The 118,085-nt window shown below is 40.8% G+C and overlaps 1 protein-coding gene across 2 annotated transcripts; it reads left to right on the top strand.

The window, feature by feature from the left end:
* The first annotated feature begins 20,765 nt into the window (after window positions 1–20,765).
* LOC145341008 (solute carrier family 12 member 9) lies at window positions 20,766–110,904 on the top strand. 2 transcript variants are annotated; one of them, XM_080185687.1, is made up of 13 exons: window positions 20,766–21,064; window positions 25,627–25,761; window positions 32,751–32,891; window positions 34,796–35,083; window positions 37,262–37,369; window positions 38,327–38,438; window positions 59,398–59,555; window positions 64,696–64,778; window positions 78,222–78,346; window positions 90,964–91,156; window positions 93,741–93,915; window positions 105,726–105,872; window positions 106,013–110,904. In XM_080185687.1, exons 1-13 carry the CDS (start codon window positions 20,866–20,868, stop codon window positions 106,852–106,854), a joined length of 2,706 nt encoding a protein of 901 aa, XP_080041813.1. In that variant the 5' UTR covers window positions 20,766–20,865; the 3' UTR covers window positions 106,855–110,904. The 2 variants fall into 2 exon arrangements, with proteins under 2 accessions (XP_080041813.1, XP_080041814.1); XM_080185688.1 differs by lacking the exons at window positions 25,627–25,761; window positions 32,751–32,891.
* Window positions 110,905–118,085: the final 7,181 nt, after the last annotated feature.

Raw genomic sequence — 118,085 nt, 5'->3', positions numbered from 1 at the left:
CTTTTACAACCTTCGTATGAATACCTTTTTGTATTAGAGTACAGTAATTAACATGCATAGGAGTATTTGACACCTGACAACCTAGGAATTGTTGTTCTTTTGAAAACTGGTAGGTAAAAGAAACATTTATGCTTTAATGCAATTAACATGTTGTAAAAATGGTAACACCACAGTAACTACAGCTACTTTAACATATTGTCCAGTTGCCTTAAGATTAGGGACTGTCTCAACTGGCAACATAGCCTCAAAATTCTTAACTTTATGCTAGACCAGGAATGGAAGATTGCTGGCCCAAATTTGCTGATTCTGCCCTTGAAAGAGGCACAATGTGGATAAAAGGGGAAACATTGTTCCCATTGGGCCAATGACTTCAACCCTGCTTTGTCTTGAAATGTTGGCGATAATGATGCATTTATTCTTCTTCTTGGTCTGGAAGAAATTAAGTGCTCCATCGGACAATCCACTCTTCGGAAAGATCCTATTACAGTAACATTTGTGGCAACACCACAGCTTATACCTGCCCTCAAAAATGGCATTAAAGAGTAACACTTACATTAGGCTGTACAACTTCCAGTTGTACAGCACAGTCTGACCCTGGATGAGAACCAGTTAGCAATTGCTACATGAGGAATGTATTGGATCCAAACAAAAGAAACATTAGATGGGGTAAGACCAAAGGTTGTGTGATACAAAGGATACCACGGTGGTGGAGCAGGACTGGAGGATGGAATTCTTTGACTCAAAGAGGCCAGGTGGGTGAAAGCTTACTTCAACACTCCTACCAAGTAAGTGCAAAATTTATTCAGTGTAAGTCTCAATCTTGCTGCAAACCAAGGCATAGATGCCAATCCTTGTGTAAGCTTGGGAACTGCAAGGGCACTTCATCATGGGGTCGATGTGGGAGGCTGCAGATGTATAAAAATTATGAGGACTGAAGACATTAGATAACTCAGATCTGAGGGGCTCCTGATAAAACCTTTGAGCCACAGGTAATGTCATTCCTGTTCACAGCCTCGTCAATTAATGCATGGAGCCTCTGCTCTGCTGGCTCCAGTCCATTGAACTGGCAGCCTCCACATATGGTAAGGAGGGCCTCCCAGCCTGCTCTCATAGAGCCAGAAAAATTCTGCCCTTTAGTCAACCTGAGAAAGTTGAGAATTACCACTTGTCCTCACAAGAAAATCCATGATTATCCTCAACACCATGTCCTGCAAGGCTGTGTCCTCAGTCCCTTACTATACACCTATGACTGTGGCCAAATTCCACCCCAACTCCATTTTCAAGTTTGCTGATGACACCACCGTGGTAGGTTGGATTTTAAAAAATGATAAGACAGAGTACAGGAAAGAGATAGAAGGTGGGATTTTATGGCCTTGCTTGACCCAAAACCGGAAAATCCCATCCAAGGTCAACGGACCTTCACATTTCCACTCCAATTTCCGTGGCGGGCGGGGTGGTAAAATTCCAGAAAGAGAATCTAGTGAATTGGTGCCATGACAATAATCTCTCCCTCAGTATCAGGTAAACAAATTAGATAGTCATCAACTTCAGGAAATGTAGTGGAGGACATGCCCCTGTCTACATCAATGGCGATTAAGAAGAAATGGTCGAGAGCTTCAAGTTTCTACGTGTCCTGATCATCAACAACCTGTCCTGGTCCCTCCGTGCCAATGCTATAGTTAAGAAAGCTAACCAACGCCTGCCTCTACTTTCTTAGGAGGCTAAGGAAATTCAGCATGTCCGCCACGTCTCCCACCAATTTCTACAGATGCACCAGAGAAAGTATCCTTTCTGGTTGTATCACAGCTTGGTATGGCTCCTGTTCTGTCCAAGACCACACAAAATTACAAAGGGTCGGGAACAGAGCCCGGTCCATCAAACTGACCTGCCTCCCATCCGTTGACTCTGTCTACACTTCCCTCTGCCTTGGAAAAGCAGCCAGAATAATCAAGGACCCCACGCACCCCAGACATACTCTCTTCCACCTTCCATGATTCTATGATTCTGTCATCAGGAAAAAGATACAAAAGTCTGAGATCACATACCAACTGACTCAAGAATAGCTTCTTCACAGCTGCGGTCAGACTTCTGAATGGACCTACAATGTATTAAGCTGATCTTTCTCCACACCCTTGCTGTGACTGTAACATTACATTCTGCACCCTCCTTTCCTTCTCTATATGAACAATATGCTTTGTCTATATAGCATGCAAGAAACAATACTTTTCATTGTATAATAATACACGTGACAATAAATCAAATCAAATCAACTGTCAGTGATACTATTTGACAGACTGCCTTTGATACATTTGTGATTTTTTTTGCTGGGATAAATTACAATAGGGCTGTTCATTGTAATACACAATCCCTATAGCTGGAAATATCAGATGGCGATAAAGAGTTTTAACTCTCCATGACTATGAGCCAACAAAATAAAATAAAGCTGCCACATTACTCAATGTTAAACTAAAAACGAAGACAAGATTGACAATGTTAATAAAAAATCCCAATGTAGCCAAAGACACAGACGCAAGTAATGACATTGTAATTAAAAAAAAGTTTGCTATTTTTCAAATGGGACAATCAAATCAAAATTTGAATTGACAATCCTTGCATTGCATCTGGATGTTCCGGAGTGAGTTCTGTGTCAATGCTTATTCTTTTTGCATCCAAACTTGTTAAGTAAAATTCCAGCCATTGTAAATGAGAGTGACTTCTGTGGCTATTATAATGTATTTGACTGAAAAAAAATAAAATTCAGTTTGTTTAAGCATCTAGGACAATTTTACATTAAATGCACTAAATAAGAAATAAATACTTGCATGTATATAGTGCTGATCACATCACTATTAAACAACTTTATTGTGAAATGATTATTATTAACAATGATTCTTAATGTGAGCAGTGCCTTAGAAGATCTATTAATACGTAAAAGGAATAAATTTAAGAGAAAAACTATATGAACTTTAAGGAACTTGGAATATTTTAAATCAATAGATCCCATGATCATAAAAGAACTGCAGAGAATGGGAAGAATTGTGGTTATTTAAGTACAAAATGTAAGAAATTATACACTGTATAGATTCACATCTTATAGCAAATGATAAATGGATGTACATACAGAAAATTTATAAAAGTAAAATATTTTGAAGTTTGTAATACGTAAATATAATTGGAATAAAGTAAATCATTGCCTTATGTAATTGTGTTTAGTCTACCACTACTTTCATTGAAAGTACAGGTTGCTTACAGGTTGAGTCAAGAGAAATTATAACAGGGAATAAGGAAATGATAGAGGCACGAGAAAAGTACTTTGTGGCTTGCATCACAGTAGTAGACACAAAAAACATACTAGAAATATTGGTGAATCAAGGTTATGGTCAGAGTGAGAAACTTAAAGTAAGTAATATTAATTTATTAAAAAGCACGAAAAAATTATAAGTTGACAAAACTCCTGCACCGAAGGACATATTTTCTAGGGCTCTAAAAATGTTGGCTGCAGAGATAGTGCGTGTGACCTTCTGAAATTCCCTAGATTTGTCTCATGAACTTTTGGTCTTCAGAGGTACTTGAATGGTTTTGTCAAGACACACAGAAAGTTAACTTTTTGGGACAGCAAACAATTAGGAAGGGAAATATGTTGGCCATTATTGCAAAAAGTTTAGAGTACAACAGTGTGGAAGCCTTTCTGCAATTGCAGAGAGCTTTGAAAGTAAAAGTGGGTCGCTTACAGTTGAGGCAGGAGAAATTATAGTGGGGAATAAGGAAATGGTAGAGGCGTGAAAGAAATATTTTGTGGCCAGCATCACAATAATAGACACAAAATACATACTAGAAATATTGGGGAATCAAGGGTATAGTCAGAGTGAGGAACTTTAAGTAATTAATATTAATTCATTAAAAGATACTCAAAATACCACATCAGGAGTTTTAGTTTCCATTTCTAAGGTAGAATATACATGCCTTTGATGGGGTGCAATGAAGGTTCACTTGATTAATTCCTGGAATTATACAGCTGTCGTATGAGGAGAATGGACCTGTACTTGCTGGAGTTTAGAAAAATGCGAGGAGATCTCATTGAAACATTTAACATTCTGAGAGGACTTGATAGGGTAGGTGTTGAGAAACTTGTTCCTGGCATGGACAGTCTGGGAATTCTCTACCCCAGAGGGCTGAAGTTGCTCAGTTGTTGGGTATTTTCAAGGGTGAAATCAGTGAATCTTGGGATTCTGAGGGAATCAAGGAATATATGGTTCAGGATGAAGGTAGATTTGAGATCGAATATCCGTGATCTTGTTGAATGGCAGAGCTGTCTCAAGTGACTTTATAGCTACTCATTTTCCTATTTCTTATAGTCTTGATTTTTTTTGTTGTCTTCTTGTTTGTTTTTGTTTAGAGATGCTTCGAAAAGTTCAGGTATGCTCAAGACACTATCGGAATTTAAGTTATTTCCTCTCATTCTCCACTGCCTCAGGTATATTGAGTATCAAATGTTTGAATGCATTTTACTTTCCCTAAGTCAGCTTACTAAGAATAAACAGTTTCTCTTAATTGAAGCACTTTCTCTGATTGCAATTAACACACAAGTTTTGTTTTGGCTAAGTTTGATTGATCAGTGTCTTTGTTTTACTGTAAAATTAAATGGATGAATCATCAGTCTTTTTCAATAATGAACACCCAGAATTGCTGATGTTTGTTTTCTGACTGCATTTACTGCAGTTGCAGTTCAGTCTCTCCATTGAGGTGCCACCATAACATTAAAATGCTATTAACTCTCCCAATGTTAAAATAAAGAAAACTATTATTGCTTAGTGAGATTGAGTGTTTCAACACTTTTGCCCATTTCTCCCTGACCAATACCCTGATATGCATGTCTAAATATCTTTTGACTTGTTATTCAAGTTACTCTAAAACTGATTCTAGGTGTTGCACCATGCTCACAGTATGTGGAATCAGGAAGTTAGGCCTTAGTATGGCTGCTATTAAAAACATAGCGACATTGAAGCAGCAGTAGGCCATTCAGCCCTTGAGCCTGTTCCTCCATTTGATCAGATCATGGCTGATCTCCCATCCCATTGCCATTTTCCCTTCTTGCACTATCCCCGTATCATTTGATAGCTTTAATATCCAGAAATCTATCAACCTCAATCTTGAACATAAAGTGACTGACCCTCCTCAGTCCTCTGGGGTAGAGATTCACTTCCCACTGAATGAAGAAATTCATAGTCATAGAGGTTTACAGCATGGAAACAGGCCCTTCAGACCAACTTGTCCATGCCACCCTTTTTTTTAACCACTACTAGCCCCAATTGCCCATGTTTGGCCCATATCCCTCTATAGCCATTTTGCCTATGTAGCTGTCTAAATGTTGTTTAAAAGACAAAATTGTACCTGCCTCTACTACTGCCTCTGGCAGCTTGTTCCAGACACTCACCACCCTCTGCGTGAAAAAATTGTCCCTCTGGACTCTTTTGTATCTCTCCCCTCTCACCTTAAACCTATGCCTCTAGCTTTAGACTCCCCTACGTTTGGGAAAAGATATTGACTATCTAGCTGATTGATGCCCTTCATTATTTACAGACCTCTGTAAGATCACTCCTAAGCCTCCTACGCTCCAGAAGCTTAGGGGTGATCTTATATCTAGCCTCTCCTTGTAGTTCAAACCATCATGTCCCAGTAGCATCCTCATTTCAGATCTAAAAGACTTACCTCTTATTCTGAGAAAGTGTCCACTGGTTCTAGAATCTCCCTAAGCCAGGGGAAACATCCCTTCTGAATCTGCAAAGAATATTGTGCAACTCCTAGTTCTACAGAAGAAAGTTTTGAGGTCAGATTGTGCTCTGGCTTCATTAGTTTTTGCATAATTTAGAAATGGCTGCAAAATGATTAGATGAAGTAAAGGCTGCTTGTGAATCTTGCCATGAGGAGACATCTCCATCCAATCCCTTGACCTTTTGCATACCAGAAATGAGGGCCTCCTGAGAACACAGGGTGGCATGGTGGCACAGTGGTTAGCACTGCTGCTTCACAGCGCCAGCGTCCCAGGTTCAAATCCAGCCTTGGATCACTATCTGTGTGGAGTTTGTACATTCTCCCCATGTCTGTGTGGGTTTCTTCCGGGTGCTCTGGTTTCCTCCCACAGTCCAAAGATGTGCGGGCTAGGTTGACCGACCATGCTAAATTGACCCTCAGTGTCAGGGGGATTAGCAGGGTAAATGTTTGGGGTTGCGAGAGTAGGGCCTGGGTGAGATTGTAGTTGGTACTGACTTGATGGCCTCCTTCTGTACAGTAGGGATTCTATGAATACAAGGTCTCACAGTGTTTCCAATCAAAACTGCATCCATGAACTCTTGTTCACATACGTGAATATTGGAACAGCAGCCCAGCACGTTCTTTTCCATTCCATGCAAGGATGGAAGAATTTGCATTTAGATAGTGTCTTTAACATCCTTAGGATGTGCCAAATAACTTTATAACTGGTGAATTACTTCTGGAGTATGGTCACTGCTCTTTTGAAGGCAATCGGAGCAGCCAAATTGCATACAATATCCTTCCCAAACTGCACACAGTCCTCTAACTGGAATCTTATTAAAGTTTTATGTAGACTTATTATTACCCTCGGTTTTTATATTCTATTTCTCAGGTAATAAAACCTAGAATTCCATTAACTTTTTTTACAGCTTTATCAACCGGGTTGCTGCCTTATATGTTCTGCGAACATGTATCCCAAAGCTCTCTTTTCTTTCACACCACAGAGTCTGCTTCCATGCAGAATACAGTCAATTACTATTATTTATTTTTCTTCCAAAATGCTCGTCTGTAGGAAAATTTCCAAATCATTGATATGCACGATGAGCAGAAATTGTCCCCAGTACTGAACCCTGTAGGATGGCATGAACAGCTAACAACCATTCTGAAGAATTATCCTTAATTCTTATACTCAGTTCCTTCCTCCTTATAATCAATATTTAATCTAGTTTGCTAGCCTTCTCCTAATCCCCTCTCCCTTGCCGGGGATGCAATCCTATCCACGCATTTTAGGAATTTCATTCTCCTTTCCCATTAATTTCCTCCTTGTTTGAATCATTAAATGCATAATTAAAATCTTTCAGAAGAATAATTTTGTGCTCATCTCTCTAATTTGACTGAAGGTTTTCTCTCTCATTTCCTTCCTACCATCTAGATGCCTTTAATATATGTCAATTAAAGTAACAAGCCATTTTTAAGTCTTTGATGCTGCCTTTGAAAATTCTTTTTTTCTGGGCTGACATTCACTTCCTGTCAACAAATTGGGCTGGCTTTTCAAATGCTGATGAGAGCAAGGATGATTATGGGTGCAATCTGAGAATTATGTTTCCAGACAGCTGCACTGGATCCCATTGTCACTAGGACAGTTTGTAATTTTCAATGGACCTGCAGCAGGAAGGGAAAGGAAAACCTGCTTGGCACAATGATCATAGAATCCCCATAGTGCAGAACAGGCCATTCAGCCCATTGAATCTGCACTGACAGATTATCTTACCCAGGCCTTCTCCCCCTCCCTATCCCTGTAACCTCACACATTTCATATGGCTAACTCATCTAACTTACATGTCGTGAGACACTAAGGGGTAATTTATTATGGCCAATCCACATAACCTGTGCGAGTGTGAGAGAAAAGCAGAGCACCAAGAGGAAATCCATGCAGACATGGGGAGAATGTGCAAACTGTGCCAGTCACCGAAGGCTGGAATCAACCCCAGGTCCATGGAGCTGTGAGGCAGCAGTGCTAACCATTGTGCCATCCCATGAGAGCTGATAATGCATGTGAACATGAATATTAGATATTATACAGTACTTAGATAACATACAAAGGTATTCTCTGTACCAAATAACTAAATATGATGTCACCTGACCAGGGTGGGAAGGAAGGTGTGGTTGGAATTGCCAGGCATTAAAGGGAGGTAGCCAGTATGTTAGGGAGTTAGCCAACATGGCAGACTAAATGATATTTTTCTTCTAGTTAAATCTGTGATTTTGAATGTTGTTCAATATTGGCAATAAGGGCAAGCACAGAGCTACTTAGGTTTGTGTTATAGCATTTGCTGGAGCCAATATGTCTGCAGTCTGGGGAATTGAACCGTTTGATCCAACAGCTGCCACCGGTACCATCAGTATGAAATTGAAAGTGGGGGAGTCTGAAACATGCCGATAGTTATGGTCTGGTTTTTGGACTGGGCAATGGTGATGCACAAACCACAGTGATGGGTTTATTGTTGTTCAGTCCAAGTGCTTCTATGAGGGAGACTTTCAAGACATTGCTTAACAATTCCAGAGGAAGTGGCGCAGAGGTATTGTCACTGGATGAATAATTCAGAAACTCAGGGGAATGCTCTGGAGATTGGTTTCATAATCCCACTATGGCAGAAGGTGAAATAAGAATTCAATAAAAAAATCTAGATAATAAAAAGTCATGAAATCATTGTTGATTATTGTAAAAATCAAACTGGTTAACTAATATCCTTTAGGGAAGGAAATCTGTTATCCTTACTTGGTCTGGCTTACATGTGACTCCAGACCCACAGAAATGTGGTTGACTCTTAACTGCCCTCAGGGATGGGCAATGAATGCCAGCTCAGCCAGCAATACTTACATCTCATGAATGAATATAAAAAAAGGTAATTAACAGTAAAGACAAAAAAAAGCTGTTCATAAGATAATGGGAAGATGGATAGGAACAGACGTGGGAGCACCAGCTAAATTCTTTTGGCGTGGCACAGTGGTTTGCACTGTTGCCTCAGAGTGCCAGGGACCCACGTTTGATTCCAGCCCCAGGTCACTATCTGTGTGTGGAATTTGCACATTTTCTCTGTATCTGTGTGGGTTTCCTCCCACAGTCCAAAGGTGTGCAGGTTCAGTGGATTTTCTATGCTAATTTGACCCTAGTGTCGGGGGATTGGCAGGGTGAATGTGTGATATTACAGGATTAGGGCCTGGGTGGGATTGTGTTCAGTGCAGGTTCAATGGGCAGAATGGCCTCCTTTTGCACTGTAGGGATTCTACGATTCTATTCTAACATGGAAGAAAAGGCAGATTATGAACATGCAGTGAAAACTCCGACAGACTATTATGTGGTGATGCCAATTACCACACACGAAAGGCATGTTTTCCCTCAGAAGTCAAACAAAGGGAAACAGTAGCCCAGTCTGTGACCCACTTAAGGCAAACATCAGATGGATGCAATTATGTTGCGACAAATGCAAATAATCAGACAATGGACCTGGTGGCTCATGTAATTCTGTGTGGTCTGTTACATCAATGACTGACAAGGGATTTTCAACAAATTGGAGATTTATTAACTAAACATACAAACTCTCACACTTAACTAAACATACAAACTCACATTAACACACTCTGCCCAAGGTCCCCAGTAATACTGTCGAGCTCTACTATGATGCTCCACATGACTGCATCATCACATAGTCATGTGACAATCTGTTCTCCATCCTCCTCATTTATCTTGGGCTCCTGGGGTTGTGAGACGCATATGACTACATACAACAGTGTGGATACTGAACAACAGATTTACAGAAAGGTACAGCAGCCTGGAAAACAATGAAACACCAATTTGGCTTTTGCAGTTGGTGCATAGTCTGTTGTGTGCTCATTCTGTCCACTTGAACAACAGAAGTCCAACTTGGCTCTTGCAACTACTGCATAGCCCATGTGTCCATTGTGTCCACTCTTTCCCCTTTTTTCAGGACAAGTTGGGGCAAAGGCAAAAGTAGAACGGTCAGAATGACTTTGGTCAGTCCAGACAGTTTAAGGTATGATGAAGTCCCAATATCATGTGTTGGATCTGCTCAAGCATCTGAAATGTGTAAAGATACCAGCAGGTGCTGGTGGCTGTCCTATCGGCAGTGTGCATCATGGTGGGCATGCAAGGAACACCATTCAGGTGGTGTGAAGGTCTTGGATTTGCCACACTGGACTCCAATGGCATCCGGTTTAAGAGAAGTGTGTGGGCCTAAGGACCAAGGAAGGTGGTCAATCTGAATAATCAGCTGCCATTGGAGACTCAGCTACTGGCAAAAAGTGACATTGACTGCGTGTATACTGACGGCCATTGAAGGCCTCCACATAGCTGTTGGGCTGCAGGGCCTTATCGTTAACCACTGCTAGGTCATGTGGTCTACATATGGACTTTTTGGCCCAATGCTTAGGGCACATAGATTGTGGGAGTGTTTGTCATAGTGCCCCTTGTTGCTCAATCTGTGTTGTTGCATTGCTTCATGTTCATTAGGAGATGTCTACAAGATGGCCTTGGCGGTTGGGATTATATTCCTTGTGTATTTAGTGAAAAACTGTTGAGCTGATGAGGGCAGGCCCTGTCAGGAAAGATTACGCAGGCTTAGAAGTGCAGTGCAGAAATCAGTGTTATTCTGCGTGCACTTTTCCAGATGATGTTTGATGGAGCGTACAGTTCTCTCTACGAGCCCAGTAGACTGTGGATATAAAGGGCTACATGTTGCATGACAAACATCCCAAGTGGAAGCAAAGATACAGAATCCAGCAGAGACAAGCTGGCAAGCATTGTCAGTCATGAGCTTTTGCAAAATGCCACGTGTGGCCAAATGTCTCTGAAATTTCACAATTATTGAACTGCTGGTTATACTTGGCAAATAGTCCAGTTGGAACCATTCAGAGTATTGATGGATCCAAAGTATGAATCCACCAGATGCTTGCCATTCCACTCAAAAGCGCCTGCTGCCATGAATGCACACAATAGATTTGGGACCCCCTGTATGTAGCACGACTTAAGCGTGTTATAGAGGGAGCAACTGGAGACCTCTCTTTCTCTCAATATCAGCTTGTATAGAGGACCAATACAGTGTCTCTTTGGCCTGGCCTTAATTGTATCCAATCTAGGATGCCTTTGATGGATTTGTTGGGTGTAGTACTACTGGAGAGTGGGCAGAATGACAAATCGCTGACCTTGCAGGATTAGACAATCTTGACTGGTTAGCTCCTCTATAAAAGCAAAGAGGTCACGAGGAAGCTGTCTAGAAGATTCTGGCCAGCCTTGTCTTAGTAACATTATGCAGTCAAGTGTAAGTGACATCTTGTTGTAGTGCCTGCTTCAACTCCTGAATGCAATGGGAGGAAATTACCTCTACCTCCATGATGTCAATGTCTGCCTGATGATCAGCCTGGTCTGCGGTGGGTACAGCACACTGATGTTATAGCATTGTAGCTTTAACATTGTGCATTGTAGCCTTGCATATGCAGCATGAATAGTTTCTTCAGGATGATTATTACTGGTTGATGGTCAATTTCCAGCCAACCATAGATGAAGTTGTGGAAATTTGACATGTAAAAACCAGGACAAAGAGCTTTCTTTTGATCTGTACATACCATCCCACCATGAGCCACGAGGTTGGACTGCTGGTTGGGATCCAGTGTTGCCTCTGGGTCTATTTCTCACAGTTTCTTTCTGAATAGAACATTGTACTTAGCCCATGTTGATTTTGACTTTTAACTTAGCATTGGTTGAGATCAAACAAAAACAGAAAATATTGGAAAATCTCAGCAGGTCTGAGGAGCATCCGTGGAGAAAAAGTAGTGCCAACATTTCGATTCTGGATGACCCTTGGTCAGAGCTGAGAAGAGCAGTGCTACTTCAGGGAAGGCACTCCTGGCACAGAAGTGGAAGTGAGTTAAACGCTGAGTCTTAGCTCTGACAAAGGACTGCAAGAGTTCTTTATGTATCAAAAAATATCATGATGATCAGGACATAGCAGCAGGTGAACTGCAGGAGTTGAGGTGAAGTTGACACCCAGTAACCTAGAAGCCCAAGCCAGCGGTGCTGATGGCAGGCAGACAGTTTGCTATCCACAGGGAAAGAAAAACATCAGTTCCAGAGGGGACATGACATTTTCTAATCTTGATGAGATGATCAGCGTTCCTGAGACAGCTGCCAGACCACATTGTGAAAGGAGACCGCCAAAGCAATATAAAAAACAAGAATGATTAAGTGACAGAACATGATATTAGAAATCAGTTTAGAGCAAAGATTTATGATTTAAAACAATTTGCTTTTAAATTAAAGACAGCAAATCTTGACACAAAGCATGTACCATGTATTGTGATTATGTTTAAAAAAAGGTGTCTAGTGAAAGCTGCTCTTATGATTTTGAAATTACTGTTTGTAATGTTTGCAAGTATACAAGAAAGCAATTGGACTGGATCATTGAGAAGCATCGAATTACATACAGATGATAATTACAAGGGATGTCACAGCTGAACAGTGAAAGCACAAATATGTAGACATTGTCTGAAGATAGACTCAAAGTTAGCTGCGGAGTGAGAATTGGGCCAACATTTCGAGTCTGATGACCCTTTGTCAGAGCTGATGAAGGGTCTGCTCTGATGAAGGGTCATCTAGACACGAAATGTTGGCTCTATTCTCTCTCCACAGATGCTGTCAGACTGCTGAAATTTTCTAGCATTTTCAGTTTTTGTTTCAGATTGCAGCATCTACAGTATTTTGTATTTTGTTTGCTGTAATGTCCTCTTTGAATGATTGGCAAATTGACATTCATTACTTCAGTTGGTGGCACAGTGGTTAGCATTGCTGCCTCACATGCCAGGGACCCAGGTTCAATTCTGGCCTTGGGTGACTGTCTGTGTGGAGTTTGCACATTCTCCCCATCTGCATGGGTTTCCTCTAGGTTCTCTGGTTTCCTCTCACAGTCCAAGGATGTGTGGGTCAGGTTGGTTGACCATGATACATTGCCTCTTAGTGTCAGGGAGATTTAAGACTCTAAATATGTGGGATTATGGGGATGGGACGTGGGTGGGATTATGTTGGTGCAGGCTTGAGGGAGCGTCTGCTCTGTAGATTCCATGAATCTATGATTCTCAATGGAGAATGGGTCACATGGGCAAGTTCCAAAGAGGATTCCACTGTCCATTAAAGCCTACTCCAACATAAATCAGTTTCTCAGCAAAAGAGAAAATTGGAGGGAAAAAAATTGGAAATTATTATCCAGAAGATGTTGTCATTCTGTTCTCACCTTAGAGTATTTGCATGAACTGAAATATGTAGAGTCTGATTTTAAGCACTCAGCCAACAATTTGTAACACACGTATAAGGTTCCTATATTTTTGAGATGTGTAGAAATACCACAAGTGGACTATTTTCAAACCAGTTGGAACAATGTTGCGACATTAATAATTCTGCATATTCTTTCACATTATATACTTATTACATGAAAGGGATATGACTGGAGGGACTGATTGTGGACAAGTCCCCAGGACAGGATGGAATGCATCCGAGGGTTCTGAAAGAAATGGCGGAGGTGATAGTGGATGCCTTGGTGGTTATTTTCCAAACGTCGCTGGATTCCAGGGAAGTGCCGGAAGATTGGAAAACGGCTAATGTTACGCCGTTGTTTAAGAAGGGTGGCAGGCAAAAGGCAGGGAATTATAGGCCGGTTAGTTTAACGTCTGTTGTAGGTAAAATGTTAGAATCCGTCATCAAGGAGGAAAGAGCGAGGCATCTTGAGGGGAATTGCTTGATAGAGCAGACGCAGCACGGTTTCGTTAAGGGGAAGTCGTGTCTGACAAATTTATTGGAGTTCTATGAGGATGTGTCTAGGGCGGTGGATAGAGGAGAGCAGGTGGATGTGGTCTTTCTTGATTTTCAGAAGGCGTTTGACAAGGTACCTCACAAGAGGTGATTGCAGAAGGTAAGGGGGCATGGAGTTGGGGGTAGGGTGTTAGCGTGGATAGAGGATTGGTTGTCAAATAGGAGGCAGAGAGTGGGGGTCAATGGGTGCTGTTCGGATTGGCGGTTGGTGACTAGTGGAGTGCCCCAGGGGTCGGTGCTGGGGCCTCAGCTATTTACCATTTATATAGATGATCTGGAGGAGGGAACCGAGTGTATGGTGTCGAAATTTGCTGATGACACCAAGATTGGTGGAACGGCAAATTGCGCGGAGGGTGTGGAGAGTCTGCAGAAGGATCTAGATAGGCTGGGTGAATGGGCCAGGAAATGGCAAATGGAATTTAATGTTGGCAAGTGCGAGGTGGTCCACTTTGGTAGGAATAATAGTAGGAAGGACTATTACTTACGTGGCGAAAAACTGCAGCAGGCGACGGTGCAGAGGGACCTCGGGGTCCTTGTGCATGAGTCGCAAAAACCCAGCCTGCAGGTGCAGCAGGTGGTCAGGAAGGCTAATGGAATGCTGGCCTTCATAGCGAGGGGGATTGAATATAAAAGTAGGGAGGTCTTGCTGCAGCTGTAAAGGGCATTGGTGAGGCTGCAGCTGGAGTACTGTGTGCAGTTTTGGTCGCCGCACTTACACAAGGATATTTTGGCCTTGGAGGGAGTGCAGAGGAGGTTTACTAGGCTGATACCGGAGTTGAGGGGGTTGAACTATGAGGAGAGGCTGAATAAACTAGGCTTGTACTCGTTAGAGTTTAGAAGAATGAGAGGAGATCTCATTGAGACGTATAAGATGATGAATGGGATGGATAGGATAGAGGTGGAGAGACTCTTCCCGCTCAGAAAGGACAGTAGGACTAGGGGGCACAACCTCAAGATAAAGGGGGGGCGGTTTAGAACGGAGTTGAGGAGGAACTTCTTCACTCAAAGGTTGGTGAATCTCTGGAATTCTCTGCCCGTTGAAGCGGTGGAGGCTGCCTTGCTAAATATTTTTAAGACGCGGGTTGATGGGTTTTTGATAAGAGAGGGGATTAAGGGTTATGGGGAGAGGGCGGGAATGTGGAACTGAGCCACGACAGATCAGCCATGATCTTATTGAATGGCGGGGCAGGCTCAAAGGGCTAGATGGCCTACTCCTGCTCCTATTTCTTATGTTCTTATGTTCTTATATTTGTGATACAGCTAGAGTCTGTTTCAAATGATAGACAAACTATGGAAGCAGGATTTTGTTGAACTGGGAATAGAAAGTTTCTCAAAGATATTTTTCAGTCAATATATATGATACCCTGAAGCCAGGAGAGTTTGCAATGCCCAATATTAGAAAAGCACATTCCAAGAAAAATTAAAGTGTGCAGCAGTCCTTCATAAGAGGATGAAGGCACTTTAAGAGATTTAGACTGAATTGAAAGGCCTTGGGATATAAAGCAGAGGGAACCAGCTCTAAAATATTCACCAACCACTTCAGCTTTACAGTCTTGGGATTTCAAAATTGCACTAAAACAGTTTTACAAAATCAATTTTCCATTTCCCAAATTGCTTGCCAAGTCACAAGCTTTCTAAAATGTGGTCAAATAGTCCCTAATTGCATCACAAATAATACTGCATGTATCCTCAAAGGTAATTCATCCATTCATATCCAGCCATCTAACTATGTTTATAATATGGATAATGCATAAATCCTATCACACAAGCCATCTGAAAAACAGTTTGGTGTATTTGGTAGTTTATACTTCCACCAGCCACTGATGAAATAATTGTTTTAAAATACAATGAGGATCAGAATGGTTTATTCTTTTAAGCTGTACTCTCGTCAATGTCCTCCTTTTTGTAACATGTTATGCTATGGCTTTGTAATTGTGGCTACATAAAAACAACGTGACGCAACATGACTATCAATATTTGGAATTTGCTAAAATAGGGGTTGTGCCAAGGGACAAGTGAAGTAACGGTGAAGTAAAGCCCTTAGCTAGCCCTTACTCAAAAAGGAAGCTGGGAAATTCTGAGTTACTTTAGATCCAATAAAATTCTGGAATCAGTTATGAAGGCTGAGGTCAACAACTCAGATAGCTGGAGAGATATAAACTACTTTGTAAGAGAAAGGGCAGCAAGGTAGCACAGTGCTTAGCGCTGCTGCTTCATAGCTCCAGGGTCCTGGCTCAGGTCACTGTCTGTGTGGAGTTTGCACATTCTCCTCATGTCTGCGTGGGTTTCCTCCCACAGTCCAAAGATGTGTGGGTTAGGTTGATTGGCCACACTAAGAAAGTGCCCCTCAATGTCCAGGGATGTGTAGGTTAGAGGGATTAGTGGGTATAATATGTAGGGATATGGGGATAGGGCCTGGGTGGGATCATGTTTGGTGCAGACTCGATGGGCCAAAGGCCCTCTTCCTGCACTGTAGGATTCTATGAGAAAACATTCTTTTGGAAAGGAAATGTAATTTTAAAGCACGATAATAGAAAATTTGAAAATAGGATAAATTCAATTAAGTAAAGGCGAGTTCAGTGAGGCATTTGATAATATACTAATAATGAACACAGTAATCCAGGATGTTTACAATAGAACTAACAGGATATCATGTTTCATCATGACCTGAGAAAGAGAAAAAAAGCTTAAGCAATGAATGCGTAATCTTTAGTGCTATCTCATAGAAGATAGAAGATAGTACTATAATAGAAGATTATTGTAATGCAAGATAATACTATCTTCTATTACCGTCCAAATTCTGGATTTCAAACACAATGAATTATGGCTAATTGTTATTCTGTGTCGTTTAGGATGTTAAAACTGCCATTTGTAGGCGTTGGCTTATTTTCTTCATTCTTATTTTTTTTCTACAGTTACATTTTTCTGTTCAGATAGAAAAAGTTAACTGGAGTAATGGCACGCCAACTTTTTATCCACAGGAACTGCTATAAAAACACCAAATAAAATGTAAAATTTGTGGTGGGTTAAGAAAGAAACATTTCTCTTTGTGCTATGATACCAATTTTTTTTCATATTCTAGTACAGGAGTTTTGAATTGAATAGATCTGTTCCTAAATTCTGTGATTTAAAAAAATGTCTCAATATATATGATCCAGTGTGTAGGTTCATAGTTTCACATGTCTGAATATGTAAAATGGCCTGATTTTGGTGCTGTCCATATCAGAATATATATGCATCCAGAAATCACGGGAAAACTCTATATGGGCTGGTAGATACAATTAAATATTATTGAACTATTACAGTGCAATAAAGAACTCTGGGTGATCTTTGAGACAACCAGACCCTAAATAGTGGTGGGAATAAACCCATAAATCCTGAATTAGAATTTATTGAGTGAAATATTACAATTTGTTTTTCCACTTGTTCAACTCTCATTTGAATAGTTAAATAAAAATCTGGCTTGTCATTACTTCATCAACAGTAATCACTTTTAAAAGTAACTGATAGGCTTGAGGTTTGTGGTAAGTTAAGTAATTAATACTTCCCTATACATTGCAGGAACTTGAAATTTACCAAATAAATGATATCTAGATCAGTAAAAGCTTTACAGTTAGTAAAGCATGTACAGAATCGCTGAAGAATAGATGAGCAAAAGTGTGATAATCCCACAAGGGGAATCACTGTCTGATCTCCTTGTGGAATTCATTGAGTTCCCCGAGTAACAGGCAGTGGCCTACCCAGCTAGAAATCATTTTCTGAGCCTTTTATAAAGCAAGCTCAGGACTGGGCCTGCTGAACTGTAATTCCCAAGGTAGTTGTTTTACTTTGCATTCTGTAAATAAACCTTGTTCCTTTCCGACAGACTTCCTGAGTCATTACAGAAAACTTCAGCAAAACCCTGAAAACAAGATCTTTCTCTGAAGATTGGTCTACCATGGAAGAAGCTGCTAATCTGGAAGTAGGAAGAGGAACAACTAGGCCTTGACTGTTTTGCATTAGCCACTCATCAAAACATGGACTGCTTTTTCCCAAGTTGGGAGTCACCTTTAATTTCGAAAAAATCTTTCATGGGATGTGAGTGTTGCTGGCAAAGCCAGCATTTGTTACCTATCCTTAATCACCCTTAAACTGAATAGCATGTGAAGCCATTCCAAAGGACAATTAAGAGTTAACCACATTGCTGTGGGTCTGGAGTCACATATGAGGTCAGACCAGGTAAGGACAGTAGATTTCCTTTCCCGAAGGATATCAGTGAAACAGATGAGTTTTTTAATGACTGTTGTTTCATGATCACTTTTATGAAGACTAGCTTTACATTTCACATTTATTAATTGAATCTAAATTACACAGTTGCTATTGTGGGATTTGAAGCTACATTCCTAGTACAACAGCCTGGGCCTCTGGATTACTAGTAGCCCATTGCCAATACCACTATGCCACTGTCTCCCCACAAAGGCTGTGTGACCTTCCAGTGCACCATTAAGACATTAGGTGGTTTCCACCCATTCTGCTGTGGGAGATGAGACGGCAGCCACCAGACGCTAGGTCCACAAGTGCTGGCGATGGATTTGATCATCACCAGTGGAAAGGATGAGCTCCAAATTCAAACGTTACCCTGTATCATATTGAAGCCAGGCTCCTTCATGCCTCTTGGTGGGCCAGACAATACGCCAAGCACCTCAATGTGCACGTGCATCAATCTTATCCTGTTATCTACAAACATCCCCATTATGTCTTCAAATGAATCCCCTCTTGTAAAATGTGTATGCAACCTCACCCTTTGTGGCCTGGCTGTAACCATTTGTGCCCCATGGCTCTGCAGCTGCTGATCTCGACTCTCTACTATCCACAAAGTTAGTGCTGTGTCAGTGTCCAAGTTGGTGGTGTGAGTGTCAGACCAAGTCATGATGCTTTTCCCTTAGAAGAGCTGTAGCAGATCTTTCACTTCCTCATGAGGCTGCAATGGCTGATCAGGGAGTACCTCGTGGGAATCTGAAAGAAAATCACAAGGGGACAGTTGAGGTCAGGTGAGGTGAAAAGCAGGGAAACCCTGGTCACATGATCAGCAATTTGAGCGTCAGTGAGGTGGGATGTGAGAAGGATCATAAAATCATAATCTTGCAGATGCAATGGCCTCACTGACATCCAGCTTCAAGGTTTTAAGTACATGTTCCTTCAGAACTTAATTAAGTTATTCACGTGTGCCTGTCCCCTTGCAGTTCTACTCCATTCCCTGTAGTGATTGACCACCTTGTCCTGCGAGAGAGAGGGAAGAATGTCTGTGATTTTGTTGCACTGAGTTTGCATGATCTGTCCACCACAGCTGAATAGCTGGAATCTGTGGAAGCAGTGAGAAGCAGATGGGAGGCTGACATTGTTGCTGCCTATGTGAGGGTGAGGTGGAGCATCTGAATGATTGATCTGAACCCTGAGTGCAAGGGACTGCTGCTGGGTGAATGATGGGAGTGTGGTATATTGAGCAATATGAGAAGTTGGTGGTACAATGGACATGAGATATCATTTGAAGATACATTCAGTGACCTTGACCTACCCACATGAGATTAGGGAGCTCCCTGTGCCACTGTTGCCAGAGCCTGGGGGCACGACTCTGGGGATTGATTTTTCCAGCCATCTGCTTTTCTTCCCATCCGAAAGTGTTCCTTGATGGCTTCTTGGCCCTCCTGAGGAAACATGGCTTCTCTCTTCCTGTCAACTTCCATCACATAAGACCTGCAGCTTTTGACAAGGTCCCACACAAGAGATTAGTAAGCAAAATTACAGCTCATGGTATTGGGGATAAGGTATTGATGTGGATAGAGAACTGGTTGGCAGACAGGAAGCAGAGAGTGGGAATAAACAGGGCCTTTTCAGAGTGGCAGGCAGTGACTAGTGGGGTACTGCTGTGTTCAATGCTGGGACCCCAACTATTTCACAATACACATTAATGATTTGGATGAAGAAATTGAATGTAATATCTCCAAATTTGCAGCCAACTCTGAACTGGTTTGCAGTGTGTGCTGTGAGAAGGATGCTAAGAGGTTGCAGGGTGACGTGAACAGGCTGGCTGAGTGGACAAATACTTGGCAAATTAAATATAATGTGGATGAATGTGAGGTTAGCCACTTTGGTGGCAAAACATGAAGGGAAATTATTATCTAAATGGTGCAGTTTAGGAAAAGGGGAAGTCATCTGGGTGTCAAGGTGGAACAGTCACTGAAAGTTGGCATGCAGGTACAGCAGGTAGTGAGGAAAGCTAATGGGATGTTGGCCTTCATTGCAAGAGGGTTTGAGTAAAGGAGTAAATGTGTTTTGCTGCAGTAATACAGGGCTTTGGTGAGGCCACACCTTGAGTATTTTGTGCAGTTTGGTCTCCTAGCCTGAGGAAGGACATTCTTTCTATTGAGTGAGTCCAGCAAAGGTTCACCAGATTCCTGGAATGGCAGGGCTGACATATGAAGAGGGACTGGATCGATTGGACTTGTACTCACCAGAATTTAGAAGAATGAGAGGAGATCTCATAGAAAAATACAAAATCCTGATGGTCTGGACAGGCAAGATTTGGGGAGAATCTTCCTGATGTTGGGGAAATGAAAAACTAGGGGTCACAATCTAAGAATAAGGGGTAAGCCAATCAGGGCTGAGATGAGGAAGAACTTCTTGAATCAGAGAATTGTGAATGTGTGGAATTCTCTACCACAGAAAACTGTTGGGGCCAGTTCATTAGATATGTTCAAGAGGGAGCTGGACGTGGCCCTGGTGGCTAAAGGAATCAGAGGGTATGGGGAGAATGTGGGGAGTGGGATACTGAAAGTGCATGATCGTATTTAATGCTGATGCAGACTCAAAGGGCCGAACGGCCTGCTCTTAAACCTATTTTCTATGTTTCTATTCAGGAGCAAGATGATGTGCTACAAGTGTGCTGTCACTTATTTCTGTTAATCTGTGAAATGATTTAAGACAAAACAGCAGTAGATTGCGGCTGAAGTATAAAAAAAAGTGAATGCAGCAAGTGCTGGTGGTTTCCAGTACTTTACCACTTCTGCACGAATGAATCAGTCAGCAGTCAGAACAAACTCTGCACATTCTGCAGCCCGACGAGGGGGAGGGAGGCGGTCATGTGAACAATCACATGATCCACACTTGGCTAAACTCTTTTCCTTGTAGCAGTTTTGGAGTTGCAGCCACTGCGAGAGCCGGCAGCTGTGCTCAGACTTAAACACGGTGTTAGAGCCATGGCTGAGCGGACACCTCTGCTCAATTACCGCCTCTACACAGCGCCCGAGCCCCGCTGCAGTAGCAGCGCGGAAGGCGGCGGCAGCCGGGCCAGGAGAGAGGGTCAGCAGCCCCCGCCCAAGAAGCTGTCAACTTTCTTCGGGGTGGTTATCCCCACTCTGCTGTCCATGTTCAGCGTGGTGATCTTCCTGCGGATAGGTGAGTGCTGATGATTCTCTGGCCCCTGAGCCTTCTCTCTGGAGTTTTGTTGCAGTTTAATCCACGCTCACGCCCTGAAGTTGGGAATTCCCTCCTGCTGTTTGCTCTAGTAGGGTTTGAACATTGCTGTTTCAAATAATCAGGGCTCACTTCAACCTGTTACAAGTTTAGAATGGATTTAGTTCTTTTAAAAAAAAGATGCTCTCGGATGTAAATAGTTTGCCTCGAATATCTGGGATTTTTGTATTGTCTAGTAAACAAAATGGTTACTCACTGAATAACCCAGGAGGCCATTCTGCCCTTTGTGCCTGTGTTAGCTTTTTGAAAGACCTTTCCAATTAGACCCACTCCCCTGCTACTTGCCCATCACCATGCAGAATTTCCCCTTTCAAGTGGTAATCCAGTCCCCTTTTTGAAATTTATGATTGAATCAGTTTCCATTGCTCTTTGAAGCAGTGCACTATAGCTCATCATATTCCAGTTCATCACCATGCATAGCATAGCAAACTTCCTGTCAGTAGAAACTCCCTCTATGCCCTATCAAACCCCCTCAATCTTAAACACCCGTTAAACCATTGCTTAACTTTGTCTGCTCTAAAAAAATAATCCCAACTCATCACGATTTAAATTGCCCATCTGGCTCCGTTCTAGTCAATCCCCCCTTGTCCCTCTACAGGACCTTGACGTCCTCCTGGATTTGCAGACAATACTCCTGATGAAGCCAACCCAGTGTTTTATAAAGGTATGGCTGATTTCTATGCTTTTGTGCCCTTTAGTTCAAATTATAGACCTAAGTGCATCTTTTAAACAAATTGTCCTTTCACCTTAAAAGATCTTTGTAAGTAAACACCAAGGTTTTTTTTTTGTTCCTGTTTCCATTTTAAGATTGCACCATTTAGTTTCTATTGCCACTCCTTGGTCTTAATCACTTCATGCTTCTGTGTTAAATTTGATTTGCCATGTGTCTGCCCATTTCACAAGTCTTTATCCTTCTGAGGTCTACAACTATCCTCCTCACTGTGTTACACTTTTTTGAGTTTTGTGTCATCACATTTAATGCTGAGGGATCTAGCAAATTATAATTTTTATCTTTTACAGTTCTATCTATCTCTACCATGGCAGAGAAATTGGGATGATATTTCCCCTGACTACAGTTGATACTGATATGTCATCATAAGGATGTGCTATTCCTCCATAGTTTCCTCTTTCATCTTGAACTATAAAATATTTATCATCCCTCCTGGCATTCTCACTGAGATCAGTGGTCTACGTTTAACTGCTGCAATTAAAAAAAAAATTCAACCGTATCCAATTATGTACAATTCATAATTTCCTTTATCTTTTTCATACAGTGGCATAATGTTGCTTTAACTTCTTGATTGCTGAATGTAAAATGCATTTTAAATGAGTTGAATAAAAGTTCACAGTTTAAGTTACTCCATCCCAGTCGACCCACCACCAGCTTTGTGTTAGAACCTGCCCATTGGCAGGCAGCACGGTGGTTAGCGCTTCTGCCTCACAGCACCAGACCCTGATTCAATTCTGGCCTTGGGTGATTGTCTCTTTGGAGTTTGCATGTTCTCTCCATGTCTGCATGGGTTTCTTCTGGGCACTGCAGTTTCCTTCCACATTCCTGGTTAGGTGGATTGACCGTGCTTGATTGCCCCTTAGTGCCCCAGATGTGAAGTTTAGGGGGATTAGCAGGGTAAGTACATGCGGTTGCGGGGATAGGACCTGGGTAAGATGCTCTGTCAGAGTGTTGGTGCAGATTTGATGGGCTGAATGGCCGCCTCCTGCGCTATAGGGATTCTGAGTTACCAATAACGTACAGTCAAATATCTTTTGTTAGTACTGCAAATTTAGTTGCACAAATACAGCCAAAGTACCATTAACGTTTAAAGTCACCCAAGCAGAATGTTATCTGAACTTATTTTAAAAATACACATTCTCAACAAGTGAAAATAACAAAGATTTTGTAGTTCAATTTGAATGCGAAAACTGCTATACAAGAATCACAGGCCCTTGTGGTGACCGAAGTGTGAACAGTGGTTGTAGGAAACACCACCCCAACCTCATTGCTCTATTGGTGTTTGAGGTGCAAAATGATAAACATCACTGTTCAGCTCCCCCTGTTAAATGTGATGACCCCATACTCATTAATGCGATAACCAAGATAAGGGGGGGGGTGCAGTTTAGAACGGAGTTGAGGAGGAACTTCTTCACTCAAAGGGTGGTGAATCTCTGGAATTCTCTGCCAGTTGAAGTGGTGGAAGCTACCTCGCTAAATATATTTAAGACACGGGTAGATAGGTTTTTGGTAGGCAAGGGAATTAAGGGTTATGGGGAGAAAGCGGGAAAATGGAACGGAGCCACTTCAGAACAGCCATGATCTTATTGAATGGCGGGGCAGGCTCGAAGGGCTAGATGGCCTACTCCTGCTCCTACTACTTATGTTCTTAAGTTAACCAGTGAGAAGGATAGTAGCGGACTTCAGTAGAACGTAGACAACCTGGTTAAGTGAGCTGATATGTGGTAGATGACATTGAATGCAAAGAAGTGGTAAGTGATGCATTTAAAAATGAGATGGACAATAGAAACTAAATGGTGCAATCTTTAGTGGGGATGCAAAGATAAAGAAACCTTGGGAGTTTGTAAACACACATTCAACTCCAACGTCATTCGATTGCAGATTACAAAGCTACAAGTCATTCATTTGCCCCAGCAATGGCTGATCATATCTTTGGCTGTTGAGGCCCTAAACTCTGTCTGGTGTTAATGATGCTATATAAATGTAAGTTCTCCTTCAGTGTTTGAGGCATATTTTTAAAAAAGTTCTCTTGCTGGTATGAAAAAGGCAGTTCTTCTTTGAACTTCTTCATTAATGTTGTAAAGCATGGTGAAAATAGATAACTGGTGAAAAACAAAAAAGGTTATTCATTCATTCAGGAACATTTCCAAAGCTGCAAGGGAATTCGTTGTATACAAATAATTAAATGATCAGTCCACTTTGTTCCTTTTTACTTCAGTGGCTTCACCCTTTAGAATTAGAGATCCTATTTAGTATTCACTATAGCATTTGAACCTTTGGCTCTGTTGCCTGGGAAACATGCAGATAGTGGGTCTTTGAGTAATTTTGGCCAGAACAGACTCAAAATTGTTTTAGATGGTGCATCCAACCTAGTGGGCTTGGTAAACTGACTACAGTCACTGTATTATACAGTGGCATAATGTTGCTTTAACTTCTTGATTCTGATACTTCCCTATTTTCACCTGGGCAATTGTGTAGCAATATCAGTCATAGTAAAAAAAATTTACGAAATTATACCTTTCCAGAGATGTTGTTAGTCCTCTGTAACCTCTGTTTTTTATTCTGCATAGGGCCATCAATCCAATTTTGTGTATGAATAAGATAGAGGGAATTGTGCAGACTTAAATCTTTTTGAATTTTTTTAGCCTTGGATTTCCGCAGTGAACAATTTTTAAATGCTAGCTTTATTCAGTGGCAGCACTCTTTGTTCTGAATTGGAAGGTTGTGAATTTTTGCCCCACACAATGTAAAGTAAGACTTCAGTTCAGTAGTGAGGAAGTGTCGGAGATGTCTGCTGGAATTCTACCATCTTGCCCGCCACAGAACCGGAGCAGGTGAGGGGCGGACAACGGAAATGTCTGTTGACCTCAAGCGGATATTTCCCGTCTCTCTTGGGCGAAGCTGTAAAATCCCGCCCGTCGTCTTTAAGATAAGTTAAACCAAAAGTCCTGTCTGCCCTTTACAAGTGAACATAAAATGTCCCAAAATCCCCTCAAAAACCAGAATAGACTTAAAGGGCTAAATGATCTACTGTTTTTACATGTCTGAGAGATGTCATTCGAGGTTCCATATACCTCTTTGGATGAAGATTCCCTGCTATTCTTTTCAAAGAGTAGGGAGTTCTCTCGGTAACCCAGCCAAGATTTCTCCCTGAACCAACGTTCCCAAAATAGGGCATTTATCTATCGTGTTACTTGTGGCCACTTTGTGTTGGCTGCTTTGTTTCAAAATGACTCCTGTTAGTTCAAAAAAAAAACTTGCTCATCGTAAGTGTTAACTCTTTGCTTGTCACACACTTTGCCTTTTCTATCTTGATTTGTGTCTTGCACAAACCTGGACAAAAAACGTCAGTGAGCTAACTGACGGCAATGAGCCACATAAACAAGATCACTGTTACCCACATAAGCACATGGTGGAATTGCTGGGTAATCATTATGAGTGGATTCAGTGATTATTTTCATCTCCCCTGGGATACTTGGGCCAATTCAAACACACTTGCTCCCATCCAGGCTGTTATCAGTGACTTGCATTGAACTGCTGTGTCCCGCAGTAAACAATAATCATTGAATTTGATTTTAATAAATATTTTTTCAATGTATTTGCTGTGCCTTTAGGACAGCTTCCTCTTTCAGTTTGAGTTACAATATTAATAAATTCATATTTAAATTATTTTCTATTGACTCAGGGCAGTATTTTAATGTAGTGCAAATGTGTCCTTTGGTTTAACAATAACGACTGTTTTTTTTTATTGAAGGTTTTGTTGTTGGCCAAGCAGGACTTTACCAAAGTATTCTCATGTACATTGTGGCATATTTCATCATAAGCATGACTGTGCTGTCCGTGTGTGCTATCTCCACTAATGGAGCTTTGGATGCTGGTGGAGCCTACTGTATCTTTTGATGTTATGATGATGATTCTGAGTTTATTAACATGGTGTTAATGTACAGGGAAGGCAATGGAGCAGTGGTATTGTCACTGGACTAGTAATCCAGAAACCAGGATAATGATCTGGGAACCCAGGTTCAAATCTCACCATGGCAGATGGTGAAATTTGAAATCAGTAAAAATCTTGAATTAAAAAAGTCTGACTATGAAACCATTGTTAATTATCATAAAAACCCATCTGGTTCGCTAATGTCCTTTTAGGGAAGGAAATCTGTTGTCTTTACCTGGTCTGGTCTACATGTGACTCCAGACCCACAGCAATGTGATTGATTCTTAACTGCCCTCAGCGATGGACAATATTGCTTGTCTAGCCAGTGATGTCCACATCTCATGAACAAATATTTTAAAAAATTAACTAGATGACAAGTCACACTGCCTAAATCAAAAGCTTCACTTGTATTGGCATTTAAACGGAAAAATAAATAAACGGTGATGTTTTCCAGCGTCTGGTGATATTCTGGTAAATTTGAGCCAGCAATTTTCTTGTTTCAGGTCAAGGAAGCTCTTAGCTCATAACTTTTTGATCAATTTTAACTTTATATATCTATCATCACCCACTCTGCTCATATCTCTTGGAGCATTTCCATTCACTTAAAAAGGGAGGATTGCAGCTATAGAATTTGGTGGCAGATATGGTACATAAAATGAAGACTAATATATTGATAAGGAACATGAGTAGACTTTTCATCCCATCGAATCCATTCCATCATTACATTAGGCCAGGGCTGACAATTACTTTGACTCCATTTAAGTGCAATTGATCTGTATACTTTGATGCCCTTGCTATAAAAATGTCTACCATTTAGGTCTTAAATTGGGATTGACTCAGCATCCACAAGCACTTGAATAAAGAGTTCTTTGTTTCCATAGATCCTTATGTGAAAAATTGCTTCTTGATTTCACTCCTGAATGGCCCAGCTGCAGTTTAAAGAATGCGCCTCTGGCAAATTTTCTATGACTGTTCAATGAAATCTTTTTGTCATCTTAAACACTTCAATAGAATTGCCCCTCGGTCTTCTAAACTGAAGTTCTTGTCTTCCTTTTAAGCTTTAAGCTGTCATTATTTTGCTGAACTTATGCTGTACCTCATTTGAGGTCAATATTAACCTGAGGAGCATTGTTTAAAGCTCGGCACAGCACTGCAGATGGGGCTTGACCAAGCGTGAATAATTGATCCACAAACCAGCAGAAATAGCACAAGTACTCAGAGTCTACATGTTTACAAATCATTTTTAAAAGATCATCCTCGGAGATACAAGTGTCGCCAACATTAGTTGTCCATTTCTAACTGCCCTTGATGATGGTTAACTGCCTTATTGAACTGGTACAGTCCATTTTGTACATTTTGAATCTACAGAGCTGCTGAATTTGATTATTTGCTTCCACATTAGAACATAGAACATAGAACACTACAGCACAAACAGGCCCTTCGGCCCACAAGTTGCGCCGATCACATCACCTACCAACCTACAGACCTATCTATAACCCTCAATCTCATTAAACCCCATATACTCATCCAGAAGTCTTTTAAAAGACCCCAGCGAGTTCGCCTCCACCACCACTGACGGCAGCCGATTCCATTCACTCACCACCCTCTGAGTGAAAAACTTACCCCTAACATCACTTCTGAACCTCCCTCCCCGCACCTTAAATCTGTGTCCTCTTGTAGCGACCATTTCAAACCGGGGAAATAGCCTCTGAGAGTCCACCCTATCTATTCCTCTCAACATTTTGTAAACTTCTATCAGGTCGCCTCTCAACCTTCGTCTCTCCAGGGAAAAGAGTCCCAGCTCCCTCAACCTAACTTCATAAGGCATGCCTCCCAGTCCAGGCAACATCCTTGTAAATCTCCTCTGCACCCTCTCAATAGCTTCTACATCTTTCCTATAGTGAGGCGACCAGAACTGCGCACAATACTCCAAATGAGGCCTGACAAGGGTCTTATAAAGTTCCAGCATTACCTCCCGACTCCTAAACTCAATCCCTCGATTAATGAAGGCCAGTACACCATACGCCTTCTTGACCACCTCCTCCACCTGCGAGGCCGATTTAAGAGTCCTGTGGACCCGGACCCCAAGATCCTTCTGCTCCTCAACACTACTCAGACTTCTGCCCTTGATAGTGTACTCGTTCATCCCGTTGGTTCTGCCAAAATGGACGACTACACATTTATCCACGTTGAAGTCCATCTGCCACTTCTCTGCCCAGTCCTGCATCCTATCTATGTCCTGCTGCAACTTTTGCCATCCTTCCAGATCATCCACAACACCACCGACCTTCGTGTCATTACATAAACAACTTCATGCTATCATTCTCACATATTAGCTTGTCACATTTTTCCGTCATATTCAGCCTTGTGTGAAGACAGAGATCAAAAGAAAGAGAAAAGCGCACAATTACGTTGTGCCTTTCTAAATAGAAAGGTATGCTATCAACTTCCATAAGGCATTATGGTTGGTGCAGTGGTTAGCACTGCTACCTCACAGTGCCATGGATCCAGGTTTGGTACTGTGCCTCAGGTGACTGTGTGGAGTTTGCATGTTCTCTGCATGTCTGCGTGGGTTTCTTCCAGGTGTTCTGATTTCCTCCCGTACCCCAAAGATGTACAAGTTAACTTGATTCACTATGCTAAATTGCTCATTAGTGTAAGGGGATTAGCAGGGTAAATGCATGGGTTGTGGGAATAGGGCCTGGTTTGGATTGTTATCAGTGGGCCAAATGACCTCATGTTGTACAGTAGGATAGGGATTCTGATTCTTTGATTTGATCAAGTTGGTCTTGTTTACTCATCCCTCTTAGATTACTACATATCATACCATTTCCATTTTGGCCCCAAGCACATTAAATCATTGGTAATTGTAAGCATGATGTCATTGTAGGTCAGGACCAAAGATTAAAGTTTGTGTTATTAAAGCTCCACCCATGATCTCATCATTTTAAGGTTCAACTTGTGTAATATTTCTTTGCCAATTCTTGAGTTGCGCCTTGTGCAAACTAACATCTACACATCCAATTTCTCTGCTTGCCAAACTCCGCTAACTCCTTCCCTAGCACATTGTGTCAAGTTCCACAAACTTGTTTGCAAATATTTTCTTGATATTGAGATCATGTGATACAACATCAATTAACCCTGCATTTCAGTTCATATCTTCACCCTTCTAACTCTGGTTTGTGTGAATTTTCCTGTCTTCTCTATTCCACTACAAGTGATAGATCTTTTAGCTATTATATCCCCCACTCAAAATGCTTTCCCTTACTACATCTTTCCTCGTCTCCAAAGTTTACTTCCTGGAACATGCTTTTGACTGTTTTCCCCAAATCTTTTCACAATATCTGCTTAATCAGACTTTATTCATTTATTTGCCCTCCCGCTGGGGAAGTTTCACACTTTATATATGTGCATATTGGTAATAGTGATATTGTTTTAGGTAAAATGAAACATTTACTGCACCTATTACTTGTAGATGGCAGTGTGTACCATCTGCAAGTTCTCTGCAAGAACTCACCAGGCCTCCTTAGGCAGTACCTTCCAAACCCATGACTGCCACCAATGAGAAGGACAAGGGCAGCAGATACATGGGAACGCCACCACCCACAGGTTCCCCTCCCAAGTCACTCACCATCTGGACTTGGAAATATATTGCCATTTCTTCACTGTCGCTTGGTCAAAATCCTGAAACTATCTCCCTAACTCCACTGTGGACGTACCTGTACCACATGGACTGCAATGGTTTAAGAAGGCAGCCCACCACACCTTCTCGGGCAATTAGGGGTGGGTAATGCTGGCCCAGCTAATGCCACTCACATCTTGTAAACGTTTTTTAAAAAACATCCAAAATAATCTTTATCATTTTTTACCCTCTCCAATATTCATAAGGATCTTGATCCTGATAATATTGTGAAATCAATAAAATTGCAGAGGACAAATTTGCAGCATTAACTTCCAGTGAACACTAAATACATATCATCAAAATGATTCTTCCATGTTTTTTTTGATTAGGACTGCTATTTTTCATTATCTTTTCAAACAACACAGTGCAAGTGGTCTTTCCAGATATTTCTATCTTAAAATAAAACTGATCATCTCGACATTTCAAGATGAAACAAAATAATTTGCCAAATGGATAACGGTTAAACATTAGTACATTATTCTCAGCACTTATCCTGCTTTGATCAATTAGCTTGTATAACTAGGAATTGGTGAAGTGTGAAGGAACAGATAGTAAATTAAATGAGGTGTGAAATTGGCCTGGGATTGAAGGATAAAGAACATGGGACCTGAATTGGCTGAAAGCTTGTGTCAAAGAAATGGTGCAACTGTGGCTTTATTCTGGTTCAGAAATCACAAGAGGTTATGGTGCGAGTGACTTATAACATTGAGTACGTCATGCCATTGTTTGCTGGGAATTTTGCGCTGCTGCACAGACCCTCAGCAAAAGAGCTGGAGGAATAATTATCATAGCTTCACCCCCAACTAAATGCAATGGTCCAATCAAGTTTGCTGAAATAATGCCATTGTGTTTGCCACTTACAAACTACCACCGGAAGACTTGGAGTCCAGCGAAGTATCCAATTAATCAGCACGTTTTCAGTTTGAGAGGTTAGCATTAAATAACATTCTCTGGCCTTAAAATGTTGGAAGAGAATTATATTGAAATGTGCCATTTTGGAAAGACCTGGCAACCTTGCACATCAATGAATTTTACTGATTTATTTGAAAACATGCCTAGTAATAAGAGGTACATGGACTTGATTTGGTGGTGTTTGGAAGAATCTCCTTTAATACTAGTTTATCTTAATGTCTGTTGGAAGGAATTTTGGCAAATGCTTTCGGTGTGTCAGATTTGCCGTTTGTCAATAACTTCATAATTTGGCAAATAAAACATCTTGAACTCTCAAGTTAACACCATTAATCCTTTTTTTGGTAGAATGGGGGTGAAAAGAATGGATATTATATGGGGCTGTGCATGCGTGTTTAAGGATAAAACTGTTAGGCTTTGTCAATCCAACCTTAATTTACTGTCATAATTTTGTCTAAAATAAAACAAGCGGTTACTTGCTGCAAAACAGAGTCAGAAATGAAATTAATCAAAAACCAGGATTTGTAATATTGACTGTAATATAGAGCGGACATGGGGAAGATGTTTCCATTAGTAAGAAAGTCTGGGATCCGAGGGGTCCAGTGTCAGAATAAAGGGATGGATCCTTTAGAACCAAGATGAGCAAGAATTTCTTCAGCTAGAGGGTGGTGAATCTGTGGAATTCATTGCCACAAAAGTCTGTGGCGGCCAAGCCATTGAGTGTATTTAAGACAAAGGCTCTTGATTGGTAAGGGGATCAAAGGTTATGGGTAAAGGTGGGAGAATGGGGTTGAGAAACACATCAGCCATGATTGAATAGCAGAGCAGAATCGCTGGGCTGGATGACCTAATTCTGCTCTTATACTTTATTGTCTTATGGAGTAGCATTCCTTGTTTTTGTGCCATCCAGATCATAAGTAAGAGAATGGGTTGAATTTTACAACAGTTGCTCTGTTCCTCCACGGACTGAACTAGAACAGTTTCTCAGTGAGGGATACTTCATAGAAATTTCATAAAATCCTTACAGTGCAGAAGGAGGCCATTCGGCCCATCAAGTCTGCACTGACAGCAATCTCACCCATCTGCGTAACTCCACATGTTTCTAACCTACGCATTCTGTGACACTAAGGGGGAATTTAGCATGGCCAATCAACCTAATCCACACATCTTTGGACTGTGGGAGGAAACCCACAAAGACACGGAGAATGTGCAAGATATAACATTGAAAAATATGGAAGGGCATCAAGTTGCTGTACTTTTGTGATAAATAACCACTGAGCTTGCCAGAAAATGTTAGGGCTTGTTAATTCCAGTGAAGTAAAGTTTTAGTTGTGATATCAGCATGGTAGCACAGTGATTAGCACTGCTGCCTCACAGCGCTAGGGACCTGGGTTCGATTCCGGCCTTGGGTAATTGTGTGAAGTTTGCACATTCTCCCTGTGGTTGTGTGGGCTTCCTCTGGGTGATTTGGTTTCCTCCCACATGCTGGTTAGGTTGATTGGCCATGATAAGTTGACCTTAGTGTCAGTGGATGAGCAGGGTGAATATATTGGGTTAGGGGGATAGAGCCTGGGTGGGATTGTGGTCGGTGTAGGCCCAATGAGCTGAATGGCCTCCTTCTGCATTGTAGGGATCTATGATCCTATATCTGTCTTTCTGTGTCAGACTCCTGTACTTTGGATAAGTATCAGATATTGACCATGCCATTCCCAATTAGCAGCCATTTTTGCTGCTGGGTATTCAGATTTTTCTCTGAAAACTGACGTGAGTTCACTAATGAAGAATTAGGGAACTCAACAGTCTAAATTATGGCATGCATTTTGATAAAATTTACAGCCTTAAATTGTATACTATAAAACTGATAAATTTCCTATTGGTATCCTAAAAGTGAATCATTTCAACGGCCAAGAATGTGTAGTGAAAGGAAAACATTTGGAAAATAAGCTTTCTGTCTCAATATGTGATAAGGCAGACTTAGTTGGGTTTCCTACTGCAATGTTATGACCATCAAGCTGTGCACTATTGCCATATTATGACATTCAGGCTATGCACTATGGTGAAACATGAGCTCACGTTTGTCCATTTTGCTTGCCTGCATCCAGAGTTCTCTCCCTGACATCTAAATAGTTACATTTTACTGTTCGTAGATGTCCACTAACTTTGCATAGATTCAACGTTAATCTGTACAAGTTCCTGTGCATGCATTTCACACCAGTTGGTGGCTTTTATAATTTTATTTCTTTGCAACAATTTCTTGTGTGCAATGAAGTAAGTTGTGTAGAGTAAGAATGATGATTCAGCTTTTGTGAAAATAAAAGTTGCTCAGTTTTTTCCTTCACAGATATGTGGTCAGATATGATCAGTCGAGCATTGGGTCCAGAATTTGGAGGCAGTATTGGAATCATGTTCTTCTTTGCAAACATATGTGGGAGTGCCCTTTACGTGTTGGGACTTGTTGAGTCTATAGTTGACATTTTTGGAGTGCCGCCAGCTGGTAAGCACATGATTTTAAACCCATTGTTCCAGTTCTGTTTTGGATTTGCATTTCTGATAAATGTTATGCACTTTTAATTACGGGACTGGTTATTCCCACTACTGCATTGTCACTTGGCACAGTAACAAGTCTCACAGCACCAGGTTAAAATCCAACAGGTTTATTTGGAATCACAAGCTTTCGGAGCGCTGCTCCTTCATTAGGTAAGTGATGAACTGATGAAGGAGCAATGCTCCAAAAGCTCCAAATAAACCTGTCAGACTTTAACCCGGTGTTGAGACACTTCTTACTGGGCCTACCGCAGTAAACGCAGGCATCTCGACATCATTGTTATTTGGCAAAAGGAAAGAAAAATGATCTCAAAGATGAGCATGAGTTGGTAAGCTGGTGTAACAGTAAGGATTTAATGCCCTCTGTTCTTTGCTTATACAAAAACCACAACTTGATGAATCATGCTGCAAGTGGAGCAGGCAAACTTGTCACTCATTCTTTATTCCTAAAGATATTCTGAAATGGGACCATTTTGTATGGTGCTGAAAAGGTATTTCAAAACTGCTTGGTTACAGACTAGGTAATGGGCAGGATTCTCTGATCTCGTCCATACCCACCCAGCTGCCAACGAGAACGGAGAATTTGGCGCTCAGCCAAAACTCCACTCACTGCAACAGCATCGGCGAACTCCAGCTGTGGGCGAGGTCAGAGGTCTCTGGCGAATATGTTTGAAAACCTAAGTGAGTTGAAGGATCCACCTTGATCTGGGAGGTATACACTTGTGATGCAGAAATTGATGATATCTTCATGGCTATTCTGAGAGATTGAAGGAACTGGCTGAAGAGAACAAAGCTTTTCTGCACCCATAGTGATCCTAAAATTGCAGTTGGTTTTGGCAGAGTGCTTTTTGGCAAGGAGTGTTAAGCGTTGTTATATTTTGGCCAGATCTGGCATTAACTTCAAAGCACCAAGCAGACTCAAGTTTGTGTTCCTTGAGGCAGCAAAGATGGGGATTGAACCATGCAGAATGGCTAGGTGAGAGAGATTTGGCTGAGGTTGAAGGATTAATGGTAGAGTTAAGGGCATTGTTGAACAAATTACCTGTTGTGGGGAATGCAGGACTAAAGGCCAGGCAGTTATAAGCTTGAAGTCCAACTCTAAGTGACTTGGGCCGATAATCCTCAGGTATGGCAGTTAAGTTGCAGCAAAGCTTGTATTTACACAGCCAGATGCTTCAGACTGTTAGTCAGAGGGCACTTAAAACAATCTAATCGTTCAGGATAGATTTCACAAACCCAGCTCTCTAAATATTGAGGAATACCCTATGGTTACTGGTTTGTATTCCTTCCTGCAGTGGGAAAGAACCAGTAATTTATTTTTGAGTCATTCCTGCATTAGAATTGGCAGGATGAGCTTGCTGGTGGATAAGAAAGCAATCCCACATCTCCATTGTTTACTGCTGGCAAGACTAGTAATGTCTTTCCAGACAGAAGCCCTTTAGTGTCCCAAGATGAGTGCGTTAGGGGAATTAGCAGGGCTAGATACATTTGGCTATGGGGATAGGGCTGGGGTTGGATGCTCTGTTAGAGTGTTGGTGCAGACTTGATGGGCCAAATGGTCTCCTTCTGCAGTGTAGGGACTCTGTATGTCCTTAAACATGTGCACCCCTCCCCCGCTCCACCCTGTCCTTTCCCCAAAGCAATGACAGCAATACCTTGAGCTGTGTTTCTACTGTTACGAAATTTCAGATTTACAGAGAAACAGCAGTCATATTGTTTGAGACAATTAAATCTTGAATGTCACATTGTGGATAATTACAGTTGTCTGTGCCATAGAGATTAAAATATAGCTCTGATTTTACAAGAGGTCAGCTTTGAGTCATATATTACTAATTGAAACATTTTCTTTTGCAGGGCAAACTGCAAGCACCGTGCAGATTCTTCCAAGTTCCTACTGGTATGAACTTCTCTATGGCACAATCATTCTTATCCTCTGCCTTCTTGTATGCTTGGTTGGAGCCGACATCTATGCAAAAGCCTCCTTCGTAATCTTCCTTATTGTTATTGTGGTACTTGGCACCATATTCATCAGCTTTTTTGTAGTGTCACCAAAATCTATTAACATCACAATGAGCGAGGGGAACATCTCGGAGGCTTCATTCACCGGATTTAAACTGTCGACTCTGAAAAGTAATCTTCCATGTAAGTTAATCTGAAAAATACTACAGTAGTATTGTAAGTTCATTCAAAATGTATGTAGATTGAAACAGTATTAGGGCAACAGTGTTTTGTGATCACTTATTTGCATAATTTCCAGCTTGTTTATTATTAAAATGATTAGTCAAAACTTGTACACAACACTTCATGTATTTGGTCTAATTGCGGAAAATAATCAATGCTCATTGACCTTCTGCTGTGAAGGCAGAAGACAATATGAAACTTTTCTTCTGTATATTGCTGAAAATAATGACATGCTACCAAAGCTTTTTGTTTTGCATTCATCAGGACGGATGCAAGAATACCAAATTTCAGATAAGCACAACAACTTATACCACAGGCAAACATGGTGCTGATTGGTTGGCAACTTAACTAATTGGCCAAGGCATAACATGGAGCTCCCCAAGCTCCTGGTTACTTTTGAAAAAGATGCAAAGCTTTTTTTTCGCAGAGAATAGGGTCCCTATTGTCACTTCAAGCAAGTGTAAGTGAGCCATGTCATCAATGCGACTGATTATCTTAAATTAGTTGTTAGTGTAGCTGATAAGTGCAGAACAAAGCATTGGCAACATCAATTTCTTTTCAGTCATATTCAAGTTCTGCACTACCAAGTAACTGCTTTCTTCGTTCTTTCAGTTCTTGGAAACAAATTAGTTTTCTAACATGAAAGTTACTGGTGATCAAAGTTTCTTTTTACAAAACAAACGTTTCCCAAAGGGCAATAAATTGGTGCTTTATTTTTGCAAGTATAGGTCACATGGTGCAATGAGAGCAGCATAGAAGCTTAAGCAAATTTATTAGATTTACTTGGGTGTGTCCATTTCCTTAGTCAAGTAGTGAATTTTACTCGATGAATGCTGCTCTGTTAGGGGCCCTGAGCTTATTCAAGAGCAATCTGTCCATGTTGGTCACTTTGCAAAATATTTAGGTGCAAACTTGTTCCAACTTGCTGTCAGCTCAATCTTGGATGAGTCTGAAGTCTTTAGAATCATAGAACACCTACAGTGCAGAAGAAGACTGTTTGGCCTATCAAGTCTGCACTGACTCTGTAACAGAACATCCCATACAGGCCTTATCCCCTTAGCCCCATGTATTTAGCTTGCTCATTCCCCTAACCCACGCATCTTGGGACACTAAGGGCAATTTAGCATCGCCAGTACATCTAACCCGCTAGTCTTTGTACTGTGGGAGGAAACCAAGATCATAAAAACACTTGACATGTAACTGGGCAATAGGTTAAGCAGGAAGCATAGGGAAAAATGGCATTATTGCTTCTATTTTTACTTCCATCTTTTATGGGATGTGGATGTTACTGATGAGGCCAGTATTTGTTGCCCATCTGTGATTGTTCTTGAACTGAATGACTGAAGTGAGGGCAGTTAAGAGTTAACCACGTTGCTGTGGGTCTAGAATCACATGTAGATCAGACAGGTAAGGATGGCAGATTTCATTCTCTAAAGGACATTAGTGATCCAGATGATTTTCACACTTGCCATTACTGGGATTTGATCCTGTGCCCCCAGAGAATTGGCCTGGGTCTCTGAATTACTTGTGCAGTGTCATTGCCTCGACACCATTGTCTCCCCATGGATAATGCATGCTAAAATGGCCTCCCTATGGCCTTAAACTAAATAGAGGGGATAGTTCTCGAGAGATGATACATAGGCTGACAAAACAGAAGAATGTGGTAGCATTGCAAGGCAGTTATTTAGATAATGATATCCAGGGTGTGACAAAAAAGGAGTGTACAAGCATTAAAAAAGCAGCAAATGGGGTCAAAGGGGGAAAATGATTTAAAAAGCAAAATAAATGGCTCCTGACGGAAAGGCTGTGAAACAGATTTTTAATCAGTAAGGGCATTGAGGGTTATGGGAATAGGGTGGGTAAGTGGAGTTGAAGAATACGTCAGTCGTGATCTCATTGAATGGCAGAGCAGACCCGAGGGGCTGAATGGCATACTTCTCCTGCATCCAGTGGCCTTATTGGGCATGGCATTAGCCATAGCACTATGTGTGAAGGAAGGCTGTGAATGAAGAAAAGTAAAAGCGAGATTTTTATTTTCCCTGCCATAAATTCCAATTAATTTGGATTTTTTAAAACTTGGATTAGATCCTTTTTAAAAAAAACAAAAATCAGTTTGTGTTGTCTCTATTTCTATCGCAGCTGACTACGTAGAAGATTACACAACTGGCAAGATGATGAGTTTTGCTGCCGTATTTGCAGTTATGTTCAATGGATGCACTGGTATTATGGCTGGATCCAATATGTCAGGTAAGGTTCAAACAAATATTTAAAGAGCAATATGGGTGTGAAGTGTATTGATAAATTTGCTGATTGCACAATGTGCATATCAATTAAATTATTACTTTGAATTTCAAAGATTTTGGAAAATAGGCTTCTGCTCTATGCAGTTGCATTGTTATCTGGCATATTTAGAAAAAAGAAGTTTTGGCCTTGGAGGGAGTGTTGAGGAGGTTTACTAGGCTGATACCGGAGTTGAGGGGGTTGAACTATGAGGAGAGGCTGAATAAACTAGGCTTGTACTCGTTAAGAGTATAGAAGAATGAGGGGAGATCTCATTGAGACATATAAGATGATGAATGGGATGGATAGGATAGAGGTGGAGAGACTCTTCCCGCTCAGAAAGGACAGTAGGACTAGAGGGCACAGCCTCAAGATAAAGGGGGGGCGGTTTAGAACGGAGTTGAGGAGGAACTTCTTCACTCAAAGGTTGGTGAATCTCTGGAATTCTCTGCCTGTTGAAGTGGTGGAGGCTGCCTCGCTAAATATTTTTAAGACGCGGGTTGATAGGTTTTTGATAGGCAAGGAGATTAAGGGTTATGGGGAGAGGGCAGGAAAGTGGAACTGAGCCACGACAGATCAGCCATGATCTTATTGAATGGCAGGGCAGGCTCGAAGGGCTAGATGGCCTACTCCTGCTCCTATTTCTTATGTTCTTAAGTTTTGACTGTCTTGCGATCTATACAACATGGTATCAACAAGATTTATTGCGTGGTAGTTTGTAAGGATTTAGTGTTCCGAGTATGCATTACAATGTTTATTATAGTGCTAAATCCGCAGTGGCAGTTTTGTTGCTAAATCATTTGTTAAATGCTATTTGCTGGTTAGAAATGTCTGTTTATGTGCATCATGAAAAATTCAATGAAGTTTGGGTTACAAAAAAAAGTTAACTGAAGTTGTAAATCGTTGCTTTGATGTCATTTTCAGGTGATTTAAAGAACCCCAGTTATTCTATTCCCAGAGGCACTATTACAGCAGTAATCTTTACGTACATCATTTATAACATTTTATCTCTGATGATCAGCTGCACCTGTGAGAGGTGGGTCTAATTTTTATTTTTTTTAATGTCCTAATCTTTTGATGAATAAACAAATTCTCCATGTGCCTGCTCTCTGTTATTTGAGATTATGGTTAAGTGAAATTATTACAAAGCGAAAACATTAAGTGTGTGCTTTTTTTTAATTCTTCTGCTTATAAGCCACCTTTTTAAGTGTTTGGGAGAAAGTGAGCCATATTTTGAGGGAGCCATACACAGTTATACATTAACCTGTGCACCTTCAGTTACACTGCTGTTTGAGATGCACATGTTTATTCACCCAGAGTTTGTGTTAAAATTCCACTCTGTCAGTTCAGTTGATAACAAGAATGCAAGATTTAAAAAAAAATTGAACAGCAGACAAAAGATTAATGATATTTGGCAAGAGTTGCTGGATTTAAACATTATTTCTGGTCAGGATACACTTAAAAGTTTCACTAACAAGCGTATTCCCTTTACAAAATATTTATTTGTACGTACACATATGCTATATATCTTGGAAAAAATGATCAATTGATTTAATATTCATTGCGTTACAGAAAATTGTCTCCATTAACTATGGTTCAGTGACGTAGTCTTAACTGTTGTTATGCCACTATGTAATCATAAGCTATACATTGCAAACAGTATATTTGGAAGGAATATTGACAACATAACTGCCTTGTATGAATGAACCTGGACCTGAACATCTCTATACTGCAGAGTACAAGGGTGGATAGCTTCAGTTGCTCTCGCACCCTAAAGCGGTACATTTCTGTGACTTTGAATAGTTTGCTTAAAGATTATTGCTGGCCAGTTTTAGTGTTTTTTTTTCCTTTGTTCCTGGATGTGAGCATCTCTTGAACCACTGCAGAACATGTAAATCATAGACTCCTACAGTGCAGAAGGAGGCCATTCGGCTCATCAAGTCTCCACCAACCACAATCTCACCCAGGCCTCTCCCCATAACCTCATGCATCTATCCCGCTAGTCCCCCTGACACTAAGGGGCAATTGAACATGGCCAATCCACCTACCCGCACATGTTTGGACTGTGGGAAGAGACTGGAGCACCCAGAGGAAACCCATGCAGATGTGGGGAGAATATGCAAACTCTGCACAGACAGTGACCCAAGCTAGGAATCGAATCTGGGTCCCTGGCGTTGTGAGGCAGCAGTGCTAACCACTGTGCCACCGTGCCGCTCATGTAACATAGGTATTCCCACAGTACTGTTAGGGAGAGATTTTCAGATTATTGATCTAGTGACAGTGAAGGAACAGCGATATGTTGCCTGTAATGATGTTGTATGACTTGGATAGAAAATTAGTGATGTTGCCATGCATCTGCTGCCTTTATTCTTGGTGGCAGAGTTTGGAAGTTACTACTGAAAGAACCTTGTCACTAGTACACATGGCTACCACTTTGCACAGGTGGTGAAGGGAATGAATGTTTAAGATGGTGGATTTAGTGCTGAGAAGGGTTGCTTTGTCTCGAGAGGTGCCAAGCCTCTTGAATAATGTTGGAGCTGCGCTCATCCAGGCAAGTGGAGAGTATTCTGTCATACTCCTGACATGTGCGTTATTGATGATGGACAGGCTTTGGGAACTCAATGATTCACTCGCTGCAGAATCTGTCACTATCTGTGTGGAGTTTGCACATTCTCCCCCATGTCTGTGTGAGTTCCTCCGGGTGCTCTGGTTTGCTCCCACAGTCTGAAAGAAGTGCTTGTTAGGTGCTTTGGCCGTGCTAATTTTCCCCTCAATATTACCTGAAAGCCGCCGGAGTGTGGCGACTAGAGGATTTTCACAGTAACTGCATTGTCGTGTAAGCCAATTTGTGAAAACTAATAAAATAAAACTTAGTTTCCCTAGTAGCTACAGTATTTAAATGGCTGGTCCAGTTTAATTTCCAGTAAGTGATATTAATACTGGGAGACTCAGCAATGGTAATGCCATTGAATGTCAAAAAGAAACATGGTTAGATTTTCTCTTTGTTAGAGATGCTCAGTTGGCTGGGACTTGTGTGGCTTGACTATTGCTCGCCACCTCATCAGCCCTGAATGTTCTGCAGCAGGCACAGCATGCTTCAGATTTCTGAATGGTGGTTGACCACAGTGCAATCATCAACAAACACCCCCATTTCTGATCTTGCGTTTGCATAGTGCCTTCAACATAAAGCATAATTCAAGGTATTTCTTAGATGGGGCAGAATGATAAACCTTTTAGGCTTAGCATCTAGCGAAGATTATAAGAGGTTGAATTTTAGGGACATCAGTGTTAGAAAAATAATTACTTTTGGAAAGAAGTGATGAGGTAAATAGGGCTGATGGGAAAGTAGAAATATCCTTTTTTGAACTAAAACAACATTTTAATTAACAGGATTAAATTTTTGTATTAAATCAAGTTATTAAGGACCAATCAATGTTTAGAGCAAATTGAAATAGCTCTTCCCCTCATTTTATTCCTTGTTCTTGCCTTTGTGAAAGCAGTGACTCATGCTAGACAAGAGTTCCACAGGTATTGGCTCATCTCCAATGCTCCATTGAAGTACTGATCCATATGCGAAGTTCAGCAGTGAGTGTGAACAAGCTATTCTATAGTGCAGGGTGCAGAGGAAGAATTGATGCTGTATTCGTTGCTAACCTTATCCGCTATCCTACTCTCTGCACAGATGTTTATCTCCATTGCATGCTCTCTCTTTGTCCCAGCCCAGGAATATTGTAGTGCCATTGTGCCTTACGTTCAACATTTCAGCTAAGGTATACTAAGTTGACTTCTTTATTGTTTAAATTCATGCCATTCATTCAGCTGCTTCTGCTGGTTTGAGCTTTGATCTGGTGTACTTCTCCAGTTTATCTCTGTGCGTGGCTACTTTTGACTGCTTGGTTTTTGACCTGTGAAGTGCAGTAGGATGCTTTCCTGTGTGAAAGGCACTATGTAAATGCAAGTTGTTTTGAGACTGGGACTGGGTTTTTCTTGGTCTATTTGACTTCACATTGTACCAAGGAGGACTGAGCCGATGGAAGTCAGATCATGCATTTCCAGAAATGGGCAGTCATTTTCACTAGGTCACAGCAGTCCTAATGTACAAATTAATGGATGTAATGGTTGAGCAATTTTGCACAGTACCTTTTTATGACTTGAAATGTTATTCTTTTAGTGAAACTAAACTAAACTGAGATGCTTTTTTTAAGTTGAATTTATTTCAAATTTGTGACTAACAGCAGGTTATTTTGTTCCAAGCTTGTAGCCATTACAGAAGAAATGTTACTCGGTCTGTACATCAGTCATTTTAGCACAATGCAGTCAGATCATTATGCTCCCTTAGAAGAAAGCATTTAACCTCCATGCTTTTATACACCACCTTCCAGAGCAATTAGACCCTGCCGTAGAAACCCAGCTCTCCCAAATTGATGAATGTATCTTACATTTTTACATAATACGCTGAATCTCATGTGGGTCACCTTCATTTGTTCTGTAATAAATTCTGCTGCACCACAAATCGATTATTGCTCTAGTTTGTGGGTAAGGCGGTTGAAATTCCATTAACATCTTAAAATGTTTTATGAGGAATGCTTACTTCATGTTAACTAAGTAGTATTTATTTGAGACAAAATCAAAATTAAATGCGGCAACTCCTCTTGTAATTTAAAAAAAAAGATTTGTTTTACAAAGACTTTCTTCAGCCTTTTCTCTCCCTCTTATCAAGGTGCTGAGTCAAAGGGCTTCACTTGAAATGTTAAGCAGTCTTCTCTGTTTCAGCTGCCGACTGATCAGAACTGTTTTTATTTGCTCAAGATGTGGAGGGTTGCTGGTTAGGCTGGCCTTTACTGCCCATCCCTAATTGCCTTTTGAGAAGGAGGTGGTGAGCTGTCATTGTAATGGCGCCAGTCCATGTGGTGTAGGTACACCCACAATGCTGTTAAGGATGTTTTGCGATCTGGATTCTAACCCTGGAGTAAGAAAATTCTTGTCAAGGAATAACCTTATTCGCAAAAAGAACAGTCATTAATTTAGAATGCAAAGTAACAGGTTTAATGAACAACAAAGATTAATATTGACATTTCACTAGTTGAGACGGGACTGTACACAAGTTCAACACGTTGGTCTGTCGTTATTGTAAATTTCAGGATTTTGGGCTCTTCTTTTCTTAGTTCCTTGAACCTGGTTTCTTGATTACTGATGTCCTTTTGAGATCTAAACTAAGTCAGTTTAATATACACACAAACCGCTTTACAGCTTCAAGTCTTCAACTCTGGTGAATCATTTTTGAATTTTTCAACCTACGACTTCCCAATCTATCTTAACTGCTAAAACTTTCATTCCACCTTAACTGCTGAAGCTGCACCCTTCACAACTGCCTGCTGAATGTGGAACGCTTTCAAGCTACTCACTCCACAGTTGTTGAGCATTCTTTCTTTCTTGCTTTCTCTTGTTTATAGTAGAGATTTTTTTAAACAAGTAATATTCACACTCTTTGAAAGCAAATACTTTATCCCCAATACTGGATCCTATTTTTGATCTCTGTACTGGATACTTATGGTCCTCCTCAACCTGCGGCAATTATTTCTTCATAGAATCATAGAATCCTACAATGTAGAAGGAGGTCATTCAGCCCATTGAGTCTGCACTGACCACAATCCCACCCAGGCCCTATCCCTATAACCCCATGCTCTCACCCTACCCAGCTCCCCCTGACAACTGGGGGCAATTTAGCATGACCAATCCACCTAATCTGCACATCTTTGGGCTGTGGGAAGAAATTGGAGCACCCGTGCAGAGGCAGAGAGAATGTGCAAAGTCCACACACAGTCACCTGAGGCCAGAATTGAACCTGGGTCTCTGGTGCTGTGAGGCAGCAGCGCTAACCACAAACTTCAGTCACTTCTGTGTTCATATAGTAATCCCTAACCAAGACAATCATATTGACTGACCGATGCCCACTCCTGGCTTGAAATCTTTGGACAAATGCCCAGCAAGTGTCCTGTCCTGCCATTATCTCTTGGCAAGTGCAAAAATCTTTTGAAGTACTAGTATCTTTGTTTGCAGGTATGTACGTCTGTATCAACACAGCTATTGATTTCTACCCAATTATGTGAAATTCTTGACCATTGAGAAGAGCTCTTCTGGCTTCCATACAAGAACCTAACCTTTGTTTGTATCCTTTATTTGAAATTCTAGCCCTCAAACTGCCTTTCTAGCCAATCAACATCCCAGTTTTGGCTTATCTTTACTGATAATGCTAGACTCACTGGAGCCTCAGCTATAACTCCACATGATCTTTCTCAAAGCTGCATTACAGTATTTTGGCACTTAGAGATGCCTACTTAAAGACTTCGTACCATTCCAGTAATACATATAAATGATGGCTTGTTATCACAAAGCTTATGTACAGCGCAATTTGATAACTTAAGTAAAAATAAAATATTGCAGATGCTGGAAATCTGAAATAAAAACAGAATGCTAGATAAACTCAGCAGTTTTGGCAACATCTGTGGAGAGGTAAGCACTGAGAACTCCCTCTTAGCCAAGCCAAATTTATCCTGCCTGTAAAATATATGCCTGATCCCACTCCCACGTAAGTCATGGCCTCCACACTAGCTGATGTTGTAAATTATTTCCCCACTGTAGGTTTGGTTCCCTGCCTGTCAAGATCATCAACACCACCACTGCCTCCGACTCTCTTAAAGAAAGCCATTCTCAAACTGGCTTTCCTAGCTAAAATTTGCTATATCTGCTGGTGGACTGATCTGTCAATGCCACTCTTTTGTCCAGCTTGGCCTCTTCCCCTTCATGGCACTGAAATGGCCCTAATCAAAATGCTCAATGTCATTTCTTTGTGCGTTTTCCCTTTGACACTACCTTCTTTTCTTTTGCTCAGTGTACTGTCTTATTTGATTTTCAATCTGATTGGAGACAGACATAGAAGATAGGAGGAGGCCATTTGGCCCTTCAAGCCTGCTATGCCATTTATTACGATTGTGGCTGATTGTCCAACTCCGTATCTGAATCCTGCTTGCTCCCCATAAAGTTTGATCCCATTTGCCCCACGTGCTATATCTATTGCCACATAGAACATCAGTAACAAAGCCCCTCATTCCTTTCCTGCATATTCAGTTCCAGAGTTTCTCCAGGATTCCATCCTTGGCTTCCTCCACTCCGTCATCCCTTGTCAACATTAACTGCAAATCTCATACATCGCTCCGTTGCCTTGGTGGTGTCTTAATTACCTGACGTCTGGCCCAGGAAGTGCTCTAACTTTCTCCAGCAAAATATTGATGAGACTGAAGCCATTGTCTTTGGCTCTTTCTACAATTTCCAGCCCTTTGGTGTTGACTCTGTTTGCTCCCTAGCCACTGTCTCAGGCTGGAACACTCTCTGTAACTTTGGTGCTTTTGTTGACACTGTTGCTTCCACTGCTAACATTGTGCATCTCTACCTTATTCAGATTTTTGCAGGCTCAGGTAATCAAGTGCTCTCCTGGGTGGCCCTCTTATTGTCTCAGGACTCGAGCTTTCTATATTGAAGGTTCTTGATAAATGTAGGCCATCATCCTTGCCCCTTCTTTCTTCCCTGTTCAATTTTATTGCTTCAATTTGGGACGGGCGGGAAGTAATTTCATCCAGGGCCTTCTGAAATTATCAATGAGAATTGTGACAAAAATGGAGTATTTTTTGTCTACTGATAATTCTGTCGTGCCATGTGGGAAATTGAAAGCCAATTCAGCCATTCAGAATAAATCAACATAATATTGCAACGATTAAATTTCTCTCCAGGTAGTTTGTTTAAAGTAGGTGTCAAGGCACCAAATTTACATAAAAAGTGATTGGTTAATGTCAGTGTCTGACAGTTTTCAAAATTAACAACTATTATTTAAATAACTAGCTGGTTCCACTTGATATTTCATGGGTATTTATTAGCATGTGCTTTTCAAAAGCTCGATCAGATAATGATGTGATCTGCTACTTGACTGGAGCTTCAGAAGAGGAGATAGCTAAACTGGCTTTGATGGTTAATGAGGGTAGTAATATAAAAAATTCCAGGATGAAAGTAATTATAGTCATAGTTTTAGCACTAATTGAGAACTATTATATTCCACTATTCAGAGTTAGCATTATGTAGCAAGTGCTATACTTCTATCATCTACTTGTTCACTTTCTAGTCAACAGATTTGTTAGTTATTAAAGCGTAGAATAAATTCTAATGTTAATATTGCTCTGCTATTGTCAAAGACCAGGAGGATTCCATCGAGGTCAGGAATGGGGCTACTAGTTGAATTATTCTTTAAAAGGTTCTGTGCTTATTGTTCTGCCTGCAGTAAGTTGTCATAGAATCTCTACAGTGCAAAAGGAGGCCATTTGGCCTATCGAGCCTGCACCGACAACTTGTCCCATTCAGGCCCTATCTCCATAAACCCATGTATTTACCCTGCTAATCCCCCAACACTAACGGGCAAATTAACAGCCAATCAACCTAACTCTCACATTTTGGAGTGTGGGAGAAAGCCAGAGCACCCTGTGGAAACCCATGTAGACACAGTGAGAATGTGCAAACTCCACACAAAGTCACCTGAGGCTGGAATGGAACACGGGTCCTTAGTGCTATGAGGCAGTAGTGCTAACCCCTGTGCAACCATTTTGGCCCCAGACAGATAAAGGCAAATGCAAATATACTTAAAGGCACAGGGAGCTAAGAGCTCATCTTCAGGAGTAGTATCATAGAATCCCTACAGTGCAGAAAGAGGCCATTTGGCCCATTGAGTCTGCACCAACCACAATTCCACCCAGGCCCTACCCTATATCCCTACATATTTACCCGCTAATCCCTTTAACTTACGCATCTCAGGACACTAAGGGGCAATTTTAGCATGGCCAATCAACCTAACCCGCACGTTAGACTGTGGGAGGAAACCGGAGCACCCGGACGAAATCCACACAGACATGAGAATGTGCAAACTCCACCCAGACGGTGACCCTAGCTGGGAATCGAACCCAGGTCCCTGGAGGTGTGAAGCAGCAGTGCTAACCACTGTGCTACCGTGTTGCCCATCTGAAACACACCAAACATATCCAAGATTACAAGGGTAAATGAACTTCAAGCATTGTGGTGATTTCAGTTTCTGTTTGCTGTTACATTGGTATTGAATTCAAGTTTCAAAGTTAATCCCATCTTGTTCAGTTCCCTTAAAGTATCACAACCCTTCCCTCATCCTGATTGACTAGCTGTACTTTGTTATTGCCCAACATTAATGAGAATAATTGAGTTATAAGTTTGAAGTGATGGGCATCAGATGGATTTAATTAAAAATCCTAAGAAGCTTATTTTTGATTACATAATGCCCAATTTAGCAATATAGTTGTATCTATCTCCAATAAACAACTTCTAGAAAATAAAATATTTTGAAGACTCAACGTATTTTCACTACACTATTAATACTAATCATGTATTATGAGCTCCAAATTTTAATACTTTTTTTTGTTAAACATTCATGGTATGAGCTGAGATGCCACAGAGGTTTGAACTTTCGAATTAATAATTATAGTATTTGGGGAAAATCTGGCTTGCCACTTTGCATAAATTCCTTTTATCATGTTTGTGATTCAAGAAAAAGATGGATGAAATTTTACTTTGTCTTCTATGAGCAGTTTGGAACCTGAAGGATTGGTGGTTGATTTTTAAATGGCTTTATTGTCCTGTGCAGTGAGAGCACAGATTTCAGTTTTGGAAGAATTGTATTATTTGGACTGCCCACAAGAGGGCATAAAACATGAGTTTTCTTTCCTTTGCTCATTTGTTCTTTCCAAGACAGTCGAATTTGGTTTAACTAATACCATGGGAAAATGTAGAGGGGAGGAATTAATTGCCATTTTACTGAAATTTCTCTTCCCTTTTATGGACTCGGCAAAGAAAGACATGTTGCCAAAGTTTTTCATCTTGCACTCATCAGGACAAACAAAAATACCAAATTTCAATCAATCACAATTTATACTGCAGGTGAAAAGGGTGCTGACTGGTTGGTTAACAAGTTGACTCTTGCTGAAGGATTGTATGAAGAAAGCAATGGCAACCCCAAGCTTGGCAACATGTCTTTCTTTTCAACAATGTTCAAGTTCTGTACTGCCAAGAGACCCCGATGTAGTATTTTTCCCCTACCTAATTATTAATACTTCCAGCTCTCCCCCCAGTGGGGACCAATAAAAGCAATTCAGGGTGACTCATTCCAGCATCCTATCTTTTACTGTGAAACAATTCGTTCATTCTTTCCAACTCACAGAATCCAAATGAAGTGCAGATATACAACTCATTGCATTACAAAAAACGCTGGACTATCACATCCTACATATGAATGTACAAATTAAGAGCAGGAGTAGGTTGCTTGGCCCCTCAAGCCTGTTCCACCATTCAATAAGGTCATGGCTGATCTGATTGTAACCTCAATTCTGCATTTCTGCCTATTCCCCACCCGCCCATTAATCAAAAATCTATCTACCTCTGCCATACAAAGATTCTGCTTCCACTGTCTTTTTGAAGAAGAGTGTTCCTGAGAGACTCAAGGAAAAAAATCTCCTAATTTCTATCTTAAATGTGCAACACCATATTTTTAAAACAGTGACCCCGAGTTCCAGGTTCTCCAAGAACATCCTCTGCACCTCCATCCTATCAGTAACCCTCAGCATTCTAAAAGCTTTGATCTTCTAAACTCCAGTGGATAGAAAGCCAGTCACTCCACCCTCTCCTCATTCCTGGTAATAGTCTAGTAAACCTTCTCTGAACTGCTTTGAAAGCATTTACATCTCCCTTTAAATAAAGAGATGAATGTTATATACAATTCTCCAGATGTGGCCCAGTACAACTGAAACATAACCTTCCTACTTTTATAATCAATTCTTATCAAAATAAATGATATTCCATTAGTTTTCCTAATTACTTGCTGTACCTATATACTTTTATTGATCAGGGCACCCAGGTCCCTTTGCACTTCAAAGCTCTGCAATCTCGCCATTGAGATAATTAAGCTTTTTATTCTTTCCACCAAAATGGACAATTTCACATTTTCTCACATAATGTTCCATTTGCCAGATTTTTGACCACTTGCTAAACCTATCTATGTTGCTTTATAGCCTCCCTCATCCTCTTCACAGTTCACTTTCCTACCTATCTGTGTTATCAGCGAATTTAGCATTCATACCATCAGTCCCTTCATCTAAGTCATTTATATCAATTGTAAAATCTTGAGGCTGCAGCCCTGATCCATGTGGCACACCAATTGTCACATCCTTTCAGTTCTTCCCCCAGCGGGGACCAATAAAAGCAATTCAGGGTGACTCATTCCAGCATCCTTTTTTTCTTTCTTTCTCTCCAACTGACAGAATCCAAATGAAGTGCAGATATACAACTCATTGCATTTAAAAAAAAATGCTGGACTATCACATCCTACGTATGAATATACAAGTTAAGAGCAGGAGTAGGTTGCTTGGCCACTTGCTAAACCTGTCTATATCTAGGAAAAAACCCATTGATGCCAATTCTTCATCTTCTGTTCACTAGCCAATCTCCATGGTGCCGACACCTTAAGAAGCAATCTTTGATGTGGTGCCTTAAGTTGCCAGAAGGCATTTAATAACTACAGTACATTCACCAGTTCCCCTTTATCCAGAGCGCAGCTTATTTCCACAAAAGAACTCTGATAAGTTGGTTGAACATGATTTCCTTTTCACAAAACCATGTTGACTCTGCCTGATTATCTTGAGTTTTTCCAAATGCTGTGCTGTAACATCTTTTAATAGTAGCTCCTAATGTTTTCCCTGTGACAGATGTTAGGCTAACTGGCCTGCTATCCGTCTCCCTCCCTCCTTTGAATAAAGGAATTACATTTTGGTATTTTCCAATCTATTAAATCTTCCTGAAGGTAGGGAATTCTAGGAAATAAAAACCAGTGAATCAACTGTCTTATTAGCCATTTCTTTCAAGATCTTCAGGTGAAGTCTATCAGACCAGAGGATTTGTCAGCCCACCAGATCAACAACTTGCTCAACGCCACTTCCCTTGTGATTGTAATTTTCCTGGGCTCCTCCCTCCCATTTCTCGATATACAGCTATTTCTGGGATGTTTCTCCTGTCCTCTATAGCGGAGACAGATGCAAAATACCTGTTTAATTCATCCGCCATATCCCTGCTTTCCATCACCAATTCCCCACAGATGGCCAATGGTCACTTTAATTTTTTTCTTATGTAAATATCTATAAAAACTCTTGCTATCTGTCTTTTATATATTACATAGCTTTCTCTTGTCTTCTAGGTTTTCCCTCCTTAACAATCTTTGTCGCGTTTTATGTTCTTTATATTCTTCCCAATCGTCTGACCTACCATTTGTCTTTGAGCAAATATATATTTTCTCGTTAAGTTTAATGCTGGGCCGGATTCTCTAATCTCACCAGTAATGGGCATACTTTGGTCCCACTACTGGGAACAGATTTGGCTAAGTGCCAAATTCTCCATTCTCGCTGGCAGCAGTAGCGGGGTGTACAAGATCGGAGAATTCTGGCCACTCTCTTTAACCTTTTTGTAATTTAACTTCAGATTTTTCATCTTTCTCATTGGAATGTGTTTTCTGTATATTCCTGAAATGTCCCTTTAAGTGCCTGCCGCTGAACCTCTGTTGATCTATCACTTTCATATTTGCCCATTCATTTTAGTTAGTTCCACTTTCATGGCCTTGTTTGAGTTTGAAATATTCGCTTATACGCACTGTTCCCACCCTCAAACTGAATGTAAAATTCAGTCACGTTATGATTGCTACCAGCTATGGGGGGCTTTCATTATCAGGTTATTAATTAATCTTATCTTGTGACAGTCTAGTATAGCTTGCCCTCTGGTTGGTTCCAGGATGTGCTGTTCTAAGAAATTATCTTTAAAACATTCTATAAATCCCTCATCTATGTTACCTTTTCCCATTTGATTTTTTCCAATCTGCTTGCAGATTAAGAGCCTCTAAAAATTATCACCTTTCTTTTCTGGCAAGCTCTCATTATCTCTTCCTTTTTATTGTCTGTCCTACCTTATAGTTACAATTAAGGGACTGGTACAACGCTCCCACAAGTGACTTATTGCGTTTATCACTTCTTATCTCAATAAAAACTTCTACATCCTGATTTCCTGATCTTGGGTCATTCTTCCCTCCTGTGCTAATTCCATTGTTAATAAACAGAGTCACTGTTCTGCCTGTTCTTCCTAGGTCATGCAATTCCTACAGTACAGAAGAAGGCCATTTGGCCCATCAGGTCCACATGGACCACAATCCCACCCAGGTCCTATTCCCATAACCCTACACATTTATCCTGCTTATCCCTCTGACACTAGGGTCAATTTATCATGGCCAATCAACCTAACCTGCACATCTTTCAGACTATGGGAGGAAACCAGAGCACCTGGAGCAAACCCACGCAGACATGGGGGAAAATGCAAACTCCACACTGACAGTGACCTGAGGCCAGAATTGCACCTGTGTTCCTGGTGCTGAGAGGCAGCAGTGCTAACCACTGTGCCATAAGTGTCACAGACCTTTCAATATTCAGGTCCCAATCTATGTCACCCTGCAGCCATATCTCTGTAATGGCTATTAGATCATACTTACTAATTTTAGCTGCACTATTGTAACAAAGCTGGACCTAAAGAAAAGTTTATTTTCTCTTTTGATAAAAGCAAATTGCTGCAGATGTTGGAATCAAACAAAAAAAAAAGCTGGAAAATCACAACAGGTCTGACAGCATCTCTTCTTCATCCAGACTTGAAACATGAGCTCTGTTCTCTCCCCACAAATGCTGACAGACCTGTTGACATTGTTTGCTTTCTCTGAGTTGGTTAAAGTGTCTGCTGTGTAAATAGGTGACCCTGGGCAGAAGTTTCCTGTTGCTGCCTGCCACAGGAATCATACTGGGTGAGACATGGACTATGCAAAGAGCCGTTGACCTTCGGTGGGATTTCCTGGTGTTGGAGCGAGTATGGCCAGAAAATCCCATCCTCGGGTTCAAATCCCCAGCATAGCCTGATTTTTAATTCAGAATGTTGGACTAATTTGTGAAATTGAGCACATCTTTCATTTGGGGCATAATGTGACTTTGTTCTGAAGTATTTCAGAGTGCCTTATTAAAATTGTCCTTCCTTCTAAAATAGATTACCTCCAAGCATTTTATATAAAAACCTTTCTCGCCAAGTGTTGTGAGTCTTTAGCATTCCTTTCCCTGGGGAGCAGTTGAGGCAGGATACTTTAATATTTTTGAGGCAGAGACAGATAAACTTTTGACTAACAACGAAGTCAAATATTATCAGGGATAGGGAAAAATGGATTTGCGGCCAAAATGTGATCAATCATTATATTATTAAATGGCAGAGCCGGCTTAAAGGGCCAAATGGTCTACTCTTGTGCCAAATTCATATGTTTGAACATGACATTTTAATGTAAAATGACGTGTTTTTATTTTGTCATCTGACAAACTCGTTTTGCAATCATGTGGAAAGGGTGGATTTTGGAAGCTGTGAATGAGATAAATATTGAGAAAATTAGTTTACTTGACGAGGAAAAGGGTTGTTCAGTTAATCTTGCAAATCACGCAGGAGCTTTGGCTGTGACTGAGGCTAACCGTGTAATAATCATCGGAGATTCAGTCAGGCGGTGCGAGAGAGAGAGATTATTGTTCTGTGCTAGAGATAACAATTGATAAATGGTAGTAAAACAGTTTATGCTAATGAATTCATAAATCAAACACTGATTCATAGCACAAAATTATTCTGATTCATATTTGAGACAAAAATGTTGTTGTAGTTGTGCTTTTTTTGTTTTGAGCTACTGTTTAATTGCTGCCCTGATATCATCTTATCCAACAATGGAAAGATGAGCTGACCTGCTCTACACCATAAAACACTGAGGGGTGGGCTCCCCATTCCTCACTGGTGGATTGGCCATGCTAAATTGCCCCTTAAGTGTCCTAAGATGTGTAGGTTAGGGGATTAGCTATGTGGGGTTACAGGGATAGGACAGGGGAGAGGGCCTGGCTAAGATACTCTGCCAGAAAGTCGGTGCAGACTTGATGGGCCAAATGGCATTCTCTGCGCTGTAGGGAGTATATGATTTTCAGAATCTGCAGTGTTTGCCTTTGTTCTCCTGTGTGGAACTGTTTTATGTTTACTGTCATTTCTGGGCATGCAGATTAATTATTGATCATTGACTGTATTTCATTTTTTGGTTTTCTAGAACAGTGATCTGTGGCATTGTTTAAAAATAAGAACTGGAATATTTTATTCCAGTTGGCCTATGAAGTCAGAAGTGGGTCTGATTCAGAATTCACAAAGTAGACTTTCTACCTGAAGTTATTTATGCTATTGAGTCGTGCCGCGAGAAACGGAAACTAGCAAAAGCTGCTGGCTACATAGTGCTGCAAATGGTTAGTTAAATAGTTTGGTGTGCTCCAGTAGCAGGGTAATTCTGCTTTACTGCCAGATAGCCATGTAAGCCTTACCTACATATTGTGACTAACAAGAGGAGGAGGTGGGGACACACTGAACAATGCAACACTGGGAAGAGCAGCAAATTAAAGTTGCCTGCAACTGATTTAATTTATAATCTAGTACTGATGGATTTCACCAAGTCCCACCCCTCCTCTGAGATTTCCAAAACATGATGTGGCTCTTGCATCGTTGTACCGTTGACGACTATCAGACTGCTTTGCAGATCAAGCTTGCTGCCTTCAATTTTATGAAAAATAAATTAAAGAAGAAATCCATCAGTGTCATTTCAGACAAATAGGTATTGATTTCAATTGCTGAAATAAAATGAGATCATGCCTCACCTTGGATATTTTGACCACAGTTCTCCTGTACAGACTGAGTCAGGTTTGATGGTCCCGTGTGCCAACATTTACTCCACCTTAGCATTTCATTCACTGAAAAGCAAATTTAAGGGCTTGAATCAGACCCACTCCTGACTTCATAGGCCAACTGGTATTTAAGGGTTCCCCCTGCCCCAAACACACACAGGCTCCCTTCCTCGTCAAGCTCTGTCTCTCGACCCCCTCCCCCCAACACTCTGTCTCCCTGTTTCTCACTCCCCATCCCCCTCTGCTTCTGACTCTCTGCTTCTGTCTCTGACACAAACTCTAAATGTTATTAATCTCAGCTATTAAAGGTTGTGGTGACATTGTTTATTTTGCTTCCATTTGCTTTTTTGTATAATGTTTTTGGTAATTTCAAAATTTATGCGCACTTGCATAAATGTCAATCTCTCTTTTATTTGTTGGTTGGGCAAACGTCAGGGATGAGTACAGATTTTCTGTATAGGATTAAACAATAAACGGTTGTAAGGAATGAAGCTGTCCTCAATTCAAAGAAGTGTATTCAGGATAAATACAACAGCACCTTACTCCTAAATCTCTCCTTTTGTAACCCAATTTTTTCACGCTATCTTGGAAGGAGCTCCATTATCATTTGATAAATGGGGTTTAATCGCGAATTGCTATTTTTTTTCTAATTCAAACTAGACCCTTCAAAGAATAGTAGTGATGGTTTGCTGTGGTACATATACAATTTCTTTACAGTCTTTCATCAATATTTCAACTAACGCCCTTTGTTTAGCTTTCAACAAACCTTACTTCGTATGGCATAAATCTTTGTTTCAGTTCAAAATACTGTACTCTAGTTGGTCTGTGAATTGTAAATGCAAATTAAACTGCTGCATGTTTATTCAAACTTTTAGCAAGTTAATAAGTTGGCATCTGGCTAACTACCTTGTTTTTAAAGTAGAAATTTGCATGAATTCAAGCGCATTTTAGTGGACTTGTGACTTATTAACATCGTTGGCCTGAAGTGGCCAGGGTGGGGGGGTAGCCTAGTGTAATTAGATAAACTACATTGTGTATGGTGTAACCAATCTTGGTGATTGGATCTATCTATTTCTGACATGGATATAGTTCTATTAATAATTTTTGCTTTTTCACTGCTGTGGTCATAGTTTTAATGATTCCAGGAATGTGTATGATCTCATCCTCCTGAATGGCTGGAATAGGGTTAGTTACCTCACTTGTCTTGGACAATCTTGTCAACATCTGGAGACCCGAGAGTGGTGAACAACACTGTCTGTGTGCTCCTGCCTGGTTCTTCTATTCTGAGTCGATTCACTTGAGGCCTGGTAGCTTTTTATGGACGAACTAGCTCGTAGGCAATTTCTCAGGCTACTTAGATGCATAAGTGATGCAAATTTATCTGCCTGTATTTAGCTTCTGTAACTGAAGTCTTTCAACTGCTGTGTCTTTTAATTAGCTGTGTCTGTGTCTGTGTCTGTGTCTGTGTCTGTGTCTGTGTCTGTGTCTGTGTCTGTGTCTGTGTCTGTGTCTGTGTCTGTGTCTGTGTCTGTGTCTGTGTCTGTGTCTGTGTCTGTCATGATGGGATGGAGTCCATGCAGGATGTAGGGTGTGAAGAGCTGTAGTCGAGGTTAGCTGTGGGTGTCGGTTGATTTTAATGGAAACTAGTAGACAACCTGTCACCAGGAATGTCAGATTCTCCAGCATTTTTGTGTTGGTGTTTCAGACTCCTGCACCTGCAGTATTTTGCCTTCATTCTGCTGTGCTCCATTAGAGTTTTCGGCACCATTCTGTTTTTAAAAGTTGTTGTAATTTTCTGAAAATGTGAGCTGTTAATGGGACATCTGGAACCAGTCATGTATCTTAACCAACGAGATTTAAGGAGTGGGGGGGGGTGCGGGGGAGAGGCACCTGCAAATGAGAGTAAATTAGAATCAAACTGGTTACAGAAAGAGAAATGAGGCAAAGGAAAGGAAGCTGTTGAGGAGGGGGGCAAAAAGATGGAAAAATAAGACATTTTGTTAAATTTATAATTTGACATTTGTATAATCTCTAAGAACAATTTGGCAACTGAAGGAATGACTCTCCACAATTTAAATGGTTCACATTGGAGGCCGAAACAATGATCGGCACTGCATTAACAATTATCACCCTTAATAAAATCACCATACCAAATTCCATTTACTATGGCAAATTTTTGAAAGGTAGTTAATGAGCAAGATGCAGTAGGTTGTTAAAAGTAATGGTTAAGGGCATCAATGACAGTGCATTATGGAAATGCTGTTTCTTTTCAGTAAGATCAAACTCAATTTTTCATAGCTTTTACAGCACTTAGGAAGTTACCCTTCAATTACACTGGCCAAATATTATGTTTCACAATTAAGAATAAAGTAATAATAATTCCATGCAATCTGTTTTTACATTGATGGTATTTCAGAAAGCCTGGAGGTGATCTTACCAAAACACTCTAACTATGAAGTGTGTGTGACAACTGGAGAGTTTCAGACCCTTTTCTTTGGCGAGAGAAAAAAATCAAATCTTATAAGAACATAAGAAATAGGAGCAGGAGTAGGCCATCTAGCCCTTCGAGCCTGCCCCGCCATTCAATAAGATCATGGCTGATCTGTCGTGGCTCAGTTCCACTTTCCCGCCCTCTCCCCATAACCCTTAATCCCCTCTCTTATCAAGAACCTATCAACCCGCTTCTTAAAAATATTTAGCGAGGCAGCCTCCACCACTTCAACGGGCAGAGAATTCCAGAGATTCACCACCCTTTGAGTGAAGAAGTTCCTCCTCAACTCCGTTCTAAACCGCCTCCCCCTTATCTTGAGGCTGTGCCCCCTAGTCCTACTGTCTTTTTTGAGCGGGAAGAGTCTCTCCACCTCTATCCTATCCATCCCATTCATCATCTTATACGTCTCAATGAGATCTCCCCTCATTCTTCTAAACTCTAACGAGTACAAGCCTAGTTTATTCAGCCTCTCCTCATAGCTCAATCCCCTCAACTCCGGTATCAGCCTAGTAAACCTCCTCTGCACTCCCTCCAGGGCCAAAATATCCTTGCGCAGGTGCGGCGCCCAAAACTGCACACAGTACTCCAGCTGCGGCCTCACCAATGCCCTATACAGCTGCAGCAAGACCTCCCTACTTTATGACGCTGGGAAAAATAAATGAGGCAAAGTGTGATTCTCACCAGTAGGGGAGTGGATGGAGTCCATTCATGCTGGGGTGCTGGCTGCTACAGGACGCTATTGTGCATGTTGCGCATATAGCACAGCGCATCGTGCATTGGGAGATTGCCACTTCCTCTGGACTTTGCGGCACCACCACCACCACCACCACACCCCCCCCCCCCCCCCCCCCAACCCAAGTCAGTTGTTGCCCTAGCAGATTGCAAAATGCGCAGCCCCCATGCGCTGCCTCCCCTTCAGGCCTGGCCCCATTCCTTAGCACTGGTTGGTGCCCAGTGGGCAGTGTCTAGATGCCAGGTTGGCATGCCAGTGTCTTAGGCTTGTAGGGCTAGGCTGGCACTGCCCAAGGGGTACTGTCTATTCCTGCCCCCAACTACCTGGTGGAGATGGGGGGGGCCTTCAATGATCGCTGGTTCCACCAATGAGGCCATCACATATGGACCCTGTTGGCGGGGGACCATATGTGATCCTTGACGGTAAGGACCTCCACCGGAGAGGACGATAAGGCAAGTGAGCCTGGATGATTGTGTCCTGGGCTCGCTAATCATATTCAACGGAACTTATAAGCGATTAAATCAGCCTTGTGCCCGGGATTACGCCAGCTTAACAGGACCGGTAATATTGCGAGAGTTGAGAAACGGGGCTCAAACCTGGTTTTTCACCCTTCCCGTGATCTTACCGTCTCACCACACTGATCAATTACATTTCACTAGGGTTTATCTTCGTTTTGCTTCATTATTGTGGGTTCAAGCCAAACTGGTTTCTTCTATTTCTGCAAAGAGAACTTCATATTTCACTATCGGTTTACTTCGCAATGTTCGAAAGAAAAGCGGGGAAGAGCTTGCGTTAATTTAGTAATTTTTCACATTCTCAATATCCCAAAGCACTTCACACCCAATTATTTTTCTTTCTGCAGCTGAAATGTTATGTGGATGAATGCAGGCAGCAGTTTTGGCAACACTTCCACCTTTTGTCCCTGAAAATAAATGTCATCTTTTTTTCCGAGTTAATTAGTTATACAGAGGTTGAAAAAGCATTAACCAAAATAATGTTTTTTTTTGTATGGGGAAAGTAGGTTTCAAGGTTGTGCGAAAGGTCTGAAAAATGTTACTTTGAGCCGCGGTCATTATATTGTCTATAACTCTTGAGGCAGACATTTATTTTCTGCAGGAAGCATTGTGCCTGAAAAATGTCTTGTGCAATAAATAAAATCACAAAGTGATGTGTAGAATATATTTTGTTAAACAAAAGAACATTGGAGTTTTTTTTATCATATTTAGCTTCAAGCAACAGTCCAGTTGGAAAACCAATTTTGGGGACACGTGCAGCTTTGAATGTCTACAGTAATTGTGAATCATTTTTTAGATGGCCTGTCATGAAAACCTTTTGTTCATAAGTATGCATGCCACGTGGGAGACTGGATACATGAAATTTTAGATGCACAAATAGGATAATGAAAATTGAATGGCATACTTCCACTTTCCTGGATGTGCCTTGTGTGCCTCATTAGTTTTATTAGCTGCACTTAGAAATGCTGACCTGTAGCATTTCAGAACTGAAGTTGGAAGATGCAATTATTTTAAGCTCTTTTGATGGCTTGTTAAGGCATTCTGGTTAAGATTGGAAGGTTTTCCAAAGTAAAATAACTGAGCCGGATTTGCCAACCGTATGACAGTGTCATTCCATGCACCCCCTATATATTTAATCTAAAGGTGGCTTCTGATGCCAAGATTAGATGCTTTATAAACATTGCTCGTATATAATATGATTTATTGGTGCATCATAATTTTATTCCATCAAAATTTAAGATTGTTACTACATTAGGTAATTAGTTCCCTTAATAGATAGATAGTTCTAAAAGCAGTGACAGTTAATCCATACCAATCAAGAGCTATCAGGTTCGTGTTTGTTTGTTTGATCTATTGAGTGACCTAATTGCAATGGGAATAATAGCCAGGAGGGATACAATTGGCCTTGGAACCCCAAGTTAGCAAAAGAAATAACCAGCGATTGGTGTTTCTGTTTCCGACTGCCACCCCAACTCACTTGCTGGTTAGTGTGGAAGTTGGGAGAGGACAAACTAGGTGTGGTCCACTTGCATCTTCTGCTGTGGATCACGTTTTGAACAACAGTCACATGGGTAAGATATAAAGGGTGACCTAGTGCCTGTGGAATTGTCTGCCTTAGAGGGAGAAGGGAGGAAATTATTGTTCAAAGCAGTCAGTGGAACAGCAGTGCAAAATTGCTCCAGACGGTCATTCCTCGTGTCTTTGACTCGGTCCAAACTTGCATCTGAGTGGGATTCTCCAGCCTCTCAACCAGTGGGATCCTCTGGTCCCGCTGTAGTGAACGGAGATTTGGCCGAACACTGAATTCACCGCCCTCTCTGGGCAGCAGTGTGAAATGGCCGGAGAATTCCGGCCTCCTGTTTACAGAACTGTCCGGAAGTTGTCCCAATCCAAGCTTATGTGCCAGGCATTTTTCTGCCCATTGTGGTGGAGAGACTCTTCCCGCTCAAAAAAGACAGTAGGACTAGGGGGCACAGCCTCAAGATAAAGGGGAGGCGGTTTAGAACGGAGTTGAGGAGGAACTTCTTCACTCAAAGGGTGGTGAATCTCTGGAATTCTCTGCCCGTTGAAGTGGTGGAGGCTGCCTCGCTAAATATTTTTAAGAAGCGGGTTGATAGGTTCTTGATAAGAGAGGGGATTAAGGGTTATGGGGAGAGGGCGGGAAAGTGGAACTGAGCCACAACAGATCAGCCATGATCTTATTGAATGGCGGGGCAGGCTCGAAGGGCTAGATGGCCTACTCCTGCTCCTATTTCTTATGTTCTTATGTTTCTAACTTTGCTTTTCACCGGACAAGATTGTTTATTTGGTATCTGAGATTGAATTCCACCCGAGCATCTGAGTATGATTTTCTTTCTCTTATTGTTTTTAAGATTGCTGCTTCAAAATGATTATGACTTCCTCAAAGACATTAATGTCTGGCACCCCTTCGTCATCATTGGAATCTACTCTTCAACTTTATCAGCTTCGATGAGCAATCTGATTGGAGCTTCCCGAATTCTTTACGCACTTGCAAAGGACGATATATTTGGCAAGTTGTTTTCTTTCCTTTTTGTTTTTGAAGAACGGTTGTTGATTGAGACAACCTTAGAGGGATCAGCTGAGTTTACAGGTGCATGGTATTATATATTCTGTCACTCAAAGCTATTCCAAAAAACTGGGTGAAATGCAGCTATGTTCAATCTTTTTATGGGAACAAAGACATAGGCCGGAATCCTCTCATCCCGCCCGCAAGTGAAATTTTAGCCAAGAATTTCCAGCTTTTAGAACAGCACAGCTGGAGAATTCCGCCTATATAGTTTTAAAGGCTGGAGATTTCTTTTAACTGTGTATGTAGGTTTGAAAGACTGCAGAGGGCAAGCAAACAGAATTGGCAGAGGGATAGGAAATGTTGTTCAGTGTAGAAAAGTATGAGGTAATGCATTTAGAGAGTAAGAATAAATTAAGAATCGTGCATTACACGTTTAAAATTTTTATATTACAAGAAGGATATGAGAAAAAGGTACAGGTGTGAGTTCATAGAGATGTTACTGAGCACAAGTTAGGAAGACACGCTTCAGAAATGTGGGCATTTTGTAAAAATAAAGGTTTGGAGGTCAAAGTGACTTGGTGATGGTCTTCCGGATGAGGTAAATGGAGATTAGTTATTTCCTCTGATCAGTGAGAGAGTCACAATTTTAATATAATCACAGAATTAAAAGCAAGTTAAGAAATAGATCTTCAGAGTGGTTTGAGTTTGGAATTTTTTGTCACCAAACTGTTGTTGAAGCAGGGCTTATAACTTATTTTAAGAGGGAATTAGATTGAAGTTTGAAAAGGATAAATATGAAGAATATTCCAATTAAGCAAGGGAATAGGATTAGTCTCGGCAATGTGCAGAGGAATGAACTTGATTGACCTGCTAATGTGATTTAGCATTGAAACCAGAAGCAGACAAAATTAATGCTGTTAACATAGATCTGAAAAATGAAATTATTTGAGCAACAAACAACTGTATAAAGATTTGAAGGTACAAGACTTGAGGACGAGACAATTCAGCAGATTGAAGTGGAAGGAGGCCAAGATAAAGGGATGAACTTTAAACCACCCCCTACCAACACCACCACCACTAAAGTGGGTGGATTAGGGTTGGATCAAATGTTAACATTTTTAAAAATTTGAAGTGCTACAAGGGATGGGTAGTCAACTTGCTCTCAGGCAGGTTGGCATTTTAATTATTTTCATGAAGCTGATGGCTTCAGATCAGCTAGGTAGCTTTCCCAGCTAGGTTTCCCTAGTCTTGGCGAACCCAGTAGCTGAAGGGAGACACAGAAGGAAACCACATTGATAGCTTTGCTTAGAGGCCGAGCTAAGCAGACATACTTTCCTGCCAGGTTTCGGGTTAGGGAGCAACCCCCATGCTGCCCCACACATACAGTAACAGTTGTGGTCTCCCTACCTATTGCTGTGAAGTTCCTCATATGTCTGTCTGTCTGTCTCCTCCGCCCCCCACTCACCGACTGCCAGACAAGGAACCATCTAAAGGGAAAGTCACACCCTGCGAAGTTAATATGCAGGGGAGCCTTACTTAGTCTTCCCGTCAAAGCTTAGCAAAGTGTTTTTTCTTCCTTGAAATTGCCATTCCCCTTCCCACCTCATTTTCCTGAAGTTGTCGACTACGATCTTACCAGCTCACCGCACTGTTGATCAGCGTGGCAAGCTGGGTAGTTAGCATAAGACCAAAAAACCGCTTTGCACTAATTGCAATCTTCCCAGCCCCATTTCACCAAGAAAAGGCACCAAGTGCATTCCTATTAAACTGTATGTACATAAGCTGTGGTGGAGCCACTAATCATCTGCACCCCTCACCCTTCCTGGATGCTTCCAACCTTGCTGGTGAGAATCGTTAGCGCTGTGCAGTAGCGGAAACAGGTGCCATGACCACGCCAGGGGGATTTGAGGCCATTGAAGCCTCTGGGTGGTTGGGCATGGCCAGGCAGTGCCTGGACAATGCCCATTGGGCATAGTGGCAGTGCCTGTGGGGGTGGGAGGTCTCCTTGTTCAATGGCAGGTTGGGACATCCTGCACAGTGGCACCTGAGTGCTCTGAAACTGGCTTCACCCGGCATATTTCAGCTACACCAGATTGACAGGAGTGCTGGAAGATTGCAGTGCCAAGTTAGCTGAGAATACCATCATGGAGGGCTCTCGTTTTCATGCCTGATGGCACTTAGAAATTATTTGGCAAAATTCCACCTGTTGACATTTTACTTGGGAAAGATTCTGCCGAGCACCCTCCTGTCATTCTTGTATGAATGCAATCAGTGAAATAATCGATCAATCAGTGGGGAGAGGGAGAACATGAATCTGGCCTTGTCCCAATACTCCTACACTTGTGCTTTTGAATCCATGAGTGAAATGGTCTTTCAATCCCTTTTTTTTCTTAAAATGAGAATTTTGCAGAAACTTTCAGTTGGGATGAGTATGTTTCAGTCTAACTGGTCTACAATTCATTCTCATTTTGTGTTCCTGAAGAGTGCAGATGTTGGGAAGAAAGGATTTTAATGGTGCCTGATAGAAAACTCCCAAGATTTCACAGGAACATGCATGTTTGTTTTTGGATTATTCTTGCTGAGATTGCCCTTAACTCATCAGGGAGATATCTGTGATGTACTTTAGGCCAGAAATGTTAAATCTTCTACCACAATCCTCATTATCGGCCCTGTCTCAATGACCAAATACATAGATTTTCAACTTCTTTGTTTTTCATTTAGCTTCACAGATGATTAATAAAAATATTTGAATGATCTTATGGAGCTACTTTGCCTTCTCTGCTTAAAATAAGGCTTCATCCTTGCAGATAATAATTCTCCACCCACAACAATACTGATGTCCCAGACCAGAACAACTGTTGAAATAGTGGGCAAATAAACTACAAAAGTAAAAGTTTAAAGCTAAAGTTTATTTATTAGTCGCAAGTTGGCTTACATTAACACTGTAATGAAGTTAGTGTGAAAATCCCCTAGTCATCACACTCGGGTGTCCTCAGGTGCAGAGAGAATTTAGCATGGCCAATGCACTGAACCAACACATCTTTCAGACTGTGGGAGGAAACCCGTGCAGACATGGGGAGAACATCCAGACTCTGCACTGACAGTGACCCAAGGTTGGAATTGAATCCAGGTCCCTGGCACTGTAAGGCAGCAGTGTTAACCACTGTGCTGCAAAAAGTTGCAAACGTAGCCCAGTCCATCACACAAACCAGTCTCCCATCCATTGGCTATACTTCCAGCTGCCTTGGAAAAGCAGTCAGCAAAATTAAGGACCCACGTATCCAGGACATTCTCTCTTCCACTTTCTTCCATTAGGAAGAAGATCTGAGATCACGTATTGTCCGACTCGAGAACAACTTCTATCCTGCTGCCATCAGACTTTTGAGTGGACCTACCTTTATATAAGTTGATCTTTCTCTACACCCAGCTATGACTTTAACACTACATTCTGCACCCTCTCCTTTTCTTCACTATGAACGGTATGCATTGTCTATATAGCGCAAGAAACAATATTCTTCCCTGTATATTAATACGTGACAATAAATCGAATCAAATGATTCGACAAAGATAACCTTGCTATGTGCATTTTGTTTGCACCATCCCTTCCTTCAATTGCTTGCCTGCATAATTAATTATTCATGCTGCTGGAGATTTTCACAGTATTCTCCTCCTCAGAATTATCTTCCAAGTCTATTTGAACAATTCCAGTTTTTTATTTCAATCAGGCCACAACTCTAATTATTTTGCCTGCCGTTTATATAAGCTGGCAATGCAAGAAAAATAACAGCTGCATCTTCATTATCCTGTTCCTGTAAAATTGTTCACTGGTCATTAACTTTTTTTTTCAGCCACACAAGCATTTCAACAGATTGAATATCATTTATAAATTACCTCAGACTTTTCATAATATTTGAGATGAATATGGTCAACTCTGAATTATACTCGAAACACGAGAGAGAGACAATTACGACACTTCGGTCATCTCAATTATCATTTACAAATTATATGCTAAGAATGGTGGTTAATTGGATCAAACATGAAACTTTTTTTTTGCAGAACACACAGGTAGTGTTAAAGTTGAATCACTTGTGAAGTAATGGAAAAGATGGAATTTCTCAGAAATTCCGAACAAGGACTTTGTCCCTCACCTGTGATGAAATGTATGTTTCAGTGAGGCATTACACATGAAGACATATTACCTTCCTCAGCACCTGGAGTGAGATTCTGGGCCAGCAGTGATTACTTTTTGAGTCTAATCCAGTCATTAACAATGATTATTCGTACTGTAACCTATTCTGAATATTGTTCATTAGCTTTTAGCTTCACACTGACTCTTTCCTCTTGCATTTAGCCGTTTAATCAGTGATGATAAATAACTGAGGCTTTCAAAAATGCTTTTAACATTTACAGTAATGTTTCTGAATTGGAGAGGGGAAAAACAGTGTGAAAATAACTTTGTAAAATTAATCCAGTAAGAGCTGCTGTTTCTGCAAGAATCTCTTTTTTTTTGTCTTTCTCTCTCTCAGATTTAGTCAGTTTAATCAATTGAACCCATGTTTAACCCAGTATGATTTCAGAGTCCATGTGATTGAACTGAATAGAATCTCTCAGACAAACGGAAACCATCTTGAATCTGGGTTGCGGCTGTGCTTTGCCAGCACGTTAAACACGAGAGAAATTTCTGTAATCGTTGCAGTATCATCTGAACCTCTTAACCTGAACTAGTCCTTTATAATTGCCAGCACTGAAATTTTGTTATGGTTATGAGTTTGTTTTATTTAATTGAAGCCCCTCCACTTTATTTCAAAATACTGAAAATAGAACATTCAGATGAATGTGCTTATGGACTAATTATCCCATGATGTAATTGCAACATCCTTATCTCTGTTTACTGCTTTGCTATTGTGAATTAAATCCTTGCAGTTATGAAGAAAGCCGTAATAATGGGATGCTTTCTACTCATTCAGCTTGAAGATGGGGGGATCATGAACTGTGATGTACTCATTTGTCTGCTGCTTTATCATTTGTTACTTATTTCTTGGTATACTCAATTTAAATGCTGATTTTGGAAAACAAATTTACGCCAGAGAATTATTGGTACTACTAAATTTGATTCTTCTGTTCGTTTTCATTAATTTAGGTAAACTTCTCATGCCTGCTAAGAAAACTTCACGAGGTGGAAATCCTTGGGCTGCTGTACTGATTTCATGGATGTTAGTACAGGTACTTTTATATATAATGTTTGTATTGATGCGATGGAAGTCACACATAAATCTTAATTTATGGGATAGCTCTGTTGTCCTTTGTGGGACAGCATGTGAAATAATCCAGTATCTGTTGTTTTAATATCCTGCAATCTGACATCAGTTCAGATTTTGTTACTGATGAAACACTTTTTTTAGAAGACTAGAGTATATATTTGATTTAGTTTTTATCTATAAGGCCATTTAAAAATAAGGTCAGACAATAACATTGCATCTAATGGAAAACTTGTAGGGCCGCTAGACCAATGTGACCTATTTTTAAAAAGTACTTTAGACTTGTGTGGACGTTTTTGTATAGTTCAAAATACTTAAACTGAGGCAATGGCTGAATGTTATTATTGCTTGATTGTTAATCCAGAAACTCAGCTAATGTTCTGGGGACCTGAGTTTGAATTCCTCCTCCACCCCCCACCCCCTTCAATAGTAGATGGTGGAATTTGTTGACCATGAAACCATTGTCCATGGTTAGAAAAACCCATCTGGTTTACTAATGTCCTTCAGGGAAGGAAATCTGCCATCTTTATCTGGTCTGGCCTGCATGTGACTCCCAAGCCACAGCAATGTGGGTTGACTCTCAACTGCCCTCCAAGAGCAACTACCGATGGGTGTCACTGGCTAGCTAGTATTTATTGCCCATGTTTCATGAATGAATAAAAAAGAAATTCTGAAAATATTGTATTATGGTGCACACTAGCAATGTTCAATTTTTTAAAATGATAAATGTATGCTTTTCTATTCAGTCGTTATTTGGCACGAGAATAGATAGGTGCTGGATGGCTGGTGCAGGCATGATGAGCCAAAGGACCTCTTTTTGTGCTATGGGACTCTACGGATCCTATTTTACCATTTTGATTCTAAGTGCTGGGCAGACTTGAAACCAGGAATGTTTCACATCTGACGTTTGGACCCGTTCTGAGGTGCCTCCATACACACTCTGCTGGCAAAAATAGCAGCAAGTCCAAATCGCACTGCAGAAGCCTGTGGGAGGGGGGCCTAACCTGCCCAAAATCCTGCAGCTCTAATCTGCACCTCCAAGCACAGAAAAAAAAATGATAGAATGTGGCTTCCACACTGGCAAATGCCTCCCCTATCACCCCCACAGACATTCCCCACCCCCGCAATATTACTGACCCCCTTATTCCTCTCACTGATCTCAGGCAGAGTGATTTCCCCCTTCCCTTCCTCCTGATCTCAGGCAGAGTGGCAGCAGACCCCTGTTCCCCACCTCCACTGACCTCGAGCAGAGTGGCAGCAGACCCCCCTTTCAATGTGGTAGTTGATAGGCCTTCAAGCCTCTTCATGCTCACCCTTGCTGCCCAGTGGAAGTACAATTTTTCCATTGTGCAATCTGCTGTTTTGAGCTCAAGGTTGCAACAGTGTGGGGGCCAAATGTGGAATGAATGACGCCATAGAGGGAAACTGCTTTAATCTTCCTACTAAATTAGGGTCAAATCTGTGAAGGTCTAAACAAATTAACTCCATTATTATATAATTACCATCCATCAAAACTGGAATTTGTATTCTTCTCAGTGCAGAGATGCTTGTTTCTTCTCAGTAAATAACTAGTAAGTAGTTGAAATAAGTAGTTGAGATCAATTTTGTGAGCAAGAAAATATTATAGTACTTAATATTGATGGAGGTTTAATATTGTCAGAAATCAATAGAATTCATTGTCAAATTGGATAGAAGATGGTTAATGACACTTTTTGTGAAGTAATTAGTTATCACAGAGTTGAGCTGGGTCAATGTTCTAAATAACATAGCTCCTTTAGTGATTGGCTCCTTAAGTTAAATTATATCTATTGAATGATTAGGGTATAGGTGTCATTGGTCATTTGAGTTTTTGGTGGCAATAATATTTATCAAAGTCGGCAAGTTAACATCAATAACAGTGCAGTTCATGTACTGATTCAAACTTTACATTTTACTAAAGATTGAATGTATTGGCAGATTGAAGGCACAGATTGCAGCAATCCAGCATACAAGATACTAGAAACTGCAACATAGTTTTTTTTATAGAAAGGCCATTAAAGCCATAGATACATTCAGCATAGATTAGCCAGAATGATGCCAAGGTTTGAGAACAATAGTTCTGATGTAAGGTTTGAGATACTGCAATTCTTTCCACAAGAGTGAGGAAGAGAGGAGAGATTAGGGAAAGATTATTTCCTTTTGGAGTTGGTGATGGGGGCGGGGGTTCATCAGTTTAAAATGATCATGAAGAGCGAGGTTAACAGGAATTTATTTCTATAAAGTATCATAGAATCCCTGCAGTGCAGAAAGAGGCCTTTCGACCCATCAAACCTGCACCGACCACAACCCTATCCAGGCCCTATTCTCATAACGCCACGCATTTATCCTGCTAATCTCCCTGACACTAAGGAGCAATTTAGCATGGCCAATCGACCTAATCCACACATCTTTAGATTGTGGGAGGAAATTGGAGCACCCAGAGGAAATCCACGCAGACACGGGGAGAATGTGCTAACTCCACACAGATTGTCATCCGAGGCTAGATTCGAACTCTGGTCCCTGGCACTATGAGGCAGTAGTACTAACCACTGTGCCACCATGCTGTAGCATGGAGTATGGAATGCTTTGTGATGGACTGGTTGAAATGGATCTCAACTTTAATGAAAAACTGGGCAACTATTTGAAGCTGAGAAAGTTGCAGAGCCATGGGGAAGGAACAGGGCAGTGCGATTAGTTTTGAAATGCTCCAGCAAAGACAGCACAGACGTGATGATTTGGTAGGCCTCTGCCTGCCATGTAAACTTTCACCATTTAGCTGGACGTGAATACTATTGAGGATGTTCAATATCAGAATCGATTGATTTTGGGATACTTTTAAGGCATATGCGTAGAAGAAGGCGTAGTTTAGCTTAATGATCAGCCACAACCTATTGAATGACAGAGCAGATTCAAAGGGCCGAATGGCTTGCTCCAATTTTGCACCTTCTCAAACAAATTAAGCGTGTTAGCTTATCAGTAGTTCCTTTGATTCAGTCCTAGTACCTCAGAATATAAAAATTATCTGCATTTTGCAATCATGTTCTGAGCCTAAATTGATGTGTGTGTTGCAAGGACTGTTCTTCGATAACTGTACATGGTTGCCTTTGCACACCTGTCTCAAATGTCTTTAGATCTCCTTTGTGAAAATAGAGCCCCAAGTCAACCTCAAATTTTATCAGCATCATCCATTTATTAATTTTCGAGCCAGAGGACATCATGGCGGAATATAATCACTCATCTTGGCATTTTCAGATTGGCACGTACCGTAATTTCTTGAGTTTCGATGCTATGTTTTGTTTATGGAGCACTGCATTATTTGTGGTCTTTCAAAAATCAGTAGATGTAAATTTATTGCAGCAGCATAAATGTGTCAAAAATCAGGAGATGTGTTGAGTTTGCTCTGCATTCAAGCATATATTGTGCACTCGGAAGATTAAAATCAACTGAAATTTTTCCTTGCTTAAATGGTCGAACGAAAAGCACTATAAGGAATTGCTCTTTGCAGCAGTGAATTGACAATCGTTTTCAGAACCTAATAAGTTGTTCTCAGCCACCTGAGATTTGAAAGCCTCATGTCACTCATTTGTTCCTCTGTGTGCTTGGAAATGCATTGAATGATAAATGTGGAAGCTGACGTACAGAAAAAATTATATGGTCGAGCCAAGCAAAGATAACCATTCCAAATGTAACCGTAGGGTCTGGTGTAATTTCATTATGTTGGACTAGTGATTAATGTGTCTGGTAATATTAATTTGTCTCTATTTTGACTCCTCTGAGCAGTCCTCCTGATTTTAACTGCATCTTGACCAGGCAATTGTTTCCTTTTTTAGAAAAAAAGCCTCAACAGCTCAGTTTGCGACAATTATTTGTAGAAATCCTTCAACTACATGAGCAGAGAGATCTTGGATCTTTGGCCAGTGTTGCGATTTAATGGATAACTACTTTGCCTTTGCATCGCAGACAACCAGCAGATCAAAGATCCTGTGGAACTTGTTATAGTTTAGTATCTGAAGCTTGAGAATATCATCAATGCTCCGGGATGAATGTAACCTTTAGTAAAATTGCTTTTCTTTGCGTAGTCACCAATTATCAGGTCAGAAATCATTAATGTCATTTTGTTCTCATTGTAACGTATAAAGTGATGTCTCCAATCCGGTTAGGAACCATTGATATTTAAATAGAAATCCAAATACCATGGGTCAGATCTTACCAGCCGTTTATGCCATGCTCCCACTGTGGCGAGGTTGGAGAATTTGACGGCCAGCCAAATCTCTGTTCGCTGTGGTGGAATGGGAAAATCCCACCGGCATGAACCGTGCTAAGATTCCAGCCCTTGTTTTCTCCAATGGAACTACACTGCAGGATTTGGGGCAGCATGGTAGCACAATGATTAGCACTGCTGCTTCATAGCACCGGGGACCTGGGTTCAATTCCCAGTGTGGGTCACTGTCTGTGTGTGTGTCGAGTTTGCATATTCTCCCCATGTTTGCGTAGGTTTCCTCCGGGTACTCCAGTTTCCATCCGCAGTCTGAAAGACGTGCTGGTTAGGCACATTGACCTGAACAGACGCGGACTGTGGTGACTAGGGAAATTTCACAGTAACTTTATTACAGTGTTAATGTAAGCCTTTCTCGTGACTAATAAGTAAACTTTACTTGACCTTTCTTCGAAACAAACATTATTGTACCTAAAAAAAAACTTCAATATGATTACATTAACACTATATAGCTTATAACTACACATTATGCACTCAGGTTTACTTCTTTCTTCCCCCAAGAATTCCATTATAAGACACATCAATCTTAAAAGTTATTTGTTTCTACAGGGAACGCCCATAAGAATGTTACAGTTCTCTGGAGAATTCTCCTCAACACCAACTATTCTCAGAGGTGAAACTTTCATTTGGCCTCACTTAAAAGTGGAGGCCTCAGTTGTTTTTTCTGGTTATTTTTCAATACTTCCAAGCAAATTCAGCTTCAGATCATAAGAAAGAAGAGCAGAACTAGGCCATTCAGCCCCTTGAGCCTGCTCCACCATTAAATTAGATTTACCTCAAAACCTTTCTCCTGCATTATTTCCATGTCCCTTGATATTTTCTCTGTCTAGAGATCTATCAGTCTCTTTTTATGGAATGCTTTATTATTTGTGGCCTTTAAAAATCAAAAGTTACCCTTTGTAAGACTTTATGGTTGCGAGGTCTAAAACCCTTCCAATTAAAATCTCAGAAATTTAAGAATATGGTCCTTGGTCTTGCCTGATCTACAAAATATGAGTAACTAGTATTTATGAATCAGCAGAATTTATTGAGCAAGGTTTACAGAACAGAAAACAGCGAAGACAGTATGGAAGTTCCTAACCCCTTAAATTACTGGGATTCCATGACATTGGCAGCACAGGTAATTGTTTTTCCAACATTTATCCCCTTTGCACGTAGACGTGAACCTGTTGAGGAGATGCCCTGGGGAACATAAAGGTTTAGTATAGCCCCTGGGGAGGGGGAGAGGGACAGGGCCAGGCAATGTCACTTGGCACTGCCCCTGGCACAGGTTGGCATCCCTGTGCCAAGGGGTCGTGCCAGGGCGGATCCTCAGGAGGGGGAATTCATTTGCATGTGGTGGTTGCCGGGGGCAGACGTCGGAGCTGGAATGCTAGCAATGACCTATGTGAGTGGGGGGGGTGGGGTCAGGGGCAAAGAGTCCAATGTTTTCGTTGGGGGGGGGGGGGGCGGGGCTGGTGTGGGAGGTGCCTTCTTGCCCACTCCAACATCCCTGACTGAAGAAGTGCCGGCTCTGGTCGGAGGAGGGGGAACAGTGGTGTGAGTGCCAACTCCAGTCGGGTTGGGGGTGGGGCGGATCTCTGTTGTGGGCTGGGGGAAGGGTTATTTAGGTTCAGATTGGGGCACCCTTTAAAAAGGCACCCCCAAACTCAATGGGGCTTTGCCGGTGCGTTGAGGCCCTGCCCCTCCTACATGATGGTGTGAATCATGTCCAGCTGTGTTTTGCAGACACATTGTAGCCAGCTCTGGAGAGAAACACACCGGTTTTCTTGCTGGAAACAACAACTATCAAATTCTGGTAAAATTGTCCCCATTGTCATCCCAAGTGGGGACTCCTTTTAACTGTCCCTTCTAAGCTGATTTTTTTTCAAAAACTCTTAATTACAGCTGCTGAATCTGCACTGTCAAGTAACTTCAAGTCATAAAGCTATTAAGTGTAGTTTTTCACAAGTAATAGCTGCCATTCTATAAAGTATAGGAAGAAGTCCCACAATACCAGGTTAAAGTCCAACAGGTTTATTTGGTAGCAAACGCCACTAGATTTTGGGGCTCTGTCCCTTCGTCAGATGAGTCCAACACCAGCATCTCCCCACATCCTGTAAGGTATCTCAACTGCCCGTTGTCTCGCTAACAAAAGTTCAAACCAAATTATCTAACTTAAAAAGCGGTTAAAGAATAAGATCCAGAGACGTTACAGACCAACAACAAACCCTAAAAATCTGTAGTATTATCAAAATCTTACATTTTGCAATAAGACACTGAGGTCCATTATAGATTGTCCCACGAGCTTCAAACTAGGCCATTTTCCAGCTTCTGTTCCCTCTCAATCTGAGAATAGAGCCTTTGCTGCCTTCCACATGGTCAATGTTGAAATGAACGTTTTTCGCTGTTACAGTATAGGTCTATCTAACTCTCACTTTGGCTAAATTCTCTGTGAGCTGCAGGCTGCACACACCAGTTCCAAGCTGCAATTAAAAATTCTTGCCCAGACAAATTGAAACTGGAGAACGTTCCAACGTTCCTACGCTCCACCTATCTCCAAGACGAAGTTGCCTGCTTTGGGCTGACCTCAAACTGACCTTTAAGTTAATTATCCCTCTTTTAAGTTAATTACCTCTCATTTACAATTTATTTTTTGATCTGATGAAGTAAATTAGTTTTACAACCTTTCAGAGATTACAAAATGATTTTAAACTAACGTACCTGGAGGTTTGCAAACAAAAATGTGTCTCTGGACTGCCATTATTGTTGAATGCAGTGCAGGTATTATATACCCAGCTTTTCAGCTGAGTAAGCGCACCTGCTGTTTTATATCTTCTATTCTGACTTTATCAGACAAACTTGGGTCACCTTTTGAAGTGCCATTTCCTGAGGTATTCTGACAATCTGTAAAGCCTATCGTTTAATCACCATGCCTGTTTAGCTGTTAACGTCTAAAGATGGCCCAACCTTTTAAATGTAATAGGTTCCAAGCTGGCTTTAATTGCAATATCCCATTATTTTACAGTTAGTTTATATTCTAAAGACATGAACCATTGACTAGATATTTGCAACAACTGTTAAGATCATAGCTTTCTTCAGTATTTTTGAGTGCATCTCTGATGTAGTCAATTTCTAATCAACATTCCAGGTTATTTTCCCTCCAGTCTGTCACCTCTTCTGTCCCAACCTCCTCCTCATCCTATGTTTGTCCCTTTTTCTTCAAGTGCCTCTATATCTGTTATTGTTTTGATATGGTGCACACTTGTGAAGGGTGAACAGTGCCAAATGTTGGATCCCAGGTCCTCCATTTTCCTCCACAAATGCCATTTCCTCCTCATTACCTTTCCACTGAGGGTTTCCATTTTAAAGTAAAGGATAACATAGGTACGTTTTTAAATATTTATTTGCATCACGTTGCACATATAAATGAAAAGGATCTGGCAGCTAACCTCAAACATGAGAAGCAATTTTTAGTGAAGTCATCGAGAGAAAGGTTAGATGGGTTGGGCAACTAAAATAAAGACTCGAGCTGTAACCGTTCAAATAGATTAAATTATTCAGAAAGCAGGTCTCTGGAGATTTGCAAACAAGCTCATTTGTCCAGTCCTTACATTTAGTTCTCAGCGTTACTTCATATAAGAGTCCAGCTAAGACCTGAATTATGTTTTGCCCGACCACACGGCTATCTCAATATATTTCAAACCTGTACCACATTTGGTATTTGAGAATTGGAAAATCATCACATGTCGAATCAAAAAAACTAGAACTGTCTCAGATAGGATATCTCGTAGCTGCAGCTTTGCGCCTGCAACAGACCCATATGAGAATGCATTCAAGATTAAACTTGCCACTGTCAATGCTTCTGTGAACTTGGAAAGCTATTTCACCCAATTTGATTTGATTTATTATTGTCACATGTATTAACACAGTGAAAAGTATTGTTTCTTGCATGCTATACAGACAAAACATAACATTCATAGAGAAGGAAATAAGAGAGTGCAGAATGTAGTTTTATAGTCGTAGTTAGATTGTAGCAAAAGATCAACTTAAGGTAAGTCCATTCGAAAGTCTGATAGCGACAGGAAAGAAGCTGTTCTTGAGTCGGTTTGTACGTGACCTCAGACTTCTTGTATTTTTTCCTGACGGAAGATGGTGGACGAGAGAATGCCTGGGGTGTGGGGTCCGGAATGTGTGGGATCCTTAATTAAGCTGTGGTACAATCAGAAAGAATGCTTTCTATGGTGCATCTGTAAAAATTGGTGACCGTCGTAGCTGACGTGTCAAATTTCCTTAGTGTTCTGAGAACGTTCTTTGCCAAGCTGCAGTTTTCATAAATCTGCAGCCCTGTAGATTCATAAAGCAGTGGGGTGACATCTAGAATTTTTTTAAGCCAGTCTTTAATCTCCAGGTCATGGGTGTCTCTTCCATTCATAATAATTCATAAAATGCCAGGTGTACCTCCTATATACAACTTGCAGACAGGGAATCTTAAGATATGTTGCTGCACTGTTTCTGATCGTACAAAGTATAATTACTTTCTATGCGTTAACCTTGCCCAGTTTTACATTTGTCTACCCGATCACTTGTTGCAACTGCATACTAACTTTCTGACTTCTATTCATTCAAGGGATGCGGGCTTCACTGGCTAGCCAATATTTTTTGCCCATCCCTAATTGCTCTCAAAGATGGTGGTGAGTTGCGTTCATGATCGACTGCAGGCCATGTGGTATAAGTATATCCACTGCATTGGTAGGGAGGGACTTCCAGGATTTTGACCCTGTGGTGGTATTCCAATGTATTTGCTGCCCTTGTCTTTGGTAGTGGTTGTGGGTTTGGAAGCTACTGTCTGGGGAGCCTTGGTGGGTTCCTGCAGTGCATCTTATAGATGGTACATACTGCTGCTAGTGTGGGTTTGTGGAAGGAGGGCTGCTTTGTCCTGAATGGTGTCCAGCTTCTTGTGTAGTGTCAGAGTTGCACCCATTCAGGCAAGTGGAGAGCATTCCATCACACTCCTGACTGGTGTCTTGCAGATAGTGGACAGGCTTTGGGGAGTCAGGAGTTGAGTTACTTGCTGGAGGATTCCTAGCCTCTGACGTGCTCTTGTAGCCACTGGTCCAGTTGAATTTCTGATCTGTGGTAATGCCCAGGATGATAGTGGGGGATTCAGTGATGGTAACACTATTCAGTGTCAAGGGACGATGGTTAGATTCTATATTCTTGAAGATGGTCATTACTGGCACTTGTCTGGCATGAATGTTACTTGCTGCTTGTCAGCCCAAGCCTGGAAATTGTCCAGGTCTTGCTGCATTTGGGCACGGACTGCTTTGGTATCTGAGGAGTTGTGAAAGGTGCTGAACATGTAATCATCAGCAAATATCCCATTTCTGACCTTATGATGGAACTCTACGAGGACACGAAGATCCCTCTGTACTGTGAGTTCTGCAATCTCGTTCCATTTCAGTAGTAAACTGCTTTTACATTCTTATCCCTGCTCATCTTCCTTGACTTATCTGCAGTGTTTGACATGATGGAACACTTGATCTTTATTCAGTGCTTCTCTGATGTTCAGTTCCTTCTAGTGTAGAAATCCCCTCACGGCCTTGCTTCTCTCAAACATAAAGTAACGTGATAAACCTTTTTTAAAAGGTTTTTGAAGTGATTTATCTAATGACATTATGCGTTGTAGTTTCATAAAAAACAGTGATAGTTTCGCCAGTTCTGTGTAAGATATGGTCATGATTTAAAATACAGTATAAAATATTACCCAGTTTCACCCTGGCTCTTCCTATAACAGCAGTGTTCCGCATACTGTTTGCAAAAGAGAAATCTGTAATCCAATTCCCCAGTGTTATTGAAGACTGTACAAAAGTAAGCAACACCAATTCACAATGATTGAATGTAACCTCTCTGGCCTGTTTCATGTGGATATGACTTAGTGCCTCACAGCTCTTCCATAAACAGTCTGTGGCAATGCTAAGATTAGAAAAGGCAAAAAGAAAATCAGTTGAGCTGCTCTGCTAAATGTCATGAGGGAATTCAGACATTATGGGAGGCAGGGAGGTGGGCTTTAAGATTACGCAGCAGCAATGGGAGTGAGTGAACGTTCTCTACTTTAATGAATTCCACTTTATACCCTGTGCTCAAAGAATCAAAGCTCTGGAAGAACATCATTAACACTTTAGCAAAATATTGAATAAAATCAACAGAAGATGAGAGAAAGAATGAGATCTCTACTTGTCCGTCAAGTTTCTAACTCTTAGTAGTTTCCAGATTGAAGTCCTCTATTTGAAATTAAGTTTATGAAGGTACTAACATATTTAATTCGGTCATGGCCATAATCTACAGTCAAATTGAAGGCAAATGGAAATCCTTTCATATATAATACGCACTTGTCCCTCAGGACCACTTGAGTATACACTAGGTACTGGGCATTTAACATTTTTATGGATAGATGTATATATCCTAGTACTAACTAATCTACTGAGTGGTTTGAGTTGAAAGGTTCCCACCACTTAAACTCATTATAATTCCCTTCCCCAATACACAAAAAATAGAAGGTACTCCTCGTAATGCCTTTAAGAAAAAATCCTGTCATTTTTGCATCGGATTATTTGTTAATTTAGATATTTTTCATTCCCTCACTGCAGCCTGGCTTCACACTTGGTCATTTTTCCGGCTTCAAATGATTAAGCAGAAAGTGTGAGCTTCTAGCCTGATATAAAACTAGTGCCATTTCACAACATGCTTTCAAGCCTACGTTAATCAATTCCTGGGACTGCTCCTCCATTGAGGTTTTCGATTTAAATCGGCTTGTTTTTGATGTAAGATTCATATTCCACACAACCAGTGTTCAGGTTGCCTCCATCCCATTGGACTTGGTATTTTAGGGAACAATAAATACAACTGATAGCTTACATGAAGGGCACTCATCTTACCCAACCTTCTGACATCTCTGGATTAACATCAAAGTTGTATGTGAGTAAAGGCACATTGGATTAGAAAGAGCCACCACTGGAAGATCCTGCTGGTGGGAGTGGCTAGAAAAATTCAGCCAATCTCTCAATTGCTCATCTCACTCACTACCATGCACGCAAAGACTAGATACAGATGAGGTTAAAGCAGTAATTATACAAATGGAATTTTCATGTCATATTTGAGTTGATATTTGAGTTGGATTGAAGGATTTTCACAAAACAGGCCTCTTGTAGGTGAACAGCTGGGAGATTAGTTCTCAGGTGGACTTGGAAGCTGGAAGAAGTCCAGTACTTTTGCTGCATTAGAAGATGTTGAGCTATGATGGTTCAGTTGTTTCGGATGCTTCTGGTATTTTGGAAGTTTCTCCCCAACAGGCTACGTTCAGGTTATACAGCAATCCCTGATGGGTAGTTTCAGTCACACAACTGCAGGATTAACATTCGAGTTGTCCAAACCTGATACAGTGGCAGTTGACAATGGTGATTCACTCTTATCTCTGCCCCAACTTGAGTTCAAATGTTCTCCTTTATCCACTATGGCACTTGCAGACCAATGTTCTCAGGCTTGCTGGGTCATCCTTAGACAATATGATGTGTAAAACTTGTACCCTTAGGTCCATGTTTAACTAAATATTGGCCACATATTTAAACTGTGGACAGTATTCAATTATCTGTAGGCACTTGTCAGGTTGCAACCATTTTCACAGGGCTGTTTTCACGAAGTTTGATATGCCCAATGTCTTCTTGTGCTGAGCATGACATTGGTAGGATATATGTCACGAATAAAAGGTATCTCCAACAATGACAAAAGTGAACGTTAAGTGATTTTTTTTTTTTCCCCCCTCCAACCTTGCCGAGGCCCAGGGTTACTGAGGCCACTTGCAATGTCCAGAGTGCCACCCTGCTGGGATTAGGTATCTCAGCAGTGGCATGTATTGCATAGTCTGGGTATATATTGCATAGTTACAATTTGGCTTTGAGCTCGACAACTCAACTTCCAATGCCTTTTTGGTGCCTTCATATCAGTGGTTAGCTGTCCATCTCTTTTGCAGCACTGAGAGCAGGTAGTGTACGGTTCCCACTTGCACAGTGCTCATATCAGACCTCTATACTCACTGAACTCAACCGCTGACTAAGTTTTTAACTTTAGAAAGTGTTGCTTTTACCTTTTCTAATTCTGAAATGGTTACAATTGTGCGAAACGTTTAACTAACCCCAGTTGGAGGTATTTACAGTTTTAGTCAGCCCCATTATGGAAATAATGTAGGAACACAGGCATGTTGTCAGGGATGAGGAGCTTACAGTTATGAGAAGCAGCGTGAAAGATTGAGACTGTTGTCACTAGATGAAATGTTCAATGTAATAAACGATTATCATGGGATATATTGTAATCGATTGTTTGCAATAATCCATGAAGTGTTAATAAATGTGTACACATTTAATATGGCTTGAAATAGAATTGAAGGGAAGGTTAGGAAAATATCTTTAGATAATGGATGGTTAGAATGTGGCAAAAAATTGTTGACGCTAAGCCAGTAAATAATCTTAAAGACTATTCAACATCTTATTGGAAAAGAGTAATCTTGAAGAAGAGGGTACTGTGACATTAGAGCAGTGTTTCATGGGGAGAAAATAGGAAGTGAATTGATGGGCAGTGCTAGGTTCTTTGCTATAATCCAATAATGACAATATTGCTACTTATTACTAAAGACTGTGTGATTTATTCCATGCTAAAAGCCGAGTTTTAACATTTTATTTCCGTAAGTCAGTGGTTCTTTATGAATGTAGTGTGAACACTGGCATGTCTTGGCTTCCCAGTTGTGTAAAATGATGTATTTATACAATGTACAATGACTTATCACAGGGCTCCTTTACTCATGTTAACTCCCCATACCCTCCGGCAGATGGTGCGTTAAGATTACGGCGACTGTTTATTTTATTATACCCTTGATCTGCATTCAACTCTGAAGGGAAATCTTGACCTTAAAACATCTTTGACAATGCCAGAAGGCAAATGGGCTCTGCAGTATTAGAGGGGGGGAAAAAACTCTTTCCCACCAATATTTATGTGAACCATTGTTGCCTGTGATTTCCATGGGAAATTGAGTGCATGCTTGTTTAATTTTTTGGTTTTCAAGTTTTGTTTTTGCTTTTACAGCTTGTGTTGTTTACTGGCAAATTGAATACCATTGCTGGGATAGTGACCATCTTTTTCCTTTTGGTCTATGCTGCCGTGGATCTAGCCTGCCTGGCGTTGGAGTGGGCCTCTGCACCAAATTTCAGGTACGAAGGATATTTTGCACATTAATTGATGAATGTTTCCAAATTCTGAGCTACTCGAATTTCCATGTCTGGCAAAAGAAAATTGTGTTTTATGTATCTGCAGTTTTTATGGTTCCTAATTAAAACCAATGTAGGGGAAATAATTTAGCAGATATGTTCCTTATGCATATCTGATGGATAAAAGCTTACGGCCAACTCCATTAAAATGGTTGCGTTTGGATGAATTTGCCTCACTAAAGCATAATTCTGATTTGAACAATGAGTTCCCTCACAACTTCCATTGACCATATAACATTGAACTTTCAACTCATATGTTCAGGATTCAGTTGTTAATTATTTTGAAAAAATTTCAGGATAACAATATGGCCACAGATCTTGTCACAGATTGTGTACTGCAGAGCACTTTATCAATCAAAACATCAGTAATATTATACAGATTTTGTTCTACTCTTCAACAGATTTCTAGGTACCTCTTACAATTGTTGCTCAATTCTTGCCTCTAATAATGTGTAAGGAGCTAATAAATTTCTTGATCATCAAGTGGAGATCATCTGTCCAGCTGCCTTTTGTGCTCCCATCTCTCCCATATTCCTTCTAAATTGCATTGCTAGCAGGCCCTTTCCCATATTCCTCATTCCCAACTACCACGCTTTTTTTTTCTAGTTTCTCTCCCATTTCCTCCTACACCCCCATCTCTACATCCTGCTCCCTTATTCCCACTAAACTACTTATCCTGGCCCACTGCCTTTTCATAATGGCCGTCATCATATGCCACAAATGAAACCACAGCAAAGTGATGGTTTTTAAGGTGCCCGACGAATGGCACAATGTGGAGCTGCTGTTCAGTTTGCACAGCACAGAAAATAAATAGTTTGAGATTTTGATCAGTGTGATGTTGATACAGTAGATAGGCTTTCCAACCTGGCATCTGCACTGTTATAAGAATTGAATAGAATAAAGTGCAGTCTGGTAAACAGTGGTGAGTACCTACAGTGCAGCTTGTAGATGATACACATATCAGTGATGGAGGGCGTGAATGCTACCCCTTCCACAAACAATCAAACGAGCTGCTTTGTCCTGGATGGTGTCGAACTTCTTCCGTGTTATTGGAGCTGCATCAATCCAGGGAAGTGGAATGTGTACCATTCCTGACTCATGCCTTATAAATGGTGGACAAGCTTTGGTGGTGGTGATGGTTAGTCCACTTCAGTTTTTGGTCAGTGGTAACCTGCAAGATGCTGATAATGGGAAATCTAGCTATTGTATCGTCATTGAATGTCATGGGGCGGTGGTTAGATTCTCTCTTAGAGATGGTCATTGCCTGCTGCTTGTGTGGCATGGATGTTACTTGCCACTTGTCAGCCCAAGGCTGGGTATTGTCCTCGTTTTACTGCATTTGGACATGGGCTGCTTCGGTATCCGAGGAGTCACTGACAACGGTGCTAACCATTGTACTTTCATCAGTGAACATTCCCACTTCTGACCTTTATGATGGAAGAAAGTCATTGATGAAGCAGCTGAAGATGGTTGGACCTAGGACACTACTATGAAGGACTCCTGCAGTGATGTCCTGGGGCAAGAGATGATTTGACCTCCACCAACCCCAGCCATCTTCCTTTGTGCCAGGTATGAGTCCAACCAGCAGAGAGCTTTCCCCGATTCCTATTGATTTTAGCCAGGTTTCAAAGTTAAGAATGATTTGGAAGTCCAAAACAGAGAGTTAGAAAGAATCAGCAGGAGGCATCAAAAGAAAGAGAATATAAAACAGTTTTAATATGGCAATAGCATAATCCCACAAGTGCCTTTTTCTTTATTCTTTCGTGGGATGCAGGCTTTGCTGGCAAATATCATCCCATCCTTTCTGCATACACACATGTTTATTTTTCAAGAAATCCATATTTTATTTTTTGCTTTGATCATTTTTTGTTTTCCAACTGTGTTGCTTGTGGCTTGAATATAAAGTAAGGGATTTGTTCTGCAATTTTTCCAGAATATTTACAGTTGACAGCAAGCTAATATTTTGGTTGTATCTGGTTGCATTGTTTTAAACTGTGATATTTTAGCTTTATTTCAAACCATTGCTACATTTTCAAATTTTGTATGATCCTTTTATATGCCTCCCCCTCATTCCACTCTCCCCTTCATTCCACCCTCCCCTGCGCACAGGGATACTCACTGTCCCATCTCCCTGTCTCTCCCCCCCTGCCCCACCTTTCTGATTTCTCAGTGCAGCAGTGGGGGATATCCTGACTTTTCGTTTTAGATGCATTGATAGTACAAACTGGTAGGCAAGTTATTCAAAGTCCTGGACAAATAATTTGTCATTTTTAAGAGATCTGAGCAGATTGTGAATTTGAACTCCATTCAGTATGTAAACTTGAAGAGGAAAATGTTGCTAGCATTGGTAAAGTGACCATGAATCTGTGGCATTGTAAACATCCAACTGATTCACTGATAGAGTCCTTTGTTCTGGCTAAAATGTAACTCCAGTCCATCATCAACATGATTAACGCTCCACAGCCTGCCGAAACCATTCCATTATATCAAATGGTAAGAACAAATAAGCGTTAAAAACGTTATTTGCCATCTTAGCCTAAGGTCCTTTTTCTCTAGAAAAACGATTTGGGACATTGTGGTAACTTGGGATAACTTGATCACAAAAAGTAGTCAAACGTATTGTGAAATTCAATCTTCTTATCAAATGAATTGAAATACAATATAGAATGGGTTCCGATCTGGAAGCAGTGAGTTACACAGCTCCCAAGTGGTAAGATTCAAGCCTCGAAAACCCACGCTATTGATGGTGTCACTCGCACATGCTCACACCCACTAAAGACATTGGTGTATACATTCAGATATGAAGGTGCCTACTGTAATGTTCTATAACACTCCTCCTGCCTTAAAGTCATTCCCCTTAAAGAAAGAAACATAATGAAACTCATGTCTTAATTGTATGTCAATCTTTCAGGGTTACCACTGGTGACTCAGTAGACTCAAGTGAGGCTTGTTTCATGTTGCTGGACTTATGGGTGCAGGAGTAGGTTGAGTGTCTGTGCATGAATGTCCCTCATCCTTTCCTGGAGCACTGGATGCCCATCAGGAACCATTTTGTGTCATGGTTCCATAGTAGCACTTGCTCCTGCAATGTTACCTGGAACTTTTGCTGCCTCTGAGTCATGGCATAGACGAATGTGATCCTGATGTCTGCAAATGACTCCTCCATTGGTCAGTTTCACTCCCAAAGATACTGGACCATTTTGGTTGAGAATAACCCCAGGCAGCCATTGTTGATTACTGCCAAAATTCCACTCATGGACGCAGTCATTGGGGTTGAAATGTCTCCTTGGCATGTTAGTCATGTGTCTGCATCTGCTTTTCCTGTCGCCTTCCCACTCTCACTTTGATATCTGGATGTAGCAGATCCAGGTGAAACTATGGCTTCCTACCCAGTAATTCAGCTGGTGAGAATCCAGTTTCTGTTTGAGGTGTAATACGATGCTGAAACGAGAACTGAGAGAGTTTGGTTCTCAAAGTCTCACCCACCGTCCTCTTCCTCTCAGCGTCTGAACAGCTCGCTCTGCTAAACTATTTGCAGCTAGATGAAAAAGCGTAGTGCGCAAGTGGCATATTCCATTCCTTTGCATAAATTCTTGGAACAAAACACTCGTAAATGTTGTCCTGTTACCAGAAATGAGATTCCGGGAAACCATGAGTTGCAAAAACTTGACCTAACTTTTGCAACCATAATTGGAGCTGTAATGTAGCCCGTGATGTGTACTTCTAACCACTTCATGTATACCCACGAGGACTAGAAACATGTGACCCACAAAAAGGGCGTGCAAAGTCCCATGAAGCCCCGACTACTGACGGTCAGGCTTCTCCCATAGGTGTTAGTGGCACCATCTTCTGGTAGATCTGACAGAATTTCACCTCACTCTCCAAATCCTGATCCATATTAGGTCATTTGACATACAACCTGACTAAATGTTCCATTCAGGAGGCACCTGGGTTAGCCTCATGCACAGGGGATAACCACTCTGGACTCCCATTGAATCTAACCGCCTGCACACTCGGGTCAGCCTTCCACTTTGCATATAGCTCAATTCATCATCTCCTATAAATGTAGGCCATCCCTACATAAGGAATTTCTTCAGCTAGGATAGGATAGGGTCCCAGTAGATCCACTATTTAATTTGTTTAGTGTTCACTGGAAAATGTGAAAGCCTGTCAAGCATGAGAATTGTCACACGAGGAAATAATGTCTTGGTGGGCATTTCTGGTAATGGAAGATGGACTATTGAGTTTAAGAATTGGCAAGGCATGTTGCAGCTTTATAGAACCTTAGTCCGCACTTGGACTATAGTGTATAATTCTGGTCACCACACTATCCAAGCGCTATGGAGGTTTTGGAGAGGGAACAGAAAAGATTTACCAGGATGTTGCTTGGCATGGAGGGCACTATCTACGAGGAGAGGTTGAAGAAACTTGGTTTGTTCTCGCTGGAATGACAGAGGTTGAGGGGCGACCTGATTGAAGTCTATAAGATTATGTGGGGCGTGGATAGTCAAAACTTTTTTCCCCAGGGTGGAAGAGGCAAGTACTAGGGGGCAAGGTTTAAAGGAGATGCAAGAGGCAAGTTTTTTTTTTACACAGAGTGTGGTGGTTGCCTGGAACTCGTTGCAGGGGGAGGTAGTGGAAGCAGATACGATAGTGATTTTTAAGGGGCATCTTGACAAATACATGAGTAGAATGGGAATAGAGGGATATGATTCATGGAAGGGTAGCGGGTTTTAGTTGAATCGGGCAGCACAGTTGGTGCAGGCTTGGAGGGCCGAGGGGCCTGTTCCTGTGCTGTAATTTTCTTTTTTCTTTGGATTCAACACGTTTGCGTTTACATTGCCCTGCCCTGTACACAATGTCATACTGGATGCTGATGGAGTAAGTGGCCAGTGCTCTCTTCTCCCAAGGCCATGGGAGGAAATACACTTGAATTCCCTGAAGACTCATCATTGTCTTGTGGTTTGAACATATAGTGAACGAACAACCATAAAGGTACTGATGAAACCATTTCACATTGAAGACAATGGCTAGATTTTCCTCATCTAAGTGTGAATATCCTGTTTCAGCTATTGACAATGTAAGTTATGCAAAACCAATAGGTTTTTTTTGGCCAGTCCTCCATCCAGACGAGAGGGTGCTGCCCCAAGACCATAGGATGAGACATCGCATGACAGAATGAGTTCTCTGTCCTGATCAGAGTGAACAAGCAGTTTAGTTGATTGTAGCAGTGCTCTCACATCCTTGAAAGCTTTCTCTTGTGCTGATTTCCACTCCCATTGGCTCTCTTTGTGGAGCAGCAGATACAGTGGCACCAACACTGTTGAGAGGTCTAGCAGAAACTTCCCGGAGTGACTTACCATGCTCAGAAATGACTGAGCTCAGACTTCAGGTATTTGGAGCTTCCTTGATAGCCCTTACTTTGTCTTCCACTGGGGACAGACCCTACACTATCATTTTGTGACTCAGATATTTCACACTCTTACAATATTACGGGTGCATGCCTGCCTCTGAAGATCTCTTTAACACTTGATCCAGGTTGCTGAGGTGCTTCTCCTCAGTTTTCCCTGTGATCAGAATGTCGTCCAAGTGAACTGCTACAGGAGGAATCACTTGCAACGGATCATTTGTGTGTCTGAACAGCTCGCTTGGCTAAACCATTTGAAGCTGTATGAAAAGGTGCAGGACGCACATGGCGTATGCCATTCTTTTCTAAAAACTCATGGGACATCACTCGTAAATGTTATATCTTTACAAGAGATTCTGGTAAACCGTGAGTTGTAAAAACTCTGCAAGTCAGACTAAGAAGCCATCTTGAAACCTTTGATGTACATTGTAAGTTGAGATGCACTAAGTTTTTGTAAAGTTTGTGTTCACCAGGCTTTTGCACTTTCTTAAAAGTTGTGCTATACAGTTATTTTTTTCCAAACTTGGGTGTTAGAGTCAAATGCTTGCACAAGATCAGTGTTTGGGCATCACATGGCCAGCTGTTCAAGTAGTGGGGTAAACCCGAAAGTAGGAACTTCAAGTACTGAAATGAATTGTTTCTTTGGTCCTGGTGAAACTAGTGTGAACAGGAGCTGGGAAAGCTGAATTGTGAAAAGCAGATGATTGAAAAGCTAATGATGTTCTACTGAACACAAATGAGAATAGTGACGAAGTATTAGCACAACGTAGCATTGTTTTATGAACTCGCGTGCAACAAAATATATGTTGGACTAATTGCTAAATGAGCCTCATTTAGTACAGAGTACTAAGGATACAGAGGAGATTTACAAGGATGTTGCCTGGATTGGGAGGCATGCCTTATGAAGATAGGTTGAGGGAGCTGGGACTCTTCTCCCTGGAGAGACGAAGGTTGAGAGGTGACCTGATAGAGGTTTATAAAATGTTGAGAGGAATAGATAGGGTGGATTCTCAGAGGCTATTTCCCTGGGTTGAAATGGTCGCTACGAGAGGACACAGATTTAAGGTGCGGGGAGGCAAGTACAGAAGTGATGTTAGGGGTAAGATTTTCACTCAGAGGGTGGTGAGTGAGTGGAATCGGCTGCCGTCAGTGGTGGTGGAGGTGAACTCGCTGGGGTCTTTTAAAAGACTTCTGGATGAATATATGGGATTTAATGGGATTGGGGGTTATAGATAGGTCTATGGATTGGTAGGTATTGATGTGATCGGCGCAACTCGTGGCCGAAGGGCCTGTTTGTGCTGTAGTGTTCTATGTTCTATTTATATGTGACGGTGTTAAAAAAAATTGCAAATGAACTGGAGAAAATATGTAGCAATTCTGTTCCGAAACTTACGATGGGAATAATAAAGGAATGGAAAAGGAACAACAATTTGTTTTAATTACAGAATAAAATAAGTACTTGGTTTAATAAATTGAAGTCTCTAGTAGTTGGTTTCTATGGGTGCCAACAAATTTAAAGTATGCACCAATATCCTGATGGGTACAAAATCATGCTGCATTAGATTTGCCACCTTTTTGAAGTAAAGCAGTGTGCCTTTAAGTGTATTGAAGATATGTCTGTTAAATGTGCACATAAATTAAATGTAAATTTAATTTTCCACTTGTCACACTTGCATAGCGTGGACACCAAGAATGTCACACTTTGGTCACACTTTAATATGGAGAGTGACCCTCTTTCACCTTAGCCTAGCACCTTCCATAGCCTATAAAAATCAAACCTGAGCAACCAGCAACTTTTAAGTGGCTTTCTAAATAATTGTTTTTGACCCAGGTAAGGGTAATACCCTCAAGGAACACATCATCTGCAAATAACTGTTAGTTGTCACAGTTTGAAATCACTAAGCATCTTTTAAGGAACTGGCCACTATAAAGGTTATTAGAAAACTACCATAAATGATAGTGCAGCTTTGTGTGAAAAAGCACCTTGGAGATTTTTTTCAGCTTTCATTTTTGCTGCAATTTTCTCGGCTGGGTGCTTTGATTATGGCTAGTAGATTGTAAGATAATGACATCAAGCAAGATTGCATTTTAAGCTTGCTCTTGATACAGCACTGCGTATTAGGGGAAAAAATAAGGGCTGGCTGGATAGAAATCGGAAAAGAAATGTTTTTACTTTGAGCTGATTAGTAGCAAATTTTCAACAAACTTTTAGTTTCCAGCTTAAGTTATTTAGGTGACATATCTGTGACAAAATTCAATTGTTTTTGTTTTGTTACCTGTCTGACTGACTCAAGATTAGTAGCATTCTTGTTGAAAGTACAGAACAGCACTGGCTTAATTTGCCAGTACACTGTGATCTGTTGACTTTTTTTGAACGTATTATGTAAATACCACAGTTGAAAACTCAGTGAATCCCTTACTGCTGTGCCACAGTTCCTGTGCTACAAAGATAAATCCTTTGGAACATTTTCAGAGTGGACTTTTTACTACAGCATCGCTGGTAACAACCACAGCTGAAATCTTAAGACTGACGGACACAAAAATCATGTTTTTTTTTTGTTGTAATAGAGTCTTCCTGACTCCTGAAGTCCTCTTGAACACAGAAAATGTGCTGTATCAGCATCAACACAATCTCGGCAGTGATATCAGTGGAGATGCAATCGTTATAGTCTCGTGATTATATTCGGGTCAAGCTGCCCAAGTCAGTTTGCACCTGCTCACTATACCAGGATCTACCTTGCAACTGGTGCTAAGGTAACCTGGCTGCAGTTTTTGGACCATGACTCTGCACTTGGGTCACTAACCTGTGAAACACAGAAGTTCTGAAGACTTTTAGATCTTCTATGGTTATTATCACCATGTGTTTAGTTGTTCAGATAACAGTTTCTGCACGTGAAAGGATAAAAGTCTGAACTCTGAAACAATAGCCTGAAAACCATTTACGAATCATTTGTTTGATGTGAACCTCTGAACATTGCAACGCTAATTTAATGAAGCAGTTCTGAGCATAAACTGCAAGATAGATGTGTTTAAATCTTTAAAGCGTGTTGAATCGCTATATACCTTAAAGAATTTTAGTTTTGTGAGAATAACTGCACTTTAGCATGCTGGGACCTGTGTAAGTTATCGCAGGTACAGATGAAACTACAGTTAACGTAACTACAAATCCCATGCCTTCAGCAGCTGCAGATGGTAAGGAACAGATGTGGAGTCAATCAAATGGCTTCAGATACATAAACCTGGATGTAATTTAGTCTGTGGAGGCAGAAATCCCTTCACCAAAATCCCTTTATTTACAATTCCAGCAGCAGTGCACAAGAGTGCTCGCAGTTAGCAGTCACCCTCTGGGTGTCAGAGGAACTGACACTCCCGGTCAAATACAAGACCAACACTCCCCTGATTGGTCCATCAGTTGGATCCTTACTGCAATAGCCAATCTCATTGGCCTGATTGAAGTCATTACACTGGAACCCTCACGAGCTGAAAAGCTTAATGAAGTCTACTCCTGATAATTCAAAGTTACCAAATTACAGTTCAAATTCTTGCTGCAGAAAGAGACATTCTGTCAAAGCTTTTCATCTTGATCTCCTCAGAACATTTTTTTTGTAATAATAAGGGGTGGTCCATTTAAGACTAAGATGAGAGGAATTTCTTCACTCAAGACGGTGAGTCTTTGGAATCCTCTACTCCAGAGGGCGAATGAAACACAATCATTGAGCATGTTCAAGACGAAAGTCAGTACATTTCTGGATACCAATGGTGTCAAGGGATAAGGGGATAGTGCGGGAAAGTGTCATTGACGTAGATGATCATGATCTAAGTGAATGGCAGAACAGGCTCAGCAGGCCCAATAGCTGTGTTCCTAACCATGAGCCTTCACAACTTCATACACTCATTGGTTATTGGCTGCTCCAAATTGATCTTGTGCAGGTGAGAAGTGGCTGTCATCCCATCACAGCCTTCTGGCCTTCTAACTTCATTGTTAGGCTGTTTCTTCTGCCCACTCCAAATGCAGCCTGTCACAGTGGGAAAGATGGCACCTTGGCCCATTTGGGTTTAGGAGAAGACCCACAGTCGTCTCCCGGCAGTGGGAAAACCTCCAGTGATTGAGTTGAATGTGCACATGAGCCCCTGGGGAGAACTGGTATGCTCGCAACAAGTTGTCAATTAGGCCCATTATTAAGCAAACTGACACCAATTATCTCTAAGCCCACCAGAGTTTGGTGGTGCTTCAGGGATTACATGCTAGTGGCATGGTTTTCCTGTGCTTCTTGAAGACTGCCAGGCAAACCCCATTTGTCTATTTCAAAGGAACTTAGTATTGATCAAGGGAACCAGCAGAGGGGATGACTGCTGAATTCAACCCCTGTTCTCATCCTTTCCCTCTGTTCCCCTTCCTGTCTTGCAGTCTGCTCCCTGCAACTCCCACCCTAACTCATTCACCTATGGCCTGGGTCCCTAAGCAATCTGTGGCTGCTTCTTGGGTGTATTACCAGTATTAACTCCACTTCCAGTGGGTGGGATTTCTGACTCCGTGGCCCTGAATCCTGGGTGAGGGCTGACACTGTTGAACACCTCCCTCAGTAGCAATGCGGATTTCACGTTGGTTCTCCAACTGTGGGCTGAACACCCAGCATTAAATTAAATTCCACAATTGTTTGCAATTGCTCGGTATTTCATTTAATCTTTGATTTCTAATCTCCCTCTTATTTTCTCTCCATTTTTTTCCTTCAGCTGACTAGGCAACTTTTCATCTCTCCTCTCTCTTGCTGCCTACTCAAGTCCATCATTTCCTAGTATTCCATTTATCCTGACACTGTCCTGGGTGTGAATTGTACTTTGAACAGCACGTGGCTACCTTTTTGTGCTTATCTGTTGTAGGCCCATCAGTGACCCCAACTGTCCCATCCTCGTTTGCTCCCTCTCTCTCTCTCTCCCTCTCTCTCTCTCTCTCTCTCTCTCTTTCTCCCCCCCACCCCCTCACCAGTATTTTCAGCTCTGCTTCCTGAAGCTCTGTCCCTTAAACATCACCACCTAATTTTCTACCTTTTTAAGAGCTTCCTTAAAATCCGTCTCGAAGATCATATACTCAAGGAACAATAATTAGAACCTCCCAGTGCTGCAAATTTGTCTACGCCATTGAATGAATAAATTGTATCCATTTTCCATACACCTTTGTGAAAAACCCTGGGATGCGTTTCCACGCTGAAAGCCCTTATATCTTTGTAAGTTGTGGTGATGGATAGATTTTCAAACAATTTGTCAAGGCTCCAGATGTCAAGTTTTTTATTTTGTTGGCTCTTTTTTTTCCAGGATATACTAAATGTGCATTTTCTGTCGAGTTGATGAACAACCAACCTCAGCTTTTGCTCTCGTTACTCACTCTTATTACTGTGCTGCATTTTCCCTGCCGCATCTCGACTCTTTGGCTTTATTGACTTTATTCTGTGCAATGATTTGACTTCAAGCTGAAATTCCTTTGCCACATTACATTCAGAAAGACAAATGTATGAGCTACTTATAACGCACAGCTGTCAACCTGTACTTGTGAATTTGAATTGAGCCAGTCTTGGGGATATATTTGCTCATACCCTCCTTTAATGTTTTTGTAAATTTGTAGCTTTGGGGCGCTATGTAATTCTGTCAAATGTCAGACGAAACTATTTAATTGTAGAGATTGGCTTAGCACATAGTATTTAAAATATTACTTTTTAAAAAAAGCTTAACATTTGCCAACAGAAGTAACAGGGACTGTATATCTCATAATTTTAACCTTTCTGCTTCTTAAGTACCTCTGTTGCTTTTCCTATTTCAATATTTTCAGTTCTGCTGTTATGTCTTTTTGTGCAGAATGCTCTTGTTAATTCAAAGTCTGGGATAATTCCAAAATTATCCAGTCATTTGAATTAAGCAATTTAAATCAAACACCACTGGAGGCTTTTTACGCTGAAAATAATTCACATTAATAGATAATTCAAATGAAGTGACTTTGAAATAAAGGGCTAGATTGTCTTGAATATAGCATTTGAAATGTTAAACAATTACCGTTCTTTATTAAAAAGAGTGAATTATTTGCCTCCAAAACAAAACCTTGCTGAAACTAAAAGTGCTGTTTATAAAAAGTCAAGTGAGACGTGCCTCTGGTATTTCCCACCTTCAATTTGCAACCTGCCCACAGCTAATGTATTGATATTTCAGAAAAATCTCTCAGCCCAGGAGAACTCATTTTCATTCCCATGATGAACAGTTTGAGCTCCACATGACTTAATAATGGTGTCAATCCAGGGTTTGTAATGGGGTGGAAGTGTTCAAGTGTATTTTTTAGTGCCACAAGTAGGCTGACATTAACACTGCAATGAAGTTGCTGTGAAAATCCCCTATTGGCCACACACTGGTGTCCATTCGGATATACCGAAGGAGAGTTTAGCATGGCCACTGTACCAAACTAGCATGTCTTTCGCACTGCGAGGAAACCAGAACAAACTCACGCAGGCACAGGGAGAACATGCAGACTCCACACTGACAGTGACCCAAGCCAGAAATGGAACCCAGGTTCCCTGTCCTTGCCTGCAACGTACCTTCCCTCCACCCCACCCCATCCCCTGCTCCCTGCAACTCTCATTCACTTATGGCTTGGTCCCTGTGCAATCCATGGCTGCTTTTTTGGGTGTATTACTCAGCAGTAGTCCCACTTCTGGTGGATGGGATTTCTGACCCCGTGGTCCTGAATCCTGGGGAAAGGCTGATGCTGTTGGATGTTCCCCTCGGTAGTGATGCAGGTTTCACACCAGTTCTCCAACTGTGGGCTGAACTCGCAGCATTATATTAAATTCTGCCACTGGTTTCCAATTGCTAGGTATTTCAGTTAATCTGTCACATATCTGACCTGAGTTCTTTGTCTACTGGTGTTGCGTACTTTGTGTGGCTTTGGATTTTTGGCCATTACTCTGATTTCTCCTTTCTATTTCTAATCCCCTTCTTATTTTCTCTGAGGAAGAATTTAGCATGGCCACTGCACCTATCCAGCACTTCTTTCAGACTGTGGGAGGAAACAGGCACAGGAAGAACGTGCAGACAGTGACCCAAGCCGGGTCCCTGGCACTGTGAGGCAGCAGTACTAACCACTGTTCAAATGTATTTTTCCCATTTTTAGGCCAACCTTTCGTTACTTCACCTGGCATACTTGTGTATTGGGGATCATTGGCTGCGGGATCATGATGTTCCTGATTAGCCCAATATATGCGTCATGCAGCGTTGCGTTCATGCTGATATTGCTGCTTGTTCTTCACTACATTTCACCTTCCAGCAGCTGGGGTTACATAAGCCAAGCTCTAATCTTCCACCAGGTACAGTACTACATTAGGAAACTGTTCAGACATGATGTTCATTGTGCGTTCTCAACATCTGTTCAATAGTTCTAATGAAAGGCCATCAACCTGCAGAGTCAATTCTGTTTCTCTCTCCAAAGATGCTGCCTGACCTCCTGAGTATTTTCAGCATTTTCTTTTTTATTCCAGATTTCCTGAATCTACAATATTATTTTAATAGATTCAGTAGTTGTAATACAATCCACTGTTCGTGGCTTTAACTGGAAAACACATGAAATTCTGCTGTAAACCTTTTAATCTGCAAATAAAACCCTTCTTGAGTTGCACCAAGTACATTAACACGTGCGTTGAAGCCAGCTTTCAGCACCAGTCTTGTTCCTTGCACACAGAATGATGGGTTTGTCCATACCCTTATTTAATTTTTTTTTAGGCATAAGAAATTGACACCATGGACGAGATATTACCAAAAAATGGCAGACTATTGGCTCCACCAGACAAAGACGTTGGTTTTCTCTCCAGATCTTGCCACACTCCTGCCACAAAAAAACAGCTCACACAATAAAGGGGGAGGTGGGGGGTATTAGGGGAAGGCCTAAAAATGCCTGCAAAGCTCAGCTGCACTGAGATTGGGATGCCATGTTTAAAGGGTACCCCGATCAGAACATGAATAAATCCCACTGCCCCCAACCCAACATAGAAGCGTCAGCAGCAGCGACCCCCCCCCCCCCCCCCCCACCCAACATACTCTGCTTTTATTTAGCTGCCAACATTACTTTGCAGTTGACCGGAACAGTGCCAGTGCTGTTTTAATTTGATAGCACCTGACCCACGAAGTACCATTGTTTGCAAGTCATCAGTGACATAGAGGAATGGAAGAAGATTCATAAGACCATTTGGTCCATCAAAGCCCATCCCTTCCATATGGTACCTTTTGCCAGTCTAATGTACAACCATATTTTGAATGCCCGTGAAGTCTGTGGCTGCACATTACAAATGTGTACCCTGGAGCCTTCTGCAAGATTTTGTTATACATAAAGTATTATTAATTTTTTTTTACAGCAAGAATATTTTCTGTTGAAGTGAAGATTATTTAACCAAACATTTCAGTTACTGATGAAAAGCAGAATACCTTGCCTGACCACTTGAAGAGAAATGGCTTTCAGTAATTTTTCTAGGTTGCTGTCACATATCCTCCAGCTGCGAAATTAACAGTAGGATTTGCAGAGACATACAAAGTTAATTGTAGCTTTTGGAGGGGCTTATGTTATTGATTTAAGAATCCATGTGTGCAACGACTTGGGAGTGTTCTAAACAGTTACCCAAAAGTAATGTTGCTCACCAGATAGAGGCAAAATTCAGCAAAATCTTATTATGTAAAGTCAGAATCACCAAAGAAATGAGATTCATTTCTTTGTATTCAATCATGGGACGTGGGTCCCGCTAGTTAGTAAGAAGTCTGACAACACCAGGTTTAAGTCCAACCGATTTATTTGATAGTAAACTCACAAGCTTTCGAGGTTAACCTCTTCGTCAGGTGAATGGAGAGTTAGTTAGGCCAGCCTTTACTGACAGTCCCTAATTGTTCTTGAGAACATGGATGTGAGATTCCTCCGTGAATCACTTCAGTCCATGTGTGGTAGGTACACCCACAGTACAATCAGGGAGGCAGTTCCAGGATTTTGACCCGGCAACAGTGAAAGAACAACAGTATATCACCAAGTCATGCTGGTGAGTGGCTTGGAGGGTAATTTCAAGGTGGTGGTAGTATCTGCTGCTCTTTTCTTTCTGGATAGAAGTGGTCATTGTTTTGGAAGGTGCTGTTTCAAGGGCCTGGGTAAGTTCCTGCAATGTGGATGGTACACAGTGCTGCTACATAGTGGAGGGTGTGAATGTTTGTGGATGGAGTGCCAGTCAAGCAGGCGGCTTTGTCCTGGATAGTGTTGGGCTTCTTGAGTGGAGCTGCACTCATCCAGGCAGGTAGAGAGAATTCTGTATTGTGCCTTGTTGATGGTGGAGACTCATTCCTCTCTGTATGTTTATCATTCTATGATGTCAACATATCCAGAAAAATTAATTATCCAGTATCAGTTTTCAACCCACCAACTTCCATGAAGGAATACCTCGCTAGATTTTGATTCTGGACTCTGGAACGTTTTTGTTTTCTCTGAGGTCTTTTACTTTAAATTCACCTCATTTTTATCCCTCTATCTAAATGCGAGGGGGACATTGTGAATGCTCTTTTTGAGTTGAGTGAGGGGTTGGGAAATACACCACTGCTTGCAAAGAGGGAAACCAATCTAAATACCTTTGTTTGAACCAGTGGTGAGTGATGAGATCAGTGCTATTTAAATGAACTCACTCACAGTATGGATAAATATCTAATATTTTGTAATTTTTACCCGAAATACGAGAGATACCAGGAGGACTTCCCAGTGGCTGATACATTCTTTATGACTGCCTTTTATTTAACATTTCACTCCAGATGTAGCTTTTGTTTAATCACAGCTACTAGCAGTAAGTCAGGTATGCTGTAAATACATTTCTGCAGTAATTAAATTGATCATTTTACTTCAAGATCCTTTATAAATACTTGTGCTTGCAGGTTAGAAAGTACCTTCTGATGCTAGATGTTCGGAAAGATCATGTTAAGTTTTGGCGCCCACAAATTCTGCTGATGGTTGCCAATCCCAGAACAAGTACTCAACTGATAAGTTTCACAAATGATCTGAAGAAGAGTGGGTTGTATGTGTTGGGTCATGTGCAAAAAGGGAATTTGGGTAAGTGGTGTTTCTTTTCTCATTTTCTGCAATGCTGAGTGTGAATCCTGAATTGTTTCAGGTTTGGAAGTTTCATACTTTTATTCTTAGATACTTTTGTTGCATTCACAAAGAGAACTTAATGGAATCGTTTGGCCCACTGTGCTTAACTATCCATTTCTCTTTTGAAAGTTTATGATGATGCACGCTCACAGACTTTGTCAGGAACACTAGGGGCATTTATAAATAAAGTCTGTACAGAGTCTAGCAGCACCCTGGCTGCCCTAGAGCAGCTCACTGGCTTTCCCAGTTCCTACATGTCTTCTAGACTGCCTTCTGCGTAAGAGAGCATACCACTCCCTGGGGTGATTACCCAGTTTTTGTCCGATTGGTCCCTCAAGCCAGGTGACCCTCTTCTGCTGTGTTGCCCTTAAAGGGACAGCCACCAGAATCATCGCACCCTCCCTCTTTAACTCCTTTACACAATCTTCAAGACCCAAATTACTTGGTCCTAAATTCTAACTAAACATTGCAGTTGGACAATTATAAATCGAGCCTTTGAGAGTTCTTTCTGTTTCTTGTGGAGAGGTGTAATTCTGCAGTCTGAGATGCTTCAATCAGGCCAATATTAACAGGAACTGCAATACGGATACCTCTGCTGGCACAGGCAGTTCATTACTACTTGCTTCCACAGAAGTATCATTTATGTCTAAAACAGGTTGGTCAGGTACTTTATTGCTTACAGGTCTGAAAACATTTCTATTTCCCAAATGATTCACATGTTTACAAACAGTCCATCCCTCCATGTCTACTCGATGCAACAAGAATCCGGTCACAGAGACAATAATTCCAGAGAAGTAACTTGATCCAGTACACTGAAGTTTCATTTTATGATACCGTGTCATTATGTACTTTTTTTTTATTGTTACAATGACAATGGCTCATTGATGAGATCTGGAGACTTTGGTGTCCAAGCATAAACACTTTTATTGGTAAGCTTTAACTGTGTAGAGTTCCAAATATAGTCTTGCAGGGAACTCTCCCATATAAACTTGCTGCTTTTCCAATCAGGTAGCCAATTCTGCAACCTTGTTCTGGCATATAATCCCAGTTTCTTTCTCTGAATGAATGGCTGATTCTGCTGTTGCTTTCACTTTTTACCTTTTCAGTTAATTCCTTATTGACAATCTTCCTTTCTTCAAACTCCTATTCTTCTGATTCAATTCTTCACTGGACTTACTCTTATTTTCTAGTAACCTTTTCATTGAGTTCAGCTTATTCTGCATTGTCTCCTTAATTTCATTTTGTAAGTTCTTTTGCCACCATTTTTCAAGTTTGCTGTCATTCATTTCATCTTGTTGTTTTAATGTCTTCTCTAAAGCTTAAATTCATTTTGCTGATTCCTCTATGTTCAATAGTCCCTTGTTTCTTTTGACATCTTTAATTCCCACGTTTCTTTGAGGTGTATCCATCGTGTTCTTACTGTGATGTATACATTTCATAAATGGAATCTTCATTTCTACTTATCTTTAGCTAACCCTTTTTTTGATTTCACACTTGGTGAGGAATTAACTGAAAAGGTAAAGAAAAGGTGAAAGTGGCAAAAGAATCAGCGGTTCAGACAGAAAGAAATTGGGATTATATGCCAGAACAAGGTTGTTGAATTGGTCACCTGATTGGAAAAGCAGCAAGTCTGTATGGAAGAGTTCCAATCAAAGACTATATTTGAAACTCTCCATGGTTAAAGCTTACCAATAGAAGTGTTTATATTTGTACAACAAGCTTCAAGATCTTGGTCAGGTCTGTCTCTGCTGATTTGTTGATTTCTTTCCATTCTATAATTTTCTCATTGCTCTTCATTTAGTGTCATTTGTTGCCCTCCTTTCATTGTTGTCCTTTTGGGGTCCTTCAGCATCCTCCTTCTGTGGCCTTTTGGTGCCCTCCCCTTTTGAGGTCTTGCGTTGCTTCTTCCTTGATCTTGCATTGCTTATAGAACTTTTTTGAGAGTTGCCCTCTACGTGGAGTCTTCTCCAATTTCCCTGTCCGTTGCTGTTTGTTTCTTCTTGTGGTTCCTGCTTTAAGTGAATTGCCTAGTAAATGTATTCCACTTTAAATGCATTATCGCTTTAAGACTGTCAACTTTTTTTAAACTGGTCGCAGCTGTGCTTTTCCCACACTTCTTGAAGTTTTGGCAGAAATCCTGGCTGCTCCTTTTTGAATCTTTTTAAATTTTTAAAAACTTTTCTTCTACTGGTTGAAAGCACATTTAGCAAACTCTGCAGCTTTTCTCCCCTTTGAATGCATAGAGATTCATTCTCCCTCCTCTCCCCATTGTGCTGGTTTCCCTTGTCAATTTCAATGGGCATTTGGGGCAATTTTTTAAAAAACAGGTTGGGGACTTCCCTTCTCCCCAAAGCTTTGGAACTTAGCTGCCTGCGGTACCTGAGTGCAGGTACCCCTCGCATGTCGGCCTCTTCACATTGCTGTGCTTCTTAAGAACTTGCTGTAGCTCCTTGGGGCATGATTCCCTTTTCACTTGAGTCTGCTGTCCTTTTTTTTTCAAAACAAAGCTCTGTAGCAACTCTTTCTAATTGAAGATCCACTTTTCCTTAAACTCAAAACCATAGCTTTTGCTTCTGAAGATTATTTTTTCTTGACTTTATTCTTTTATATATTTCGAAGCTTTTGACTGCACCGGCCATTCAGGTCCTCTGTGTCTGCCCTTCAGGGTCTGACAATATCTCAACATAGGGAAGGGGAAGGGTCTACTGGTATTATCGCTAGATTATTAGTCCAGAAACTCAGCTAGTGTTCTGAGGACCTGGGTTCAAATCCCACCATGGCAAATGTTGGAATTTGAATTCAATAAAAAGTATCTGGAATTTAGAATCTACCAATGATCATGAAACCATTGTCAATTGTTGGAAAAACCCATCTGATTCACTAATGTCCTTTAGGGAAGGAAATCTGCAGTCCATGCCTGATCTGGTCAATGTGTGACTCCAGAGCCTCAGCAATGTGGTTGATTCTTAACTGCCCTCTGAGGGCAACTTGGGATGGACAATAAATGTTGGGACTACCAGCGATGCCCATGTCCCATGAATGAAAAAAATCTCACTGGGTCTGTTCAACCAGAGATCAGTGTTCTGTGTATCCTGATTAAACCGTGATACTCACACGTGTTGGACCAGAGGCTGTGTCTTCATAATCCATCCCATCCATCTCGCCAAGTGTAATGATTCACGCACTCAAACTTCGTCAGGAACACAAAGGATATTTATTAATAAGGAAAAGCATTACGGAGGCTAGCAACAACGCCCCCCGACCAACTGTCCCAGACCCTATGCGTGTACTCTGTTTTCTGCCTAAAAGGGGAGTCCATCCCATGGGGTGATTACTCACTCTTGGTCCCAAATTGGTCCCCTAAGCCAGGTGACCTCCTTCTACTTTGCCCCGAAAGGGACAATCAGCACAAAATTACTGATGAATATAACGCAGCACAGTGGTTAGCACTGCTGCCTCACAGTTCCACAGACCTGGATTCGATTCCCAGCTTGGGTTATTGTCTGTGTAGAGTTTGCATGTTCTCCATGTCTGTGTGGGTTTTCTCCGGGTGCTCCTGTTTCCTCCCACAGTCCAAAGATCTGTAGGTTAGGTGCATTGGCTATGCTAAATTGCCCCTTAGTGTCCTGGAATGCTTAAATTAGAGGGATTAGCAAGGTAAATTTGTGGGGTTATGGGGATAGGGCCTAGGTGGGATTGTTGTTGGTGCAGACTTGATGGGCCAGATGGCCTGTTTCTGCATTGTAGGTATTTTATGATCCTTTCACCATGTCTTCATTCAGTGCATTTCAGATTACTGCATTAACAAACATCTTACCACCCTCCTGCAGTTCCTTTGCCGGACAGGTTAAAACTGCCTTCTGTTTCTGCCTGCTTATTTACGCTATCAAATCTCCTCACAATTTTGTGCAGCCGTGTAAAGTCACTGCTCGTGCCATCTCTACTCCATGGAGAAGAATCTCAGCTTCTCCCATCTCCTAACTTTATTAATGAGGAATGGAACATCTCTTCCATCTAATTTGAGCTGAAGCACTACTGATTCGAGTGTAATATAGGCTAGACACGGAGTAAAGTTCTCCCTACTCTGCTTTGACAAGGTGGCTTCATGCCAGCCCATAGGAAGAATGATCTCTACTGCACTTTTATGACATTTACCATTTCCCAATCTTCCGAAATTTCATTTGGGGTCAATGAATGGTCTTTTTATCCTTCTCGATTTAACACTATATATTAGAGAGTGTCCTCATTGCCACTCCAACACTAGAGTATTTTGCTTCCCATAGAATAATACATCAATGTTTTTCCATGCCTTAATGAAGATTTCTGGCAAACCCCCAAATCTTTTGCTAACATTGTAACTTTATATAAATTTCTGTATTACTATAAATTTCTAGTGTTTGATTTAAGCAGTGTCTTTCATACCAAATCACTTTAAGAAAATTATATTAGCATTGCGGTTAATAGCACTGAAGAAGATTTACCTAACCCATCATGCCTTTATCGATTCATTGTCAGAGCTATATACTTGGTTGAATTGCCTGCCTCTTCCTCATAGCTTATAAATTTTTTTGATTTACAAATATTTATCCAGTTCCTTTTTCAAAAGTTGCTGTGATTTTAATTCCACCACAGCCGTACAAATAGACAATAGTTATGGCTCAATAACAAGCCAGTCAGCATCATCAGTCCAAGCTGGTGTTTACAGTCTCTCAACTAGATTCTGGGGAGTTTGCACTCCATTTATCCAATGGCATCATAAATATTGGTGGTTTTTTCCACTAACCTTGAAAGTGAATTCCACAGCCTTGCAGCTCTGTTCTGGTAGGGCATTCTTATGTTTCATATTTTTAATCTTTTATTTCCTCTCGTGTTATTTTGGTGGTGACTTTAAATTTATACCTGCTAGTCACTGATTCGCCAAGCAATGAAAATAGCTTTTCCCCATTTAGCTCATGGAACCCAGTCATTAAGCATCATGTTCTAATATCCTTTTACCTTCTGTTCAAATGAAATGCCCAACTTTTCTTATTCTTCCTTCATAACTAAAGCTGTTGCCCTGATATGTTAATGAATTCCTTTCTTCAATACCCTCCGATCTTAGCATAATGGGGGGCAGAAAAAACTGGACAAGATATTCAATCTATGACCGAGCCAATGATAATAGGTTTAGTATTATCTGTGTTTTTTGTATTTGATGCCCTTGTTTTTGAGCTTTAGCACCCTTTTTAACACAGCCATATTTAACAACTTATCCTCCTACTTTTATAGATTTGCATCTCTGAACCCCTAAAAGTGCATGTCTTTCTCGCTGTCCTCTATTCCTTTCAGGTTTTTCCCATTGTGTGTGCACTGATAGATTAGTGTAAGCGCAGTGGACTGCTCAGCGCTATGCTGCTGGCCTCTCCAGTGGAGGTAGGCCCTGCCCACTGAATTATAATGATATTCATGCAAGTGACCTCTGCAGTGCAGAGTGTGGGATATTCTTCTCTCAACTCCCACTGAAAACAACCAGCGTGAATTACTCCAGCTTTTACGTGAATTCGACATTTAGAATCTTTTGTGGAAAATTCTGGCCAACAAGTCTGGCAGTACTTTGGAAAGAATCAATAACTTGAGGTCATCCAAAACTCTGGTTTAACTTTGAACAAGTCCCATTCCCTATCATTCCGTGCTCACTGAGCTTTGTTGGCTCCTGGTCAAACAATATCTTGATCTTAAAATTCCCATCCTTGCTCTTAAATCCCTCGATGGCTTCACTCCTTCAATTCTCTGAAATATCCTCCAGACTCTCAATCCCCCATGATATGTACATTCCTCTAATTATAATCACATGTGCATCCCTGGTTTTAATTGCCCCACCACTGGTGGTCGTACCTCCAACTGACTGGGCCCTAAGCTCTGGAATTCTCTTCATACACCTCTCTGTCTTACTATAGTGCTGTCCTCCCATAAGACGTTCCTTAAAGCATACTTCTTTGACCAAGGTTTTGATTATCTGACGGAATATCTCCTTATGGGACTCAGTGTTGTACTTTGTTCCTATGATGTCATTGGAATGTTTGGTTTAAGTTAAAGTGCCATGCAAGATATTGTTGAGTGTTCCCCTAATATTTTCTGTTTTACTTTCAAGATTCTGCTTTTGTTTTTTTTGTACCCTTCATGAGAAGAATTCCTTTTTTCTTCTATAGTCGAACTTGCCTTTTTGCAAACCTGTTATTTTTCTTTTTATGTATCTCCAAAATCCTTAGTTCCTGATGTGTGTTTATTAATAGCCCTTCAATGTTTTTGCTTCCCTTTATAATATTTTCTATATTTTGCTTTCACTTTATATTACCAGCTTTAGATTTGTTATTACTGATTCTAAATTTCATTTCAACCCTCCTATTTGTACTGAATCATGGAAAGCTAGTTTTCCTGTATCTTCTTTGTTACTTGAGGGAGTCTAGATAGTTTTAATTCTAATCATCTTCTGTTTCCCCACTGCCTTATCTTCCAGTCCAATTTCCATTTTTTTTCCAGTTCCCTTATAGCTCACAACTTAATTTTGCATCTACAGTTTTTTGCAGTGTCAAAAGAAATCACAGACTGTCTGCTTTGCAAAGATCCAATTCTCAGTCATTTTATAGGCTTGTACTGTTGCAGTACATTCTGCTGCCAATAAACTTGAGCTGAGCTATGTAAATAGCACTACTTCAACTCGTATACTTGGTAGATGTGATTAAAAGACCATGCTTCACAAATTTCTGATGTTTCATAAACACAAAATGTTAACTTTATTGTAATGTGCAATCTACAATGATATTTTAAATGTCAAAATTTGCAATGCCTTTACCTACAGTGCATTGTGCAGCACTTATCTGGAGCTTTGGACATCTACTTTTACATTTTTATTAATAACCACCCTAAAGCTCAGTATGACCTTGAAGCAGATTTATTATAATAGTTTTAGGAGTCATTGTGGAATGGTCCACTAAGTGCTATAAATGTTTTTTTTCACTATATTCAGCTGAAAGCCTTCCATAAACTCTAACACAGTGACTCATTTTATTTAACTAGTTGTTTCTTATGCCAAAATTGCCAGTGATTTTAAAAGGAGGATATGGGAGAAGACCGAGGAGATCTTGTGGCGCAGTGGGTAGCATTCTTGCCCCTGAACCAGAAGCTCCAAGTTCGAGTCCCACCAAGATTTGATGGTCAAGGAAGGTGTGTTCATAATGGGGCCAAACAAGTTGAATGTCAACCTGCAAATCCTGCCAAACATGCCAATTGCTAGTGGTAAGAGTGGGAGACACTCCTGGTCAACCATGTGTGATGTGGAGTGATGCTCCTTAAGCTACAAGCCCCTGGCGACAGACTAACAACCTATTTCAGGATTTACTAGTTGTGGAAACAGATGACAGTCTGCCTTAATGTACCACTATGTGCAGGAAGAGAATTGGAATGGACTATAGGAGAAGGGTATTTCTATTCTGCTGTAATCTGTCACAAACTGTACATCAAAGAGTCTTCATAATTTGATATTGAGTATTTTGCATTTTGATTTGATTAGTTTGTGAGATTTCCTGAGACAGTGGTGGAATTTTCCAATATTGAAAATTGATGTTAAATCATACAAGAAAGGAGGAAGCCATTTGGCCCATAGCGCTTATGCTGGTTCTTTTCAAAACAAGTATCAGTTCATTTTTCTAACATTTCCCTTTTAAAGTACATGTCTGTTATCATTTTGAAAGTTACTGTTCAATTCACTTTTGCTTCCCTTTCAGGCCAAGTATTCCAGATCACACTGAACTGCTGAACACACATAGATTTCTCTTGGCACACAGGCTTCCTCATCTGACCCCATACAATTCTGGGGACTTTGCATGGCGGCACAGTGGTTAGCACTGCTGCCTCTTAGTGCTAGGGAGCTTGGTTCAATTCCTGCCTCGGGTCACTGTCTGTGTGGAGTTTGCGCATTCTCCCTGTGTCTGCGTGGGTTTCCTCCCACAGTCCAAACGTGTGTGGTTTAGGTTGATTGGCCATGAAAAATTGACCCTTAATGTCAGTGCTTGGCAGGGTAAATATGTGGGGTTATAGGGATGGAGCCAGTGTGGGATTGATTTCAGTGCAGACTCAATAAGCTGAATGGTCTCCTTCTGCATTGTAGGGATTCTATGATGCTGCAAAATCTCCCCATAGCCTCCTTTACTCTGAAAAAATGATCCCGGTTTCTCCACTTAACTGAACTCTCTCCACTCTGGGACTGTTCTGATGAATCATCTTTGCCATGACATCACTAAGGCCATGACACCATTGTGCTGAGAATTGGATGCTAGTCTGGCTGAGATCAAATCATTGATTTATAAAGCCTTAGCATCACTTTGTGCTGTGACTTAATTTATAAAGCCAAGTCTCTCACCTGCTTTTTGAACAGCTTTATCAACTTGGTTCTATTACCTGCCAAGATTTACATAACTGAATCCCGTGGACTCTCTGTTCCTGAACCCCTTTAAAATTGTACTATCTAGTTTATATTGCCTGTTCTCAGTTTCCTTCTGAAAGCAATCACCTCTGTGCATTGAAATTCATCTTGTGTTTGACCATTTCATCAGCCTGTCAATGTCTTCCTGATGTCTATTACCACCTTCCTCAAAATTTCCAACATTTGAAATGATGCTGTCTATTTGGAGTGCTGTTCAAACACTGACCAGTGAGGTCACCACTATATACTCCACTGCAGCTTGTTTTTGTCTCCCAGCTAATCTTGTATCAAAACAGCCACTGTCCCTTTAATGTTGCGATCTTCAATTTTGTTAGCAATTATATTAAGTGCTTTTTGAAATTCTGTTCACACAATATCAACTCGTCTACCATCTTCAAGCCATCCCTGTTATTTCATCAAAAAACTCAACCAAGTTTGTCAAGCACACCTTGCCTTTAACAAATCTTTATTAGTTGTCATTTACCAACCATTTTCCTCTAACTGACAAATCATTTTATCTCAATTATTGTGTCTACTCCAATGCAGACTGACCAATTTTATTCCTTGTCTTTTTTGGATAGGAATATAACATTTGCATCTCTCCAATTGTCCATCACCATTCCAATACCCAAGGGTGATAGAAATGTTATGGCTAAAGTTTCTGCTGTTTCAACCCTTGCTTCCCACGGTGACTTAAGAGGCATCCCATATCCTTTATCTTGAGCACGACCAATGGTTTTACTACACCTACCTGTTCTTCTATTCAAATCTTTTACATGTAACATTGGCGGCATCACCTTCTCTAATAGAAATAGTTACATTTTAATTGCTTTTCTATCCACAGTTTTTGGTCCTTAATTGGCTCACCTTGCCCTTTTTTATGTTTGTAAAAGCCTTTAATCTGCTCATATTTTCTCATTTATTCCTTTTGCCTCATTTGTTTCCTTTTTCTGTTCCCCTCTGGACTTTGTTTTCAGCTTGATTAATTTTTACATCAATTTCTTTAGTCATCAGGAGAGCTCTAGCTTTGGATGTACTATTTTTCTGCCTATTAGGAAGGTGTCTAATTTGTGCCTGAATTATACTTCCTCTTTGAAGGCCACTTCTGGCTTACCTGCTCTTTTACCTGTCAATATTTGTTTCCAATCCACCCTTTCAACTCACTGAAATTAATCCTCTTCAATTTGAGTATTATCACATCAGATTGTTCCCTTTCCTTTTCCATTACCACAAGAAACTTAATGGTATTGTGATTTCCATCATCAAATGCTCTTGCTAACATACAACGTGTCCACTTCATGCTTTGGAACTAGATCCAAACATTGTTTCCTCCCTCCTTGAGCAGGAGACTAGATTGAGAAAGACAGTTTGCCCTTCACTTTAGGAATCCCCTTGGCCTACTCTGTTTCTTTTTCCACCTTAAAATCTATATTGTAATAAATGAAGTTCCTCATTATAACCGCTCCATTGTTTGTACATCTTTCTCTTCAAATTTATTCTTTCCCAATATTTGGTGGCCTTTAGTACACACCCAACATTGTGACAGCTTCTCTTCTCCCTAACTCTATCCAAGTAGGTGCTATCTTTTGAATTCTCAAGCACAACATTTGTTCCAAAGTCATAATAGTCACACTTCCCCTTTTACATAATTTCCTTGGCTATTTCTCTTGATTATACATGGCCTACATCTCCATGTACATTTTCCCATGGCCCCTGGAAAGCAGCCAGCATTGTCAAGGGCCCCACACATACCGGGCATATTCTCTTCCACTTTCTTCCATCGGGAAAGAGAAAGTGTGAAAACTGACTCGAGAACAGCTTCTTCCTTGCAGCCATCAGATTTTTGAATGGTCCTACTGTACATTAAGCTGATCTTTCTCTTCACCCTGTCTGTAACCGCAACACTGTATCCTGCACTCTCCTTTCCTCCTTCCCCCATGTACTCAATGGACGGTATGTTTTGTCTGTATAATGCCCGAGAAACAATACTCTTCACTGTATCCCAATACATGTGACAATAATAAGTCAAGTCAAATCATCACTATTTGCTGTTGAGCTAATTTCTTTATAGTTTTGAAGTAATCCTTAAAAAAAAAGCATCTGTTTTATCTGGAATGACCACAGGGCAAATAACTAATCATTTCAAAAAACAAGTGTGCTTTTATTACCACATTGCATTTTGTGCACAACCTTGCTGCACATGAAACTGTCTGTGCTGATTTATTGTGGCAACATGATGTACGCCATTCATATTCCTGAGCCAGGTTCAACAAAATTGCATTTGCTTAAAATATACTTCATCATACAGCTGAGATTTGATAACTTGATTTGTGAAGAGATATAATCTTTCCCAGGATTGTTGCTGTTGCGCTTATTTAAACTAGCAAACCCCACTGTTGGTGTGGTCAGTGCTGTTTGAGAATCGTTCCCAAACAGCAGGCCACATAGCATCTAGGGATTGAGCCCGTGTCCTCTAACTGGTTCCAGAGTCAGATGAAAGGCCATTAAACACTGATCAGTCCGGGGGTACTCGCGTTAAGAATCCCTACAGTGCCATTCAGCCCATCCAGCCTGCACCAACAACAACCTCACCCAGGCACTGTCCCTATAACCCCATGTATTTACCCTGCCATTCCCCTGACACTAAGGGACAATTTAGCATGGCCAAACAACCTATTCTGCACATCCTTTGACTATGAGAGGAAACCGGAGCACTTAGAGGAAACACACACAGACACAGAGAATGCGCAAGCTCCCGCCCAAGCCGGGAATCGAACCCAGGTCCCTCATGCTGTGAGGCAACAGTGCTAACCCTGTGCCACTGTGCTGCCCGGCTCATCGTTTGATTTGGTAATGTTTGTAACCATCATGTAAGGTGACCCAGATCTGGGTCATTGTGAGCATTTAATGAAATTACTTGATGGTAAAGAAAATAAATATATTGCACATTTGGCCATATATTGCATCTCTGCTGTTGGCACTGAATTGACATTAAGTATGGTCATTAATCATATTGGGTAGGGCAGATAATTCAGCAATAGCCAGGAGGGCCCTGTAGTCCCCATTGCAATGTTTCTCTCATACCACAAAAATTTACATAATTTTTAAAGTACTTATCCAAACATCTATTGCATATAACATAAAATGTCGAGTGTGATTTCAGTTTGCATTTCACAAATATTAGAAACACTTCCAATGGTTTGTCATGGTTTTTTTTATGTATGTATGTATGAGAGAAATGAAAGTCTTTATAAAAACAAATGACATTATTACTGACTCAGACCCGTGTGTTCTATTTTCTTTTCAGATGAGATGCCTTCTGACCCTCTTCAAGCACAGTATGATTCCTGGCTAAGCTTAGTTGATGCACTGAATGTAAAATCATTTGTCAGCCTCACACTATCCGACTCAGTTCGTCACGGAGTTCAACATCTTTTATTCATTTCTGGTCTAGGTAAATAACCTACAACAAAAAAATCAGTTCATTTAAAACATATATTCACACAAATTTAGTTTATTCTTTGCTAGTTAGGGTGAACTTGCATCAGTGTTTGTTGCAATAAGTTCCTGTGTTAATGCTGGCCTGTTTTATAGGTGGAATGAGACCCAATACCCTTATCCTTGGTTTCTACGATGACTGTGTTCCTGAGAATGGTTTGCAACAAATTCCAGCATTTTCATGCAATAACTCTTCTGTCCTGAATGAACAAGATTGCAACTTGCAGCCTAATTTTCCCCCAGCCAGGGAGGCTTCATCTCCGAAGGCACTATCGGGCAAAGAATACGTGGCCATTATTTCTGATTCCATCAAAATGTTAAAAAATGTTTGCTTAGCCCGATACTTCTGCCAGCTGAATAAAGCAGAACTATTCAGTCGCAAGAACCAAGAGGTCTCCATTGATGTGTGGCCACTCAATCCGCTACGCCCTGACAGTGCTAATTATGTTGACACTTGCAGCCTGTTTCTGTTACAAATGGCGTGTATTCTTAACATGGTGCGCTCCTGGAGGTCGGCTAAACTGCGTATTTTTCTGTGTGTTGAATCCGGAAACAGTGTTGGGGAGCAGGATACGAAGCTGAAGCAGCTTTTGCGACAGCTACGCATCAAAGGTTCGATTACGACTCTGCCCTGGGATAATGTTGCTGCCCTTCACTGGCACAAACAGATGGCTCAGGACGATGGCAGAGAGGGTGGTTTTGCAAATATCTTCCCGTCAAATGCGATGAAAATCTCAGATGACTATTTGATGGCTGTGAACAAGATGATTTTAGAGCAGGGTGCTCATCCAGCTATCCGCTTTCTCTACCTGCCAAGGCCGCCCGCTGACACTGCGCTGCACGAAAGGTATCTGGAGCAGCTTGATATCATGACCAAGAACCTAGGACCCACTCTGTTGGTTCATGGAATTAGTGCAGTGACTAGTACAGACCTCTAGAGCATCCATTGATTGTGGAGGTTAAGAGCACTACCAAATATAGTAGTTAATAAAGCAAAGAGGTAAGATTGGAAAGGTTTTATTACAATGAAAAAGATCCACTTGTACAAAAGATCACATGAGCAAAAGCATTGAGCCGTGTTGCTAAAGCTCTGAGGTTTTTGCCGTTCTCTTATTCTTCCCACTCTTCTCAAAATAAGGCAATTTGTTACGTTGTCACTGTGTTCATCCACACATACAACAGCTTGGCAACTAAGTAACACCACCAGATTTGATGAACCTTAGTGTTGAATGCTTCGGAATGTGGGCTCATGGAGCTGTCAACATATCTTGAGTTGTGGATACGAGGTTCCGTTTCACCTCCAAAAACATGCAACAACAGAAAATTCAAACAAGTTTTGTTCAGTTTTCTGTGCACTTTCTTCATCGAGTGCTGGGTTCATGAATGGAACCTCTGTTTTATAGATGTGTGAAGGGATATTTGATCTTGGCAACAATAATCTGAGACATTTAGTTGAATCGTTACTAAATTTGCAATCTCAGATGGGATACTGTTATAGGAATCAAAGGACTATTTTGCTGAGTTTATATTTGGAAAATGGATCTAAGATTTGATATAGACTCAAAACACATGCTTAACTGTGAACAAACAGTGCTCACTTCAAGGATAACACATCTTTGGTTACATTTTAATGATGCTTTGAGTTTTTATCATTTTTGTCATGACATTTTGATTGTTTCTATGAATGTATTTTTTTGTAGGAAGTTTGTTGCAACCATCTCTCAAATAAGTTACATTTTTTAGTCTTCTCCAAAACTTGGAGGGGGCAGGGTTTTTGTCCACCGCCTGCAGAACTGACAGGAAAACCACATTGCTTCATAGCAGAGGCCTGATCAAATGAATTGTTTGTCAGGCTTTTAACTAGCCAGCATCAGGACTCCCCTGGGCTTTAGACCTCCAGGGTTGGAAATCCGCCCCCAATTCCCTTCCCAGAGAGCTGCTCACCAGTCGGAAGCCAGCAGCTCTCTATGGCCAGCAACATCACTGGGAGCAGGGACTTGGGTGAGACAATACAGGGAGGAGAGGGTCAGAGGCAAGGTCAATGGGATAGGTTTCACCCCCAAAATGGATTCCTCAATCAGGTATTGAGCAATTGCCAATGAGGGAACCCGCCCCCCAACTCACCATGTCCAGGAGGCCACCAACCAACCTGACAGGGTTCCCTGGGCAGCCCTCATGTGATATGGGAAACCAGGTGACTCCCAGTTAATCCCTGAACCACTACTAAATTGCAATGGGCTCAGGAATAATTAACATCCCACTAAAGCCAGATGAGTGTTAGTCGCAATGGCCCCTTGCCATCTCCAACTTAATTAAGGGAGCTTTTCCCACTGTTGGGAGGATGATGCGTGGCCTCCCCTGTGATTAAGGGGATCAGGTGCTGTGTTTCCCATGGCGATGGTTTGGCTTAAATGCCACCACAGTCTTGCTCACTCTAAACTATCAATGCAGTGGTTTTAATGGCATCACAGTAGAGGTTGAGACTGTCGTTCACTTACAGTAACTTTCAAAGTTACTTCCAGTGCTTTAAGATTGTAGTCAAGGGTGCCAAGATGCCTTCACACCTTGGAGCCCTGGCACGAGCAGCATGTACAAAATTTTAATCAATGTACCCAATAATTTGCATTTATTCCACCTTGCGAACCTTAACCCATTGCGTTTTCTGATTCTGAATAAATCCAGCAATGATGCCAACTACTGGCCCCAGAAAATGTAAAATTTGTGAATGAATAGACATTAACATACAACCATCAATTGACCTGGGATGGCCAGGCTGATTTTGCCATTATTACTGGAATGTATGGAATCCCTGCAGTACAGAAGGAGATTACTCAGCCCATCAAGCCTGCACCAACAAGAATCCCACCCAGGACCGTAACCCCATGTATTTTCCCTGCTAATCTGAGACCCAGGATAATGCTCTGGGGACCTGGATTTGAATCCCACCAAGGCAGATGGTGAAGTTTGAATTCAGTAACAAATCTGGAATTAAAAGTCTAACAATGACCATGAAATCCTTGTCGGTTTTAACAAAAACCCACTTCATTCACTAATGCCATTTAGGGAAGGAAATCTGTTGTCTATCTGTGACTCCAGATCCACAACAATGTGGCTGACTCTTAAATATCCTCAGAAATGGGCAACAAATGCTGTCCCAGCCAGCGACATCTGCATCCTATGAATGATTGGAGAAAAAAAAAGCTACATGTAGCATATTGTTCATAGTTGGTCCATGTTCGTAAAATGATAAGTGCTAACTCAACCTCTCTGTACGCTAAATTCTGTTTTCAATTTTAAAAGGGACAAATGGTTTGATACTAAGCATGAGCTTGAAGTTTAAAAATGTGATTTGTTTTTAATTGTTCACAGTAGGAAATCAATTGTTACAAGTGGCACTGAGTGGTTTTAAAGATTGAAGCACCACGTGTTACATGGCTAAGTGTTGCTATCTCGATACTTCCACTGCCAGCAGGCAAATTGTCCCTCAGCAGGGCTTGTGTGTGCGACAATTTGAAAAATCGGCCAAACAATTTTCCTGTTTGTATTAATCAATGCAATAAAACTGTAGCACTGTCTGAATATACCTTCCAGTACATTAGGCTGGTTACCTGCCCACAAACATAAACCCTGAATTGGCAGACTGGTGACTTCAAGCCCAGCTTCCAGTTACTATACAAGTTTGCACAGTGAAAATATTGAGCTTGTGCAGATCTGATGGATATCTTCAAGGCAAATGTTTGTCCACCTGAATGTGTAACTAGTTTTTGCTGACTTTTTTTTAATCTTGTAGGTTTTGCTCATTATATACTTGACAAGTAATGAAGGAATTTATCTTAAAGCTGTACCTTTATATAGCACTTGGAAATTCATAAAAATGCCAAGTGACTCTTCAAAAAACAAACTCTTCCAACCTGAAACTTAACCAGGATTCTTACTTAGTACAGCAAAGTCATACTGTCATATATGTATCCAGTTTTGAAAGTCTGATGGAAAAGCGCCCAGATTTACCAAATTGCTCTAGATAGAAGTAAGTGCTTTAAGGTCAAATGAAAATGCAGTCGACAGTCTTCTCAGATGGCTGATGTGGCATCAGTAGTGCACATTAGCTGTTCTTGCTTTTTAAAAAAAAAACTGTTTACAAGGGAAGGTGATGGTCACGTGGAATAACTAAGAAAACTAAATAACAAGCAATGTGCATTAGTTTCCATTTACCACTAACACTAATCATACAATGCCTAAGTGTAAAAGTGCTTCTAATCAACATGAAATGAACAAAATCCATAAATATAATTAAATGCAAGTACTTGCCTATTATTTCCATTTTTATTGATTTTATATATTTGTTTTGCAATTAAGATGGATAATTTGGAAAATCCTTGATGCATTAAAGTAACTCAAAACATTAAGGCGTCTCTTTGGGCATGAGCAAGACCGTTTTCCCGAAAGCTGGACCCAGCTTATCCACAAAATTCCCTTGTAATAAGGGGCAAGGACAGAGTGGATAATCAGAAGCTTTTTCCCAGGGTGGAAGAGTCGATTACTAGGGGAAATAGGTTTACGGTGCAAGGAACAAGATCTGAAGGAAATGTACGAGACAAGTTCTTTTCACACAGGGTGATGGGTACCTGGAACTCACTGCTGGGAGAGGTAGTGGAAGCAGATACAATAGTGACTTTTAAGGGGTGTCTTGACAAATACATGAATAGGATGGGAATAGAGGGATATGGTCCCCGGAAGGGTAGGGGGTTGGGCAGCATGGTCAGTGCAGGACTGAAGGGCTTGTTCCTGCACTGTAATTTTCCTTCTTATTTGTGTGAGTAACGTGTAGGACTGAAAAGGAAAAAAAAATCAAAGGGAAAAAGTGTGTTCAACTGTTTATTTTGAGAAACCAAAAATTGAGATTTTAGAAAATGTGGTTTTATTCAATTTGTTTTCAGGAATGTATTGTCATTTTTTTTTTTGCATGAATAAATTTTTAAAAATTTTAAGAGCAGCACGTTCACCAAACAAATACCTGAATAGACTTCTTGTTGTAGTTACCCTTTTTGGCCCAGATTTTCATCCTGGAGTGGGAATCATGCCCAGCAGAAGCCAATCATACTATCTTTATGGCAGAGTGAGGGAGGTGGGCTCAAGTGGAAGCAGAACAGAGACAGGCAGATGCTGAGGCTAGCGGATTAGAAGGCCTTCTTCTTTTCACTGGGATATTGGTCCACTTCTGTAGAGTGTTAGGCACGCTAGTATTTACACCACCTCCCCCACCCCCTCCATGTCCCATGCATCCTCCATACATTCTCATCCAGTATTGACTATGGACAGAAATCATGAACCCTGGGGGAACTTTGAAATGCTCGTGAAGCCATCAAAGTAAAAACAGCCATTCAAAACCTTTTCAAAACATTTTAATCCTATTAAGCACTCTCAAACACAGCCATTCAACCTCCTCTTGAAAACATTTCACTCCTGTTAGATACTCGTAAATTTATCAAAGTAATCAAACAGCCTTTCAAAAATTTCTACAATCATTTTATTCCTATTATCTGGTCACAGCACTGCCAAACAAAATACATGGTTCCCTTCATAACTGTGAAAATAACCCCTGTTGAGCTAAATCCATTAGTAGACCTTGGAATTTGTAATGAAATTCTGTTGCACAACTTGAATCCTCCAAAGTTTAATATAATTGGGTGAAGCCATTTTTTTCAAAAGCTGGACGGAATGACTCAGTCAAAGAAGTCTGCCATCTGTTCATCCATTTTCTAAATGTCTGGACTTTTAATGTAAAAATTAAAGCCTGGGGCTCAGATGGCAAATTAATCTTAATTGCAATATTGTTGAATACAGAAGAGCTTCTTAACCACTGGATAAAGTTTGTAAGTGCATCTCATTAGATCATAGAAAATTGGAGCAAGAGCAGTCCCTTCAAGCCTGCTTCACCATTCACTTTATCCATGGCTGATCCTCTGTCTCAACACCATACTCCAGTGCTCTCCCTATGCGCCTTGATATCTTTAGAGTTGATAAATCTATTTATTTCCTCAAGCTATAAACAGTGATTTGACCTCCACAGCCTTCTGTGATAGAGAATTGCACAGGTTTGCCACACTCATCATCTCAGTCCTACATGATCCCACATCCTCATACTGTGACCCCTCTTACTTGACCACCTCCAGAGGACATATCATCCCTGCATCTAGTCTATCCAGGCCTGTCAGAACATTTATACGTTTCAATTAGATCCACTCTCAGTTTTCTAAATTCCAGTGAATACAGATTCAGTTGACTCAATTTCTGCTTGTACAACAATCCTGCCATCCAAGATGCTATATTCCTTGTATGTATATCTTTTCTTTAGTAAAAAGACCAAAACTGCACACACCACTCCAGATATGGTCTGACCAAAGTCTTGTACAGCTGCAGTAAGACATCCTTGCTGCTGTACTCCAGTCCCCTTGCAATGAAGGCCAATGTACTGTTTGCCTCCTTAACAGCTTGCTGTATCTGCATGCTTGTTTTCAGCGATTGATGTACAAAGATACCCAGGTCCTTTGCTACATCAACTTTTCCCAATCTATCACCATTTAAAAAATACTCTGCCATTCTGTTTTTCCTACCAAGATGAATAACTTCACATTTATCCACTTTATACTGCATCTGCCATGCATTTGCTCACTCACTCAACTTGTCCAAATAGCCTTGAAGCCTCTTGACATCCTCTTCACCATTCCCAATCCCACCAAGTTGTCTACCATTGGCAAATTTGGAAATATTACATTTGTTTCCCTCAAACAAATCATGTGAATAGCTTGTACCCAAACACTGATACTTGTACTACCCCACTAGCCACAACTGTCTCTCTGAAAAAGACCCATTTATTTCTGTTTCCTGCCTGCTAACCAATTCTCAATCTGTGCCAATATATTACCCCCAATCCAATATGCTTTACTTTTACACACTAACCTCTTATGTGGTACTTTATCAAAAGCTTTCTGAAAATCCAAATACACTACATCCACTGGTTCTCCTTTATCCATTCTACTTGTTAATCCTCAAAAGCTCTTGTAAGTTTGTCAAAAATAATTTCCCTTTCATAAATCCATGTTGACTTTGTCTAATCTCATTGACTCATATCAACACCATTACTGCTTTACTTGTTTCTGCCGAGCCTCCTTTGCAGCCTGGAGTCTTGAATGCTTCCATTTGGCGCACCCGTTCTCAGCCCTCTTTCTTCGATGCTAGTCACACTAACTCCTGTTTGGGATCTGTGTGTCTCATTATCATTATAAATGTTGCATGCTCCTGCTAAAAGTACTTCCCATTTAAAAACTGGAATAGCCTGGATTGGTTTTAATGTGATATTTCATGACCACACTTAGAATAAAACAGCTGACAAAGTTCTTCGCTGGCACCGTTCCCATAAATGATCCTTCATTCCCTATGAAACGATGTACACACATTTATCTGAATATGCCTGAGAAAGGGATTGAACAAATAACTTTGCAGGGTGAGGAAATTAAAACATTGATTTTTGTCCAAAAGCACAGACTACTGAGATATAAACTATTAAATAAAGATATAAACACTGGCAAAAAATACCCTGTTATGATTGCAGCATGTGCACATTTGGCAGAGTTTGCTTACTGCAGGCCCTATTTCAGTTTCCAAAACTGCAGCGGAGCCCAACACACACACACGTGAGGTTCAGCTTACTCCACAAAGCCATTAGGTGCTCATCATTGGGACCAGAAAGCAGATGAATAAGGGAAATAAACATTTTCTCTGGCAGGGGAGTTAATTGAAGATCCTCACCAAGAGTGAGGACAGACTTTGAGAGTTTTTTTAATGCAGAATGTTGTTCATGCATGGAACGATTTGCCACAGGGAGTAATTGAGCCAGAGACCATTGCATATTTTAATTTAAGAGCAGATAAATATTTTGAGGCGAGGGACATTTCCAAAGAGAGAGCAGGGCAGCGAGATTAGTTTCTGATTGCTCTGCTAAAAGAGCAGGCACAAACACAGTTGGTCAAATGGTCTCCTGTGCTGTGAACTATGGAGCTATGAACTGAGAGAATACCAATTTCTGGCACCCTACGGGGCATTCTTCTGCTATGAGAGCCAGGTTTCACAGACCTTGAGAACCAAAAGAAATAGTGACACCTGACTTATTTAAGTTGACTGTTTTTTGCTCATCTTTAAGCTTCAGTAGTCTCCAGGGCTGTAACATTCTGGCTGTAGGTCTAAAGGGAAAAATCAGAAAAATCAATATTGTTGTTTGCAGTCACCTGTAGTAACAAACACTAATCTTTGTGACATTTTCAGTTACGTGTCAGGAATATGGAATCTCTCCCAAGCTAAAGACCCAGCAATAGTAGTAAGAAAATTAATGTCAATATTGCTGAAAAGAGAGACATGTTACTGAAGCTTTTTGCCTTGCACTCATCAGGATAAACACCAGAGCAACAAATTTCAAATGATCACAATTCATACCATAGGAGTAAAGAGGTGCTGATAGGTTGGTAGATCGATTCTGTCCGAAATACAAAGCAAAGCGAAACTGCAGGTTAGTCAAGCTTCTGGGTAATTAAAAAATGTGCAAGGCTTGAATATATTCCTTTTTATTTGCAGAGAACTGTGCTCTGCAAATGAATATCTATTGGTTAGAGCAAGCATAAGTGAACCATGTTTTGACCTAGACTGACAATCTTAAATTGGTTGTTAGTGTAACTATTTGCACACTCAGGATTGTTCCACAAGTGCTGCCTGATTGCCAGATTCTGTCCAATGGTAGATTTTTTTTTGCAAATGCGGGCCAGTTGAGTATGACCTATACTTACCTGTTATGAACAGCTGGAGGAACATGCTGTTTAATTTGATCGGTCAATGGCAGGAGCGTACGGTCTATGTCCATACCGAAATTCATTCATAACATTGCTCAATCGTGTTGTAGGAAGGACTTCTTGGACTGGAAACAGCATCCTATTAATGGAGAATGATTAGCAAAATCCTATAAATGGATACTAAATGGTAATGTACTGATCAATAATAGGATGCTGCTCAATAAGCACAAAAAATGATGCATGCTGCACCATCCAGACAACTCAATTGTGAGAAATATTACAATAATACTATAAAAGCTATGGATTATTCATCAACAAGAAGCAATTTAGCTGCAGCTTTGATTTTAGTACCTTTTTTTTAAGAAACATATTTTTAAAATTATGTCAACTTTGAAAGTCTCTGTTTAGAATATTAAGCATTTCCAAAGTACCAAATCATTTCTAGATGAAGTCCAGCTTTAACCAGAAAATCTGTGAATTTTTTGTACTTGATTCAAAGTATAACCAAATATTTTGGGTGAAGCAAGCACAGACTTTATCTGAAAACATGACATCCATTTAAAACTGCCTTAAAATACATTAAAAATCCAAAGGCCGTAGAATTATTGTTGATGAAAACATTAAGCATTCCCTTTTAGTTAAAGTTAGTTTATTAGCCACAAGTAAGGCTTATGTTAACACTGCAATGAAGTTGCTGTGAAAATCCCCTAGTTGCCTCACTCCGGCACCTGTTTGGGTCAATGCACCTAACCAGCACGTCTTTCAGATTGTGGGAGGAAACTGGAGCATCTGGAGGAAACCCACGTAGACACAGGGAGAACATGCAAACTCCATACAGACAGTGACCCAAGCTGAGAATCAAATCTGTATCCCTGGTGCTGTGAGCTGACCACTGTGCCATTGTGCCACCCCTTTTAATAACTTACCAAAGAATTATGTCACTCTGTCTGATATTATCACAGAACTAGATCAGAAAGTAATGTTCATATTACTGTACAATAAGCTATTGATCTTCTGAGAAATCTGTGGCTGGGGTTATCGCGCTCAGTTTTCAATTTGTGCATTTATCAATAATTCAGTTGTTGGATTATTAATGCTGTTGCAAACATTTTAAAGTGAGCGTGAACAAAGTTTCTAATTGAATCAGTTGAACCTGTTTTTTGAAACATCATAATTTAACACATTATTTGCTTGATATGCTATGACTCTAATTGACATTACGGGCAGGACTTTCCAGCCACACTCGCCCTGAAACCTGAAAATCCTGCCCAAGGTCATTGGACCTTTCCACGGTCTGCTCTTTGCCCAGTACAATTCCCGTGGTGGGCAGAAAGGGAAAATTCACCCCTTCATCTCAATTGACACTTCATCTCAAAACCAATCTTTTAATGCAAGAGTATGAAATGACATTTGAAGACACAGCGGTGCTCCTAGAAAAAACTCTTGTCCTCTTTGTCCTCAATAATCACTAGTGTGTATCACCAATGGCTATAGTTTTAATAATTAAGGGTTGAAGTACATAAGCACCTTTCAGATCCTTTTTCTATTTTTTTGAATTAACTTGAATTGAGTCATTACTGTTACATATATTGGGATGCAGTGAAGAGTATTGTTTCTTGCAAGCCAAACTGACAAAACATACCATTCATAGAGTATGTAGTGGAGAAGAAAAAGATAGGGTGCAGAATATAGGGTTGCAGTTACAGATAGGGTGAAGAGAAATATCAGCTTGATACGTGGTAGGACCGTTCAATTGTCCGATGGCAACGGGGAAGAAGCTACTCTTGAACTGGCCGATTATATGTTTTTGTGTTAAAGCATCAGGCATTTTTTTTACAACAGCTTTATGTGGCATGTTGAAGAAAATAACTCATTTGACTAAGTAGCTTGTGTGCAAATCTTAAAATTATATACTAACATTTAGGGCAATAGTACTAAATATCATACAAGTGATCAGTAAGAGTGTCACAGTAGTCAAGAACAAGAGGCTGGTACCAAGCTGCCTAGTTTGTAAGTAACCTGTGAGCAATTCCAAAGCTATGATGGGTAACTGCCAATGATGAGTGTGAAGAAGTGACCTGAATACATTTTAAAATAATTTCTGGTTATTGATCTTTAACATTCATTCTCAAATAATGGACGTGCGTTCCTGATTTTACAAACACCATGCAATTGAACTATGTGTACCAGGGGTCTCAGTTTGACTCCTGATCTGAGCTGACAGTTGGTTTCAGCTACAGTAGCAACAGGATGCTACAATTGACTTCAGTGCCTCAGGCTAGGAATGGGAAATCAGTCGGGGTCCAGCTCTTGATATTTAGCTAGCTTTTTTTTTAAAGTCCAATATTTATCCATATTTTAAGACTGCCAGTGAGAATTCTAAGATTAAAATGAGCCAACTGTATAATTCTCTCTAGTGAAACTTCACTCTTTCATCTCTTCTGTATAATTGTGAAGCTTGTCCATTAATAGCTCTGAACGTTCTTTACAAATACAAGGATTGCAAGGAACCTGGTGCTTGCGTTTTGTCTGAGTTGTTGACATGTTCAGAAAAGTTTCACAGCTTTTGATCAAAGCCTTGTATAGGATTGAATAATCTCGGCCAGAACCAATCTCATTCTCCATGTGGTGCTCCTTGGATGGAGGAAATAGAAATGGCAAGCTAACTGACTAATGCGTGAACTATCACCACATACTGACAACTATCTACTTTTTTCTGTTACCATCGATTTGTCCATTGGAAACGTTTTAGATAGAAAATAACATGCAACTTAAAGTTATAGGTGAGAATGTGATGGGTATATTGCGTTTATATCATAGAAACAGGTCATTCAGCCCAACATGCCAGTGTTTTATACTCCCACAAGCCTCTCCCTCCCCACGTTATCTAATCTCAAGAACATATCCTTTTTCCTGATATGTTTACCAACAACCTTTAAAGACATTGACAGTAATTGTTTCAACTATTCCTCGTGGTTGTAAATCTCACATTCTACTTCTAAATTGGCTCTAAAGAAGTCTCTCCTGAATTTGTTAGGGACTATATTATGTTTATGGTGTTAACTCTGGCCTCTCCCCACTTGGAAACATCTTTTCCTATGTCTATACTATCAAAACCTTTTATAATCTTGCATTCTATCAGGTTACACCTCAGTTTTTTCCTAGAAATGAAAAAGAACCTGTTCAAACACTTCCTGATGTAAAAATGTAGTTCTAGTAAATTTTTTTTGCACCTTCACACACTTGTCGTTTGGAGTCTTCGAGACTAGAACTGTGCACAGTATAAGTTTAACATGACTTCTCGGCTCTTTCTTTCTATTCCTTTAGAA

This window comes from Carcharhinus amblyrhynchos, chromosome 3 (assembly GCF_965287045.1).
Source record: "Carcharhinus amblyrhynchos chromosome 3, sCarAmb.v2.hapA, whole genome shotgun sequence".
NCBI lineage: Eukaryota > Metazoa > Chordata > Chondrichthyes > Carcharhiniformes > Carcharhinidae > Carcharhinus > Carcharhinus amblyrhynchos.
Note: the sequence above shows the minus strand (reverse complement) of the source record. Positions and strands in the feature narration are given on the sequence as shown.

Excerpts from the sequence above, each read along its gene's own strand:
- LOC145341008 (XM_080185687.1), top strand. The coding sequence starts at position 20,866 with ATGGCTGAGCGGACACCTCTGCTCAATTACCGCCTCTACACAGCGCCC. Across the intron at positions 32,892-34,795 it reads TTTTGGAGTGCCGCCAGCTG|GGCAAACTGCAAGCACCGTG; the intron begins GTAAGCACATGA and ends TTTCTTTTGCAG. Across the intron at positions 38,439-59,397 it reads ATCAGCTGCACCTGTGAGAG|ATTGCTGCTTCAAAATGATT; the intron begins GTGGGTCTAATT and ends ATTGTTTTTAAG.